General features: G+C 39.7%; 6 protein-coding genes and 1 long non-coding RNA gene across 9 annotated transcripts in view; 2 read left to right on the top strand and 5 right to left on the bottom strand.

The window, feature by feature from the left end:
• Positions 1-4,766, bottom strand: part of LOC145430972 (uncharacterized) — a 4,904-nt gene extending 138 nt beyond the window's left edge. The window contains exons 1-4 of one of the 2 annotated variants that reach the window (XR_013911333.1): positions 1,593-4,766; positions 1,056-1,089; positions 920-954; positions 1-776 (exon numbers count right to left, since the gene is read on the bottom strand). The exon at positions 1-776 is cut by the window's left edge and continues 138 nt beyond it. This is a non-coding gene — a long non-coding RNA (uncharacterized LOC145430972). Of the gene's footprint in view, positions 777-919; positions 1,543-1,592 lie in introns of those variants that run through there. The other variant, XR_013911334.1, reaches the window with a different exon arrangement.
• A 3,806-nt stretch (positions 4,767-8,572) lies between these two features.
• LOC145430862 (uncharacterized) lies at positions 8,573-18,301 on the bottom strand. Its single transcript, XM_080305836.1, has 9 exons — positions 17,995-18,301; positions 14,540-14,634; positions 13,625-13,950; positions 12,130-12,388; positions 11,474-11,524; positions 10,918-11,094; positions 9,453-9,619; positions 8,816-8,893; positions 8,573-8,704 (listed from the first exon to the last, which is right to left on the bottom strand). The coding sequence occupies exons 1-9, from the start codon at positions 18,012-18,014 to the stop codon at positions 8,573-8,575; spliced, it is 1,305 nt and encodes a 434-aa protein (XP_080161962.1). The 5' UTR covers positions 18,015-18,301.
• Positions 18,302-21,844: 3,543 nt separating this feature from the next.
• Positions 21,845-43,659, bottom strand: ptchd1 (patched domain containing 1). Its single transcript, XM_026180724.2, has 5 exons — positions 43,188-43,659; positions 42,315-42,896; positions 37,513-38,227; positions 25,629-26,341; positions 21,845-25,544 (listed from the first exon to the last, which is right to left on the bottom strand). Exons 2-5 carry the CDS (start codon positions 42,726-42,728, stop codon positions 24,444-24,446), a joined length of 2,943 nt encoding a protein of 980 aa, XP_026036509.2. The 5' UTR covers positions 42,729-42,896; positions 43,188-43,659; the 3' UTR covers positions 21,845-24,443.
• A 17,783-nt stretch (positions 43,660-61,442) lies between these two features.
• On the bottom strand, positions 61,443-79,188 carry phex (phosphate regulating endopeptidase homolog, X-linked). Its single transcript, XM_026180154.2, has 22 exons — positions 78,692-79,188; positions 74,878-74,934; positions 74,587-74,748; positions 73,525-73,608; positions 72,987-73,213; positions 71,861-71,929; positions 70,820-70,936; positions 70,522-70,605; positions 69,826-69,968; positions 69,165-69,258; positions 68,199-68,327; positions 67,843-67,944; positions 66,239-66,316; positions 66,012-66,115; positions 65,628-65,686; positions 65,370-65,424; positions 63,797-63,864; positions 63,588-63,718; positions 63,304-63,369; positions 63,006-63,110; positions 61,993-62,069; positions 61,443-61,907 (listed from the first exon to the last, which is right to left on the bottom strand). The coding sequence occupies exons 1-22, from the start codon at positions 78,813-78,815 to the stop codon at positions 61,805-61,807; spliced, it is 2,238 nt and encodes a 745-aa protein (XP_026035939.1). The 5' UTR covers positions 78,816-79,188; the 3' UTR covers positions 61,443-61,804.
• Positions 79,189-86,458: 7,270 nt separating this feature from the next.
• On the bottom strand, positions 86,459-115,011 carry mbtps2 (membrane-bound transcription factor peptidase, site 2). The gene is made up of 11 exons (XM_026180130.2): positions 114,704-115,011; positions 111,495-111,643; positions 109,641-109,779; positions 107,904-108,007; positions 104,534-104,661; positions 97,985-98,103; positions 93,659-93,839; positions 92,678-92,784; positions 90,116-90,314; positions 89,730-89,805; positions 86,459-87,378 (listed from the first exon to the last, which is right to left on the bottom strand). Exons 1-11 carry the CDS (start codon positions 114,776-114,778, stop codon positions 87,156-87,158), a joined length of 1,500 nt encoding a protein of 499 aa, XP_026035915.1. The 5' UTR covers positions 114,779-115,011; the 3' UTR covers positions 86,459-87,155.
• A 3,356-nt stretch (positions 115,012-118,367) lies between these two features.
• smpx (small muscle protein X-linked) lies at positions 118,368-134,287 on the top strand. 2 transcript variants are annotated; one of them, XM_026180129.2, is made up of 5 exons: positions 118,368-118,503; positions 123,078-123,137; positions 127,509-127,595; positions 128,502-128,645; positions 133,680-134,287. In XM_026180129.2, exons 2-4 carry the CDS (start codon positions 123,102-123,104, stop codon positions 128,640-128,642), a joined length of 264 nt encoding a protein of 87 aa, XP_026035914.1. In that variant the 5' UTR covers positions 118,368-118,503; positions 123,078-123,101; the 3' UTR covers positions 128,643-128,645; positions 133,680-134,287. The 2 variants fall into 2 exon arrangements, with proteins under 2 accessions (XP_026035914.1, XP_080162256.1); XM_080306130.1 differs by lacking the exon at positions 118,368-118,503 and adding an exon at positions 119,772-119,965.
• Positions 134,288-137,642: 3,355 nt separating this feature from the next.
• Positions 137,643-141,580, top strand: klhl34 (kelch-like family member 34). Its single transcript, XM_026180128.2, has one exon. It carries the CDS (start codon positions 137,643-137,645, stop codon positions 139,425-139,427), a length of 1,785 nt encoding a protein of 594 aa, XP_026035913.2. The 3' UTR covers positions 139,428-141,580.
• Positions 141,581-144,179: the final 2,599 nt, after the last annotated feature.

Below are 144,179 nucleotides of genomic sequence, written 5' to 3'. Positions count from 1 at the left end.
AATACAAGTGAATTGCACATTTCAAGTATTGAGTCTATTGCACTGTTGACTATTTACAAAAAGTATTGCACAAGGTATTGTACAGTGAGGTGAAGAGGCACTACAGCTTAGTTGTTCCCCCCTCCTTTGTCCTCCTGTTTCCCCTCCCTCTCCCCTCCAGAGAGGAGTTAAACAGTTTGATGGCGTTTGATAGTACTTCCTATTATTATCATAAACATACAATGGTTTGGTTATGTTGTATTTGTTATGTCATGTTGAAGAAACAGAGTACATCCCCAATAACCTTGCACTTTTTTGTGTATTTACAGAAAATATGAAAAAAAAAACACTCTTAAATTTCCTACTTACAGTTAATGTACATGACTATGAAGCCATGTGGGCATAATTTTCAAAGGCTGCATTTTATATAAGCCTATATTTTATACTCTTGTTACCATGCAAGTCGTGTAGGATCAGGTTGACAAACATCTGAGCTCCGCAGGTCACTGGCAACCCAGGTCAGGTTGGATTCCAACAGTCTCTGGACAGGCAAATCAGGAGCACCACACACCACTGACAAAGCACAGAGTACCATGAGTAACAGTGACAAATTATTATATCATGTAAAGCAGTTGGTAGGAAAATAACAAAATAAGCATGCAAACTAACTCAGGCGAGTAAGGGAACTTTCAGCTGTAAATAAATTGTTGCTCGCAATGATCTGTTGCAAAAGTTTTTTTAAGGAGCAAACATTGATGGGTCCAGACATCTCCAATATCACCATACAGCTGTACAACCTAGAGACCAAAAGACAACAGGGCAAAGAGGAAAAAGTTGGATTGACATTACACTCTGTCAGTGGAATTTCTTTTTTCTTTCTACCATTAGCATACGTGCAGGTAAAATGCAAAAACAAAAACCCAAAACAAAACATGATTACCTCTGGTTTGTCCCATGACATTCTATATGAGCACCCTGAGTAATGAAAGTCAAAACATGATTCACATTATAGAAGTATGATCAATAATTATAGACCTACACAAGAAATCATTATACAAGTTTACAGTAAGGTTTACCTGATATTGCTTTGTAATATTATAATTACTGCACCTGGTAAGAAAGAATTTTTAATATGTGTAAATTATTAACAGATTTTGTTAAAAGCAATCACATTTAACATCCTGGAGACCTTTAAATGACAATTCTTATTCTCTCTATTGTAAAAACAGACAGACAAACCCAGAACCATGTTCCCAGGTAGGCCTTAGTTACACAGGCCCAAAGACCAACGCCATGGCAACAACCGGTTGTCAAAATGTGTATTTCCCAAATGGTTGGTGAGTGGCTTCTTGAGGTGACTGACAGTCACTAGGACTGTCAACCGCTGGTTGGGCAATATAGATTTTTCCCTAACAACCAGAGGTTGGCAGGGGGTCTCTAAGCCTGCATGACTGAGGCAGAAAACCAGGACAGTTTAGTTTAACAGCAGAACTTTTTACTGCTCACTGTTGCTTTGTCTGCTGTTGTGACCAACATACTGATACTAACAAATGCATAGTAAATATCAACAAATCTACACTTACTGTATGTAATGTAATTGGATCAAGACTTACTGTTGCTTTGTGGGACATGTGAGGAGTGCAGCAGGACTTAGTAACTGTCAAATAGGGTTACAAAGTTACAAAGTTGCATTATATATATATATAGTAATTATATATTAATGAAGCATACTATAAGCATACAGTGTGGTACATACCAAGCTTTTTAGGTACTGAATGTTAACAGCTTCACTAGTAACATTGATTCTAAAAGCATAAAATTGGCCTGAGAAAGCGATAAAGAAAAGGGATGGTTAGCATGTGGGTGAAGTTTCTGAGACGCCATAAAAATACTTATTAACTGAGAAGTTCTCTTCTCAGATAGCTTGCTTCATAGAAGCAACGTTCTGTTTTCCAAAAGCCTAAATATTTTCTTTAAATTTGAATAACAATGGTGCATTCACTCATCACATATTGCAGCAGCAGCCTGGATTCTAAAAATGTCAATGCAATATTGTGATTATTTTTCTTACGTGTAGAATTACAGAAAGCTGTGCAATCACAGAAGCGAGGCATTTCCCCTGAGGATCAGACAAACATGGTTACAGCAGCAAAACCCTTGATAAACAGGGGTGAATATAAAAAGCATCTGTGTTTGTGATACTCACTGCTACAAGAGTCTGTCTTCAATTTAGGAGCCGGGTTGGAGTTGGGCTCTAAGAGGAAGCTGTAGATTAAACATGTATAAGTTACAGGGTGTACAGACACACATCCAGTGGACATAAAAAAAAGTGTGTTGCTCACCATGTTAGTGGGGAGGATTTATTTAACTGACATATATCGTCAAGAGAAGACGTGGAATTGCATCTCACAAAACCGCCACTAGAGGGCTCTGCATCCTTACACAGATTTCGACCTGATGTGGAGAAAATCCAAAGAGAGTATTGGATCTGTCAATGTCTGATTTTGCACTTATTTTGGTTATTTAATATACTTTTTTCAAGAGAGAGCTGAAAATATCACACACGTACACAATGCAAATTTTCTATGACAGGCACAGATATTATCAGAAATCCTATTTACTGATATACCTGTTAGGTACACCTGTTCATCTGCTTGTTAACAACAAGATCTAAACAGCCAATAGCACGGCAGAAACCCAACAAAGTAAAGCACGTAGCCATGATCAAGACAACCTGCTGGAGTTCAATCTGAGCATCAGAATGGGGAAGAAAGTTTATTTAGGCCTCTGTGATGGGGCTAGATGGCTAGTGTGAGTATTTGAGAAATGACTAATCTAATGGGATTTTCACTCACAGATCATTTCAATTTGAAAAAAAAGAAAAGAAAACATCCATTGAGCCAGACTATTTCAAGCTGATAAGAAGGCAAGACCAATCGCAATGTCTTGGAACAGGAGATTCACATAGTTGCTGAGTGATGTTGTATGATGGCATCATGCCAATTTGGATCAAAATCTCTGAAGAATGTTTGCAGCACCTTGTTGAATCTGTGCCACAAAGAATTAAGGCCGTTCTGAGCCAAAAAGGGCTCCGACCAAGTGCTAGGTGTACCTATCAAAGTGGACACTGAGTGTAAAAATCTAAAGCAATCTCCAACTCCAAGCTGATGTTCAGCCCATTCCATTGCATTATATCAGAAACTAGTCAGTTCAGAGTTGTTATGAGGAACTCTAATCCAATCTTCTAATCCATCTCCTGTGGTTATAACAATTCTGTTAATCTTGATAAATATCGGTAAGTAAAGTTGAACAGGTATGCCTGAATAGATATGAAAACACAGAGATGAAGATAAATGTATATTTGGTGGGTGAGTGAACAGTGTGAGTCAAAAAGTCCAGTGACGATTAGTGGATTCTGAGAGGTCTGTCAGCCTACTCCTGTTTGCTGTAATATCACTGGTTAAGTTGACTGATTACAACAGGTCTAATATTTCCATGTGTACACTTAATTCAAAAATGAATGCAGGTTGCATGTTTGTAAAAAAAAAACTTAGTTAGAAACTTGGAAAAAAATAGTTATATTATTGGATGTGATTTTTAGGATGGTTCACATGATTCCATTTAATGAGTTAAATATTTGTTTTGATATGATTAATCATCTAGCTGATGATTCACAGCTAGAAGGTCCTGGACTTTAAGCCTTGAAACTGGAGCCTTTCTGTGTGGAATTTGCATGTGCAAATAGTTTAAATGATGATTCTAAACTGGTCATAGGTCTGAATGTGAGTGTGAATGTCTGTCACATGGCTAACATGTGACAGACATTCACACTCCACAGTGTACCACACCTCTCAACTTGTTAGGTGGGAAGCACTCCTTTACCATAATTCACTTTTCATTAGCTAGGTCTATTGCTGTATTTTCAGCCTCAAGTATTATCAAGCATAAATTTTACTTAAGTCACACAAGTATTAACAAGAGATCATCTCTTTAACGGGGAGAGAAAATTAGAGCACATATCTCAATGTGTCACCCCTTTGATTTGATACTATTTATTGATTTTCAGTAATGAACTTATACATATTAACTTAAGTCACCACCTGGATTTACCTAAGTAAATAGTGTAAGAGCATTTATTTTAAAATTTGTATTTTTTTAAACTTTTTCTTTTTTTTTTTGCTTGGCCGTATATTTTTAACTGGTTGTTCTCTTTGGCATGATACAACTTTGTAAGAAGACACTGGGCAAAGCATCTAAGATGAGCTTTTTATAGTCCATCTTCAGGACACTGCGGTTTTCAACACAACAAAGCCACATCAGCAACATTATCAGGAGCTTTGTGCAAGTACTGAATAAGTGCAATCCGATACCCTGGGTACTGTGGTCCTCTTTTCCTTTTAAATCCACACTTTTCCTTGACACCATTATGTTTTCTATCAAGAAGATAGGAAGTCATATTTTGAACTATTTTACTGCAGTTGGGAACAGGGAAGGAAGCAGCACACAAGAAAGAGCAGTTGCCAAAGTAAAACGGGAAGATGGACAAAGAAGACCGGGAATCTAATTCACAGACAAAACAGAGTGAAGCAAATGCAAGGAAACAAGTGCTCACCCACTCTCTCCATCTCTCCTATGATTCTCGCTTGCATTGGTGCTCCAGCTTGCTGCAGTGCAGCGTCTCCAGCTTGTTGAAGTTCACACACTGAGACAGCATGGTTGAGCAGCAGCACCACATTGCAGGCAGTTTGGCTGGAAACAAAAGAGTTTCATGTGAGCGCGCACGATCTGCTGCACATGTAACAGCTGTACAAAGCAGCTCCTCATATCCTTTTTACCTTACATTCCTTTTTGCACTACAGGACACTTCAACTACCTGCAAAGAGAAAAAGGAGAGTTAAAGCCATGAGCCAGGCTTAGAGGAGAAATTTGATTCTGTAAAGTATATAAGGTGTTGTCGTTTTCTGTACTGACCTGAAGTTGTCTGTCACCCTGACAGAAATTCAAAGAGCCTGTTTTTCTTTTTGCTGCATCAACACTGTCATTGTGACAACCCAATGCTTTTGACACCTGAGTGATAGATGGAGAGAGGGAAGCAGACAGATAGAGATGTTTGAGGGAGGTGATGGGAGTTTGACGTATAAAGTTTAAGGAAAGTAGCACGTTTTGTTAGTTTCTGCAGTCTTAGACGTCAGGATGAGAGCTATAAAGACCACTCAGGTTTAACTGTAAAAGCACTTTGTTCTTTTATATACATATTATGAAACCATAATGTATTTCAGTCAAATTATAGTTTTTAAATATAGGAATTTAAGCCATTAGAACAATTTGACACAAAGTTTCCATGATGTATAACGAAATATCCCATGGAAACTGTTTTTTGTTTTTTGATTGATCAGATTACAAGTGCCACAGTTATGTATAGTGGCTTCAGTAGGATACAATTTGGATATTGACTCATATGTTTACTGACGCATTCTAGATATGTTAAGCACATGGTCAAACTAAGGATACTGAATCATTTATAGTAGCTTTGTGTATTGGGACTCCTCTGGCTTGAAAGGACTATTTGTCAGCTCAGCTGTGGTAAACAGTGTGTTACTTCCTGGACAAAAACGTATGGGAAAAGAAAGACACAGCTCACTGCTATTCCCGGGATGTTGTTTTGTTCCAAGTGGGACACAACTCATACTCTCCTGGGCAACAAAACTTCAGAGCTGAGACTTTTATCTCTGAGCTGTCAGTGCATCAACACAGCACTATTAGACAGCCTTGCATGAGAATTCACTGAACAACCTTTGCTTACATGCTATTTCCTTGCAATGGACCTTAAAAATATGACTAGATTTGTGTCAAAATGATCAAGCATTAAAAGTGAACCAAAGACTTAATATAGCAGGATTGATTTATGATCCATGTTGAGAATTGTAATGGTTATGTACAAATTTATTCTTCAGTAATATATATTAATAACCATAACAATAATTTAAAAAGAAAGAAATGGTCAAAGGAAGCTGGGACTATGATACCGTATAGTATAATCTCAAGACAAAGCTGGAAGTGGACAGGAAGGGTTAAAGAATCATAACTGGACATTTTATATATTTAAATCAGGTAAGGTTGTTGCTTTTATGGGTAGAAACATAGTGGACAATATCTTGATCACATAACTTTGTTGTTTGGTAATGAGTTTCTTTCTGCAACACAAAGCTGAAGGAGAGGAGAAAAATGGTACAAAGCAAAAAGGGTTATTGGGAGGAAATGACTAGTCGAAATAACTGTGAATATATCTACAGTGTCTAATAATTTGCATATCTATTACTGCTGTTTCCATTACATTTTATTTGTTTTATCATTAGCTTTACTATGCAAAGACAGCTACCAGAGACAGCTAATAATCATGGTCTTTATGTAGAAAGGTCTATCTGACATAGGCTGAGAACTGCATATCAAGTGTCAGTAAGAATATTATGTAGGAAGTGTTCATTTAAGTTAGGAATGATGGGAAAGGAGAAGAGAAGACACTGAAGAAAGCAAAAAAAAGATTAAAGAACCACATTTATAACACAGAGGCAGCAGAATTTGTAAAAGGTCAAAGTAGTAATAAAGCAACAAATATTTGGCGTAAAAAAAATCTAAATTATTTTCAGGTGATTCACAGGGTTGGAATGCGCTGCTCCCACAAACTTACATTGTGCTTACAAGACTTGTTTGTAAAGCATGTGTCAATGACCGGGTGGTAACTGAAAGAAATATGAGAAACGTAACGAGATGGACAAGGGAAATTTGTCATTCTCACCAAATTTTGGACCTCTTCTTCAGTCTTGTTGCCCTCTACACTTATGGGCATCCAATAGTAAGCACCTGCAGAAGGCAATACATCTGTGAGGCCATGCAAATGCAAAAAGGAAATCGGAAAGGACAAGAAGTGAATATTTGCTTACTGTTATTGGAACAGAGTTGACGGACATCACAATGAACTAATCTGGTGGATCCTGAAAGAAAATGTCAACTTTACAAATTGTTTCTTCTCATTACTAACACAAACTGTAAACAGAATCTCCAGTTAAATAAAATGTCGAGTGACTGCATGTTAGCAAAGGCTAACCTGATGTGAATAATCCTCCAGGTGTGCTTTGGCTGGCTGCCGGAGTTGTGACTGAAGGTATGTGGGTGCTTGTTGAGATCTGAATAGCTGAACTGGTGTTCATGGGCAGGATTGAGTTCAGAGGCGAAGCTGTAGTGTCTGTGCGGAGAATGTGATTAGTAGTGACAGGCAAAACTGGTGCTGGGGCTGAAAGACTATTTGTTGAGAATTTGATGGAGGAAACTGAAATACAACAAATATTCAGGTGCCAACTTTTAATTTTTGTCCAGTAGAATACCCTCCATTCCATTATTTGGTCCCATTATCTAGTTGTTTGTGGCGGTTTAGCTTTTTGGGTGTTTTTAGACAGTATCTGTCATTTTTTTTAGGTTTTCTTGATAGCTTTGATACAGTTTTCATATCAGGAATGCATTTTCCCACCCACATTTGCACATGTTGATGCATTTGCTATCTAAATGTTACACCTCTGTAAACAGAACTACAGATCTCTGACTTACCTGGATACTCTCCATCATTGCATTAGCATTTGCAATGAAATCAAAGCAAACTTCTTTCTTTCTAATATGTAAGAAAGAGTAAGGCCGGTCACACGCTGTCAGTAGTAGTAGTGAAATTATGCGTCAACTGAGAGCAAATCTAAACACATGTTCTCAGTCTTGCATCAAGACAAGTGCATGTCATGGAACTGCTAATTACACACAAGCACATACTGTAATTATATGTGTGACTTCACTGTAGCAAAGAGTAGTTGGTGCTGCGTTCTATGTTTTATATATTTTACTGGAGTGGTTTGTGAAGAAGGATAGCAGCAAAAGTGAAAGGAAAGGTTTACAAGACAGTAGTGAGACCTCCTATGTTGTAGGGTTTGGAGACAGTGGTATAGCCGGAAAAACAGGAGACAGAGCTGGAGGTGGAGGCTGATGATTGGTTATGGCGACCCCTAAATAGAACAGCCGAATATAGAATAAGAAGATGAAGATAGTTTCGTGTGTCTGATATGACTTTTTTCAGTTTTAGCAGTCATACTGAGTAAACTGTGGAGTAAATCCTTCACATTTCTTTTTTGTCTCTGAATTCCAACATTTTTGTAGTTCTGGTATTCTTACCAAAGACAGCAAGGTTTTGGTAAAAGTTTAAAAGCTTTAGGTATCTTAAAGACTTCACATGTTTTGATATATGCAAAAAAGTTTCAAGAATTGTTTTGGTGTCTTTTGCACATATGGGTCTGTGTTGGGAGAACTGTTTCCAGAAGTACATTAAGAGTTGAGAGAATGATGTTATTAGTGTGAGAACGGCATGAAAGTGATGACTCCAAAGAAGAACCTGCTTTTGATTTTCCCTCCCCTCTAAAGAACTATCACATGATGGTAAACTACCACATGCACTAATCTCTTGATTAGAGCAGGCGAGGAATTACAAGTCCCTCATCATCAGTGGCATATCAGTGGAGAGAGTGGACAGTTTCTGATACCTGAGTGTCTACATCACTCAGGACCTGTCATGGTCCTGCCACACGTTAAGAAAGACTGCCAGCTTCTCTTCTTCTTCAGAGGACTCAGGGACTTCCATCTGCCACTGAGGGTGCTCAAGAACTTTTACTCTTGCACCATCGAGGGCGTCCTGACGGGAAACATCTGCACCTGCTTTGGGAACAGCACCAAGCAGGAGATACGAGAGCTGTGAAGAGTGGTGCGCTCAGCCAAATGCATCATTCGATCAGAGCTTCCTGACCTGCTGTCCATCTACACCAAGTGGTGCAAGACCAAAGCCAGGAAGATTATGATGGAGCTCTCCCATCGCTTCTGCTCCCTTAAGGCCAAAAAAGAGAGAATGAGGAGGAGCTTCTTCCCCCAGGCTATTCTGGGACCTGAACCAGGCCTAGGACTAGACTCTCTCACACATATCACATCACCACACGCACTCTGGTTTTTCTTCTTGCACACTTCCTATAATTTATAACTTATAATTTCTTTTGACTAATAATCTCTTACGTAAACTGTTTTTTTCTCACATGTTTACTGTAAATTTCTAAGTTAAAGCTGTAAATTTTGTAGTAACCTGTAAATTTGTATATCTTACTGTAAACCTACTGTCATTTAATGGTCGGGCACTGCACAGCTACAAGCATTCCACCTCGTCATACTGTGTATGGTTGTGTGTGTGACAAATTGAATTTGATGACCCATCTGACTTCATTCCACCAATAATGCTTTTCTAGAATTTCAAAGACAGATTGGTGCTGCAGCAGCTATCGTTCAGCCTTCTCTGAAGGGTAGCTGGCCTCTTCCTTAGAGATAGAGATAGGGTGAGGAGTTCAGCCATCCATGAGGGGCTCAGAATATAGCTGCATTCTCCACATTGAAAGTACCCAGTTGTGGTGGTTCAGGCCTCTGACAATGATGCTGCATGGGTGAGGTGTTCTGAGCTTGTTCCACCGGGAGGACACCCCGGGGCAGACCCGGTGGAACATGCTGGGGGAGGTGGCTGGGGAGAGGGAGGTCTGGGTGCCTGATGTGATCACTCTCAGATTCTGCTCTGACATCCAGATAGTGAGGAATCTAGTGTAATAAATCTGGTGCACTCAGCCTTTTATTAACTGATGTGGCTAGTGCAGGGTCGGCACCAGAGAATATATATTGGATGGCCAACCAAGTTTGACAGTTGGTTCTTGAGCCAAATTCAAATCACACGATGACAAATCAGATGACAGAGATGAGAGACATTAACTCTAGGTGCAGAAGACTGCCAATGACCTCACTACACATTTGGCCAGTTGACTGTGAGCTCACAACATCCTTAACATATTTCCATTTGTTTTCCAAGGGGTCATGCTTTAAAAGTAGCTGCACAAGCTATGAACTCTTTTTTAGTTTCAAAGAGACATGAGGGGTGCTTCCCATAGTCTGATCTGCATAGGCCCATCCACTCAGTGAGTGGCCTCCTCTCTGATGCCGGTTACAATGATTGCTGCAGAAGCACTACACTACTGGACTGCAAAAACTTAGCAGTTATATGGCTGATTATGTGGGTTTTTCCCAAATTGTATGACTTAATGTAACTTGTAGTTAAAGTATATTAGTAGAATTCAGCTGAGGGAGCACAGTAACTTGATTGGATAGCCCTGGACCTCCAAGGCCCGCCCACAGTGTCAAGTAGTAGTAGCAGTAGTAATAATGCTACAATGTGATGTGGGGCATTTTTTCTTGACAAACATTTGGCCCCTACCAACTGAATGTTGTTCAAATGCCACAGCCTACTTGAGTATAATGACTGACCAGGTCTATCTCTTTGTATTCATCCTATTAGGACCACAGCTCAAATGATCTCAAACTGTTTTGTTTTTTTTAAACATGACAGTGAGTTCACTGTACTCAAATGGCTTCTGTGGTTACTATTTCTCAAACCAGTAGAGCGCCTTGATTTGCTGATTGATTCTTATCATAGATGTGCCGCCAACAAATACACAGCAATTGTTATGCTATCATGTCAATATGGACTAAAATCTCTGAGGAATGTTTTCAGCACCTTGCTGAAAGTATGACACAAAGAGTTCAGGCAGTTCTGAAGGCAAATACACTAGCAAGGTGAACCTAATAATGTGGCTGGTGGGTGTATGGTAGTAGTATAATAATTTGACCATATCTAACAGCAAATGATTAGCCCAGAAATCAAATTTCAGCCATCTTCTATGATTTCATGTTATTATGACAAACCTGTAATTTATACAAAAGACAGAAATCTTAACTCAAAATCCCACAAAATATCCTTTGATTTCTGTTGTTTTTTCTGATTTGCCTCCAATGTAACAAGACAAACTCACAAATCATTATTACTAGCTAAAATAATGGACCAAAATGAAATATCTTTATACAGATAGTGAAAAAAATATGCAAAGTAGTCATCAACAAGAAGTTTCTGTGGGTTGTTATTAGAGCATATTTTAGTACGTGTCTCAGGGTGATGCTTACCAGATGAAGGCAGCAGGGACCGGCCAGCTCCCAGTGTAGTTGCTGTAAATGTGAAGGAATTCTTTACATTTTTCTCTTTTGCATTGTAAAAGCAAGGTAGATTTCCTCTAGTCTCTTTCTTTGTTGTTTCTGCGCTATTGTGATACCGTTTTTGTTAAGGTACTCCTATCTCTTACACTGCAATAGCATTTCTGAAAAGCATATTTACACAAAAATAGGCCATCTGGTTATGTAAAAATAAAATAAAATAATATTTTTTATGTTTTTAGGTGAGAATCCACATTTACACAGTCTTAAATGAACAATAGAAATATCCTCTAATGGACAAACACATATTTAGTCTTTTATATTCATACATTTAGAGAAATAAACACAGCATGCATACTGGTGTCTAAGTCACACTAGTCGCATGGATACACACCATTAGTAATGCTTCTGTAAGCACGAGCCCCACGTTTCAACCGTTTGTGGTCTACAAGACATAAAAACATGCAACACTCAACATTCAACATGCTTGGAGAACATGCACTGCAGTGGTATGGAAACAAGTGACAGGCATAAAGATAACAAAGACAAGTTTTGCATGCAATGTTATTGTTTTAAGCAAATGATATTGGAGAGCCATTCCTGTAGTTTTTGTTTTTGTTGAAAGTTAATTGTCTAAATGTTTGCTCTGCTTTTTTATGATTAAAAATTACTTTGAAAATGTAAAACAATGGAAAAGAAACCTTCCAATTTTCAATAATCACTTTTAGTTTTTGTATTTTTCTCAACTCTTTAAGGAAGACTTGAAAATTAATTTCTGGTGTAAAATCTCTCGTGTGACACCATTTTTCTAAATGAAAAAACTGAAAGCAAAGCTGTAACAACTTCTCTAATGAGGCAGGATCAGATAAATGCTTAATAACATGCTGTTTGGCTAACATTAAGGTCGTTTCTGTGACAGAAAAGACAGCCCTGCATTTTATTATGAACGCAGCCACTGTTAGTTTGGCAGTCCATTCATGATTAATATTAATACATCTACTCTAGAACAGTTGCGATCCGTGACAGGTTATTCTTTCATATCTGGCTCACCACACATAAGGCTGGGGTCTATTTGCCTTGCACTGGGACTGGTCACTCCCCAGTATTTGGCATTCCAGCCAATCACAGTGCCGTCCTCGCAGGGCCCATGAGCACCCAAGTCTGCCCACATGCGGAACAAGTACAGCTCCACATTTCCGAGATTAGGTCCTGGGGGTGGATCTCTGGGACGACAGCCCATCCATAGAGAGCCGTAGGAGGGGATGGCCTGAGCAATGACAGTCCTCTCTGCTATAATGTCCCCATCAACCTGGAACAATTAAAAAAGTTAGATGTTTCTATGTCTGTCTTTATTGTTTTTCCTCTTCTAGTTTTTGCTCACATTTGAAGGCAGGCAAACTAAAAAAAAAAAAAAAGACTAGATCAAATTTAGTCACATAACCATAACTAGACCGATTTTATCGATCTTTTTTCATTTATCCGATTCAGGGTCATGGGGGGGGGGGGGCGTTGCCTATCCCAGCTGTCACTGGGCGAGAGGCAGAGTACACCCTGTAGAGGTTGCCAAAGTGTTGCCAGGCTAACAGAGAGACAGACAACCATTCATGCTCACATTCATGCCTATGGTCAATTTACTATCCTCATTAACCTAACCACATGCATATTCTGATGGACTACAAGTCTATCCATTCAAGAGACCTAAAGATCCTAAAGATGAAACTGAAGCACACTGAGGACTTCCACACTAGTGGCCAGCAAGCCACACAGTAGGTAAAATGTAAGGCAAAGCAGCACTGAGTTGCACTTTAAACTTAGACCAAGTAGATTGTCCACTAATATACATGGCTGGCTTGCCAAGTCAAGTCTTTATTTGGAAAAGAAATGCTATCAGAACTAGAAATGATGGCCAAAATGTAAATTTATAAGATCAAGTTGTAATAAAGTAATGTTATCCTTTAAATTGCTCTGACAAAGTTTAAAAAGAATTTTATATTTCACAGGCTTAACCTGCTATTTATGGTTTTATAAAACTATCACAGTGTATCTACAAAACAAAAGTACTGAGACAGCAAGGGATTGCAGTCATTAGCATTACCTGGCCTGCCTAAAATAACCAAGCTAATACATATTTCCCTTAGCAGTTCTTTGGAAACTATTTTCATACAACTGTGAGGGCTAAACATAGACTCAGCAACTCAACTTCTTGCAAAACTGTAACTGTGTTTGTCTAAACAGTACCTGCCATTTTTGTTTTGTATTTTATTTCAAATTCCACTCATTATGTGCAGTGTCTTTGCAAGTTTCAGTTATGTAACAGTTTTTCTCTTTTTTTACAAACACTGTTTGTTTTGGGTTTGTGCTAACATGGGAAAATTGTTGTTTTGACTTTTGTGCTGCTTCTTATTGTAACTACTAAATAAATTACACACATATACATACAAATACATCAATTTGTAATAATATTGGGTGTTTTTACAATCTTGCATTGTTACTTTTTATGCAAGTAAAATATCTGAATGCTTTGTCAAACACTTTTCAGTGTTACCTTCAGACTAAAAGTGTTGCCCTTTATATCCCTCCTTAGACACACTCTGTGCCAATGCGTTGGGGACAGCTGGAGAGGAAATCGGTGTCGCACTCCTAGTAGCCATCCATATAGTGCTCTTTCATCTCCCTCCAGGCCTAACTCGGGCCTAGGTGCGAAGGCTGAGCGGTAAGAGAAGGCCACCCAAGCACCAGGGAGGACCACACGAATGTCCACACATATGGTCATCTCATAAAGGAGGGGCACAGCTGTCCTGTCCTGCAGGGTCCAGTGGTCTTTGCAACCATTTAATACTGCTTTAGTGTCTCCCAGGAAATTGCCAAGTGCTGCAAATGGGTAAAAGAAATCCAGACAAAAAGTTTTAATTGCACTTCGACACAGTGGAGACAGATAAAATCTCAGTGGTGGCTTAGAGCCAAATAAAATAGCACACTTAATTTGAAGTTAAGTCAGCAATATGTTGTCAAAGGAGCTTGCAAAGAAAAGCGTCTGGACTTCTTTAAGTTACTTGAAGACGTTTCACCTCTCATCCGAGAAGCTTCTTCAGTTCTAAGGTCAAATGGTGGAGAGTCCCAGATATAAACCTAGTGGGAGTAACCCCCCACAGAGGGACAACCCCCCACAGGGGGTCCTTTTGTCCCTCTGTGGGGGGTCACTCCCACTAGGTTTATATCTGGGACTCTCCACCATTTGACCTTAGAACTGAAGAAGCTTCTCGGATGAGAGGTGAAACGTCTTCAAGTAACTTAAAGAAGTCCAGACGCTTTTCTTTGCAAGCTCCTTTGACTACGATGACCTGGATGACTGAGAACCTTCACAGACATATCAGCAATATGTTATGGTGTAAAATATTCCATTAAATAAAACTCAGTATTTCCTTCTTTTTTTTTTGTCTTTATGTGAGTAAGTCATTACCTGTAGGAGCAGCTCCCAGCAACACAAGCAAGATGGTGAGAAGAAAATAAGGTTTCCATCTCCACCTCCCCTCTAAGCAAAGGTCAAACATCCTCCTGGAAATATGAGGCAACACACTCCGCAGTCAGTTATTCATCCGTTTCTCTCTTTTCATTTTGTTTTGCAAATTTCTACATGTCAATCATGTTATTCAAAGTAAATTTTCAAACTTTTTTTAAACAAGAACAACTTGCGTGCCAGCTTCCTCTTACTGTACTTATGTAATACACCTCGTCTGTGTCTCTCTAAATGTAGATTCGTGTCAGTTTTTGTTTCAGTTGTGGGATTGCATTCAACTTCTCCTTTCCTCTCCTCGTCAACTGACACGATCTTGTATTATATGTGCCTTTGTGTGCACTGAAAGGTTGACAATGGGGCAAGGGTGGACACATAGAGATTGGGTTACACCTTACTACATTCATGCCTTTAAAAGAACCCAGTAGGTTATATTTGTGTGAGTCATTTTGTGGCTAAATTTCAGTTCATGCTTGTAAAATTTAGAAAGAGCACGATATTATATATATCTATATATATATATATATATATATATATATATATATATATATATATATAACAATAACTAAAAGAATGTTAAATCAATTTTTTACTATCACCCCTAAACTTCATTGACTCAACATTGGATTCTGACATTAATTCTTGGTCATTTTTACACCTCGGTTAATATTAAAACAATACTGAGATGATGATCAACTAAAGATCAAAAGGACATGAAGTGGAATTTCAAATGATGTTAAAAAAATTACTTAAAATACTTTAGCATAATATAATTTATTTATCTAATGTTATGGTAAATAATGTAATGATGTTGATTAAAACATTTTGACTGTTGCATTAAACACTGGGTTTTAACATATAAATGACAACAGACAACTTGACATCATTTAAAAAAAAGATTTAATTTATTGGATCACATTAGTTTAAAATACTTTTCGGTGAATTCACTCGTGCAGTGAATGATGTCCTGCCCCGGTCTGGACTGTAATTGTGAACTGCCTGTAGATAAAGGAGAACTTTCAGACTGTCACTTCCTCCATTTGTTGAGTCGCCCAATCTACACCAGAAAACAAAACCAAAAACTGAATAAAGCAAATGAAAAAAATAAGGAATGAGCATACTTTCTTCAGATTTGATGTTTTCTACTCAAGATGTCGCTATCTTTCTCTAATTCATCTTAGCTAACATAATTTGATCATCTAAGTAATCAGTTACATTAGCAAGCTAATTTCAACTGATGACCTTTTTGACAGTCAAACATCTAGAATATGTATCACTGTGAGTGTTCAGCAATATTTTTATATAAATATAACTGGTTAAGAACAGATTTGGTAAAATTGAAATATTAGAAAATAAGTGAATGCTTACCTGATGTATTCTCTGTGGTTCAGTGATATCGAACCATAAATCCATGATTTTTAAAAATCATATCCGGTCTACTATAAATCAGTGACTACTGAACAAATGGGGTGGACCACTGTAAAAGAGGGGTGCGATGGAATTGTCCAAGTAATAATAGCTTTAATTTCCCACTCAACTATAAATCAGTGGCCTTTCAATATAATTTCCTAGTGAACTATAAATCCACCTTTATTAAGTGGGTTAGTATTTTTGCATTGATTCAACATTTATTTAGCATTGAGATTTCAATCTTGACCATAATGATGATTCAGATGAAGAATCAAAATTAATTCAATCTAATCTTGCTATCAGGGATGTAGTACACAAAAAACGGACAAACTGCAAAATGATCTAATATTAGTGATGTGTGTCTCCTCACATAAAAAATAGGCATATTCTTTGTATTCATAATAAAGAAAAAAAGAATCATTTTTGAATCTTTAATAAAATGCAAAATAGAAGTATTTTCCTCCAAACATAATATAAAATCAAATCATTCTGAGGTACATGCAGTGTAGACTAGACAAGAGAACATTTAAGTGAAGAATAACTGATAGAAAATGACTGAGCAAATTTGCAAAACAAACTATCATCTCACATAATTCTGCTTTTTCAAGTCACGCAGGTTTTATTCTCAAATCTTTCCAACGCCTGTAGTTTTTAAATGTGCCATCTGCCTCATCAGCACTTAATGCTCAATGATAATTGCTCAGTATGCTCAAAAAGTACAAATCTTTACCTGTACATGAAAAGCTTTATGTAGTAATCGAGAATTTAAGTAATACAACTGCATCCCAGCCTTTCAGAGATACAAAAGAAGGGTTTACATTCATTACCGGCCATTATTAATTCATTAATTCATTTATTATATACATTTTTTATTTTTTTGTTTCACACATGGTACAGCAGGAATTCATTTCCTATACACAACCTCCCTTTCAATTAAAGTAACACTGTTTCCGAGCATGAAACAGAGTTACTTTAATTGAAAATGTTAATTACTTGACAATTACTTGATCTACTTGACAGTAGATTTATTTGAGTGGAATAACAAATAACATTGGAAAACCTGCCCCATCATTTATCCAAAGTCAGGTAGCGATGTCGTTGTTACCCATTATTTATCTGAAAATATACACTGTCATCATTTCTTTTAGGCTGTTTCATCCAGTCACCTAACTATTACTACAAATTACTGCCTAATGATTGCTAAAGCAAAGGGAGACATATTTTCTTTGTTGGTGACGAGACACTTTTCTTTTCCTTCTTTAGACAATAGTAAATATTGTTAGTGATTTTGCACTTTCTTTTAGTGTAGCCACTCTTTTTATTATTGCAACCGTCATAACAAATGTTCTTTTATATTAACAGTTATTATCTTCCTTAAAACTAACCCAAACTTTTGTGCTTGATGTGCATTTTGAAAACCCATTGACGTTATGGGCATGTTAGATAAAAAACAACTAAATGGATCTTGTTGTTGTTTTAAATTGTTGATATATATTAGACAAAAGCAACTATGAGTGAGTTATTCCTTTAAAATTTCATACTCGGCCTCAGTGACTAAAGACAAGCAGCTACATGTTTCCAGTAAAACTTCTGTAATCAATTCACAAAAGTCATTACGCTTTACTGTGTTTCATTATAACACAGAATCTGATAAAATAAAAGTTAATCTACAGGGTTTGCTGCATGAAATATGCAGAATGTCAACTGGAGTGTCTGAATAAATTATACATGTAGATGGAGCACAAATAAAATCATCATCACTTTTTTTGTTCTGAAGAATGGCAACAGCACTATTCCTTGCTTAACCCCTGCTTTTTCCCACATTCTGGCTTTCCTTGAAATCGAAACATGACACATTCTTCTCGTCTTTCATTTAAGAATTTACAGCGCTGTTTTTCATATTGTGTGCATCCTTCACAAGCGTTACACAGGGTATTTTACATTATATTTTAGATTCATTAAATACGTTTTTTGAACTTTAAATGGCTTACCTGATGCTTCTCAAAAGCATCTGTAGAGTCTTTTTATGCTTGTGCGCAATTATATATGTATCCTAGGGTCCTATGGAGACTTGTCCTCTTCATTCTGCTCTGCGCATGTCTCTTCCTTATCCCCATAGTCTCATTCATCCATCTTTCATAAGTCCAAAAATTGCCACAGTTACCGTCTATTTCACAACTTGTTGTTTCTCTTTCCTTTCTGTCCTCAGTTTCTCTTTGCTGTTCCAGTAGCAACCTGTTTCTTACACAGGAGCATCATCTCTGGCATCAGATGGCATAGTTTGCAGGTGTGTTTGTGTTTCAGTATGTGCGTGTGCTAAGGTGCATTCAGGAAATCAGAAATTCTGAAATGCAAGGTTTGCCTCTGGGACGTAATAGACACAATTTTGACACACCCCCACAGAGGAGGGGGAGGGAAGTTCTATCTATCTTTCTGTCTATTTCTTTGTCTCTGCGTGACTCTTGGGTAACAGCTGGGAATACAGGATATGGGGTCAGACAGTTCCTGCAAAGAGTATTATCCTTTATCTGGTATGTGTGTGTTTCTGTGTTTCTGTGCATGCATACATGTTTCTATTTGCCAATGCAAAGTGTGTGAGGTGAGCAAAAAATTGAAACAGTCAAAAAATGTATGCTGGGCAGGTTGGCAAACCGGTCAAACATCTCTCTCACACACACACACACACACACACACACACACACACACACACACACACACACACACACACACACACACACACACACACACACACACACACACACACACACACACACAATGATGGCAGGGCTTTGAATTTGAGCACTGGCATCTGGCGTCAGCCGTAAAATGAATCCAAACAAGACAAGAGCAGCCTCGGGGCGACACCGTTCTTCAAATCTCAGTGTGTTCTTTCCTGGTCTGCAGTGTGAGGAGGAACCTGCTGTAACACAGCTACCCGTTGACCACAGGAGGGCAATGAAGATATCCACAACTTTATTTTCCACAGTGGATCAAGTGTCAGCTTTTGTTCATTTTTACTGACCGGTAACGAAACAGTATCGGATCAGTGAAGCAGAGCATAACTGCAAAGTGCTGCTGCTCGTCTTCAGTGACGCGGCATTTTTAGCGAGCTACTTGCAAACGTGAGTGTGAGCACAGACTTCAGGCTTGAGTAAATCTGAATTCCACCAGCAAGCTCTTCTGTTTTCATCTTCTGCTACACTTAATGAATTCCATTTCTTTACCTCTTCAAAGACAACACATGCTCATACCTGGAAGATCACCTGAGCTGCTCAATAATGAGCACGCTTCTGGGCAATGTTTTAGCAAATTTTCAAACTCCAACTCCGCTGCTTTTCTAGGTAGTTGCTGTAATTTGTATTCAGCCAAGGTAATCAATGTTATATCATGGTAAAAATGTACCTTTTATTGTTGGATGCAAACAACCATAAAATAAAACTGTTTGAGAATGAATTTGATGATTAAAAAGAAGGATGCAAGCCAGCAGAAGATAATTCATCATAAAAACTATTTGGGATTTTTGCCTTAACAATTTCATTGTAAATATACTGAACAAACTATTAGAAGCTCCTGACTGCAATAGAGGCATGGATGCACAGAGAAGTCACAAGATGACTTTAATACTGAAGAAAACAAGAACGTTTAATTATTCTCTAGTAATATCAGTGTCTAAGCTGATTTTTTTTGTCTTTATTCCGTGTTAATGAAAGTATTTGGAAGTGTAAGTCATATGGAAAGATGCAAATATGTGTTTTGTGTCTGTGTCATGGAATTTGACTGGTCTTGTATACAAGCTTGCGCACCAGTCGAACATAAACTTTGCATCATGTTTCTCTCCCACACTCCGGAGAAACTTTGCATGTTGTTCTGCTGAATGTTAGCAGCCCGTTCCTGTAATTTTGCAATCTTAGTGCAAAATTCAATTGTAGTGTCAGCACCATCTGATCTGAATTTGATGTGACATTACACGTTTCACCTTCCACCCACAACATAGCAACTCCACCTTTATGCAAGTGATGAATATCATTGATCATGTGAGGCATCAGAGAGTTTAGTCAACATCCAAAAACAACATATTTATGCTAAAAATGTTCATAATACTAAGTCAAAAGTCATCTCCTGCCTTGAGGTTAAATTACCTACATCATTCTCTATGTTGGAGGATATATAATGATAATATCATATTCCCGTGTTTGTCTCCAGTAGCAGGCTACAGTCAGCAGTGAGACACACCCATGCTTTGGTCATGAAGCAGAAATATCAAATTGACTTAATTAACTTATATTCTTGAATTGAATTGAGTCCTTATCCTTGCTTCTAGGTTAGTACTTTTTGATTTTACAGGTATTGTTGCAGAGTCAAACTATGCTGATAGCTCCAGCTGGCAAGCTTTTTGTGTGAGAGTCAATAAACGTATGCAAGTTCAGTAAATATGATAGATGCAAACTTCATTTAATCCACATGTTTGACTCTGATCTTTGGCTGTAAAGTTTTGTAATTCTGTCTTGCAAAGTTGCAGCCCTATCATTTTAACTAATCTGCCAACTTTGTGATGGAAGCCCCTACAGTTTGTGTCTCCAGGCCCATTTTGCACACTCACACATACCCTCACAAGGTGAAGACAATACCAGCCAGTCTACTGCAACAGGCACTGAAGGCACGGAAGATGTTTTATGGCTGATAGCTCGACAACAAAGCTTTGCCCGGAGGCTGGAAGATAAAATTAGAGCAGGGTATACGGTGTCTGAACTGTTCGAGTCTTAGTGAAAGAGTGTGGTGGAAAATCAAATAAACAATGTTAGAAACCTAGTTAACTACAGGACTAATGAATGCTGAAGTTTAATCCTCAGCTCCGCTGTTTTAACAGTGAATTTAACAGCATCACAGGACGGCTCTGTCCAGCATTTTGGTGTGACTGAAAAACCTGAAGTCTTTTAACTGATGTCTCAATAATTTTATATTATAAAACATTTACAGACACCTTGCACTGCTGATTTACTCTACATAGGTGCTACCTGCAGCCCATTATTTTATACCTAACACAAAACTCCACAGCTCCTACACTGGCCTACTTTACTTGTGAAACTAAGCAGCAACAGCAGCAGCAGTAAACTGCATTTGGACTGACAGCACAAGTGAGCGTAGGAGGTGTTGGCGACCTAATAGAGCCCAGTGTGTTTCTACCCTGAGGGCTCAGTCTTAAAGTTAAATCAACATGCTGTGAGTTTTGTTTTATTTCAGCAGCTTTTAAACACTATACAGTTTATTATTTTTTATTTCAGTATTAGGGCGGCATCAAAGACACACCGTTTTCTAAGAAAAAGCAGTTCACATTTTTCTGGTATTTCAACCGAGCAAGCAGCACATCAGCACGCTTTCAGCATTGATTATTTTTAGAAGGAACACCATCCAGCTCTGTGTGTAAGTGGGACGTTTTACAAAAGATGACGCAGGCATCACAGCTAATGATCCCTCCAGCTTGCGCTCTTGCGAAGGCCAATTGGCAGTGTTCACAGGTGGGAAGCTGGGTTTCGTTGTCTTACTGATGGCTGTGGCACCTGCACAGAGCCTTAACAATACTTTCATTCAAGCAATTATCAGAGAGGATCACGCTTTAACAATAGCAGGTACTCCTACACCCAGAAGTTCAGCTACATCTGTGACTTAAGGAGTAAAACACAAAGAGGCCGTTTCCCTTCAGGAAGGCGGGTTAACAGGATAGAATAATGCTTTGATCCAAACTTGTCAGAAAACACCAGATGAGCATTAGTTTAGGTGCTGACTAAATTCTTCATCCCCAAGGGATCGAGCACATGAAGTAAGTAAAGTTTGTTTCGAGGATTTATTCAGTTCTATTTTATTTAATTTATTCAGCAACAACAGCCACCTCAAGGGGCTTTATATAGTATGGTAACGACGGTACAATAGAGCAAGATTACAGGAAGCTTGAGGATTTTGTCTGTGCACATTTGATAGCTGGCTGACTAATGCTTTCTGACATTTTCTGACAATAGATGCTTCTTGATGACTACTTAATGTCATTGCCGGTGTCTCAATTGCATAATTGTAATAAAAAGAGAGCAAAATGATTGGTATTGGATTTGACCTTTCAAGATATACACTTTTACACTCTGAGCCGCCACTTGATGACAGCTTTACAAAAAAAAAGTCAGTATTATGAACTTTTATCTATTCATTTGTCATCAGTTTCAAAGCCCTATTAAAATTCCTTTTGCCCAAATGTAAAATTTTTGACCCATTTACTGTAGACCTATTATGCTTTGTCTTTTAATAAACAATATATGCATACTACACATACTACTAATATACATTCATGTGAAAAGAAAAGGTTTGCAGTCTTGTGAAAAACCTTGTGATTCAATAGGAAGCATAGGAATTTAGAGGGTAATGTGCAGCCAGGGGCTGGTAATCAAATATACTTCAATGACTGATCATCATGTGGAACAATGTTCTTTGAGCAGATAACACCAAAGCAAAGCTTTTTAGTCATAATTCACACTGCCACATTTGGCAACTGGAAAAAAAGACTTAACAAGTATGACTTGTTCAGAAATGTTGGCAAAAGAAAGTCTCTTCTCTCTACAAAGAACATAACAGCATCTGAACAAATCACAAGATTTCTGGAACTACTGTATGGCTTTTGAGACAGACACGACCAAAAAAGAGATGATAAGCCACAATTCACACTTCCATGTTTTGAGAAAGCCAAACACAACATATCAGCACAAACACCTCTTACCAACTGTCAAGCACAGTAGTGGAGTGGTGATGGTTTGGGTTTGTTTTGCAGTCACTCAGTCAACCATGAACTGTCTATACCAAAGTATTCTACTACTTCCACTTCAGGCTTGAGGACAATGGTCCCAAACACAGCAGTAAATCTACAACAACAGAATCATCCAGACTTTAAACTGATTGTAAAGCTGTGTTGGGACCATAAGAGAGCTGTGCTTAAACAAATACCTGCAAGCTTCAATGAACTGAAGCAACATTGTAAAGAAAAGTGGGCCACAATTCCTCCATAACAATGTCAGAGACTGATAAAGTCATACAAAAAACAATTGATTGATGACTGCATATTAAAACCCTTTTTTCACATGACTATATATGTTATACTGTTACAATGGTTGATGCTTAAGTTAAACAAGGCCAAACTCTAAAATAATGAGGTCAGTGTACAAGTGATCCTGATGTGCCACAAGCTCTGTCTTCAGCTGCTCTAAATAGTGTTTCAGACTTTCATTTAAACTCCTTGATCTGTATCATGTCAGTAATCTTGGAGATCCTTCATATGGTTACCCCAGTAACCACTGTTGGGTGTAATGTATTACAAAGTAATGTGATACTGTAATCACATTACGTCTTTCAATAACACACTAATGCAGCGTGTTACTGTACCAAATTCCGTAATTCACTAACCTGCAGTACCAACAGAGGGAGATGTTTTATTTCAAGCCAACATTAAAATAATCACAGGAAAGCGCTTAAAGAGACATTGCATTCAGTTCATCATAAACACATTTACATGTAAACACATTTTAGCCACCTAGCTTAATTGTTTGTGACATAGAACAACGCTGGATTGTACTGCTTTAAATATATTATCTTCCTCTTCTGGTACTGCAACTTCTGCATGATTGTCCATTTCATGCTTTGAAGGGGCAAAGCGTGAAATGGACATAGTGGACCAGTGTGTCTATTACATGCTTTGTCATGATATAGGGTTGGTCAAGTATTGAAGTAACATACTGCATTACTTTTAATACATAATTTCTCTTGAGTAATGACCACGACATTGTGGGCTTACAGCTCCACACGGGCAGCCAGTCAAAAGAACGTTGACTTAAATGGAAGGGGATCATACCCAAAATGGCGTGTTGTAGATAAGGGTTGTACAGAGAGGCTGCATTAAAACCCAGAATAAGATAAAATTATTTTTATGTGAAGCTACACCAGCAGGAATAGAATTAGAAATTTTGAGCTGAAAATGAACAAATTAGAGTTAAAAAAAAAGAAGAAGAAAAAACTCCCATACAAGGGGACTTTTGTTAAATGCTAATATTTCCACAAGATGATATATTACAAATCACAATGCTAAGATCTTGATTTTTTTATTTTGTCTTTATTTTTCCAGCAATAAAGTAGAAATACTCGAGTCATACAGATGATTGCCTCATGTCACTGTAGTTGTGCAACTTGATATGGTGAACAGACAGCAGTAGCCAAACAAAGTGACTGAATCTAAAGCAAGTTTTGGTGAAAAGTGTGGCACTTCCTCTGTGATTACATCACAACCTGGATTAAATTTAATGTCTCATTAGCTTTTTAGGAAACACCTCATTCACATGCCACACAGCACTAGCAACAAGCAGGTAACATGTGCACTAGAAACCTGTCTTCCTCTCTTCTCATCCCATGCTCAGACGGTGGTGATCTGGTCGACAACTCTGGTGCTGTCATTCATTTCAACACACTCCACCTCCTGTCTCTGTCCTTCCCCTCCAGGTCCATGGCCCCGGCTCTTGGAGGGGGGCAGGAAGGTGAGGAGTGTGGGCAGGAAAGCCAACGTGTGCAGGGCCGAGCAAGCGGCCGTCAGGGTGAGGCAGCGAAATAGTGTGCGTGTGAGGTTGGAGCGTATGGAGCCAACGGGTACCAGGGCAGCACCGTAACAGATGAGCGTCTGTAAAGAGGGAACACCGTGTCTCTCCAGTGCCACTCTCACCCAGCGAGTCCTGCTTTCACCCCGACCTGCAGCAAAGCCACAGAGGAGGGGGCCGCTGCAGTCTGCTGAGTGCCCCAAAGCTGAAATCAAACATAGCACAGACATGCAATCCAGCTCTACACCCCATAAGGTCATGAAGCCCAGGACGCCAAACTGGACAGAGAGCAGTGTGAGGCCCAGCCACACAGACACCAGGGGCTCCACAACAGCCAGAGAGGAGAGACCCAACAGGAAAAGCACCGCCAGCAGTGAGTGTCTAAGTGGGGAGCTGACTGCTGCAGCATAGCGGTCCAGGTAGACGAAAGAAGGGTTGAAGATTAAGAAGCGGACTCGTGAGGTCAGTGACAGGCGTCGCAGCGTGTCCAGCAGCACTGACATCTCTTCGCGCTTGTTCTCCGTTGTTTTGGCAACCAAGAAGATGCGAGAAGCTGCCACATCAGGCTCTTCGCCCTGGCCGCGCTCTGCAAATATAATGTCATCTGCAAAGTGAGCAAACTGCGGCTCACGGAGAAAGGCGTGGCGCAGTGTGCGGGTGAAATTTTCCCGCGGCTGGCTGGTGGACTGGTTGCGATCTGACAGGTAGTTCAGGTAAGCTTCCAGCCAGCTTATTCTCTGGAAGCCTTTGGCATATTCCAGCAGATCCCGCTGCACTGAGGCATTCCAGTAAGGGGCACTTTCATAAATGTAGAATCCAATCACAGGAGAGTATGAGCTGAAGTAACGCTGCTGGGCTCGGGTGTACAATACTGTTGCGGTGTCCATTGCAACCAGTGCGCTAGGGTCAGAACCCTGGGTCACCTGTTGACGACACAAACATTTTTATTACATGCCACAAATAAAGACTTTATAATTCTGTAAAAGAGAAATCACCAGGTGTCTCACCTGTAGGAATCCCATCAATCCAAAAGAGATGTAAACCAGATACAGCAGAACCACAAAGGGTTTAACATAAGTGTTAGTGATCCAGTCTCCATAGCAACGTCGCACACAGCCCAACAAAAGGTGGGAGTCCTGAGGATGAGGGTCCGTGCTTGCTGTGGAATGTGGGTGAGGGTGTGGGTGAGTGGAGTTAGCAACATGAGCATGTCCACGAACAGCGGGGTTGTTAGTTGTATGCGGGTGAGGGTGTGTGTGCGTGTGAGTAAGGTCAGGGTTTGGTGTGTGAGTGTGACCAATCCCTTGTGGAGGATTCGTCACTTGGGTCTCCTCCTGGTAACGAGTGTACATTAAACACCTGTACCAAGCCGGTTTAGAGTCCAGACGGTCTGGTTTGGGGACTCGCCGGCAGAAGCAGCCATGTCTGTACCCGGTCTCCAGGTAGCCTGTAAACACCAGACAGGAACTGTAGAAGGACAACATGTAAACATAGCTGATGGTAACGGCCAGAGCAGCAGTGCGGCAGAAGAGCCGGACGGCTTCCATGTTGGTGAGTGGGGAGGCGGCCAGGCCCAAGGTCATCAGGTGGATCATGGTGGAGCCAGAGAAACGCAACATAACATCCTCGAAGACGCTTGCAACACGCTCTTTCACATGCTGGTCCTCACGGGTACGTCTCCACGATGACAGCATCTCGAAGGAGCCGAAGAGCCCATGACCTGAGGACAAATAGAACAGCAATGAGAATGAATCTTGTATTAGACCAACAAATTTAAAAGAGATTGTAACAGTATCACACTTATTTAGCCAAAAAAAATTACTTTAGCAGAACTTTGTTATTTCTGTTCTATTTGGCTTGTTTCTTATATAGAAACTAGAGAGTAAAACTTTAAATACTGTCAATGACTAAAAACAGTAGTCAGGTATAAACATACAGAAAAAGAAAAGAGATGAGTAAAGAAATATTCAGTGAATCACAGGAAACTGGTAGCTGGTTCCAAAGCTGGCCAGGAAGCTGAAGGCTATGCCTCACTTTTTCTACATTTAAATACCCCAAGAACCACAAGTAAGCCTCCAATCTGATTAGACTGAGACAATTGCAGATAAAAAGCAAATCTGAAAATTAAGAATAAATAATATGTTTTGGTTTTTTTGGGTTTTTTATCTAAATTACACAAATTAGATTCTAATTATTTATTTTAAATAAATTAACTATTTTAGTTTAATTATTTATTTTATTCATTTGCTGCAAATGATGTCTCTTGACTTATCTGAAGAACCTTCACAGTTCACCAGAAGATACTTAGCTCTCTGTTTTCCAAACTCCAACCTCTTTGTTTTTAATTCATGGTTCCCTTAGCAGAAAACCAAGGTAATTTATTGGGATGCAAGACATCACCTGTATTAAAGACAAATATTTTCTTGTAACTAGGCTTAAAATTAAAGCTCCTCTCTTCTTTACAAGGGGTCAAAACTATATAAGAACCTCCCAGGGATTTGTGTCTCCTCCCAATCTCAAACTGGGGATCTTTCAGCCTTGTTGCTTCAGTTTATTCATTTCATCAAATCCCAGTGTTGCACAAGGTAGTGCAATAGTGCTTCTGAATATTCCCTCTTTGTATGAGGTCACACCAAATTCCCATTTGAAGTGTAGATACATGAAATGACAGATGTAAGACACTGTGAAAATGCCATTTTCTTGTGATTGTAACATGCCCAACGTGAGAAATACCAGAAGCGCCATTGCTCCTGCAGTAGCAACAATAAAGAGACCAATAGTCTTAAAACAACAGCACAATTTTCACATGATAAGTGAAAGGAATGAATCATTGTCGATTCAATAAAGCAAATTAGTGCCCATTTCCATGAATTTGTGCTTGTCCAGTCTCACGTGCTGCGCATACACATTGATTTAGGTGCAGCAGATGGTTTTTAAGGGTTTTTTTCCTTCTGTGGTTGCCATAGCATCCGTGAGTCACCAGTAACACATGTACACCCCACCGCTACCACCATCACCCCCCTCTCCAGTGACCTCAGCATGGCGAAACACTTAACACCTAAGCAGAGGCGCATTGTACCGACACTTGAGGCGTGGGCGTGGAGTACAGAGAAAGTCTGCAGATCTGCGACTTGTGAGAGGGAATTAGACAGAGGATGACGGAGAAAAGAGGTGCAGAGGTTAATGTTGCAGAGACAAGATGAGAGCAAAAAAGAGAGGCTGGAGACAGCACTTGTGCAAGGATATTTACCAGCAGGAGACAGGCACACAAGCAGACACACTCACATATATAGAAGCACTTAGAGGAACATAGAAGGATGTTTCTTTTTCCTGAAACTATGTCTGCCCTTGATACGACTACTGTGTTGCAAAATGGTTTTTTTTTTCAGATATTGAAAAGTCTTTGTCAGTTTGTTAACTATGGCAAAAATGGAGCAAACAGGCAGAAGAAAATAAAAAATCTTAACAAGCGATCTTAACAAGTGAAGTATTGCTGCTGATGATCCTTGGGGGATATAATGTATGTATGTAGAGTTGTGTTTGGAAGTTTACTTACACTCATCATAGTCACGAATGTCATGTTGATTTTCAAATCCTAAGAATTAAAACATGAGAATTGGTTGCATAATTTTGGGTTGGTGTTGGATTTTCTCTAATCCACGCAGGGTAAAAAGTATACATACAGGCTCAGATATATGCATGCACGTTTTAATCTTTAAATAAGTGTTACTGCAGATTCTTCAGTGTCTTTTAACCTTGTTTTAGCCAAAGCTTATTAACTTCTCATTAGTGATTATGATTTACCACAACTGGTAGTTTCTCTTTGTCAGCATGATGAATGATTTGACCAATAGTCAAAACAATAGGGAAGTCCAAGGATCTCAGTGAAGATCTAAGAAGGAGAACTGTAGATCTGCATAAATTGCCATGGTCCCTTTGAGACATGGAGGAACAACTGAAGATTTCAAAATAATCAGCTCCAGCAATTGTAGGTAACGACAAGTTAGTTGGATTTATCAACACTTTACCAAGATCTAGAAGAAGATGTAAATTGTTACACCCAGATGAGAGGAAACTGGTTGTTGTTCAGGAACAATCAGGAACCACCAAGACTCAAGCCTGCCATGGCTGCTGGACATCCGTGTCACTGACCACAGTGAAGCACGTTGTCACGCTCCTGGGACGGTGACCCAATGTTTTCTGTTTTGTATTATTTATCCTTGATTTCATGATTTGTCTTTGCTAGTCTCTCGGTTTTGGTTTCTGTCTCAAGTATTCCTAGCTCCTTAGTTCTTTAGTCTTTTCTATGGTAAGTGGTATGTCATCCAGATATGGGTCAGGGCTGGCGCAGATGCCACTGTTTATGTGATAGCATGCCACATCTGGCCAATTGTGGTTTGGTTTATGTGGCCCAGGCTCATAGAAAACAGGTCTTCCCCGGATCCGGCATCAAGCTGGCACTTCTGACTGACTGGTGTCATGGCAGGGTGTATGTCAACCAGATGTGGGCCAGGTCTGTAAATGATGGCACTATTTATGTTCCTATTCTCCTATTTTAGTTAGAAGATCCAAATGCTATGTTAAAATACTATACTGCTATGGTAGCCAATGTTTCAAATGCAGGCTTGACAGGTTTGTGAGTGTACACATTTTGATCCCTGGCTCCTCCAGTCTGAATGAATGTAGTTAGGAAGCACTCAGTTTAGAGAAAGTGTGTAATTGAGTGAATGTGGCATGTTGTATAGAGCACTTCAAGTAATCCGGGAGAGTAGAAAAGTGCTATATAAGAATCAGTCCATTCACTGTCTGAACAGAGTTTCATCATGTTACTTTTGCACTGTTATGTTCCGGCACACGTTGTTATTACATGGCTTGATTAAGGTACACATTAGGCTGACATCTGGGGCCAGAGCTGAAACTGTTCTGGGCCAGCACAGGGCCAGCAGTGTGTCTGCAACTGGCCCGTGGCTGCACATGGCTCACATACCGCAAAAAATGATGGCCCTTTGGCCAGATCAGGTTTGCAGAGAACCACCAGTGTGTCTGCAACTGGCCTTGTGCTGCCCCATGTGTGGATTACATCTGGCAAACCTGATCTGGGCCACCAAAGGGCTGTCTTTTTTTGCGGTATGTGGGCCATGTGTAAGCACATTGTGTGGGCCAGATCCGGGCCATACCAATTTTGGCATGTGGGTAGGTTCTGGTTCTGTGTATTTTAGTCCTGTCTTTCCCTGCTTGTTGTCACGTTGTACCCTCTAGAGTCTGTGTTTCCTTGCTTCTAGTTTTATGTTTTGTTTCCTGCATTTGGTGTTCATGTTTTTCCAGCAAATAAAGCTGCATTTGGGTCCTTCCTCCTGGCTGCCACAAAGTGAACCATGACACAACTTTTACATCACCATGGACTAAGAGGTTACCAAAAAGGAAGAAGCCCTTGCTCCAAAATGTAAACCTTCAACCTCAACTAAAATTTTCAGCCGCCTATATGGACAAGCCAAATGTTTTATAGTCAAATGAGACATACAGTGGAGCACCCCTGATAATTTTCATGATTTTCTTTCATAAATCATTGGTTGTTTGGATTAGCAATTTCATTTAAATATATCATATAGCAGATAAACACAATGATATTTGAGAAGTGAAATGAAATTTATAGGATTTACAGAAAGTGTGCAATAGTTACTTAAACTAAATTAGGCAGGTGCATAGATTTGGGCACCCCAACAGAAAAATGACATCAACATTTAGTAGATCCTCCTTTTCAGAAGTAACAGCCTCCAAACACTTCCTATAGCTTCCAATGAGAGTCTGGATTCTGGTTGAAGGTGTTTTGGACCTTTCGTCTTTACAAAACATCTCCAGTTCAGTCAGGTTTGATGGTTTCCAAGCATGGACAGTCCGCTTTAAGTTACATCATAGATTTTCAATAATATTCAAGTCTGGGGACTGAGATGGCCATTCCAGAACGTTGTACTTGTTCCTCTGCATGAAGGCCTAAGTAGATTTTGAGCAGTGTTTAGGGTCATTGTCTTGTTGAAATATCCAGCCCCGGCCCAACTTCAACTTTGTGACTGATTCTTGAGCATTGTTCTCAAGAATCTGCTGATACTGACTGGAATCCATGCAACCCTCAACTTTAACAAGATCAATTTTAGTTTCATCAGTCCACAGCACCTTATTCCAAAATTAAGCTTGCTTGTCCAAATGTGCTTTAGCATACCTCAAACAACTCTGTTTGTGGCATGTGCACGGAAATGGCTTCTTCTGCATTACTCTCCCATTCAGCATCTCCTTGTGCAAAGTGCGCTTAATAGTTGAATGATGCACAGCAACACCATCTGCAGTAAGATGATGTTGCAGGTCTTTGGAGCTGGTCTGTGGGTTGACTATGATTGTTCTCACCATCCTTTGCCTCTGCTTATCTAAGATTTTCCTTGATCTGTCTTAACTAGAACTGTGCCTGTGGTCTTCCATTTCCTCAATATGTTCCTCACAGTGGAAACTGACAGCTGAAATCTCTGAGATCACTTTTTCTATACTTCCCCAAAACCATGATGTTAAACAATCTTTGTTTTCAGGTGTTTGAGAGTTGTTTTGAGGCTCCCATGTAGCCACTCTTGAGAGAAGACGCAAAGAGGAGAAAAACTTGCAAATGGCCACCCTAAATACCCTTTGTCATGACTGGATTCACCTGTGTATGTAGGTCAAGGGTCAATGAGCTTACCAAACAAATTTTATGTTCCAAAAATTGGTGCTAAAGGTATTCTAATCAATAAAACCACAAGGGTGCCCAAATTTATACACCTGCCTAATTTAGCTTAAGTAACTATTGCACACTTTCTGTGCTTCATTTCACTTCTCAAATATCATTGTGTTCATCTGCTACATGATATATTTAACCCTTTAAGACCTACCATAGAACCAAGTCTGCCAGAGCTTATCTTTATATTTTTACATGCTGTAGTGCCATTTTTGGGAGCATTTCAAGTTGTTATACATGCATTAAGTGCATAATAACTACACAAATTGCAAAAAAGTGCAATAAACTACCAAAAAATTTAAAATCATTTTTGGGTTTTTTATATATATATATATATATATATATATATATATATATATATATATATATATATATATATATATATATATATATATATATATATATATATATATATATATATATATATATATATATATATATATTTCTAGTTAGAGAATTTTAAGAGGTTTATCCCTCAAAACTGTAAACACAAAAAAGGTGCACAAAATATTTTCCAACAACAGGAAATTTATTTTGAGTGTCTTCATAGTTTTATTTTTGAGATACACCAATTTTTATATACTGCAGGAAAAACGGAAAAGAAAATTATAATGCAAATTTGCAAAAAAAACCAGCATTTGCATCAAAATAAACTATTTCCAGCAGTGCAATTTGAGTTCTACGCATCCCAGAAACGATACAGAAAGTCATAAAGTCAAACATGACTTTTGAAAACACCAGTGTAGGCTTATAAAGCCCCGAAGGTTAAAAAAAAAAAAAAAAAGAATCACTTCCGGTTCCAAGCAGGTAATGGCGGACATGCAATAGTTCGCGCTGAGGTCTGTTCCAACGTAGGAAGTGTTATGAACAGCTGATCAGATCGGCAAAGCGAGTTTCTGGAATATTATGTTTTTGTTGCTGCAAGTGCTTTTTATGCAGTTTTTGCAAAGCTATATGTGGAAGGAAACCGTGACCTAGGACAAGCTGATGGCATAACATGTAAGTACAACTCTTCCGGTTTCTTATGCAAAAAAATTACTGCGCAAGCTTACGTGGTTGCAGAGCTACAGGGATTTAAAAATAGTTACGCAAAACGGAGCATGCCCGCTCCGACTGGTTTTAAAGGGGAAAATGAAATTGCTGATCCAACCAACCAATGATTTATGAAGGGAAATCATGAAAATTATCAGGGGTGCCCAAACGTTTGCATACCACCGTAAATTAAGCTATTTGGCCACAATGAAAACAGGAATTCGGAATTATTCGGCGGCATAAAGGTGAGGCTTATAAACCTAAGAGCACTGCTAGCTATTAAGCATGGTGATGGGAGCATCATGTTCTGGGGCTGTTTTGCTGGCAGTGATACTGGTACATTGTAGAATGTGGATGGAATAATGAAGCAGGAGGACTACCTGCAAATTGTTCATATCAACAGCTATATGGTTGAACCTTTGACACAACTGGATGTTCCAACTGGACAATGACCCCAAACACATATCTAAACTGGCTTTGAAATTGATAAATCAAGCTAATGGTAAGCTTCTAAAATTGCCTCCCCCAAAGACAGTTTTTAATAACTGTCTAAATAAATATGTGAAAAAACAACTTACAATACTGTAAAACAAATAAAGGTAAACAGATTATCTCATGAGGTGCTTATATGACATTTTCTTAAAAACTAAATGATCCATTAATTTGATTTTTACATATCAATTAATGTGGAATGACTGAATGTGGGGATGACTGTTTTAGTTAAATTACAAAATAAAAATAAATTTGGGGAATTTAAGAGCAGCTTGGTTTTACGAGTTTTCCTGTGAAACAGCAATAATTTCTTTATGACTTTATTAGTCTCCGACATCATTGTGGAGTAATTTATGCCCACTTTTCTCTGCAACAATGCTTCAGTTTATTCGCTCTGGCAGCTCTCTTAAGGTTCTGCCACAGCTTTTCATTAAGGTTGAGGTCTGGATGTTGAATGGACTACTGCAACACCTTGATTCTTTTCTTTTTCAACTATTCTGCTTGGGATCATTGCCCTGGTGCAGGGGTGGCAAACTCCAGACCTCAAGAGCCGGTGTCCTGCAGGTTTTAGATGTGTCCGTGATCCATCACAGCTGATTTAAATAGCTAAATTACCTCCTCAACATTTCTTGAAGTTCTCCAGAGGCCTGGTAATGAACTAATCGTTTGATTCAGGTGTGTTGACCCAGGGTGATATCTAATACCTGCAGGACACCGGCTCTCAAGGCCTGGACTTTGCCACCCCTGCCCTGGTGCCTGACCAAGTTTGCTCTTGCACTGATGACCTCACATTTGACTCTAGAATTCTCTGGAAAACAGATGAGTTCATGGTCAACTGCAAAACCAGGTCAAATCACCATACTGTGCTTGACAATTGATATGAAGTATTTGTCCTACTTGTACTGTACTGCTTTTTCCCTGCATTTTTGTCTGTAAAATAAACAAAACTTTCAACATAGCTGCAGTTATAGTATGTACAGTAGGCCAATATTGGTCTCTTGTACTCGGTGAAGGCAGGAATGGTGGAGCCAAAGTACAGACTTACGGAGATAAAAAGGTACACTCAACACTGACTTATTGCTAAACACAACAAAATAACAAAACAGACTGGCAGACAGAACACACAGTATGAAACGAGAGAAATAGCAACACAGACCAAGGAAAACGCAGGGTTTAAATACACAGAGGGAGCAATCAGGGAATGGGAGACAGGAGGGAAACACAGCTGGGACAAATCAAGCCTAATGAGGCAAGGGAAGCAAAACTAAAAACACTGACATGTGACACGGACTTTCAAAGTAAAACAGGAAACATAACACAGAGACTGTATTATGAGAGCTGTATCCAGTTGACAAGGGGATACAGCTGACAGGGGAAACAGAGCAACTATTGAACACAGACAGAAACCAGAAGACTAAAAACTCTAACATTGAACCCAAAATATTAGAAATGATAAATAATGACAAAATCGAAGTTCAGTAATCATGAAAAACTTCAGCCTCCCAAGTACCCTAACAAGTGGTCAACAAATATATCAGTCAAACTCTTCTATAAAATGCCTGAAATTTTCCTAGAGCTCTAGGAAACATTTTTGTGCATCTGACCAACTGTTCAAACATGAAAAATCCTTAGTTGGCAGGTTTATGAAACAGAAGAAAGCCTGAAATTAAGTCATGAGAAAAGTACAACTGTGATATTTTCTATAAAAAAATGACTAAAATGGTCCATCAGTTATCAGTCCCCCCCCCCCCCCCAAACTGGGGTCCAAATTAATTCACATGGTGATTGGGTCACCAGGAAAATTTGGATTACTGTATTTACTTTCTGCGTTTCTGTTAAAAAATCTCAGTTTTAAACAAGCAGGAAGCTTGCACTTGTCACACTGATGTACTGTGCACTGCACCATTTCTGTTAGGCAGAACTCCCCAAAGCTCCACAACGGAGGTGAAAAGTGCAAAGTTAGCAACACCCACAGAGCCACAGCAGTGACAGTAATGGCAGGCTGAAGCAGACCAGAATGATCCTTTACCGTTAACAATTTACCCTCGTTGCTACACAATCACACACCTGGTGAGTTAATGGCCCAAAGTCATTATCCCATCAATGTGCAACTTTTTAAATTAGCGAGCACAATGTGAAACATCTCTTGTGATTGATTTTAAAAGAGAAAGACACAAATCTCTGTCATTTTTAAGATATTACAAAAATACAGCATTCTTCCTTAATCCAAATCCTATCTTCCCCTGTAACAAAGCTTTCTCTCTCGCCTCACGCTGTCCTCCCACCTTTTTCTGTCTGCCCACTTGCATTCTGAGAAGATCCTTCTCCCTGCCTGCCTGTCTTCCTTCTAACTACAGTTTAACTTCATTTTCTGCTAAGAGAATCCTTATCTCAGCCTGCATTTGGAGTGATATTTCATATTTTATCCTCTCTGCCTGTTTCCCTGTACTTTCTGTTCACTCTGCAGTTGTTCTAAGCCTGACAGCAGCCTTTCCTTGCCCACTTTCTCTTTGTTCCTTCTCTATATCTTATCCCTGCCCAACCAAATAAACAAATTTACTTAATTAATTTAGTGCCAAATGCAACACAAATGAATGCTCAAACACTGATACAACTTTATTGGCCCTTTCCACATGCAAGGTGCTGCATAATTAGGAATGCAGAGACAATCCAATTACGCAGCTGAAATAGTCACTGATCAGTAGCAGAGGTTTGTTAAACTGCTGATTGATTTTTTTCACTTTAGGAAATACACAGTAGGATAAATACTACTGTGCAACCCCATTTACAACAATGTTATGAATGGATGTGGAAAAGTCATCACCAAATCAAAAATATGCTTGTATGTCTTTAATATTTCCAGTTAAACAAAATGTTAATTTTGTTTAATATTAGTTGTTGTTTTTAGCAATACCCCAAAGAAGTATTTATCCTTAAATTATATATATATATATATATATATATATATATATATATAATTACATTGATACCCAAGTTTTATACTACCTGTAAATCAGCATTTTCACTGGCTTCCAAAATCAATTGCATGTTGGGGCTGCCCCCTTAATCAACCTTAAGCTCTTTGGACACTTACAGAGGGTTATAAATTGCACTGAAAGGTTTTTCCTTCCATCACTAGAATGTGATTATTACATTGAGCAGTATTGTTGCACAAACAGTTTTAAAAGTGTCTTCATTTCAGCTGTACTAAATTTGATGCGACATAAACAAAGCACAGCAATGCCTCTTCACAGAATATGAACTTAAATTGTACCAGGTTTAATTACAAAGATGTGATCACCGACTGTTATCCAAAGTGAAGTTGTATTTAAAGGAAAAGCTGGGCATTTTTACCACTGGCTACCTATCCAGGGTGTGCCCCGCCTTTCGCCCTGTGACAGCTGGGATAGGCTCCCGCCCCCCCACGACCCTGAAAAAGGATAAGTGGAAGCGAATGGATGGCTACCATTTTATTCCTTGAAACTAGTCCTAAGTGCAGGGTAGATCTTACTGAGAAACAAAGGACAACTGTGCACTTGTGCAAGGACTTCTCAAGAACACGGCAGGCTCACCCTAAAGCAAACCATATTTTATGATCCTTCTACACACTAATTGATACCATAATTTAGACAACAGACATCTTGTAATAAACAAGACTTGAAATGCTAAAGCACTAATCAGAAAAGTGTTCACTGTGATCGCATATCAAGTGAACAGTAGGGTAGTTTTCCTGTAGACTTCTATGCAACCAGACTTGTTTCTGCAAAAAGAGGGGGCACCTCCTGCTGGCCATTAAAAAAACTGCAGGCTTAAGGCATGGGCTTCAGTTTGAAGATCTGGAAGATAGTCTGTGTACAATGTTATATACAACGTGAGTAAAGTGTTATTACATATGTGTGTATGTATCTGTGTGTGGCTCTGTCAGAACCGGGGTTAGGGAGTAGCAGTCTGTCATGACTGGTTTGGGTGAGTAGAAAAGAAGAGAGCGGAGGAAAAGACACACAAAAGACACACTCTGTAAGACAGCCAGAGTTTATTAACAACTAATGATTGAAAGCAAAGTGGTGAATAAAGACATATATGGTGAGTTAAGTTAATGTTGTTAAAGTCAGAGGTCTTGTTGGCATGTAAAATAACTTCCTGTCCCATCTCACAACTCATTCAAGACTCTGCTTCAGCTGCAACTTAAAACTTTTTTGAACCTTTAGTTTTAGTTTTTGCCACTCGTCAAAAAACATGTTGTTGTTACCATCATCCTCTCTATCAGTAAGTCAAGTTCATGCCCCACCACTTGTCAGTCATTTTGAAGACCTGTCTACTCTGAAATGGCATTCAGCCTTAGGCAGACATCTGAAAAATCTATTACAACAGGTACTGAAAAAGCAGGCTGCGAGGTACAGGCAAGCAAACTGCGAAGGAAAAGCAATGCCAATGTTCTGTGCGGCTCCCACCTGCCATGGATTAGCATCGGTTACTCTTTGAAAACGTCCTATACATACAGGTCAGTTCCAGATAAATGGGAAAATTATTTCATAAACACCCAAAAGGTAAAATATACTTTGTGATATTATTTGTTATTTCTACAGCAAATATATCAGAGTTAAACCTACCAAGCATGACGAAAGGGATCCCCAAGTACGTGGAGTTGTAGGTGGCCCCAGTCAGGTTGAGTATCCCAGCAGCAGTAAGGCCTGATAGAGTGATGGACAGCAGAGCTAGCAGTCCCAGCCAGGGTTTGGACCTCACACAGTCCCTCATGGAGCAGCAAAGGACGACAAGCACCCCACACACTCCCAGGCTGGCCAACAGGGGGCGACGTGCCAGCACTGAGGAGAACTGGAAGTCTGTCCTCAGAGAAGATGAAGTAGAAGGGTAGAAGCCCAACTTTGGGTGCAACTCTGCAAAGTTCTGCAACTCAGCACAGAAGGCCTTTTCCCACTGGCTGGCCACCCGGTCCATCAGGCCGCCTGGGGCTTGGAGGTAGTAGGTGAGCTGCAGCGCCCTGGCAGATCGGACACCTTCTCCCCTCACTCCCATTCCCTGAGCTCGCATCGCCCCCCCAGGACCCCAGCCCTGCACACCACCCATCTGGTGGCCAATGTACGCTTGCCGCCCATCTGCCAGCTGTGTGATGGGGTACCTCAGGATGGGCACGGAGCGATTGGAGTTGCGAGCTGACTGGATCTCCTCCATGGCGCGGATGATGTCATCGATGATGCAGACATTCTTGTCATCAAGAAGGCAAAGGTTGGAGAAGGAGTAGTTGAAACTGTTGAAGCCTGTTGCTGGCACAGTTACCTGCATCTGGTAGATCCGTCTGTGGAGCTGCGAGCAGAGAAAACAAAGAGAGAAAGAGCTTTATTTGCTCAGCTTAACGGTGGCTTTCCTGGATAAACTGTGGGAACAGTGAAAAGTTTCACTACGCAGCACACAAACTGAGTGTCAGCCACTCATTCACCTACTTTGTGTTCCTGTTTGTGCGACTACTAGGGAGAGAAATTTGGGGAAGTGTGTGTGTTTGTGTGTGTGTGTGTATGTGTTTATATATTACTCAACAGAGAAATAATAGTTGTCTCAGAGTACTCCTCCATTTCTATGGCGAGAGGACAACTGTGCCAGCATCCACGGTGCTGGTTACTAAGCAACAGGCCTGATGCCAGTCTCTGCCATGGTGAACACGAGAAAAGCTTTCTCCTACCTCAGATTGCTGCATTGGCTTAAGAAAGGGAGTGTGATTCTGCAGGAATGTCTCCTGAAAATTATTATAATTTTGGTTTAAAAGTTACTGTCCTGCAGCAACCTGTCCTAAGATTTATTGTAAAATAAACTTTTACTGCAAATTCTTCCACTCTGTCATCATTATTGTCGACAGCTTCATGGCAGAGACTTAAAATTCCTGCTGTAGGTGCCTCAAGCACGTACACTAACTTCAGATGCCTGCTCTTTAATAGTTGAACACTACAAGTGAACGTTAACTTCACTTCCACTTGCATGCAGTTATCTTTATCAAGAGTAAACCTACCATGCTCTATCAACACAGAGTCGATTGTTTTCTTTTGATTATTCAAGAAGGGTTTTTAGTAATCATCCTCAATATAAAATTCATGAAACAGCTACTGTGTACGTAGGTGTATGAAGTGTGTTTATGCATTATGTCTCCAAGAAAATTTCTCTGTGGGATAATAAAGTCTTATCATGGTTGTTATGTTAAAGAAACTAAAGTGACCCTGTTTTAAAAGGTGGATATTATTTCAGATTTATATTCTCTGTGGATCACTAACTAGCTGGTGGTGAGAGTTAAAGAAAAAATATTCATAAAACAAGACTATAAACAATAATTAATTCTTGTAGATGGCTGGGAATCTTTTATTGTGTTAAAAAATCCAACATCAACATATACAAAGATATTTGATGGGGATAACTTTCCAGCAACATATTTTATGGACTAGTTAGAAACTTTGCAAAACCATCTGTGATGCTACTATATATGATAGGTGTGAGACTGTGTGTTTTGTGCCAACCTATAAAGGGGGTATCTGCTTTTTGCTGTGTGAAAACTGACATATCCTGCAGCCCTCCTGTAAACTTAAAGCCCCAGTCACACAGAACTAGAGACTGGGTGTCAGAAACCAGGTAACCACTGGTCGCTAGGAGAAAGAATGAGTATCCCTAACCTGTTGCAAGTGGTTGTTGTAGGTTGGTAGCAATCCCTTTGAAATTTACTGTTAAAGACCCAATCACAAAGATTTAGAGACCAGTATTCTGAGACCACTTGATGAGTGGTTGCAGGAGGCTGCATGCTATTGTTATGTGACATTGGTACACAAAAAAGGTAAATGCTACTGCATTGAAAATCTCTTTGTGAGTGCTTTGGTTGCTAGCAGAAAGCAGCAGTCACCTAGTTTGCATGGAAGACATCGACTTTTCTGCAAACACTTGCCAATCACTCTCTAAGTAGTTGTGAAACTGTAAAAAGTGTGACCCAAACTGGAAATGGAGACCATTCAACCTCAAAATAAAAGTTGAGCAAGTAAAGCCAGTGCAGCACAACTTTTTCTGCCCGTGGCCATCTCCCTGTACAACTCCTCCATCTAATACACTATAAACACTGCAATAGTTACATCCTTTTTGCACACACTCTTTTCTACTCTGTAATATTCCTGTCAATATTCTTGATATTCATTTATATTCACCTCTGTTAATCCTTGATATTTATCATTGAGTGATTGTATATATATATTAGTGCTATTTCTTAAATTTGTAAATCTGTAACATATTAGATTGTTTTAATAGTTTAGTCTATTACCCTTGGCGTATTGGAGCAACTGTAACCCACATAATTTCCTTAGGGTATGCTATCCTTAATAAAGTATGCTGATTCTGATTACTTTCTCCAAACATTACTACCACTTTATGGTAAGTTAGCAAGTGCTTGCAGTCTTCCATGGAAACTACAGGCAATTCCAGTAATCTGCTAGGGACTAAATCAATCACAAGGAGGTCACGGCGCAGAACCCTCTTTGCAACTGATTTCACTCACTGACATCCAGTAACCACTCGCCAACCAGTCACTGTTTTCCCGTAGCGACCAGAGGTTTCCAGGGGATTTCTGACCAGTCTCTAAGAAACTGGATAAACAGTAAAGAAAATGGATACATTGGTTGGGCTCTAAAACCACACTAGAGCCATGTTAGGAGAACTGTAGAGCAGAGATTTGTTCTAAATAATAACATTTGACTTAAACAGAAAATGCCTCGAGAGAAATTCTAATTTTTACTCGATAAATAGAGACTTTAACCTGCTGGTGGAAAAAGATTAAAAAAGAAAAACACAATTAACACAGCGCTGTGTATCCTCTGGGAACCGAGTCTATATTGATAATAATATACTTCCAGTAAACAGTTGTTAAGACATTTCTTGACCATGGTGTTGGCTCACATGTGTGCCCCTGCAGTGAAATGATGCTGTATATTTGCTTTGTCTTTTCAAAAACAACATGCAGTATCACATAACAGTATAGTAAGGGTTGTTTGAACACTGAACATTTTCCCACAAAGGATGAAAACCACCTCAAAAAAGAGCAAGCTGTAGTGAATCAGTTTATTTACCAACTACAGATTAAATACTTCAGTAGATGCAGTCAATGGGTGTGACTCAGAAATCTTACTCTTACTGCAAGTGGAAATCCCGTCTAGTTCTTTCTCTCGCTCTTGCTGATATCGCTCTCTCCACCGACGCATGCTTTAACTTACTACATGCAACAAGTTCAGACCCAGAGGGATGCAAAAAAAGCTTCTGGGAAAATGCAAGAACTCATATGCTGAGGGCAAGCCAAGAGCAAGCAAAGACACAGGAAAAGGAAAATTACAGAGTCTTGAACCTCACGGATGATATGCAACACTGTAAGATTACGTAACAGTGGATTTACCCTTTTACAGCACTCTCTTTTATGCACCAACCTGTTTCTCACTCGCTGCCCATTGGCAGCAAAAGATGCACAGCTCTGAGCTCTCTAACTGTGGCAGTCCTCTGTGGACCAACGCTGAATTCTGCATGTATGTAAAGTAGGCCACAATAACATTCTTTGATAAACACATACACAGAAAAGCATGCGTGGATGGAGCTCTCACAAACTCAATCTCCTCAGCAGAGCTCGGCGTGTCCAGCATATGAGTCAGCAAGCTCTGATAGCAGCCTAATAACTTCATGAAATCATTAAACTAATTGCTCTAGGGGTGTCAGGCTGATACTCATAACACCATTTAGGTGTACCAACATAGAGACCTCTAAGCTCCAGTTAACGTGTGATTAGGATACCCTGCTTAATAACCTCAAAAGGCTGTCAGGGTGATTTGAAATAAGACTCCAGTTAATGAATATCAGTCACGGAGAGTGAGGAGTGAGGCAGCCTACAGATACTGACCTTCACCTCTTTGTGTTTCTGAATGAGAGCTTGTTTTTAAAGCTGTAGATGCACCTCGTTTTCTGATGTATACACCATGATTTAAAGGGCACAGTAGCTAACTTGTCAAATGCTGTACTTTTCAAGTGCTGTGTGTTTTCGCTTGGCATTTCGCCACAGGTTCCTCGCGGAGTGGGTGGGTAGGCCTATATGTGCTCTCGAACTCTAAAAATGACCATTCAAAGGTTATAGGTCGGCTCACATTCCGTCCATTTCAATCTTGGCACCTACTAGTTGAAGCCTATTTCTTCAGCAGACACCTGTGTACGTGTTTATTTGCTTCGTTGTCATATTTGTGTTTTTATCATTTCTTTATTAATCGTGAAAATACTTTAAAGATACTTTTACATTTATTTTATTTTATTTTATATATCAGACTGCTTGTCAGCTGAAATTCACAATTACTAAAGAAATGAGTTGAGAGTCTGTGCCATGTGTGCACGTGCGTACCTTTAGTATGGCGTCCAGATGAACCGGATCCATCACGCTCCCCTTTCGGGTGGTGATGATCACGCGCCCATAGCGGCCCGGAGTCTGCAGGTCAGAGTAGAGCGCGTGCTTGGAGCGGTTCACTGGGAACAGACTGTCCACGAGGTTGCCCTCAATCTTGGCCAGGCTGTGCTTGGGCGCGAGCAGGCTCTCCACGTCCTCTTCCACGCGGTACCGGCTAAAGCTGGAACCCAGCAAGATGGAGAGGAGCACGGGCGCGGAGGCGAAGAAGACCGGGTGGCTCGCCACGAACCGACCCAGCGCGTGGAACGAGGTCCTCAGGCCCGCGTGCAACACCTGGCGCAGCATCCTAGCGCGCGGCCGCGGCTCGAGCCTCTCCCACCGACCGGAAAGCCCCGGAGCACTGCCGAGCATCAGGGGCTGCCGGACGCATCGGTGGGCTCCGTGGGTCTTTGTCCGGGGTAGAGGAGGTGATGCCCGGTGGTGGGAGGATTTGTCCCCCGGAGCAGGAGGTCACCAGCCGGGAGAATCCAACCCTCCTCCGGTCACAGGGGCGCCCCTTGGCCGGGGTTCTCTCATCCGCTGGAATAACGCAAAGGACAGAAGGCTGCAAAATGAGCTAGCATTTATCTGCTTTGCGTTCAGAAATTATATCGCCAGCTCTACTTTAAATTTAATAGTCAGTACCCCGCTGCGTTCCGCGCCTTCTGCAAACTGCAGGGCTCTGTGCGCAAGAGAAAAATCGCAGAGCCCAAGTGATCTCATAATTAGACTTGTTAAGCGTCTCCCCTCAAAACTGTCTAGTAGTTCTGTTCGCAGCGCGCGCTGAACACACGTTGTAGTTGCACTATACCAAAGCAAGGCTGTACATACCCAAAGAGGAGAGCGGGGGTACCGACCCGGTGATGACGGAGATCATCTAAGACGCACTCAGACCGAGATATTATCCTGCCGGCTGTCCATGCGTCCAGCTCCACCCTGCATCACCAAGTCAGCACACAGCCGGATGGGTGGTCGAGGTGGGTGGGTTTGTGGGTAGGTGAGAGTCGCAAGATGGGATAAGGTGAGGCGTTGTGCATGCAGTGGGGATGCCGGTATAGCTGCGTGTGAAATCAGCCTAATTTGGGCTTTTTTTCTCTGCGGCAGAAGGCTGTCATCCACCCTCTCCTCTCCGCGTTGCTCCGGTGGTATAGCGGAGCTTCCGTTCATCTGCCACTAATTACCGGCTTTCAAACTGGGGACCGTCTCTCTCTCTTTTTCTCTTTCTCTTTGCTTTCCCCCCTCTTTTGCACCGCCCTCACGACCCGCTCCAAGCCCCCTTTTTCGGCCCCGCCTCTCACCGTTCCGCGCCGCTACGATGCAGAGAAACGACGATGTGAGTGGAGAAGGATTTCTAGGAATTCAACATGTTACAAGTGTTTACACAGGTTCTGTGATGTCTTTATATCAGAAAAAGAAGAATTACAGTTGCTCGGTGCATACTAATATTATGGTACTGCTGTGATTGTTCCCTCAGTTTTGGGATGTTTTCAAGCTTGAATGATTTTTTTATAAGAGAAACGTGCAGCTGTTACAACATATTTGTGTTTTTACTGCAGGGTTAAATAGAACTTCTTTTTTTTTTTTTGCGCAGACACAAAGTATCTCTTAGGTTTGCTGTTGTGTAGCTCGTTACCATGGAAACGGAACAATTACTGTGTTGTTTTTTTATATGCTTTCGTTCCTATGGCAATGGTGATGCCACCCATCCCCCCAAACATACACTCACACACACTCACACACACACACGGTCACACACCTGCTGACTCCCAATCTGCTTATGGCGTGGTGGAGGTGTCTGATACAGTGGCATTAAAGCCATAAGAGTGAGGGAGAAAGCATGAGAGAGAGCAAGGAGCAGAGGAGGAAATAATGAGTGCAGACAGACAGAGATCACTCTCTTCTTGTCTGTCTGTGTGTCTTTGTATTTAAAGCCCTGAAATCAAATAGTCAGGCAGGCTCTGCTCTGTCTTTGTGGGACCACTAATGGCTCCCTGTTCTCCCCAGATATCATACATCAAGGCTGTTCGGATTTAACACAGACTCAAAAGACAACACAAAAAAATGAAAAGAAACAAACAACAACAAAAATGCTCTTTACTCACCATGTTTGGATTAAATGAAAAGAAACAGTGCACCGCTTTAAACTAAAGAAAGAAAAAACGTTTGCAGCAAAAGGTTTTGTGCAGTGTGCAAAAGCCAAAGGATTGCTGTTAAACTGTCACTTTGTCTTATTGCATTTTTAAACCTAGTTTGATGTTCAAGTGAAAAAAACAACAAATTTTAGTCAGAAATGTAACATTCTGAGAACCCATAGACCGCTGCCTCTTGGAATAACAGTCAGAACAGTTTTTAAGGCCATCCAGTGTAGTGAAGATATCTGGTTCAAGATGCCAGCCATTGTCCGACTATGAGTGATTTCTTTTGCTCTCCACGTGGACCGCATACAACCTAAGCCTGCTCAAATGTGAGCGGTCAGTAACACTTACAAACTGGAAGGGCAGAAAAGTGAAAGCAGAAACATTTACATTTCATAATCTCTTATAATATGTAGATATCAATTTATGGAGATTGGAAATTTCTATGTTATTTGAGCACTAATAGAAGTCTAGGTTTGCCATCTGTTACACCTGTGATAGATAATTATCTTTTAGTGCCAGTCAGTGCAAACATGTATCTCTGTTATGCGTTAGTATCAGCCAGTATAATTAGTTTATTTAATAAAAATGATGCAATTAACCTGTGAAGCATCAATACCTCTAAATGTCTTTTGCTCGTTTTCTCCCAGGATGTCAGAGGTGGTTTGATTATCTGGTATGTTTGATTTGAGGTTATTTAACATCCAAGATGAAATGTCTGGATATCACAAATTTTTCCTGTTAGCACATATAAAGACCCAACTCGTCACACAGTAAACATCGATATGCTGGTAATGTGAGCAACTGATCGGAATCGTGAGGTCTGATGAATGGATGGAAAAGCTCATCTTTCCAAAGGCACCATCAACCCTCAGTTCAAGGAAGGGCCATCTCAGTGTTATACGCTTATGTAGTAGCTTACTAGAAGATCTTGAGCTACTAAAACCACAATTGCTTAAAGGGACAATCTTAAACATTTTAATCTAGTAAAATTAAGCCATACATTTCTTTTTTTTTATCCTGTTACTTATTTGTGTCCAGTTCGTGGGGGCAGCAGTTAAGCGGAGATGCCCAAACTTTCTGAGGTTCTCTTACACTGAGGCATAATCTCTCCAGCATGTCCTTGGTCTTTCCCAAAATCTCGATATATCTCGCTGAATATATCGAGAACAGCACTCCTGGAGATACCCAGGAGGCATTCCAATCAGATGTTTGGTCCACTTCAGTTGGCTCCTTTGGATCCAGAGGAGCACATCCATGGAGATGCTGTGCCAATCCATCTGTCCGGTTGCTGCCAGACTCTCTCCCCCATTCTTCAACAAGACCCTGATATATTTGAACTGCTCAGCAGCAATAACTCATTCCCAACCCAGAATGGGCAAACCGCATTGTTACAACTGTGATCTGTGACCTTAGACTTGAAGGTGCTAAATATATGGCGGTATCCCTGATCAGGTAACAGTTATGACTAAACCGTTGGCCAAAGTATGTCCATATTGTCAGGTCCAAGTATTTGGATGCAGTTTTTGTCATTTTATTTTTTTGCTTCATTACATTGGATCATGATTCATGAAATGTCAATGGAAATTAAGTAGGCCATAATTAGGTTGGGGGAAACGCGTAGCAGACCCCCTAAATGTTTGGAGTGGACAATTTAAAATTTAAAATCTTAAAACAGAAGAAATGCAATACCAAGCTCCACAACACCAAAAAGAACTGGAAGGCTGCTAAGGTGGATGAAGCAATGCTGATTTCTTTTAATTGTGGAAAAAAAAAACCTTCACCACATGTAGCCAGAAGATTTCTCATTAGAAAAATGTTTGACAAGGACAAAGTACCAGCTGACTTTTTAAAGCAGTCAAATGCAACAGGTTTGTTAGAAAGAGTAAAGCTTACCTCTGTCGTTCAGGGAAAATGCCTCTACAAAGTAGGATAACTGGCCTTTTCAGCATTTTTTGACAATGGATTGGTTTAAAATATTACAAAGAGTAGCTAATGGAAGAATACGGAGCAGTCGACATTAACCATAAGATGAAAGGATGGAAGCAACAGGCCGCACATCTCCAACTTCTCCACAAGGTCACATGTTGTTTTACTGCTGTGCAGAGTGCAACATAAAAACAGATCACTGTGATGGACCGAGTTGAAAAACAGGAGGAGCCCAGGAATTATTAGAAAAATATAATTTCCATTTATTTAACCCCCAAAAATTATATTTACAAGACTAATAAATGTTGAGCTCATAAAAGAGGTCAAAGAAACAAAACTGAACTCAGGCAACGACTGCAACCTTAACAAACCAAATGACTGCCCCAAACGTACATAATTGACCTAAACATGAAATGACATACAAGGGTATATATAATGGCTGATCAGACCATTGTGACACATGAGGGGTAACAAACAAAACACAATCATAAATCACAAACGATGCAGTACAATCTAGTTTGTTAATAAACTAAACACTAAAGAAGAAAACCAAAAACCCCATTAAACCCTAAACTCAAATATTTAATTAAATACAAATACTTTGTTTTTAAAGTAAAGAAAACACACATTCCCCCCCTTCAGCAGGAAGTGGTGGTGTGGTCCAATTATCTTCCCTTGTATTTAATGGTTTCAAACCCTGGCTACCATCTTTTGTCCAGCAACTCCCAGTGATGATGGCAGGTAAGAAAATAAAAAGACAAAGGTTAGTCAGAAAGCAAAGAAATGAAGTAGTATGAATACATAAGTAAACTAAATGTGCGCGCTTACAAATAGAACAAATGTATCCAAACCAATCAATAAAGTTATTGGAAACTAAAATGTATTACTATATTCAAAATGAAGAATGAAAATACAAAAGTTACCGACTTTAGAGTGTGGCCACGGGTTTGGCCATCACACACCCCCCCACTTCTGGATCTTCCATCAGGCAGCGAGAGAGGTAATCAGCAATGGTGTTGTCTTTACCAGGGATATAGTGAATCGGTATGGCTGCATAGCCAGATACCACCTGGTGATTCTCCCATTAGTGTCTTTCATTCTCTCCAGCCACTGCAGGGCTTTGTGGTCAGTTTGAAGGATGAATTCTCTTCCCAGCAAATAATACTTGAAAGAGTCAAGTGCCCATTTAATGGCCAAGGTTTCCTTCTCAACCGTTGCGTAGCGGCTCTCCCTTGGTAGCAGCTTACGGCTGATGTAGGCGACAGGATGTCGATCCTCTGGTGGTCCCTGCAGAAGCACTGCTCCCAAACCCCTTTCAGAAGCATCAGTCTGCAATGTAAAGTCTTTTGTGAAATCTGGTGAGTGCAGAACGGGGTCCTTACTCAGGGACTGGCGAAGGTCTTTGAAAGCTGCAACAGCTTCAGCTGTCCACCGAATCTTATTGGGACATCTTGAGCCAATCCTGTCCGTCAGTGGGGCTGCTCTAGCTGAGAAGTTGGGAATGAATCTGTTGTAGAACGCAGCCATGCCGAGGAAGGATCGCAGCTGTTTCCTGGTTTGTGGAAGAGGACATGATGCAATTGCATTAATTTTGTCAACCTGTGGTTTAATTGTCCCACCTCCAACAGTAAACCCGAGGTACTGGACTTCAGTCCTAGCAAGAGCACACTTTGCTGGATTGATGGTAAGGCCTGCGGAACACAGCCGATCCAGCACGATCCTTAGGTGATCCACATGCTCTTCCCAAGTTCCACTGAAAACAACAACATCATCAAGGTACGCACAAGTGAATGCTGAGAGCCCACAGAGTACCTTATCCATTAGCCTTTGAAATGTTGCTGGGGCCCCATGCAGACCAAATGGTAAGACTGTGAACTCGAACAATCCCCACGGAGTACGGAATGCTGTCAACTCTTGAGACCGTTTAGTGAGAGGTACTTGCCAGTATCCCTTGGAGAGATCAATGGTCGTTAGATATTTTGCCTTCCCCAAACGCTCAATGAGATCGTCAATGCGTGGCATCGGGTAAGAGTCAAATTTTGATATGGAATTGAGATACCTGAAGTCGATGCAAAAACGTATCGAGCTATCCTTTTTCGGAGCCAACACAACAGGGTTGCACCACTCACTTGTTGAAGGTTGGATGATTCCCAGAGACAGCATGAGGTCCACCTCCTCCTTTAACTCCACCAGGAAGCGTTCCGGTATCCTGTAACTCATACGCTTCACAGCTGCATCAGGTTTTAAAACAATGTCATGCTCCACCAGACTCGTGCGACCTGGGTACTTTTGAAATATGTCTGAATTAATCAGAGGTGTTACCTGAGACTGTTGCTCACTGGTGAGATGGCTCAGGTCCAGGACAGAGACTGTTACTGAAGGCAAGTAGTCATTAACTTCTTCCTCCTCATCCACGCTGTGAATAAGCAAACCCTCTGTTTTATTCTCAGTGCGTGGAATCCATTCCTTAAGAAGGTTAACATGGAGCACTCTATTCCCTCGCTGAAGACCTGGTGTAGAAACTTTGTAGGTAGTAGGTCCAAGTTTCTTCTGTACTTCAAAGGGTCCCTGCCACTTTGCCAGCAACTTGCTGTCAGAAGTTGGCAACATTACCAAAACCTTCTGGCCAGGGACAAAACTCCTGTGGCGAGCTTTTTTATCAAACAAAGTCTTTTGTTGCCTCTGAGCAGCTTCCATATGACTCTGAGCCAGTTCACTCATCTGCTGAAGCTTTTCTCTCATATGAATGACATATGAAATAACATTGACCGATTCCTCTTTACCTTGCTCTCCCTCCCATGAGTCCTTTAGCAGGGTCAATGGGCCTCTCACCTCATGGCCATAAAGAAGCTCAAACGGGGAGAAGCCAGTGGAGGCTTGAGGAACTTCCCTGTAGGCAAAAAGGAGGTATGGCAGCCACTGGTCCCAATCAGACCCTGTATCATTGACAAACTTTCGGAGCATTTGTTTGAGAGTTTGGTTGAAGCGCTCCGTCAGTCCATCTGTCTGTGGGTGATAAGGGGTTGTCCGCATACTCCTGATACCTAACAGCTTATAGACCTCTTTCAACAGTGTGGACATAAAATTAGTGCCCTGGTCAGTTAAAATCTCCTGTGGGAATCCAACCCTTGAGAACAGTTGAATCAATGAGGAAGCTACAGTTTTTGCTTTAACAGTTTTTAATGGAAAGACTTCAGGATACCTCGTAGCATAGTCTGTAATGACTAGCATAAAGCGATTTCCAGATTTACTTTTTTCTACAGGACCAACTACGTCCATGCCAAGACGCTGAAATGGTATACCAATGATTGGGAGAGGTTGGAGTGGTGCTTTGGTGGGGACTCTAATTGAAGTCTTCTGACATTGAGGACAACTCCTGCAAAACATAGCAACATCTGAGCGTAAACCAGGCCAGAAAAAGTATCGCTTGATGCGAGCGGTGGTCTTATGCTTCCCCAGGTGGCCAGCCCAGGGAATGGAGTGCCCCAAAGTAAGCACTGTTTCACGGGCTACTTTAGGGACCACTAACTGTTTAACCTGGCCGTGCTGGTGGTATAAAATGCCATCTTGCAGAATGTACAGCTCTTTATTTGTGTCAGATTCAACAGAGTCCTTTTCCTTAGCCCTCAGCAACATGGCAGACAAAGTTGGATCAGCCTGCTGCATTTGTCTGATGTTCGTAGGTACTGAAAAACCTAAAGGCATATCTGGAGCAGCCTGAACTGATGTCTTTCCAACAGTGTGTTGAAATTTTTCACGTCTTCTTTGACTGCGTGGCTTCCGAGACTTCCCGGGATCTGTCTCTAGTTCAGCCTCAAAGAAGGGTAAAGCACTGAGGGTTGCATGATGCTCATCCTGATTTTTAGTTTGAGCCCTTGTTATAGCAACATTGCACTCTTGCACTTCTCTCAACAAATCATAGATGACTGGCAGATCCTCCCCAAGAACTACAGGATAGGGCAGATTATCAGCTACACCAACCTTTAACAGATAGGGTGTCCCCTGCACTTCAATAAACAGATCAGCAGTAGGGTATGGTCTTTCATCACCATGTATACAGCAAACTGATATGGTTTCAGAGGGGCATGTGTAGTCTTTTGACACATATTTCCTGTGTACCAGAGTCTGTGTGCTGCCAGTGTCTATTAAAGCATTAATTTCTTGTCCATTAATCTTAACTGTGGTGATTTTATTTGACTGCTTTCTCTCAGATTTAATATCCACATTCCGGTGAGGCACAAAACACATCTGAGATAATTTGCTTTGATTATTAGGACACATGGGCTTAGTGTGACCTTCCTGTCCACAAAGGTAGCACACTGGTGGCCTTTTACCTGGCTTCGAGGTATTCAAAGGCTGCGTTTCCCTTGTAAAGGGCTTACCCACACCCGTCGCTGACCTCTGAGGATGCTGAGGGGGTTGCGACCGACGTGAATCTCTGGCAGCCTTCCATGCACTGTTGCTCCATGGCTGACTCTTACTTCGGGCAGCTACAAACACATCAGCCAGGGTGGCGGCCTCTGCAGCAGACTTTGGATTATGCTCCTTAATCCAGACCTGAAGCTCAGGACACAGCATTCTTAAAAACTGCTCCAAGATGATAATTTCACCAACTTCTTTTACAGTTCTGTTTTTCGGCTGAATCCATTTTTCATAAAGTTCTTTCAGTCTCGCATACAGTTCCTTGGGACTCTCATCAAAAACTTCAAGACAGCGAAATCTTTGCCTGTATGTTTCTGGGTTTATATCGTATTTTTGCAAAATGGCAGCTTTTACCTTCTCATATTGCAGTGAATCGTCCACATCCATATTAACATAGGCACTTCGAGCCTTACCAGTGAGAAGAGGAATGAGGTGAAAAATCCAGTCTGACTCTGGCCAACGACAAGCAGCTGCAATTCTCTCAAAAGTGGTCAGAAAATGTTCAACATCATCTTCAACAGCTAGTTTCTCCAGTTTAGGATGATGAATATGCACAGACTGACCTGTTAATATGGAGGCTGAGCCAGAACCCTCATGCTGAGAGGTTGCTTGTGTCTGATAATCAGCTGGAGTTTCAACAGACTCTGGATCAGTTGATGTGGGCTCTGGAAGTGGGGTGGTTCTGGCCTGCACTTCCATTTGCAAAAGCCGAAACTGGTGTTGCAAACTCTTAAACCGCTGTTCTTGCAGTATAGCATCCTCTCTCTGCTTTTTATCTCGAACTTCCTGTTGTCCCATGAAAGCCTGAAGAATCCCAGCAATATCAAGGAGAGTTGGCTCCCTGGTATCCTCTCCTTCAGTGTCTCCAGCCACAACTGAAATTCCTTCTTCCATCTCCTTCTCCCTCTCTGGCTGCTGCAAGGCCTCTCTGGCCTCCATTTTATTTCCTCTCTTTGGGCGCACAGCATTCTGCATGGCTCAAAAAGTTTGTCAGGGGAGGAAAAAGGGCAGAAAAATGCAAAAAAAAAAAAAATCCTGTCTCCTCAACTGAAGGATCCCACTTCTGACACCACATGTGATGGACCGAGTTGAAAAACAGGAGGAGCCCAGGAATTATTAGAAAAATATAATTTCCATTTATTTAACCCCCAAAAATTATATTTACAAGACTAATAAATGTTGAGCTCATAAAAGAGGTCAAAGAAACAAAACTGAACTCAGGCAACGACTGCAACCTTAACAAACCAAATGACTGCCCCAAACGTACATAATTGACCTAAACATGAAATGACATACAAGGGTATATATAATGGCTGATCAGACCATTGTGACACATGAGGGGTAACAAACAAAACACAATCATAAATCACAAACGATGCAGTACAATCTAGTTTGTTAATAAACTAAACACTAAAGAAGAAAACCAAAAACCCCATTAAACCCTAAACTCAAATATTTAATTAAATACAAATACTTTGTTTTTAAAGTAAAGAAAACACACATTCCCCCCCTTCAGCAGGAAGTGGTGGTGTGGTCCAATTATCTTCCCTTGTATTTAATGGTTTCAAACCCTGGCTACCATCTTTTGTCCAGCAACTCCCAGTGATGATGGCAGGTAAGAAAATAAAAAGACAAAGGTTAGTCAGAAAGCAAAGAAATGAAGTAGTATGAATACATAAGTAAACTAAATGTGCGCGCTTACAAATAGAACAAATGTATCCAAACCAATCAATAAAGTTATTGGAAACTAAAATGTATTACTATATTCAAAATGAAGAATGAAAATACAAAAGTTACCGACTTTAGAGTGTGGCCACGGGTTTGGCCATCACAATCACCATTTCTAATAAAATGATGGAAAAAAGAATTTTAGTTATACCAGACTACTTTATCACAAAAACAAGAGTTTGTTTGTTTTTCTGTGTCTTTGTTGTTGTTGGGTTTTTTTTTTACCCACAGAATTCTATGTCCTGTAACATGAAATCTTGGTTGCCACTATCACCTAGATCTGAAAGATGAAGCTAATGCTGAGCTGCCATAAACTTCAGTTCCTGAAATTGTGTATTGAAACAGACTCCCATATTGAAATGCTAAACACCATTAAAAAAAAACCCCAACCAAACAAACAAACAAAAAAAAAAAACGTATTCACAGCCTGGTGAAAAGATTGGGGCATGGCTGCTTTGACTGACAGGTGCAAAAACAAATGGAGTTAAAGCAATGATCTGCCTGCTGTTACTGTGACATCTTCTGTGCTCACAAGCTGATAATTTAGCACAATATCCTGAAGCTTCACAATGCAAATTCCAAAAATAGTGGGTGATGTCATGAAGGCTATATTTTTAACATACAGTTTGTAGTCAGTCTTTATAGACTGCCATGTTAGAATATCCAATATTATGGTAGAAACCTCTTCTGTGGATGCTGGCCGTCTTTTGTTCAGTTCTTTGTCAAGATGATCCCACAATGCTTCAATAATGTTGAGGTGGAGGCTTTTGGGAGGCCAATCCATGACTGGTATTCCACTCTGTTTTTCTGTCCAGGCATGCCTTTACTGTATGGCATTGTGTTTGGGATTATTGTCATGAAAAAGAAGCCATTTTGAATCAGATGCTTTCCAGATGGTATCACATGGTAGATCAAAATCTGACTGTACTTTCCTGCATTAATAATTACATCAATTTTGAAGCGATCCCTAATACCACTGTATAAAGTGCAGCCCTAACCCATGGCAGAGCCTCCAATGTGTTTTACAGATAATTAAAAAATAGAAGAAAGTCTGATTCCTTGGAAGCAAAATATAGAAAGACATTAGGGGTAGCTCAAGACTTTTGCACATTACTTAAAAAATATGGTTAGCATACAATTACACATCCTGTCAATTCAACCAGGATTTCAATAGTTTTCATGCACATGTAGCTACAGGTAAAGTCTGCTGAGACAAACAGAATGCCATAATTTCTTAGAAAAAGTTCAATAAAACTGAAAAAAACAACTATGTTCATGTCCTAATCCATTATTCAATTAGGCCTCAATTAGCCTTTAATCCCCATTACCAGTCTAGCGAGAGACGAGCAGTGAAGGAATGAATAAGCATCTCCCCGGGGAGGACGGAAGAGCAGAATAGAAAATGAAGGACTGCGGAGATATAGGGGGCTCGGGGCAGTTTCTGATAACAAAAGTAGTAATTAGTGTCGCTAAAAGATTAATAGAAATCAGAATAGCGTGTGTGAAGGATAGAAAGAGGAAGGTGGAGAGAATGAATGGAATCTTTTGAAAGTATATAGCCCCATTTTGTTGTCAGGCTATTTTCTGCACCTACAGAGTTGAAGGAGGGGGAAATCCTCCAGGGGTTAAAAAGTGCAAGCCAACACATACACCTAAAGCATGCACAAGATGGACAGATGAGGGGAATATGGCACAGGCTGACAAGAGGACAGCACCACTAAGGATTTTACATCTACAGGCTGTTATGTAGTTTGTGTCCATATTTGAAATATGCATTTCATTTTGCCTCATGTTTGCCCATCTGTGACGTCTATCCTCCATTACTAACAAAACCTATATGGACACCGGGCAGATATTCATGAAAGGGCTCCTGTCTGAGTTCGTACTTATCCAAACCCTCCCGTCCTCCTCTTCTTCCACCCCTCCCATCCCCCAGTCCATCTGTTTTGGTGGAGGCCATCCATTAATAAAGAGACTGTCTTTTCGTTTCTATTTCCCATCCTTCTGTATTATTTATTTACTTATCTATCTCCAGTTATGGTGGGAAGATATGCGTGCCAGAATGGGACGCAGCAGATCTACCCACTTCTAAAAACAAATGACTAATCATGTTCAATCTTTTAAACAGCCATAACAGCAATTAGTATAGACTCTGATTGACAGCTCTTTCAATTTACATCTACCAAATCTGCAGATTGTGGGTGTTAACAGGTGCTCGGTGGTGTTCAGATGAATTTTACATTTCAACCCAAAAGAGGCTGGAGATGGTCTGAAAGAAGTAAGTCTAATTAAAGTGTTTTAAAAAATGACTATCTGCAGTTAAAGTCATCTGAAAAATGTTGGCCCACTTTTCTTTAAAATGTTGCTTTTGTTCATCAGGATTTGATTAATTTATGCACAGCTTGACATTTAAGTTGGGTTGAAGTTTGGCTTGAGGTTTGGACTTTGGGTCATTAGAACACATTATGTTTGCTGCTGCTCTTAGGATCAAGACCCAGTCTGGACCAAGCTTTAGCTGTTGGACAGATTGCAACATTGTTCCAGAAGGGTTGTAGTTTTTTGTTGGTTGGTTTGTTTTTAGCTGCAGATTTTTTTCCTGGCAAGCCCTTCAAGAAAGCCAAACTTGTTCAGTCTTTGTTTTAATCGCAATGTTATAAACTTTAACCTATAATACGCTAATTGAGGCTTATAGAGTCTGAGATAGCTCTGGATTTTTCTGCTGTTTCTCTGAGCATTGCAGTCTGACCTTGGGGTGAATTTGCTGTCCACTCCTGGGAAGATTGGCAGTTATCTTGATTGTTTTCAACTTGTAAATAATCCTTCTCACTGTGGAATGATAGACTTCCGTTTCTCTGGAAATGAACTGATAACCCATCCCAGATGGGCATTAACAATGACTTCTTTAATATCATTTCTGATATTGTTCCTCCTTGACAGAAACCTGAAAAAACTGCCAGAATGTCTGCTTTTATAGAGGTGTTCACACTTGCTGATGATCAGTTAATCAAAGGCATCTGACTAGAAGCACTTAGATGCTACTAATCCTGTGTAAAAAAATATTTTTTTCACATGACTGAAAGTGATCAAACCTATTTTGGTGAACAATCTTCGCAATGCAATTTACATGTATTGATAGAGCCCTTTGGGGGACCGTAAAAAGGGGGAACTATTGATAGGTGCCACAAATTCACTGTCCAACCAACCAAATATGCCTCTAGGAACAGACTGTATATGAAAGATGGATGTAGCTTTAGTTTGGTGGGAAGATGACCTTAAACATTACTACAAACAATAAACCCAGATCTCATGAGTTTATGCCCTATGCTGCTTATCCCACATCACATTCAGTATAATATGATGAGCTTATATAAATTATGGTCCTTAATAGAGTAAAAAAGGAGGATAAAGTACTGTTTTCTTTAGGCCGGGTCAATTGTGCGATTGAGATTGGGTGAAAAATCATCTGCAGACTCATTCTGCAGAGTCATCCTTTGTTAGTCACAGCTAGTTTCAAAACACCACAAAGGGTCCTGTGAAAACACTCAGCTTGAGGCTTCACAACAGGACTTCACTAACCAGTGGGTGATGGCTGCGTCAGTCTCGTGGTTACTCCAGGATAAATAACTAATCTGTTCAAAATTAAACTTCTTGATGCAGAACAAAAGTTTCTGACTCTTTACATTTTAAATAACATTTTAAATTAGAAATCTTCGTGAAAGTGATGTTTAAAATTTTAAGACACCATACTATTAACGGCGGTTTCTGCTCATCAAGCACAGCGTCTCTGTACTCATTTAAATGTCTTCATTTTAATCATTTTCACTATCTCCATCTCCCTCTTTCAATCCATCTTTATCATATCCGCTATTTCTGTCTATCCAGTCGGAGCATCTTCTCGGTGGTCAGCAGCATCTGTAATTTCTAAATGTCATTTGGGCATTAGCTCATGAGGCCAGGCAGGATGCTGTAAATGGGGGTGATGGAAGAGGGAGGTCAAAGGGAGGTGCATGGGTGGAGAAATACAGTAGAGTCGTTTTCATGGCCTCTTAGAGACTCAAAGATTTGATTACAGTTACCGGACAGAAACAGAGAAGATTGATGCCGACGGATGCAGATAAAAGGCGTATCACATGATCACGCTGCTTCTCTTCATGATTGCAGTAGAAAAGGGCAGAACAAAATGATTGAGACAGGTGATCATAAATTTAATAAGAAACACTGGAAGAGGCCCAGTGATTTCAGCAGTGTCTGAAAAAAATCCACTTGGCTCAAAGGTCAGAGTGTAATATCTTAGAAGAGCTATTTTCATCTATCAGAAAGAGAGTTTAATCTGTACATCAAACAAAAAACGGCCCCAGGTTTTCCCTGCCCTCTGCTGGACACGTTTTAGCTCAGCAGGGAAAAAAACTGTCATTTTTGTAACCTTTGCTATCAGTTCCACTTAGGGAGAATGTAGTAAACAACAAAGGGAAGGTGTTTGTTTGCCAGCCTAGACATCAGACCGTGGCTGAGCCTCTGGCAGCAGAAAAGCTGATGTTGTGCTAAGAGACATCCACTCAAAAGCCTTTTGCTGTTCAGTTTGACAAATCAGGAGGGCTGATTACCATGCTCAATAAGAATGGATCAAATCTGCATATTGTGACAGCAATTTTCTTCAACTTTAGCTGAGAATCTTCAAATTTGAGACAATACTGTTCACATACTATTACTAGAATCTATTCACAATGGGCAAAATGGTACCATAGCTGTATGATGAAACCAACCTCTTCAGAACCATCTAGACGGGAAGGACTGACAGTTATTTTGTACCTGGAGTGCAGGATGAGTCAACAAAATCACTGACTATGATAGGAGCACAGATACATAAACATCAGAAGAGGTCCCTCTGGACAATTCGAGTATCTAATTAACAAAGCCCGGCTTTCAGAATGTAAATGTTTATGAGGGCAAATGTTTGACAAAAGGAAGCTAATAATGACATCAAACAAAGCACAGCTGTGCTTTGTTATGAAGGCAATAAATGCATTTTCTGTGGTGAAAAATACACAGGAACTCAATTATCTATCCATTCATTTTCTTCTGCTTATCCAGATCCGGGTTATGGATGGGCTGGAGCCTATCCCAGATGTTCTAGGGACACAGACGTGGTACACACTGGACACGTTGCCAATCTACTGCAGCTTACTGATACAACTTATGCAAACTCAGCATTTCATTAGGACGAGCATAGAACTTAAAAATATTTTAAAAATTATGACATATAAAAATATGTAGAGGTTACAATTTCTTTTTACCTTTCACTTCAATTTTCCTTTACTCTGTGGAACCTGCAGAAGTAAAGAAAATAGAAGTAAAAAATCTTACAAATTAGATGCTTTCATAGACAGTACATTGCCTCTTTTTCAGTGGTTCTTGGGGTCAATGTGTCAGTTGATTTACTCAAGTGTGCAGATTAGTGTGGTAGTGTTTAACAAAGGTAGCCTCCAGGTGACAAATCAGTGGTTTAATCACCCTAGATGTCATTTTTACACTGGCCACTAAAGTAGATTTATCACAAGTCAGTGATGTAATGGCACCAAGTCAGGTATGGGCTTATTACTCATAACTGCTCGACAAACACTGAGAGAGTCAAGCAGGGGTGATTGTGCTCTCTTACGTACTGGATAAAAGCGACCAACAGAGCTCAGAGCTTCTCTAATCACAAATATAGGTAAAACAACTGGAGAATCAAAAACCCAATCTCAAAAATTAGTCTTTGTATAGCTAAGTTTAGTCTAGCTATCATCAAAATATCTATTTGACAGCTAACCTGGGCTTTCTGAGCTGCATAACACAACTCTAACAGTTATCGTGAACACAGCTAATAGTTGAAATCACTTAGCTCTTTGGAGTCCATGTAAGATTTATTTATTAAAAAATAAATACATCAATAAAATAATCTATAACTATCTTATAACAATTAGTCTTATAATTAGGGCAAAGCACCTGAACCTTTTTGTGCAGCCTTGTGAACCATCTGATTGAACAAAATCTTTTCAAGAGGGATACTTACATTTTACACAAGCTGGCAAAAAGTCAGTTAGCTCAGTGTTTCCCAACCACTGTGCCGCGGCACATAGGTGTGCTGTGAGAAATGATCAGGTGTGCCGTGAAAGACTATCGGGTTTCACCTGGCAAAACAATTACATTCTCTTCCACTAGAGGGCAGTGCAATTTCTTGCTCCAATTAAATGGGTTGCCAACTGCCGGTAAAACAGAAGAAGGCGAAAAAGAAATTACATAGTCATGGTGGGAGTGAAACAATGCAGCGCATAATAGCAATATGAAAAGAAAAAGTACTCAATCTGACCTGGGTCCTGGAGAAAATTCCTACCCGGATGAATTTCCTAGCATGAGTAGTAAAAGGTATATTGGGGACAAATCAAGCCAATTCTGCTATGCCTGGTGCACGGGGAAATATTATCAGTAGCCTATGCTTTTTGTGACATTTCTGTTTGTGCCGTGTGATTTTTCTAATGTGAAATAGTTTTGAAGACAAAAGGGAGACAAAAGTTTTCTACTGCTTCACTTTAATGGATTTTGTCATGATGTTTTTCTGTATACAAAAGTTGAGATGTCTTAATCTATAAAATCAACTCAAATGTCGAGTCCAAATACTTGACAGGGCACGAGGAGACAAGCAACAATAAAAGAAATAAAAAGTAAAAATGTCCGTTGTTTGTTCTGATTCTTGTGTAGCACATCGGTAATCGAAACTTCCATTAAGTTAGAAGACAAGAATGCCTGCCAGGTGCTTGATGCATTATATTGCTCGTAAAAGCATCTCACTTACTTCCTACCTTTGTCTCTTAATCATCTAAACACCTCCCAGCACACACACACATGCACATACATACACACACACTAAGAGACAGACTGGAGCAGTGGACTGTTTTTCTAATTGGTGTGAATTGATGAGACTGCCGCTGGTGTTGCCACAGATACAAATCATTAATGTTACCCCCTGCTGGATACCACAAGACTACACAGCACCTCCTGTAACACAGAACAAGTTGCCATGGGAACTGTTGACATAAATGAATGGGATGTGATGTGGTGTAAGTGTGTGTAATAGCGAGTCCAGAGGAAAATCAATAAATGGACATGCTTTCAATCTCTTTATGTCTTTTGTCCACCATCCATCAGCACCCTCCACCCACTGCTCACTACATCACTCTGGCTCTCTCTCTTGTTCGCACACATATTTTTTTTGTCTCTTCTTATCAATCACGGCAAAATTGGAGGTACAGTGTAATGTCTCAGAAGTTTTATTGGAACCTAAAAAACAAAACAAAACTGAAGACCAGAATCAGTGGACCATTATGACGACATACAAATTTATAATTACAATGAAAAGTTTGTCACATATTAACTTACAAAAACATTCGAAGAAAAACAGAAGACATAATAATAATAATGAAAAAAGGAAGACAAAGACCTGTAATGATATACACTGGTTTCAATCTAATCATTTCTACAGTGGATATCGTACTACTAAAATACTGACAGTAAAGTTACAGGACTAGGGCTTGCCCATTGATCACAAATTTCAAATTGATGTTATTTACAAGTTAATCCAGTTTTATATTATTTTGAATTAAGTATCATATTTTTTCTTTTAGTCCTGATCCTATGAAAAACAGTTTTTTTTTTGTGTGTAGCACTCCCTTTCTAACCAATTTAATAGACACTTTAAAAAAAATCTGTAAAAATACAGCACAATGTATTATTTTAAAGTACGAAAATTTATTAGGAATTTAGTCATTCTTTGTTTTACCATTTGTAGTTTACATAAACAAACAAAGAAACAAAGAAAAAACAGACAATGTACTGGCAGAAAATTAACAGCACATTCTTTGTTTTGTTTGTTTGTTTGTTCTTTATTTACATTTTTTACAGTGTAGAGACCGCCATCAACTGTTCTCCAGATCAGAAATACCAGTTTTTCCCTACTAACCAGTTGTTGGCAGGGAGGATTACCAACAGGTCTCAACAGCTGTATAATTGGCACAGAATCAAACATTAGCACTACTGTTTGGCAGTAACAGTAAAAAAAAGTTTTACAGAAATTTTAAAAACTCAAATAATTAATATTTGATTAATTTAATTCTAGAATGATAAGTGTAATTTCACTACAGATTTCTTTATTAAAAACAAAATGCTAAATAAAGAAAAAGACCAGCAGGCTGATACAAAGTCAACAAATCACAGCCAAATCATTACAACAGATACTTCTTTCCCATTTTCTGACGAAATATTTAAACTATGCATCATACAGTATTCCTGTTATTCCCAAGAAACATCATTTTGTGGTGTGAATGCACCTGAGCGGTACAGTCCACTGACGGAGACACAAAGACAAATGAGAACGCATGCTGCAGTTTGAGTGCTTGTAATTCTGTAAGTTCATTTGCCTCGGGCTGAACTGCAGCGCAATGAATATAAATGTCTGACACAAGATTGAAACAAAGCAAAACAGAAGGCAAGACTGTCAAAGGAAAATCTGGGCCCACACACACACTCACACACACTCAAATTCCAACTCACAGACAAAGTACCTGATCTAGTTTGCTAGATGTTACATTAAGATCACTTTGCTTCTATAATACTGGTTTTCAAAATAAAATAATATTAAGTAACATAACTTTACTTAAAGAGCTAATCTTTGGTGTACAGTGTTCAGAATTTGGGCTGCTGACAAATAAATGCGAGCTGAGCTGATATATCTGTATCCTACAGTCACAAAAAACAACCTGGGATATATTTTTGTAATCAGTAGAAAAGTTCTCATCGTTGTACATTTACATTACATAAATTCTCAGAAGAAATGCAGTTCATGTAAATGCAGTGCTTTTATTTAGCTGCATGTACAGCACATATAGCTGTGTTGTTGTAATGTCACAAAAACATGTTTGTCTCCAACCCTGTAACTGTGGTCCTTTATAAGAATCTTCAACCTTAATTTATGTGACATAAGGAAGAAAGATGACTGTAAAAAGTTAAATTTTTCTTGTTAGCCAATTGAAAGTGGTTTCAGGTCAAAGATCCACACTAACCCAAACGCTGTGTATGTATTAGTGTGTTTCAGTGAGAACAACTCTACTTCATTTTAATGTTGTTCCCTTACAATGTAAACTATGTTGGATAAATCCAGCATTATCAGCCTTTTCAGGGATATCACGCTGAGGTCGAAGGTTACCACACCCGGCAGGATTGTGCTCCTCTGTTCATAATCGACGACTCGGAACACTTGAATGCTTTCCGAAATTCCTCGTAGTTACTCATCGCTCCAATAACTCTGCAGGACATGAGTGACGATAAAGGTCAGGTTGGAGGGGTTCTTGCTATGTGTGTCCATGTGTGTGTCTGTGTGCGGGCTTCACCTGTATTTTGGTGGACTGTGAGCTCCACTTTGGATCTGCTCCCTGGCCGCTTCTGGTCTGTATGTGTTACATCTCACCTGCGCATTACAAACACACCGATTAAATGCTTTGCTAGATACTCAAAATTACGTATGCGTATTCAGAAGTTTCTGACTTAACATGTGCCACTGCATGCAATATTACAATAAAAATCCGAAAGGAAAACTTCTGTCTAGCATTCCATTTGAGGCCATTCCATTTCATTATTTCCACAGACAGGAATGCATTTGAATGCAAAATCACACATGCATGCTTCTATAAATGCAATAATTCTGAGTAGCCAGACATGTTCCACACATGGAAACAGTAAAACACGATGACATCCTGTTTGGCTAGACAGCATGAAAGGGGAACAAATAACTCTAACAGCTCAACAAGAGCAGTACCCAAGATGTGGAACACAGCATGAAAGCCCTGTGATAGATTTTCAAACCTTTCTCATCTCTATGGTTTTGATAGCATTAGAAATAGATATGTTCAACTATATTTTACATTTGTTTCAGTAAATGACAGCGTGAGAGGAGCAACATTGCCTCCTACTGACACTTTTAGGAATTACAAGAACCGACTCTTTAAATTTGCATAAAACTGTAGTTAAGAAATGAAGGACATCAGGGATGTGTCCACAAGGGGGCCATGGGAAATACAATTGGATTCTCCAGCATGGATAGAACCAGCTATAGAAGGTTACTGAGTACATTCATTCAAGTACTTCACTGAAGTACAATTTTAATGTATATACTATTTTTATGTAATCCACTTTAATGGTTTATATGGTTTGGTTTATATTCAACCATTATGTTAAAGTGCCCAAACATTACATTTCCCATAGGAAAATGCCCAAATATTACCTGTCTATCATCACTTTACTATGCAGACCTGCAAATCAACTGAAGGTCTTCAGATCTAACACACACTGGCAGAAAAACTGCATTTAGAGCGTAGTGAAAAACAGTGTGCAAAAGTGTCTTTACATGTGCATAGCTCAAGAAGAACAGTTGGTTGTTGTTCAGTGCAACTCCAGGCAGCAGAGGCTCCTCCACACCACCTCTTCTCTCATCCACCCACCGCCTGTACGCCTACACAAGAACAGTGAAATAAACATTCTCTCATCTGGATTGCTTTACATGACGTCGTTAATTCTTCTTCATCATTTTTGCAAAGGGAACAAATTCCTTTAGGATTAGGAATTTTTTTTTTAAAAACAATAGCTCACAATGTCCGAAGTAGACAGCTCCTGTAGAAAACCATTTCTTAAATCATAGATCATACCCTGAATGCTTCTCTTATTCCTCCATTGTCTGCTATGTTTTCTGCCAGGGTCCTCTTACCCCGCACCTGCAGGGCAAAACATTTACAAAAGAGTAACAAAGGCCGTAATGCATCAGAAACATCTGAACTGAACAACAGTCTTCAGTTATTTCTTGACTTTGATAATTATCCAGTTATACACAGGCATTTTTTAGACAGTTTCTTAGAAAAGTGGTTTAAACTACATCTGCAGTTTTTTCTTCTTTTTTTAAATAAATTTTTGCACATTCAGACTGCTTCCTTACATTTAGGCCCGCCTCCTTCCAGTGATAACCATTATACTGGTTAATCATACACTGGGTCTTCTCATTGAAGGCCTCTATGGACGAGTTGCTCCACCACTGTTCAAGATTGCCATTTTTGTCATACTTGCGACCTGTTCAGACCACATAATTCATTATTATTCAATCGCAAATGTTATATTTTGAAATCATTATTAGCAAACATTATTTACCGTTATTGTCAAAGCCGTGCGTTAGCTCATGTCCAACTATTACCCCGATGGCACCGTAACTTAAAGATCTGTAAATTGAAGGAAAACAACACAGATTTTAGTGTGGCACAAGTCAACGTCTTGTGGAATTTCAAGAGAGGATTAGATTCTATCAGTGGTGCTCGATCAGGGGAAGTATGCAAGCAGTGCCTGTTCAATGAAGTCTAAACACAGACATCTCAAACAGAATTCTGTCATAATTATTCTGGTTTCACTGTATCCATTCTTTAAATGATTGACATCTTGAGGCTGCAGCCTCTGTCTTTGGAAGCACATTTGACTCTGCTTGACTATGATTCCATTGGAATGTGCATTGTGGATAAACCTCTGGTTTTTGATGGGAGACTGAGGGAGACTAGCAATGCTAAACAAGTTGCTGCTGGCTCTGCGTTCAAGGCTCTGAACACAGTTAACAGTTGCAGACTTCACCAATACTTTCAGATTAGCATGCACGAGAGCTGTCTATACTGAGTGTATCATCTTTAGACAGCTGTTTTGTTTAATACGCTACCTTATTTCTTCATTAATAATTTGAATCTTCCTGTAGATCTTGACAGTGCACAGGCCTTTTAATTTAGCTATAATGGTCCTTTAGAACAATTACAAGTATATAATTGAGTACCAAGTAGAATATATTTAAATATTTAAACCAACCTCAAACATAAACAGCAGTAATATTGCTTTTTACCAATCAAATTTACATAACAATACTACAGCTTTATGTACAGTGTGGCATATAAAGTGTGTTATTACTTCTACTAAATGTTCTTAAATGTTCCTCCGGCACAGATCATTGTCACCTAAGAGCAAATATTTTTTTTATGATAACTATAAAAGTAATAACATTTAATAATTCTTCAGCCAGCAAGAAGTGCACAAAGGGGAAGATGACCACACAGAGTGCTGCAAGATGCATAACATGCAACACTAAATCATGAAACGGTTGTTTCATAGTCTGAAACAACAATTTGTCTTGTTAAACAGTGGAAGATAATTTCTTTTTGTTTGTCATTGTCTCTGCTTGAGCTTTTGTAAAAGTCGTCACACACCACTGGATCCTATCATACATAAACTGTGTGCAGTTATTTTTCTATTAGCGGCCAAGCTAAAGAGTATTAAAACTGACAGCTAGCAGGCAGTTAATGAGCTACTTTCTTCATTCAGTAACTTTTAGTTTAATGATGTAAAGTATCACTCAGAGAACAAAACACCAGGAAGAGGAAAGAACACAATAAAAAGAAAGCAATAGAAGCTTTGGAAGCCAGCACCATTCCAGCTGGGCAGATTGTTACATAGCTTGTCATCCAGTCTCAGATATGGTAAAAAAAAAAAAAAAAAAAAGAAGAAGAAGCATGGACAAATGTTACTGTGCTGTGGGAAATTGCTTTACAAAATAAAATCAAGCTGTCAAGCCAATGTTTAATATAGGACAGTTTATAGATCTGTTGAGAACAATAATGCTGCCCAGGCTGTGGTTCTCTAATAGGAGGTTTTTCTTTTAAAATAAAGTCAGCTCTTGGGTGGGATGACTCACCTTGGATACTCTTTTCCCCAGAAAAAGGGTTTTTGAAGCTCTCCAGCAGGAAATCCTAAACAAGAAGACCAAAAATAATTTTTCTTTTTGTGTATCTTTAGTTCTTTCCAAACAGGATATTTTACTGCATAAGGTCAAGGCTTTTCAATCTTATGTTTGCTAACAAAAATGGAAATCCCAGAATTGGTGCTTTGATCTGTCTGGTAAGGACTTAACTGAGTGATTAAAAAAACAAAATGTAATGAATGTATATCTTACTGATTTGATTTGTGGATGAACTATAGAAGGCGTTCACGGTTGTTGGGTTTGTAAACCACCTGAAACACAAACACACATTAGGCATTAATAAGGACATAAAACCATAGCCTGATTATAAACGATCGCCGGAGCTTCAAGAAAGGCAAGAAAGGAAGTGCCTCCTTCTTTCCAGTGGCCAACAGGGGGCGACTCCTGTTGCTGTATCCCTAATTTCAAGTCTCATTTAATACATCACCATGTCTATTTTATATATTATAATGCCCATTAGAGTCAAAAAGCAGTAAAGCTGCATATACTTTAGGACGGACCTAATGTCAACATGTATCTCCTTATCAAACGGATGATGTCACAGTGCCTAATTAAGTATTCACACTTGCCACTCACTCTGTGCGTGGGACGCTCTTTCGTAGCCAGGAGAGATCGGATTGAGCGATGAACTTCAGTGTCTGCATCACGTTGCCGTAGTAGTCATTCTCTTTTAACTCTAGCTGAAGCAGACACAAACACATTACACATTACTTCTAAATAGCAACATTCCTCCATTTTCAGAATGAAAAGGGAAAAAAACATTGCAGGAACATGATGCTGGTGCTGTGCTAATTTAAACAGACCTGCTTCAAATCTTCATTGAGGTAGGTGTCATTCAAAATAAATTCTGGGTAGCCAACCTTAGCCAGGACTGCATGTGCCTATAGACAGAGATAAGAGAATTTAAATAAAATCTAAATTAAACATAAAAAGGTGTGTCAGACTCTCAGTCAAACTTAATTGGCAGTGAGTGCAAATATAAGTTTGAATGAGTAAGTTTAAATGATATTAAAGTAATAAAAAGAGAGCACTGTGAGAGTCATAGGCTAAAGTGTCTTCACAGAAACATTGCCGGGCCCCTACAGCAAAATCCTTTTTAATTATGAAGGTCTATATGCTTGCCATAAAGTGGACCCAATTTCTTTAAATGGTTTCAGTATTGTAGCTTGAGCAAAGCTGGTGAATGATAAATAGCTCGGTTCAAGCTGAGAGGCATCAAAAACATTTTAACAGTGAGTGGAGCTGAAAACAATTGTGTTAGCAATAAGATCCTGGACACATTTGAGTCTGACTTTATGAAAACCTAAGATAATGTATTTTCTCTCAATCATTGCAGTTCCAGTGAGAACACATGAAAATTGCAATCAATGAGAATGTGACAATCCCTGTCAGCCAAAAGCTCACGCTGCTCTAAACACTCTTTTTTCACTCAGTTTGATGTCAGCAAGAGAAGATATCCTTTTATGGTCACAGCATAAAAGGCCCCGAACCACAGTTTGGTTGGAGGCAGTCAAGTAGAAGAAAGTTAAAAGTTAATAAAAGGAGACGTGGCTTCTAAGAGGGAAGAGATAAAAGGATGGATTAAAGCATCACTAACAAAGGCTTTTGAGCAGGAAGCAACCCCCCGGAAAGCACTGGTCACTAGGGGAAATTTGTATTCCTTGACTGACTGGTGAGTGGTTTGAGTTGCAAGGTGAAATCAGTCACAAAGAGTGTGCAGCACCAAAAACATCCTTGTAACTGCTTTGGGCACTAACAAATCAATGCTGTTGCCTGTAGGGAAGATGCTGACTTGTCCACAAAGACTTACCAACTGCTCGTTAAGTGGTAAAAATAAAAAATATTGAACATCATATATCTCTTTGTGACAAGTTTCACCTAGTGACTATCAACCACCTCCTTCAACCACTTGCCAACTGCTCAGGCAATAGTCATTTTTCTATGGTATTGCCAGGGGATTGTCCACGGGTCTCTGGCCCGTATGACTTATGCCTAAGAACCTCACCAAGGCTGACTATAAGATAAATAAGGATTATGGTGGATCACGTAAGAGACACTGTTGTTGGGTTGTTGAGTAAAGGACTTCTTCTTTTTTGCGTATAAATATTCTTTAGTGGTGCCAGTAAATACTAACAGATTTCCCGAACCGATAGAACAATGGTATCTGTTCTAGCTTGGCAGCTGTTTCCAGCTGCTGCAACTACAGTAAGGTCAGACTTTGTTTTAACGGTTAGATGTGACTAACACAGCTGTTCAGAGAGGGTGTTGTTTTCACTATTTAATGCACTGCTGTATTTCATTCAATTTGTTGGGCCAGTTTTGGATTAAACAGTTTGAAATTCACATCACCAATCCAAATATTTTTTAATATTACAGTTTAGATTAGAAAAGATGGAATAAACTGTGCCTTTTCCACAGCTCGCTTCTTGGTTAAATCATCCATCCAGTCATTCTCCTTCTCCAGCATGTCGATGAACGCCCAGCGGATGCCGTCGATCAGCTCCTCCATCTAAGAAACAAATCAAGTATGAAACAGAAGTTTAAATGTTCAGATTTTCAGACGCAAACCTAGAACGTTCTCACTTATAGCAAAGTGAGGCTGTTTATAAAAAATGCAAAAAGGCCCAGCATCATTGCCATCTAAACACAGACACACACACCTACAGTGATGCAGACATCACAGCTCAGCACTCATCTGTTACACAGCTACAGAAAACTCAAACAGCTGAGCCAGGATTTAGGATATGATGGGAACACACACACCAGGTGTTTCTTGTCCTCCTGGAAGTGTGTGTTGACAAAAAGCCGGCCGGTGGCATAAACAAGTGAGTTCTCCACGTAGTTAACACACTTATCCCAGCGCGGGGTCAGAGAGGTGGTTCCTGTGGTTACCTAATGGGGGCGAGAGAGACGGAAATTCAAGGTGACATCGCTCCAAAAAAACAACTTCCACTGACAAGTTTCCATTAACGAGAGTGTTTAAGACCTCACGCTGAGTCACTTTAGTCGGGGAGGGGGGATGATTTGTTTAAAACATTTGAAGCTACCAACTGGTAAAATTAGAAAATCTTTCCCCAACTCACTAAGTACTGTGACAAGAATTTTGCGACCTAAAAACAGAGATTGAGAAAAGCTGAGAAACCTTCAAGTGTAGTTATTTAGGTTTAGGTGTAAAACATTTAAAAAGGGAAAAAAAGTGTACGTTAAGAGAATTATGAGCAGCTGCCGCTGCTAATGAAATGCACCCAATTAACTAATCATCAGCAAGTTTGAGCACCTTTATAAAAGCAGAGATTTTTGGCAGTTTTGTATGTCTGGAAGATTTTAGTGTGTTAGCACAATGGTGTTAGCCAAGGAGCAAGTACATCAGAAATGATCTCAGAGAAGCAACTGTTGGTGCCAGCCAATCTGGGAAGGGTTATAAGGTTATTTTCAAACAATTTAAAGTCTATCATTCTGCAGTGAGAAAGATTATTCACAAGTGGAAGACATTCAAGATAGCAGCCAGACTTCCAAGGAGTGAATGTCCTAATAAATTCACCCCGAGGTCAGACTTTTGCTCTGAGAAACTGTGAAAAACCCAAGAGCTACATCTGAGATTTAACAGGCCTCGGTTAGCACGCTAAATGTTAACATTCAAAATATTGCATTTCTTAAGCTTTTCTAAAATACAGTTGTTTTCAAAACATTCAAAAGTGATCATATATGGACATAGATTTGTGTACCGACCCGAGCGTAGTCAAGGTATCTGTAGAGGAAACGACGGCTCAGAGCGGTTATCCGGGAAAAGACTGTCCTCCACTGGACGTAGTTCGCTACCGTCCTGGAGAGCGAGAGACACGGGGACATTAATTCAATTCCTACATGTAATCTCATTATACACTGTAAAATACTTGTACTGAGCGACAGGTGCCCTCGAGCCCCAGTGTGGGCTCATGTCTGTGCCTGTGTGTTTACATTATATCTGTCCCTTATGAGGACTGGGTTGAGTTTATAGGGGAGTTGAATGTTTATCTCAGGTGCCAATTCTTCAATTTTTTGACACTACGAGAGTAGCTTTGCCTGATATACACTACATAATAATCCTTATTTTTCTTTTACAGAGCCTACTGCGCCCCTCACTGTTTTAGCTGCTCTTTCTTTAAAGCCATCCTGCCATTAAGCCAAGCATCTGAACTCTGAGGCTATGTAGCTTTTGCACCCTTTTATTGCCTATTGCTTGCAGATTTTGCATCTGCATTGCTGATGCACGTAAACTGCCCGAGGCAGTTTTCTACACTATTTAGCTCGCATTGGGACCAAACAATTGTATTTATTAATAGGGTGTGTATGAAGAGTGTCTTTAAGCTATTGTGTCAACAAGGCACCACGATAGAAAGGGAGTCTGTACCGGGGATCGGTGGCCTCGATGAGCTTCATAAGTTCCTTGAAGTACTGTGGAACTCTGACGATGACAGGCTCAGAGGAGGAGATGGATCGATCCGGGTCACCTTTAGACTCCACCACAGTTTTTACGAAATTAAGCCAATCGAACTACAGCAATAGAGAGAGAGGGAGAAAGAGCACGAAAGGTCTTTAACACTATATAGAAATATGTAGTATATTCACCAAGCCAGCTACTTCAGTTTCTGTGCATCGCAACACCTGCACGCATTGTATTTTTTCAATTTCAGAGTTCAACTTCAACTTTTGTGAACTACATTTTTGTGCACAGGTAAATACAAAATATCAGCAGTCCTCGTTTCTAATTCGGTTTGTATAGAGGTTAAACATATCATGAAGCTTGTAGTTACATTTCAGACAAATCCAATAAAAGCAGTTTCCTTGACTTGCTGATTGAGTTTCTGCTCTCAGTAGCTACAAATTCACCATCAGAGCGGTACTGATCTTTCTTCTGACCTTGGAAACAAAACAGTCCACAAAAAAACAGGAATGTTTGGTACTATTGAAGAAAGCCCTGCTTGGTAGGAAGACTTCTCAGGAAAAACCGGACAAGGACATCGTGTACAACTTGGTTTTGAACCGGTCTCAACTGATGCTAAGGTTGATTTCTCTCTGGCGGTTTTTCTGCATTGTTTTAAAGTACCTGAGGTATTGAGCGCTGCAGTCGAGAGAGCGTGTATTTGTGGTACATGCTCTCGCTGGTGCGGTTTTCATAGGGAATCAGGATCTGCAGACACAGAGAGCAATTGTCATCAGCATGACTGATCCTAAATTTGTCCAAAAAACGATTTCCTGTTATACTGTTGGCGAAGCTGATGAATCAGCCGCCATATTTCACAGAGAATAATGTAGAGTTTTAATTAGCTTTGGAGCTACAGAGACCTATTTAATAATTTTCATACATTAAGCGGGATTATATTTATCTGACATGACGTCCTTACATGAGCCACTTTGGTCTCAAAGGCGAGAGCCTTTTCCATCTGGGTCAGAGCGTCTTTCTCTGGGGCGCCCAGCATGACGGCCACATCCACCATCAAACTGAGCAGCGCCGCACGATACTGGAGAGAGAGACAGAGAGACTTCATTCTTTCATTGCTCTGAGCTATCAGGCATCATCAGACATCAATCAAGCGCCTGCATCTGCACTCACATACCCTTGTGCTACTGTATCAGTATTCAGTGAAACGTATTTTTTTATTATTACCTTTTTTGAGGGAGAGACACACAGCAGCAGAAAAATCTTCAGTGGTTTAAAGGGACATTTATGTTCACAAATAGCTTCATGGTGACTGAAAAAGGGAATCCAATCTGTGTTGCTCGCTGATGATGTTTATAAAGCATTAGAAAGTTTAAATATTTGTGTGTTAAAGTTAGCAGATCAGATAAACTATTAATAAGAATGTTTCGGCTCAAAAGAGGTTTTTTGCATTATATGCTAATATATATAAATGTAAATGTATCCATTTATCAGTGGTTCAGAAATATTTAAAGCCAGATCAGTACAAAAAAGAAACAATTAGAAACAATTGAAAAAAGAAAGTGATACAAGAGCGGTTTTATTCAAAAAGATTTTGTTATCCTTAAATTACATTTCTGCTATTTTAAGTTTTGCATGAATATCTTGAACTACTCTAAATTCAAAGGCTTGAACAGGTCTTCACTCATAAATGTTTAGATTTGAAGTTATAAGAAGGAATTCACAGTTATAGAGATTATAAAAAGCCTTATTTGATATCTTCAATTCCATTTAAATTTATAGCTTCTAAAGGTGCTTTATGAGGTCTTTACAATCCCTTTTGAGTGAGAACTCTGTGACTGAGGTGAGGAAGAAATCTTTTTTTTAAAGGAAAACACAGAGGGGGACGTATTGAGTCTGAATAGAAACTCTTGTTCCGAAGAAAAGTCTTTTTTGCTACCACTCATCCAGGACGGAAAGTTTTGGTTAAAAGGTAAGATGGAAAAATGGCAAAGTGGAAACTCACCGCCTGGGCAGAGGAGGTGTTGGTGATGTAGTCTTCCCTGGAAGGCAGAGACAAGGATGCCTGATCGAGCTACATAAAGACAGAAAGTGCTGGTTAGCCTCTGCTGCTTTTTACACTGCTGTCTTTCAAAACAGTTCCAAGAGGTTTCAGATACATTATATTCTAGTGAAGCTAAGCTAGATACATAATAACTCACCTGGCTTTGAAACTTGGATCTGTTCGCATGACTGATTAGCTTTTAAATTCTGGTTGTATGTTCAAAAATATTGCTCTTATTCACTTTTCAATGTCATAATTTGGCACAGGGAGATTTCTTTTAATAAGAATAGCCTGTGCATGTACACATCATTCTTATAAAATAAAATAAAAATGATTGGCCCATTTGAACTGTTTTTGTGCCTTTTGATTGAGCACACGATTATTGATTATTACAAAAATGAAGTAAACAAAAATGAATAACAGCATTATTTTTTAATTTTCTTTGTTGAAAAGGTACTTATCCTGTCTGGTCTCACTTTCCCGTCTGGTCCCACAGTTTTTAACAATGAAAATTTCTAAACCTAAACTTTAAGTCCTTCTACAAAATTGGAACCAAATGCTGTATATAAAAGATGGATATAACACTGACCTTACAAACTGGTTTACAGAAATTGTTTTGGCCGTTGCCAACTTTGCAGGGTGGATCTAACTGAGAAATTGACACATAGTAGACACTTTCCAACCACAAGGACTAAACAGGACTATAACTTAAAAAATAAACATCTGTATAACTTTAGTACCAACTGTGATCATAGAGTATAATTGGGAAAAGATGAGTTTATGACAGATAAACAGAGTCATGTTGTCCTTAACTCATGGATTCTATAAAGAAGGCTTCTTTTTGCCTCGTTCGATTTCTTTTCTTTCTTTCTTTTTAGATGTCCATCTTTTATATACAGTGTATGGGATTGTGGATTTTGTACTTCAGTACAAGCAACTAAAAAAATGGGATTAATGTAATTTGATAGTGAGATGAAATGGACTTCTATTTCTCCAAGTTCTTGAATCCAACAATGCAAGTGCAATACTATAAAAATGTGCTTTACAGTGGAGTTATGTGATGGGCTATGAAGGAAAAATGTCTGACCTTGATAATGTAGTGAGAGGAGTTTTTGTCATCAGGGGAGACGTACAGGCGAATCAGGACGCTCTTACTGTGCTGATTCCTCATCGCTGCCAGCGTCTTCAGGAGGCTCCACTGACTCTCTGACCACTGATATTCCCCACCGCGCCCGTCACCCACAACAGGCCACCGAAACTCTGGCTGTTTAAGTGTTCTCAGCATTGGTCTGGCATCCAGCTCCTCCAATAGAGCTTTGTACACAGACACACAACAAATGGTATACACAACTTTATTGATTTTTTTTGTACTCTTTTTACAGCTCATGTGGCTATTTTTTTAGCTTTGTGCTGCACCCATGTTTCTTATTGCTTTTCCATTACCCCAGATCTGTCGTGTGGATCAATAAAAGCTCATCCTACCTTATTTGTTTTCAGAGTCACTGTGTCTTTGTGTAAATGATTGACTTTGTAAGGACATTTAATTGTAGGGTCTGAATTTTGAGGGTCTCATATAAACAAAATCCCCACAAATCCACAGAGCAAACGTCTGTGTTGTGACTTACTTTCATTCAAACAGGAGCGGTACAGGCTCTTAGCTTTGGTCACTGCTTCAAGTTCGTCAGGGTCAGAAGGAGCTTGCAGTAATTCTGATGGAGCAAATTGGAGTCATCATTCAAAGAAACCTCTAATGCCCAGTCATCATCTCTGCTAGAGGCTAACCGCTCAGGGATACATTACCCGTCACTAGGATAACACACTTAGCCATATAGTCAGGATGCATAATGGCTGATGTTTAATGTAGAATTGAAAAAAAAGAATGTATGGATTAAAATGATGGTAAACCACCATTTACCATTTAAAATGATGACATGCTTGCTGTATTGATCTCCTTTTTTTAAATTTGATGTGAGCTTTGCAGTGTTGTTGGAGCACTATGCTATTTCAGTAGCGTACTCTGAAAGTAAGAGTCCAGTGAATGGAAACACTTAACCTTGTTCATGACCTTTAATGAAATTCCTATTAAGGAAAAAGGTTGCATCATTGTCTACTTCTGCCAGATGTTTCTTCCTGTTAAAAGGCTGTTTTTCCCTCTCACTTTCACCAAGCGCTTGCTCACAGGGAGTCACCTGTTTTCAAGGCACAATATAAAGCACCTTGAGGCAAATGTTGTTGTTTGGTGCTATATAAATAAAATTGCACTGAATTGAATATCTAGCACTATTCCTTTTCTGTTTTGTAATTCCAATATTTTCATTTATTATTATACTGGATCTTATTGTTATCTTCTGTCTGAAATAAGCCATTATAGGTCCTGTCTTGCTAAGCTACCTCTCCCTAAAAGAGCACTTTTTGCTGACTGGCTAACTTCCTGAATGCCGAGCAGCTCTGTGTGTGCTCTGTCTGTACCAGACGACCATATAAAGAAAACTGCAGCAATATCCCAAAAGTAGAAACAAATTGAAAACTATTCAGAGCAGTCTGCAGCCAAGAATTTAGCTTAAAGGAAATACATTTACATTCAGTATGTGCATTTTACATCTATACTTCATTATTCCAAACTTCTGAAACTTTGTAAGAAAACCAAAATGCTTATTAGGACATCGATGAGGAATTTATTCTCAAACCTTTAAGTTGGATGTCAACATGCTGCCTAAGCCAGGGGTAGATGCCGTAAGAGGACGAATCTTCAGGAATTGGGTTCTCCTTCAGCCACCCACCACAAGAGAAAGCATAAAAATCCTCGCAGGGGTTTACAGATTGATCCATTTTACTTAGAATAGACCCCGCTACAGAGATAAAAAAAAAACCCACCTCCATCAATGACATTTAAGCATAAGGTACTTAGGTCACAATTAAGACAGTCCATATGTAACCCGCTAAACGTACAAGATGGACCGTTTAGCGCCTCTTCTCACCTGCTTCAATGCATTCTGGGGTCAGACAGAACTCCTCCTGACTGGATTTTTGAGACACTGAGGAAGAGGAAAAGAGTTGCTGGTGAAGTTTGAGAACTGAAGACATGCGCACAAACGTCGAACAAGTTCAGCTCTGCATCAGATTGGGGGAAGTTGAGACTTTCACAAGGCCGCACCTTGAGCAAAACCAGTTCTAGGGTCAAAAAATCAACTTTGACTCAAACAGTTATTGTTATTGTGTATTTGATGCATAAATGTCTCTTTGAAATTCTGCCTCATCTCACAAGATATCCTGAATGCAAGGATGAATTATTAGCAAATTTATAAGTTTGAAAATATTGTGCAAACTTGACTTTTCATGCTCTTTGTTGTAATGATATATATCATAAAAAATGCTCTAGAAAATGAACTCAACAGAAAGAAAATTACTATATTCTCAACCGTATAAACATACAGTCTACCCCTCCCTACGGGGGCTGTAAAACTTTGACTGCATGACTTCCACCTTGGAACACTGCACTACTATACTGAAGCATTATTACATATATTTCAGCCTCTGAATACTCCCCCACCAGTGATTATGCAATAATTACCCCAAAATGACAGTACTTATTGGAGAAGGATGTAGTCGAGGACATTTCTACTATCCACTCTTTAGGAAAAAGGGTCAAACCGAGATAAACAAGTAAAGCTGATACAGCTGCAGAGCGCTCAGACAGAGTAAATAGTCATGCTTGCCACACTCTTGAAAGATGCAATAAGTGTGACATTACTCGCTCGCTTTTGCGAAAGGCAATCAAAACACCACAAAACAAACAGAATAGGCACACCATTGTTTAAGCTACTTGCATTGTAACTGGAGGTTTACCCATTCACTTCCCTTCATAGAAGGTGAGCAAAAACCTGCCTTTCCAACCTCCTGGCAGAAACCGCTGTTATGTGATGTGGATCCGTGGACAGATTTAGAAACCAAATCCCCATTGTGAACGGATGAGTGGAGCGTTACGGTGCTGCGCCGCAATGTCTGACCTCTGAGGTCCACCAGCCTTGTTGCCTAGTTAGAGCTGCTTGTTGAGAGTTGTGGCCACTTTCAGAACAGCTTCAACCCTGCATGAACTGCTTGGCCTGGAACAAACTCAACAAGGCGCTCTCTCACCCAGAAGCCCATACACAGGGGTTTAAACACGCACACACACTCGCGACTGAGGCTCCAGTGTCACTGCTAAAACCAAACTTATGTCCATTACTGAGATACCAAACAAGCCACCAACACAAACATGCAGATACACAAGCACACATTTAAGACTCACACTCTTTAAACTCATTAAAAATATCTGGAAAAAAAAATCAAAGCAGCATTCCTGTGTGTGGTCATTCACATGGATGGGGAAGGGGGGGGTTCTATTAGTGTGGGTGTGTGGGACTGCATACATGGGCTCGTAATGTAATTACACTTCAATGAAACCACAAGAATTCTGCCTTCCCTCAACAACTAAAAAAAAAAAAAACAATACTTACTCTCGCACCCCTCCCTGCTACAGCATCCTCACAGCCATGCAACACTCACATTACTCAAATGTTCTCCTCAAAATCTTGAAGGCAGAGTTGCACATGAGTGATGCCAATCCAAACTATGAGCATAGCAGAAAGACTGGGAAAAAATGAGCATATAGCTAATCAGGCTCTCTTTAAAGTTCCTCTGGAGCCATGCTGCAATATTTCCTACAATGTAAAAACCACAACTTTCAAACAGCAGATAGACATATTTGTTCACTCCAGACAAAAGCAAGCTAGCTATTTGGTAAATGGGCTGATGTAGCGCACACATCATGCCTAAGTGCTTTTAACAGTCACACACTCACACTCCAGTAGGTGCATTGGGGGCATCTTGAGGTTAAATATCTTGCGGAAAGGTACTTTGAGGATCCGAGGATCAATCCATTTACTGTCTAATTAGTAGGCCACCCAGTTTACCTCCTGAGCTACAGCTGCCCAGTATTTTTGCCCACTTCTAATATTTCTAAATATCAGAGTGAGCATGTTCTTATTCTCCAAACTGTTTCTTTTGAGCAAAAATTGAGAATTTGACCATTATAGAAATGCATATAATATAATACATATAAAAATCTATTTTTTTTTATTATGAGTAGTAACTAATCTTACTGTTGAGAAAGAAGGTCCACATGTTCTGTGCAGAGGGAACTGACTGCATTGTTTCAACAGAAATAAAAAATGAATAAATAATAATGAATTGGAGAACAAACAATTTGGCTACATTCACACTGCAGGCGAAAGCGCATCAAATCAGACTTTTTTGACCCTATACGACCCATATCTGATCATGGTATGACAGTGTGAACGGCACAAATCTGATATTTTCAAATCCGATCTGGGTCACTTTCATATGTGGTACTGAATCCTATACATATCTGATGTTTTAGAAAGCGACTGCTGTTTGAATGGTCATGTCATTAAATCCGTCTTTTACATCACTGACACAAGACAGACGGCAATTATCAGCACCGGAGAAGACATCGCGAACGCTTCCTGGCCATCCAGTGAAACTGTTGGGAAGACTACGTTGGAGAAACGTGAACATTTTATTTGTACTGTATAATCTGCAGATTCTGACAGAAATTTCCAACTATCCTTTGAAGCACCGCTCTTCTCTAAAACAGCAATAAGGATAATTATTAGGCCATTTGTAAATAACAAAGTAACTTTATAACTTAAAGCAAAATTGGGAAACGTAAAATCCGAAACAAGTCTTTATATTAAGGCCATCAGTCAAACAATACTGTTTGCTCTGGGTCTAAACAGAGCGCGTTGTGTGTGACGTTGTGTGTGACGTCGTCTTTTGCGCATGTGGGCCACTTTGAGGGTTCACACTAGAGCGCGTTTGCTGTCACATTTTATTTGTAGTGTGAACAAGCAGACAAAAAAATTGGATTTGATCAAAAAATCGGAATTGAGCGGTTAACCTTGAGCATTTAAGAGGTTAAGACCTGCAGTGTGAACGTAGTCAGGAGGAAACATCTGGAAAAGTCCAGCTAAGAGTGCATACAGCGCTCTTACACAGTCCCCAGACATGGATTAAACCTACTCCTAGAATAAAAGAACAGTCAAAGAAGCTCTCCAGCTCTAGGATTGTGTTAATCCATGGGGATCCATCAAAATAACAGCCCTCATAGTCAACCCATGTTTACCCACGCTTTATTGTCTTTTTAATTATATTTTATATATTCCCATGCAAGCGACAGGTGTTAAATATATTTGTTTAAACTCATCTTACTCCTTTTTGCCCCCTTTATTGCAGTGTTATGTGGATATGTGTGAGATCTAATCTAAAGCATGCAAATTACTGGTTTAGCACACCTACCAGCACCTACCATCTTTTACAGCACCAGCTTAAATTGATGTAAATAAATAACTTGCAAACCGTTACACATGTCCCTGCTAAAAAATACTACACTCTGCAGGAAGAGCTGTGAAAAACACATTCTTTTCTGTTCCACTAGTGTCCCGATTTGTGTCCCACTGTGCATTACGGAGAGCACAAAGTTGTGCGTGTGCAAGTGGGCGTGTATGAAACCTTACATGAACCTAAAATAGTTCTACACAAGTTACCCGCGAGACCTCCACAAAGACCTTTGCTCCCACTCGCATGGTCATGTGTTATTTACAGTCTGCATGTACTATAATCTGAGGACACCATGCATACATTCTCATATGTTGGATTCCTAACTAATTATAATGTAGGATAAGGAAAATGTGTGCATATATAAATATATGTGTGTGTTTGGGGTGGACTTACCTAGTATGAGAGCAAGAAGCAGAGCGGCGCAGAGTAACACACACATGGCCAGAGCTATCTTGTAGAGACGACTGCTATCCCTCTCGGGTTTAACCCCCCCGCCGCCTAAATGCTCCAGCTCCATGGTTTACTATATCACACACACAAACACACACACACACACAGATAAAACACTACTCCTACAGTCTAAAAATCTTGAGAGGTGAAGTAGACATTAATCATCTAAATACTGGCAAAAAATAAATAAAAATCCCAAACTATAGAAAAATAGGCCCCAAAAGTCTAATATCTGGGCAAAAATGAAATGCCCAAAAGTCTTACAAACATCTCTGTAAAATTTCAGAGAATTTAAAATTTCCCTCAATTTAACAGCCCGAACTCGGATCAGTTTCCCAATCTGTCTTGCTCTCTCTGCTGCTCTCTGTCTATCTGCAGCTACTCAAACTTCACTCTGGCTCTTCAGACTGTTCCTCCCTCCATCCCTCCTCCTCTCCTCCAGCACTCCTCCCTGCCTTGCACCCACCCTCCCTTCTGTCCTTCCTCCTTCCCTGCAGAAAACTACAGACCAGTCTTCCCAGTGACATGAACTAAGGTCATATATTAAAACAAAAAAACAAAAACAAAAACAAAATCAATGGCCAGAACCAGGACCTTATCTGTGCATGTGTCTGCACTGGCAGCTGCACTTCTTCTTCATGGCGCACATGTGAAACGTGTGTGCCTAACCTCATGTACAGAACAACAGGGTGCTCTGCTTGAAACATTTATCAGATCAGACAGCCAGTGAACTAGAACCAAATTATCCTCACAGGACACCGATTATTGCAGATTAATCTGATGATGAAGGTGGTGTTGCTGCTGTCTGTAAAAATACATCACTGTTTTTGTCTACTTTCTCACTCTCTTTGAAGTGCAGATGACCGTGACAACGCAGACTCCTGATTGGCCTTCAACTTCACCCCCTTCACTGTGGTGAGAACTCTTTCTGCACGTGCTCATTAGGGTTTGGGGCGTCGGCCACAAAGCCCTTATATAGTTACGACTTCCTGTGCTGCTAAAAACACCCATTCATCAAACACAGACCACGATGCTATTGTTCACCCCTCTGACTAACAATCACTTGTGTCCTGTTTATATCTCATTGTCTCAATTCTCAACTGGGACCCTACTCATAGTGTTTTGATTGCCTCTGCTCCGCTTTTAGTCTCTAATTTTTTCAGTTGCTTTACAGATTGGCAATCAAGAGCTGGTTCTGTTGCTCCAGCTATTAAAAAAACAAAACAAAAATCCATTGAAGTCCATTGAATGTAAAGCCCTTCTCAAGAATGCATTAACCTTCAGTTATCCTTCAGTCTCAAGTTGCATAAATAAGATCAATAACTTAGCAACGTGTAACCTAATTGTGAGGAATACAGATATTCAACAGAAGGTAATAAGAAAACAATAAACTAGCGTAACTTCCAAATATTACAGTTTCAGAGCTGCAGGCTATCTCTCAGTTGTAATGTATGCTTGCCTATTAGCTTGTACAGTTTTTAAGCAGGTATGATCACGATAACATCATCCAAATAGTCACGATAGCAGCAAAAAAGTGAAGAACAGTATATCACTAACAACCAAGCAGCAACCTCTGGAACTAAAAACTGAGGGCAGTTCAGAAGTGACTAAACCCTGTACTTCCTCTAATGGCCACTTGAAGCTGGCCTTAAAAGGAAGTCAAGCAGGAATCCCATTGGCTCCAACATCTAAGAGTATTCACAACCTGCTAATAAAAACAGTTTTGCCTTATATTGATCGTATACCACTTTATAACATATTTTAGCACCATTTGGATACTGGAAAGGCTTAAAGCTACAGTAACTGTGTGACTGCTTTGACTGACAGCTCCTAAACATCTTAAAAGACTTATCTGACAAATAATATGCCTTGTTCTGTAAAATCAACTGACCAAGAAGAACTGGTGTAGGTGTAATTTTAGTATTTTATTAGACTGATATTTATCAGGTTTCCATTTAGCAGGTATCTGTCTGTGAATTGTACCTGTACAAAATATTAATTTCCATTAAATTCTGTTTAATTCATATAGCACTAATGCACAATAACAGTCCCCCCAAGGCACTTTATATTGTAAAGACTGTACAATAGTAAGAAGAAACCCCCCAAATAAGCAAGCACTTGGTGACTGTGGGAAGGAAAAATAACCCTTTTAACAGGAAGAAATCGTTGAAAGAACTGACAACTTGCTAACCACCCAAGCTTTGCTGACAGCACTACAGCACTCAAACCCTCTTGTTCAAGTACTGCACTGTGGATGATCTTCATTGATGGTACCTGATATGTTTATATATTCATAGAGTAGAAAATATCACAAGATATTACTATAAACTAGTGTTATTTTTTGCTAGCACATACCAATCCAGACGTGGTTTAAAAGCCTGCAACATCACTTAAATATAAAGTGTTTCCCAGTGGGTTTGGTGTCTCTTTCCCATTTACTGTTACTGGACTCGAGCCACCACCCTTCCTATTGGTAGTTTATCAGTTACCAAAGATCAAGTTGTGTAGAGAGAACCACGACCACTTCCCTTTAGAGGTCTGTCCTTCCCACAGACCACTTTACTGGTCTCTGATAGCAAACTACAGTCATGAGGCAGCTATACCTCCTTGTTCGGATTGTCCTCTGTTAATCATGCTCTTAAATATAGTCTAACTAAATCCTAAAACCTAGATAAAGGTCATAGAAACAACTATTACCTGATATCCTGGGAGGAGTCCTTCGTGGACAAGAGATATAACAATTACACAACAGTTAAAAAAACTGATATCCAAAAATCCAAAAGATGTACCTCTCAGTACAAGCACACCCGCAAGTAGCCAGTAACGTCCTGTTTCTGTCATCTGAATTTATTCTCAATATTATCTTCACCATCAGTGCTAATAGCAGATGCATATCCTGTGGTTCACATCAATCAGCAATTTGTACACTTAGTGTTGAGCACAAAATCACTAATGCTACTCAGCAGTAACAGTCTGTCTTTAAGGAAAACAGTTTTCCGCTAACTTAGCAAGAAGGAAGATGACAAGTGGATTGTCATCGTTGATTTTCCTGACTCCTGTCCACAAAACATGTCTAAACACAGAATAACAAAAATATAGTTAATAAACAATTAAGAGATCAACATCTTAAAACACACAGTAAAAGAAATGTAGTGTTATTTGCAAATGTCCAACAACCTTTTGGGTCAAATCTTTTTGACTTAATGTTTCCTAGTTTGAGGGTTGTTGAGAGATTATGAAATTATCATTAAACAGGATTTTTCAGCTGCCACTGTACAGTTTCTACTTTTCACATACAAAACAAACAAATACACATTACTACGTGTCTATTTTGAGGGCAAGTGATCACCAAGGCGAAGTAGTTCGCGGGGTGCAGCCTGTGGTTACTTACTGAAGTCTCCATCTACTCTTACAAACAGAATGTGCAGCCATCTCCAGAAGTGAAACCTGAACCAAGAGTCCTAAATAAACCTAAAGAAAATTCCATTCACAGGTATGGCTACATCTGTGTATCTGTGTAAGACAGCAGAAATTACATCTAAAGATTTGGACATTTAAAAAGAGCTGTACTCACTTGTGACAAAGATATGTTTTAAATTACTGTAGAAGCTGTCAGAGGCATCACCACTGCGGTGGAGCTGATTTGTCTAACCGATACTTCATGCTCGACATTCCAACCTCCAAAAGTGAAAAAAGACAATGCTAAACTGTCAAAAGAAAAGAAATAAAAATCAGAGTTCTTCTAGATGCAAGTCTCTACACATAGCAGCCAATCCTGAAAAGCCTTTGAGCTGTAATTTGTAACTAATATGAAGAAAAATCTAAATTAACTTAATTAAAATATCATATACAGAATGACCAGTCAAAGCTATATTTTTGCCATCTTTGTGGTCCACAGAGGAGTTGTTTTGAATATTATCAGCTACTTTAAGGAGTGGTGTGAAATCTGATACAGATATTTGTGTTGCCCATAAGATTAAGTTACAACAAATACTGTTAAAAGTGCTGAAAAATCTGGATAGACTAATGTGAGATTTGATTGATATATTAATACTCCCCAGAGCACTTAGTCTACAGATTCTGATTATCAGCTCTCTTTTTCTTCTAGTGTCACCATTAACTGTCTTTATGGGTATTTTTTTAATTTAATTTGAAAAGACTGTCAAGAATTTTAGTTCTGACATTCATCTAGAGCCTGTCTTACCTTTCTTTTAAAGCTACTATAAAATTATTATTTATGGTTTTTCTGCAAAGAGTCATCGTCTGCTGTTTGGATTGTTGTGGAATTGGTTCAGATATTCATGGTCCCCCAACAGATTAAATCACTAAACTAACTGTTACAAAGCACCCTTCAATTGTCTTAGCAGCATAATGCAATTGTATCTTTTTTTGAGTTTTTTGAATAAATGGCCTGTAAATGGCCTGATCCCCTCTGGAGAACACATGTGTCTACACAAAATATCTTAATGGTTCATCTTGTGGGTGTGTTCATCATCTTGTGTGTGTATAGCGCTTTACTTAGTCCCTAAGGACCCCAAAGCGCTTTACACTACATTCACTCATTCACACATTCACACACTGGTGATGGCAAGCTACATCGTAGCCACAGCTGCCCTGGGGCGCACTGACAGAGGCGAGGCTGCCGGACACTGGCGCCACCGGGCCCTCTGACCACCACCAGTAGCCAACGGATGAAGTGTCTTGCCCAAGGACACAACGACCGAGACTGTCCGAGCTGGGGCTCAAACCGGCAACCTTCCAATTACAAAACAAACTGCCAACTCTTGAGCCACGATCGCCCCACAAGATGAACCATTAAGATATTTTGTGTAGACACGTGTTCCCGAGAGGGTTAAGTTTAAAAACTTAATTTTTTATTAAAAGCACTGCAAAATTGCAATGCAGGGTCTTTCCTCTTGCGTCACTATGAAATGATCAGTCGTGTGTTGCTGTTTTTGTGGTTGTCGTTTCACAGCTACAGGATGAATTATCATTAAATTTAGCACAGATATCAGTGTTCCCCACAGGATTAATAACCTAGCAGCAACATGATGTTGTGTGCATGTTTACATAAACATTGGGACAACTACTGAACAGATTTGGATGGGAGTTGTTACTCATTCAGCCCCCAGAGGTTTTATTCAGTTTGAGACTGTCATTATTTTATAATTTTTTCCTCTAGTTTAACCATCTAGTGTTCTTTGTGTTTTTATTGGAGAATTTAAACAACCACAGGATAGGTTACAGAGACACTCCACAGATATTTAAGTTTGATCTCACTTTAATGACTTTCTTCTGTTAAAGCCTACAGTTTATAGAGCTGTAGTGGGGGAAAAAACAAAAAAAACAGAACAATGTTATGATAGCTTGTCATGGAATTTGGTGAAGACCATAGAAAATGATTTGTAATAAACACTGGTGATCCATTCATTTTATTCTGTCTCATCATGGGGTCAAATTTTCAACTCGTACAATAATTTGGATCATAGCCAAATACTTAATGGCCCATGACATCCCCATTAGTCGCAGCCACATTTGTATTTAGTGCTATCAAACAAATGTAAGAATAATAACACTAAAATATGACAGCAGCCCTTTATTATAGGTAAATGGGGGAGATTGCAGCATTAAATTAGGGGCAATTTCTCACTATAGACCAGACAGGCAGAACATGCCTCTTTTCTGCCCTCTCCCTCACTACTGTTCATCATCCTCCCATGTCTGTTTACCCAAGCATCCCTGCAGGCTGTCATTAGTGCAAGATAAGCAACAGAAGCACACACGCAAGGGCACATAAGCAATCTGTTTGCATAGATTGGCAAAAAAAATAAGCTTCCAATGTGCCTTATCAGAGGACAAATGTACACACGCAAAAGACGCCAAGTCCTCAGACTCATGCGTGCAACATGGTCCGATCTTCCCACAGACATACACTGCACTAATTATTCAGTGATAAGAGTCTCCAAAGTGGCCTCAATGTTGAACCTGCTGACAGAGGTGTCTGCTCATCTTACTAAACACACCTCTGTGGCTAAGCTCAAGGCCAATCAGTATTTACAGTCTGTGGGAAACACCCTTCCAAATTACAATGTGTCAATCCTCTCGCTCACGCACTCAAGAAACATAATCACTGCACGGCTCTGTGAAAACACTGTGGTTTGGCGCTGTTACTAAAAGTGTAGCTTGTGTGCTTTTGTTACAGTATCTGAGGAATACAATGGGCCAATATGCTGGGAACATGCCGGGTATAAAGTTAGAAAGGTGCTCTGCAGCCTCCTGAGAGAAAGATCAGGCGTATGACCTTTAGCAACCCTGACAGACCACAGCGACCACAGCTTTTACTTGTAGCAGAGTACTCCTACACAGTGGTATGGCTGTTTTTACTACAGTAAAAGATCTGAATACTTTATATTCCACTGGCTCCATCAAACTATGTAAGGGGAAGAAAAATGTTTTATTGCACGCGAACACCCTGTATTAAGATAACGCGTATCATAGCCAAAAGCATAATAATGAAAAAGGCAACTTGTTCATGCCTTCCAAGCTTAAATCTTAAACTCACACTATGTAAATTCTTTTATTTTAATATTCTTTTCACACTTACAGATTCAACAAGGTGATGGAAAAAGTCATCAGACGTTTTGGTTCCGTTTCACAGTTACTGCACATTTGTCAGCTGAACATCCATGAAGCCAGTCTGCAGTCCCACCACATCCTGCTGCTCTATCGAATTTAGAACTGGTGACTGTGGAGGCCATTTGAGTACAGTGAACTCATTGTCATGTTCAAGAACCCAGTGTGAGATGATTTGAGCTTTGTGATATGGGGCATTATCCTGCTGGAAACAGCTTTCAGAAGTTGTCAATATGGGCATAAAGAAACAGACAGGGTCAGCAACAATGTTTAGGTAGGCTGTGGTGATTTAACAATGCTCAGTTGGTACTGAGGGTACTAAGATATACATATAAGATATACACCATACCATTACACCACTTGCTTTCATGTTGTTTGCGCACAATTCTGGCGCTACCATCTAAATGTTGTGTGTTCAGTGATGCTCTTCGCCAACAAGTGCGTATCTGAGTTACTGCTGGGGATGGCCAGAAAATCCTAGTAAATCAGCAGTTTCTAAAATACTCAGACCAGCACCAAGAACACATGTAAAGTCATATAAATCAACTCCCTTTTGAAGTTTGAACTTTAGCATCACGAGGACCACATGTAAATGCCTAAATTAACCAAATTGCTGCCATGTGATTGGCTGATTAGATGTTAGCATTAACAAGAAGCTGAACATGTGCACATGGCTTTAGTGGTCAGTGAGTTTAATTTCTCATTGTTTAAATCTTACTGAAGTGTGAGGACTTTTCTATCCTAAGCACTTCTGTGTTTCATTATAATCAATTTTCTTGTCATATCATCTTTGTTGCTGCTGTTTTATTGTAAATGCAGTATTATCACTGTGACAGTATACAGTATTGTCACTGCTGCAGTGCAGGTAATGTTAACTGCTTCATAGGGAAAATTGCACATATTACACAAAATGATCTTTTTTTTTGCTTAAATATAAATTATGATATCTAATGTTTTGTCACTAAATGACAAATTGATGAATAAAAGTAAGACATGTGTAGTAGAAGTATAAAGTGGGAAAACACTTGCCAGACATACCAACAGTGTCTTCAACAGACAAAAGAAAAAGGAAAGAAAGAGGAAAAACTGTTATTTTTATTTCACAATTTCTAGAAATTGACTTTTGCAACTATATGGCAGACATATAATAAAAAATAAAACGTACACATAAAGAAAAGGTGAGTGAAAAAGAAAGCAATTTTCGCACTGCAATGCCAGATCAATCTGAAGGATAGACGCCATTTAAATAGGGTCAAATTGATAGGAGTCCATTCATTTAATTAAATAATTCATGTTTTCATGAACAGTAGGTAGTAAAGTTTTTCAACAGTGATAAGGAATTCAAGATTATTATATTGCCATGCATTCACCAGAAAACAAAAGAAAGCTCCTTAAACGTTTTTGTGTCCACAGGTTAGCTTAGTCAATACCTCAGGAAAATATGGCATTTTTGGAATCAACGTAATGAAAAACACAAACACACATGTTTCATCAGTACAGTCTTTGTAAACAGTCACATAGGACAGTGCTTTACAGCAAGTGCATTTGTTAACTTGTTTGTGTGCTTTTGGATTTATGGCAGCAACAAGGTGGATTAAAGTTGTTTTCCCTGGTGGTCCAATTTTAAAGGCAGAGTGATGTTATACTCAACAGTCTCCACAAGGTGGGCAGTGCTTCTAAGTAATGCAGTCTGTTCACAGTTTAATGGTCCACAACACTCAAACGCATCCTGAGACAACATCTCTCAGTCCACCGGGGCAGCTGACCGCTGTGGCTACCGTGCCGTGACCATCCACAGGCCCAGCGCCACGTTGGCCGCCAGCAGGGCACTGCCTGCCAGGAGCAGGAAGAAACCAATCAGCTCACGCTTCTGACGGTCTATTACCACACTGGCCAGCGTGGCCTCCAGCAGGGCGTTCAGCATCCACTGACCATCGAGAGCAAAGCACGGCACAGAGTTGACTACTGCTAATGCGCCAGAGAGGGACACCACGTATCTGAGAGGAAGGGCAGCTCAGGAAAACAAACACAGTAACAGGCAATTATTTAAGTGTCAGTTTAAGCAGCGAGCAATGGAAGCAGAGAAAGTTTACTTCTGTCTGCTGGACAGCTTGCAAACAGTAGCAGTCCATTCTTTACAGTTAGCTCAAAAACTCCAATTTGGTTAATTGTCTGAAAGAAATATTCTCTCCTGTTGAGACAGCTCCCAGTTTGGGCTCAGGACACAGACACACTCTCTACCTTAAACTTTCCATTTTGGTAAATTCCCTTCAGTAGGCCCTGAACAGTCCCATAGTTATGCTACTATAAGCTCTGGCTGTTGATGATAAACAGATGATGAACAAAAAAGTTGCCCTTTGCCACGACGCTCTACTTTACACTTCCCAAAGGCATACCATTAGTACTTTCCCCTTTGTGGTTTCTCATTATTCCTCTTTACTTTCCCTTAATTCCTCAACCAGTTGCAGTGGCCTCCATGAGGTTGATTCTGCCAGAACTCTTCCTGTGAAACAGGAGTTCTTGACCATCACCAACTGCTTGTTCACAGGTTGTGATTGTTGGACATTTCTATCTATATTGTAAGGCTGGGTACTCCAACTCCAGTCCTCGAGAGCTACTGTCCTGTAGCTTTTAGATTCATGCTTGTTCCAGGACATCTGAATCAAATGAATGGCTTGTTACCAGGCCTTTGTCAAACTTGAAGCTGAAGAAGCAATTAAACCATTTGATAGGGCTGTGTCGGAGCAGGGATGCATCTAAAAGCTGCAGGACAGCAGCTCTCGAGGACTGGAGTTGGAGAGGGGAATTAAACTATTAATTAAAGATTAATGAGATACGTTTTTACATTGCATCTTCTTAACATCTGTCATTTAATTCAGCCAAAGCATATCACATCAGTGAGAACCAGTAGAAACAGCATTATCTAGAATATACTCTCAATTAGTTGTTACTTTGGAGTGTCTGTCCATAAAAAAAATAAAGGGATCCACCATGACGTTACTCAGTGGTTTGTGCAGTCTGGTGTTTGAACTCTCAAACTAATCATTATGGCCGTTGCCATGTTGGCTTTTTGAAACAGTACATCACAAAGTCAATCTGACTGTGAATCTGAAGGGCACTGCACACTCTTGTCGAACACAAGAAAGAAAAAGGAAATAAAATATACTGTATTCTTTATCTTCCTTTTTGACATTAATGGGAACATAACTCGAAAAACGAACAAGATGCTGGATTTGACATGACCTAAAACTAGCAAGTCAGTCAGAAATAAACCCATAAACCCAACAGGGATGTGTTTAAGGACAGCACAGATCAAGTGTGGAAAAGGCTCCCCCTCCCCAAATGCATGTTAGTACAATTGAACGTCTGACCAAAGGAATCACCCTCTGGCTTTTTATCATTATGAATGAATGTTTAAGGCATGTCTGCATTGACTTCACCTTTTAGAAACCAAAGACGCATTCATCCTTTATATACAGAATTTTTTCCATAATTGAATTAGCACTGCATGTACACGTGTAAGCAACGGATATAAAACTATAAAACATATAATTAGATTTTAGGGAAAAAAATCCTACTGAGGAAGAACTGGAAGCTGAAAATGACTAGATGAGCAGGTAGCTGCTCACCAGTAGTAATCAGAAAAGGCGGCACGCTACAATCACCTGGTCAAATATGAGCAGTGCTGGTTTTCAAAAGATCACCATTAAAAACATATCAACGTTGAATCATCCAAAATGCCCCAAGACCAAAGAGCATGCTTTTAACTTTCAAAGCATTACATAACAAGAAGAAACAACTCACCCTACCCTTACAAATAAAAAGGTGAATTCACATTAACGAGATACAGTTTTAGCCTTCACCGTCATCTTAACATAAACTTAATGACCTTAATGAGACTATGTTCTTTTCAGCCCAAATAAAAATCGTTTTCAATCAATCCAAGTACCAATCAGCAGTGCCAAGAGATAACTACTTTGTTAAGTAGTCACAAAGAAAAACAGACCTACAAAAATGTAAAAACGGCTTAAAAAGGGTTGAACTGCAATCAGAAATGTGCACAGCAATGCAATTAAGGGCTGCATTCAGGCAATCTTAAAGTGCATCTGGCCTCTTGACTGTGCTGATTAGATGTTAAAAAGGGGTCTTTTATTCAGAAAAAGACATTTGGAATCAAGTAAGATGAAACTTTTATGCTATATAATCCTAAAAGAGGAAACTGAGAACATGCAACACATGATAAAATGTTGCACTGCATGTTATAATTTAAAGTGACAGAAGAGTAGGGTTCATTCTTCTTACACCCATCCTTGATTATGACTGTAGTCCCTTTAACCTGAAAGGATACTTGCAGAAGGTTTCTAGGAATACAGGAAGGTCCAGGTGGAGGAATCCAAAGCGAGGGACAAAGTTAGTCAGACTCACTGTGGAAATAAGAAAACACAGGATATATAGGTCCTCAGTTTGATCCACTGAACACTTTATGAATCTTAAATATGAGCTGAGAAAACATCCAGGCTCTTCGTGATTACTCCCTCTGCCTTGCCCAGAGTCAGTTCAACATCTACAGAACACTGTAAACACCAATTACTTGCTTATTACAGTAAATGCAGTTGCTTATTACAAGTTTGAAACTGAAAACACAAGATTTAAACAAATGATATGTTCAACAAATGGTTGCTTCAGCTAATTATGTCCTACATTCACAAATGGAGGTGACATAAGTGTACGTACCTGCATACTGCAGGTGTGGCGGATATCCCACGAACAGCATGTGCGTGTTGGGAGGGTGTGTGACACGGATGAAGCGAGTCTGGTTCTCCAGAGAAGGCGTGACGCAAATGCTGGCAGTGTGGGAATGTGCAGCACAGTCGTCATCTGTATGACACACTCGCGTTCCCGTCACCATCTTACGTACTGGCATGCAGGCGTACTGAAGCCACAGGATTACACAAAAAACACAGGAAGTAAAAAACCGATTTTCAGTTACAGCTTTGTTCAGTTACATGCAGCTTTTCTCCATGTTAGCTAGCTTCTGTTTCCACCATTAACACCCATTCATTTTGGTACGGTGTCTTTTTCCATACAAAGCACGACTGCACAAACACTTTCAGCTTGTATTTCAAAATGTATATCTAATTATTCTTTTCTGTAAATAAGGTTACAAGGTTATGAAAGCGCCCCCATTTGAGACTGGGAGGAGACACTGGCATTGCAGCTTGAATGCGATAATAGAGAGCAGCGCAAAATAGGAGATGATTATTTTTGGTGACTACAACTCAACTCATGACATCCCCTAACACAGACATTTCAGAAATACACCTAGCAGGCACTTTGATAGGTAGAGCAGTTCAGCTACTGGTTAATGCAAATATCTAATTAGCCAATCATATGGCAGAATGGGTAAGAAAGGTGATTTAAGTGTCATGGTTATGGGGTCAGGTGGGCTGGTATGAGTATTTCAAAAACTGCTGATCTACTTGGATTTTCCCACACAACCATCTGTATGACTTTCTGATCTGAAGAAGAGAAAACATCCACTCAGCTGCAGTTCTCTGGGTAAAAATTACATTTTGAGGTCAGAGAAGAATGGCCAGTGTGTTTTGATCTATAGAAAAGGCAACAGTAACTCAAATAAATACTTAATAGAACCAAGGTATGCAGAAGAGCATACCTTGAAGCACATGGGCAGAAGACCACACGGAGTCCTATTCTTGTCTGCTAGAATTTGCACAGGCTGACCAAAATTGGAGAACAGAAGATTGGAAAAGATAGCTCGGTTTGTTCCGCTTAGATGTCTGCTACGTGTATTTTGTTTGTTTTTTTGTAAGCGGAATTTAATTTTTTAGCAAATACAAACAGAAAGTGTTCAATCATAATTTTCTTATTGTGAGCAAACAGCCAGACTCAGAGGCTATCCTTCACACTGCAGGCCTTGAAGCCAAATTTGTTTGAATACTGAAAAACCTTTATTAATTTTATTAAGTCCCTTTACAGCAAGCAACATCTTACCCTTTAGGCAACATTGCAAGTGTCAGGCAAGATTATGTAACAATAAAACAGTACTGATAATTGACAGCTGTCATTGGGGGACACTTCTAACTCACCAGAATTTATGAAATAAATGTATCAGAATTCAAACTTTAATTGTTGGTGTTCATTTCCTCCAGATGGGGGTTTGGAAAATGCCCCACAGCCACAAGAACATCAACAAAACCTTAATTTATACAACAGTAACAACATAAGTAGAGATGACAGGGAAGGGGCTTTCCTACACAGAGATTTTTGCGACCTCCACCCAAAGAGGTTTTAGCCACAAGTGGTTGGGGTTTCATTTAACTCTGTCATTGGGCGAGAGGCGGGATACACCCTGGACAGGTCGCCAGTCTGTCACAGGGCTAACACACAGGGACAGACAACCATTCATGCTCACATTCTCTCGCACTTGCACACCTAGTGGCAATTTGGATTATCCAATTAACCTATCCCCACAAACTGCATGTCTTTGGACGGTGGGAGGAAGCCAGAGTACCCGGAGAGAACCCACACAAACACGGGGAGAACATGCAAACTCCAAACAGAAAGACCCTGGCCTGATGGTGGAATTGAACTCAGGACCTTGTTGCTGTGCGGCAACAGTGCTAACCACCGTGCCGCCACTGTGTTACTGTACACATTCAGGATAATTTACTGTAGAGGTAAGCAGACAAGACAAGAATAAGCCTTAACCGCTGCTGTGTTGCCAACATTTGGTGGCACATCAGCCCAGACAGAGCTGTGGGTGGTGACAGGCAAGAAAAAAAAACAGAAAAATTTCAATCTCATTGTCCCAATAGGGGTCATAAAACCAGCTCTCTCATGTAAAGCAGCCCTCGAATGCAGATGCTCAAGCTCTGTCACTCTGGGGCAAAACCAATCAGATTTGGGTCACTTCAGCATGTAAGGTTGACACAGAGTAATCTTCAATCGCAAGAACAAAACGTAACAGAAGTGGCATAAAAACCCACAGAAGAACTGTGGCTACTCAAGAAAATAAGGCGATAAGAAGAACTGGTGATTTAGACAAAGTGTGCTCACACCAAATGCTAATAGAAATCCTAACTTTACTCGAACAGTGTCAAACTTTTTTCACAGCACCGCAGCTGAAAACTCATGGAAAGTCACACATGGAAATAAAAGGGAAGTGAACAAAGGAAGTAATATAAATATCCGCGACTGTCTAAAAGGTTTTGAGACCTGTTTGTATGACTAACCAGCCACAAAAAGCCCCCACATCTGTCAGTGAGTGTGTGTCACCTCTCTCTCTCTGCTGCTCCTGCCCTGTGATTTAATGTAAGAGAAGCAGAGGTCGGTCAGGCTGTTGTTGCTGCAGCAGTCCATCGTTCCATCCAGACGCTTGAAAGCTACAGAGGGGAGAGAAACAAATGGAAAATATAGCACAACTCTGAAAAGAATCTTAAAAATAGATGTTCTGTTAGTAGGTGGACTCGAAATGGATGATTAGATAAAAATAACACAATATCACACCATTTATTCGATGACTAAAAAGTCTTCTGGACTCCTTAAAAGGTCATTGGCTTAACTCTGCATAGTAAAAAGCACATTAATCTGGTGTGCTTCAGGCGAAAAACCCCAAAGACTCTGTTCTGCATATCTAATATGACAATAATTACTAATGCCAGAGTAAGAAGAGTATCATAAGCAAAATCCCCAGTGATAACTTGTTTCAGCTTATTTTCGATAACCATCCAAGACACAGACTTTGAAAGACAAAGGACAAATAAAATGACATAAATGTCTGATCTCTAAGCTGTTATGTCAATAAAAAAATTTAGGACTATAATAGAAAATTAACATTAAGGGCATCTGCTCCTAAATCACTTGAGTAAATTCTAGACCACAGAGAAGCAGCAGGAGCTAGGATTGGCCAGCTGTTACACAATTACCTCCCACATGAGTTGACACTTGGCCAATCGGAGCTCCTGTTGCTGCTCTGTAACTGTGACCCCGTTTAATATTTAAGTGGCCCACTGTAGTGATGACAAAACAAGGTCAATTAATGTTTAAATCAAGTGATTAATAAAGTAGTTTAATAGCTGCCTTTTGAAAGACGTTAATTTATGATGCTATTACGATTTAATACAGTCAAGTCTCCAGGTAGAGGTACTCAGCTGGCTCTTTATTGGAGGCGTACATACAAAACTATGAAATAATACGGCTTTCTTATGTCTTGATAGAGCAAGTCCGGTGGCCTTGCTGAACAAATTCCTCACCCACCTCGTCCATGAGCCCAGCTGGGCTGCAGGCTGGCGACAGGGACGCAGTATCCCGTCTGTGGTGTGTGAGCGAGGTGAGACAGGCAGCTGGTCCAGTCCTCCACTCCCCTGACGGGACAGTCTTCCAGGCCTGTCACTATGTCCCCAACTGACAGACCCCTGGGACCGTCAGCTGCAGAGCTCTGGACCAAATACACACGCAGACATAAATCTTGATTTAAATGGGCAAAAGGTCACACAAGTGAAATCTGATGGCTTCAGTCCTGCAAGCTTGCAATAGTTGGGAAACTCTGACAAATACAATAAGCTCTTGAGCAACAGTCACCAACTGTGGCTACACTGCTGCAGCATAAATACATTAATGAAATAATAAATGATTAAGTCATAAAATTTAAAAAAGTATTTACCGTGGATTTAAGTGGGGAGGATGAGCTCATAAGTCACATAGCCTAAGGAAAGAAATCTAGTGGTAATGTAGCTGATACTATTGTGCTGTTTGTCAGATGGCAACGGGGCTGGTTATTATCTCCTTTGGAGTCTGGTCAAACACCTCGCTTCATCAGTATCAGCGACACACAGGAACTAGTGACGTTCTGGGTGGTTTTAGTCACCCACTGCAGGGTATTCCTGTTCTGACCGTACAAAGCGTACATTCCAGACTGCAGAGCTTCCAGTTAGTCTTCTACTCCCCCTCTGTGGATGTTTACAAGAACTTAACACATGAATTTAGCCTGGTTTTGCTTTTTCTGACCCTTCTTTCCTGGTTGGAGATTAGTGATAGTCAGTATTCTGGTCATTGTTCAAGTATTTTAAATGCTGCTACACTGATGAGCAGATAAAGCACCCTACATGGATTTTTAAAGTGGATTAAATGAGCTAATAAAGGGACACTAGCAGTGGTAAAGAACATATAAAGAGCATAGACTCCAACTACAGACTTGGCTATAACTATATTTTACTTAACTATTTACTACAGGGGATTATGTATTGTTGCCCGAACCACCTCAGCTGGCTCCTTTTGGTGTGGAGGAGCAGCGGCTCTACTCTGAGCCCCTCCTGGATGGCCGAACTTCTCACCCTATCTCTAAGGGAGAGGCCAGCCACCCTTTGGACGAAGCTCATTTCCGCCGCTTGTATCCGCAATCTCGTTCTTTCGGTCACTACCCACAGCTTGTGGCCATAGGTGAGGGTAGGGATCGACCAGTAAATTGAGAGCTTCGCTTTTACACTCTGCTCCCTCTTCCCCACGACGGACCGGTGCAGCGTCCGCATCACTGCAGCCGCTGCACAAATCCGTCTGTCGATCTCTGGCTCCCTTCTCCCATCACTCGCGAACAAGACCCCGAGGTACTTGAACTCCTCCACTTGGGGCAGGAACTCCTCCCCGACCCGGAGTGGGCATTCCACCCTTTTCCAGCTGAGAACCATGGCCTCAGATTTGGAGGTGCTGATCCTCATTCCCGCTGCTTCACACTCTGCTGCGAACCGCTCCAGTGCGAGCTGGAGGCCCTCACCCGATGAAGCCAACAGAACCACATCATCCGCGAAAAGCAGAGATGAGATTCTGAGGCCACCGAAGAGAAAGCCCTCCGCCACTTGGCTGCACCTAGAAATCCTGTCCATAAAAATTATGAACAGAACCGGAGACAAAGGGCAGCCCTGGCGGAGCCCATCACCCACCGAAACGAGTCTGACTTATTGCTGGCAATGCGAACCAAGCTCTTGCAACGGTTGTATAGGGATCGAATGGCCCGTAGCAATGGGCCAGACACCCCATACTCCCACAGCACCTCCAGGACACCCCGAGGGACACGGTCGAATGCCTTCTCCAAGTCCACAAAACACATGTAGACTGGTTGGGCAAACTCCCATGCACCCTCAAGTATCCTTGAGAGGACAAAGAGCTGGTCCAGTGTTACGCGACCAGGACAAAAAACGCATTGTTCCTCCTGTATCCGAGGTTCGACCAGCGGACGAACTCTCCTTTCCAGCACCTTGGCATAGGCTTTCCCAGGGAGGCTGAGGAGTGTGAACCCCCTGTAGTTGGAACACACCCTCCAGCCCCCCCTTCTTAAAGATGGGGACCACCACCCCGGTCTGCCAGTCCAGGGGTACTGCCCCTGATTTCCATTTCCAGGTGACATTCCATGTCCCAATTGCCAGTCTTGGCAGCCGGGGATCAGTCCGCCAGGGCCTCCGCTCCTGGCCGCCGCCCGGCACACAATGCACCCGACCCCTATGGCGCCTCCTGCGGGTGGTGGGCCCGCGGGAGGATGGGCCCATGTCCCCTTTTCGGGCTGTGCCCAGCCGGGCCCCATGGACTAAGGCCCGGCCACCAGACGCTCGCCCTTGGGCACACTCCCCGGGCCTGGCTCCAGAGCAAGACCCCGGTAACCCTATCCAGGGCAGGGTAAACTTTTCCCTCGATGTTTTCTTCATAAGGGTCTTCTGAATCGCTCTTTGTCTGGTCCCTCACCCAGGACCAATTTGCCATGGGAGACCCTACCAGGGGGCAAAAGCCCCCAGACAACATAGCCCCTGGAATCCCTGGGACACACAAACCCCTCCACCACGATAAGGTAGCAATTCACGGAGAATTTTTTAAACATATATAAAGGCTCAATTACCCAAAAATAACATTATTGATGATAATATTATTAGTAGTCTCGGAACAGAGGACGCCATCATCTACCTGCTCAATCGTGTCTACACCCATCTGGACCAGCCGGCGAGCACTGTGAGGGTCATGTTTTTTGACTTTTCCAGTGCTTTCAACACCATCAGGCCGACCCTCCTGGGTGATAAGTTAGCAGCGATGCAGGTGGATGCTTCTCTGGTGTCCTGGATTGTTGATTACCTGACAGGAAGACCACAATATGTACGTCTCCCACAGTGTGTGTCTGACAAGGTGATCAGCAACACAGGGGCACCACAGGGGACTGTCCTCTCCCCCTTCCTCTTCACCCTCTACACCACAGACTTCAGCCACTGCACAGAGACCTGCCATCTTCAGAAGTTTTCTGATGACTCTGCGGTGGTTGGATGCATCAGCAGGGATGATGAGACAGAGTACCGGGCTGTGGTCGACTCCTTTGTCACGTGGTGTGAGCAGAATCATCTGCAGCTCAACGTGGCAAAGACCAAGGAACTGATCGTGGACTTCAGGAAGACCAGGAAACACTTGACCCCTGTTTCAATCCAGGGGGTCAGTGTTGACATTGTGGAGGACTATAAATACCTTGGAGTACACATTGACAATAAACTGGACTGGGCTAAAAACACCACAGCACTTTACAGGAAGGGCCAGAGTCGTCTCTATTTTTTGAGGCGACTGAGGTCCTTCAACATCTGCCAGAAAATGCTGAGGATTTTCTATGAGTCTGTGGTGGCCAGTGCGATCCTCTATGCTGTTGCATGCTGGGGGAGCAGGCTGAGGGTCGCAGATGCCAACAGACTTAATAAACTGATCCGTAAGGCCAGCAATGTTGTGGGGATGGAGCTGGACTCCCTCAAGGTGGTGTCGGAGAGGCGGATGCTGTCCAAGATAAAGACAATGTTGGATAACACCTCCCACCCACTCCATGACATGTTGGTCAGTCACAGGAGCTCGTTCAGTGAGAGACTGAGATTACCCAAAAGCACCACTGAACGACACAGGAAATCATTCCTGCCTGTGGCCATCTCCCTGTACAACGCATCCACTTAACACACTGGTTACTGCTACAGCTACACATGTTTCTTTTCCAACTATTTATTTATAAGTGACTTATGTATGTATGTATGTATATATATGTATATATTGTACTATTCTTAGTTAGCATATTGTCTGTCTTGTCTTAATGTTGGTTTAAAATGGAGCACTGTAACAAAAAATAATTTCCCCCAGGGATCAATAAAGTATTCTGATTCTGATTCTGAGTAGTAATATTATTAATCTGTTCACCTGATGTACCTCACCTCCACAGGTAAACAGAGGTGTGTTTTGTAGCCTTTCTCATCTTAAATCAACAATCCTCATCATCATCGATTGTAATCTGGCTGATGATGTAATAGCATTATGCAGCATTAAAGCAGTGGTTTATTTCAGTGTTTATTTGATTAATTTATGACAATGACATTCCCACCTCAGACAGAAAATGAAACATTCAGCGGGTTTGTTGCTCACAGGCTTCACATCAGTTCAGTTTGGGACAGAGGCAGGGCAGCTTTCTGCTAAGCTCAGCTAAAATTAATTCATGTAGAGGAACGACAAGTAACTTTATGGAAAATGGATTTTCTATCACGTCGACCTACCCCTTTACCTGATATGTGAAACTGAGGCACTGACCTGCACAACCTCTGTGACCAGCGCTCCAGCTCCGGTGGCGTACATGGGAAACAGGAGGAGAGGCAACAGGAAGAGAAAGGCCAACGCTGCCAAACACAGAACAAAGTTGTGCCACACACCTGGAAAGAGAAGACAAAAAATATTTTTTTGTTTTTCCTCATTTTTATCTTCATTTCAGTTGTGTAGTTTTGCTTTTAAAACTTTGGGTTTAAAAAGCAAATCTTATCTTATCTTATCTTAATCCCGTTAAAAACAATATTGTCAACAACAAGTCGATCTATAGATGGAGATGTTCATTTCAGTTCTGTGCTGCTGTGGTTTTTCTTCACCCAACAAGCCATCAGCTAGCAACACAGCTAACATAGCACAGAGGAAGCTAACAGTAGGATATTGGCATTTTGGAGGCATTTTACACCAATAGCTGCTGTTTCCACTTACATAAAAAACTTCTGCAAACATACAAACTATAATTCCCTCGAAGCACAGGCAGACGCAAGTGGTTTTCTGTCACTGGTTTATTTGAAGACTTCTCTCCAAAGCCACCGTGAAAACTATACAGCATTAACAAAATAAAACTCAGCTGTGATCAAAGTAAGCAGACATGGCTGAAAAGATGAGACAACTATGCTCACTATCATTTACTTTCACTCTTGTCATGTTCGAGTCTTTACACGTGAAGCTAGTAGGGGTTGGTGTAACACCTGTCAGTAAGCTTTTATTACACTTATGTTAACATAAAATGTTGTTGTCACCGCAATTAAATATGATTCCACTGCAGCTGTCTCCTGTCAGCTGCACACCTGCTGCAGTTTGCGGCCTCATGACTCTCACTTTGATCCAAAATAAGATCAGTGAAAATAAATTAGTTGAACAAGACAAATACATTATTTTCCCCCCACTGTATTTCTCCTGGACCTGTCTTCATTTATTATTTCACTGTTTAAGTCGAACTTGATGTTTTTTTTCCATATATCTATCTCTCTCTCTATATATATATACACACACACCCAGTAGGGCTGTTCGATATAACGATATATATCGGATGACGATATAAAAACGTCTATCGTTTCATTTTACACTATCCTTTGTTTCGTGGTGTCGCAAAATAAACTCTTTAGGGCATTATTGTTTCATCGTTTTGATGGTCACTGTAGTGGCTATATGAATTTCTTAAAGTTCTCTCTTTCTCTTATATTTTATATAACCACACTACGGACAAGCGCCTGTTTTTATGCGTTGTGGTTAGCAACAACGACGGTAACACCATCGCGTGTCCGCTTGTTTATCTTCCACATAAACCTTTCACAATAAAGCTCAAGATCCTGTTGAGACTTTTCAAAATAAACATGAAACTATACATTTTTAGACATAAGTTGTAACGGCCGCCGTTTGCTTTGTGAGTATTTATTACACGGCGTGCTGCGGGGAAAAGCCTGTTCTAACGTTTGAGTCTAAGGTTTCTTTTTTTGCACCTGTCGGCTCTTTTTTACTTCTCATCCATAAATAATCTGCTCTTTCACGTTATTCTACATCTGTTAAAACACTCGACTCCAGGTACATGACGCGCAGCTGAGATTCACAGAATTTTCAGGAAATGTTACATTTTTGTGATTTATATCGTTATCGGGACGATAGAATTCTTATATCGGGATATGAGATTTTGGTCATATCGCACAGCCCTAATACCCAGTCTTTTTCTCACAGTGAGGCATACAGATTATTAATTTAACAGCGTTATTGATAGGAACTCTGTATTGGCAGACACTTGAAGCCAAAGTCTCCATTTCGAATTGGAAGCGGTGGAAGACAGGTTCTCACATTTTCCAGCCAGCTGCTGCAGTAATTACTCCTTCTAAATCAAATCAAGTGGAAATATGACTGTTAAATTGCCTCGGTGTCTGAACTTTAAATGGCTATAACTACAAGCTCTTGTATTCGTTTTAATTTCTTACCGTGTTATCTTAAAGTATGTAAGTACATAGAAAGGGAAGTTTCTGTTTGTCCAATGGTTCAAAGAAAACTGTAGTGCACCTGCTATTTTCTATGAACAAAAATTTTAAATATTGAGGTCAGTGTATGCTCAGTTTCAGACTTTTTTTGGGTGGGGGGGGGGATCTCTTAATTATGTCACTGAGACAGATATCCCATATATGGTCATCACAGCTGTTGCTGAGTGTGCAGATGCCCCACCCACATGCCGTTTGCTGCTACAGCTACACATGTTTCTTTTCCAACTATTTATTTATAAGTGACTTATGTATGTATGTATGTATATATATGTATATATTGTACTATTCTTAGTTAGCGTATTGTCTGTCTTGTCTTAATGTTGGTTTAAAATGGAGCACTGTAACAAAAAATAATTTCCCCCAGGGATCAATAAAGTATTCTGATTCTGATTAAACCCTTCTGTCAATGGCAAAGTACATTGAAACTGGAGGTTTTGGTTTCACAGCTCATTTCAGACATCTAATCAACTGATAGTATAAAAATAGCGATTATTTGGTCTACTAATGCTGAAATGCCACTCTATCAGGACACAAGATTATAAATACACAAATGGAAATGTGAATAACAGACCACAGTTTTAAAAAACACATAAAATATTGCAAACGTGATGCAATTTCATTTTCCTTACAAAATCACTCTGCACTAAAAAGACTGGCTAACGAGTGTCTCTCTTTGACCTACAAAGGAAGAACTCCAAATATAAGAAGAAATACTAGTATCTTGCTCATGTAGTCTGCACATCACTTTGTGGACAACAATAGTCTTTTCATCCTTCGCATCCTTCAAAAAGCTTAGACTAAAACATCCTTCGTAATGTGAGGATTGTATGGTAAAGTTTTGCTGCTGCTGTAATAACCACCTGCGTGTTTGCCACATATTCTGAATGTAGGATCTCATGCCACAACAGTAACCACGGCTCCCTAAAAATAGCAGTCTATACCATCTTAATTATGCAAGAGAACTAAGCCAGTCTCCCAAAAACCACAGGAGGAAACGTTGCATGGCCTGATGAGGTCAAAGCACTCAACGGTATCACTCAAACATAGTGATGGTGACATAGACAGAGGTAGACTCTGTGGTCAGAGGGAAGTTAAAAACATGGTATTTTGAGGAAAAACCTTTTTGACAAAAAAGGAAAAAAAAAAAAAGATTTTTAATGTACAGCTGGAAAAAATGCACTACATCTTAAAAAAAAGTCAATGTCTGCCCTAGAGGCAAAAAAGAAAAAAGGAAAATCTTCATGCAGTGTATTTCAAATATTGATATATGCAGTAAACAAACTATTAAAGTTTCAGCACCTATCTCTACAGGAATAAATAATAAACATGTTATGTCTGACAACCCCCCTTGCATGCAGGGCAATCTCGGCTGTGGACAGCGAGAGAAAAAAACAATAAACACAGCACGCTATTACGTCACCACCCTCCTAATGGGAAAAGCATCTCTCTCACTTTGTCACGTGAACTGACTGAACATCTCAGTTTTGCATCTGGAGTCCCAACCAAGTTATTTTCTTCTCAGCAAAGCCTGAGGGAATTTTTTTCACTTGATAGGTAAAGACAAAGACTGTTTCACAACAGTTCTTCACTGCCCTCTAAAGGCTGCAAACAGCAAAGGGAAATCCAGCAGTATGAAATTTTGCCAGCTGTACCATAATCTGTATGGAGCTCAGCCTCGACCAGACCAGCGTGACATTTCCAAGGCTGGAAAAATTATTCATAGCATCGCCACACTCTGAATTAAGGTGTGGCTCTGTTTACCTGAGTGGTCTTGTTCTGTTCTACTCTTGCACTTTTACTCCATGTCTTCAATCTATAAAATGTGGAAATGATTAAGTGCAAAAATAAATTTAAAAAATTAATCCAATTTTCATCTTTGACTGAATCATTAAAATTCTCTAATAAAGCGACAAAATATCACAAAGCAGGAAGAATGTCAGAACCTTTTTTTTCCTACATTATATTTTTACCGCAATAACAGGCTTCATTCCCCCATTCTTATAGCTACAACCTTTCTTCATTATATTGAGAAATGCTTTCATTAAGATGGGGTGATTGGGATTTTCCATTAAACTGCCCGACAGAATAATTGCTTCAGAATTGACCAAATACAAGTCAGAAGCAATACAAAGACAATAGAATAAATAATCCTATAACACAACATAAAACATCACATGTAGTACAGTATGCATGGCCCAGCTCTACATAATGAGTGCATCAACTGTATTCAACTGATAATACCTTCATAATTTTACTAATGTAAGTATTTAAATCTGCTAACTTTTAATACACATTAGCCAGACCTTTGTATTGATAAGGCTATTACACATGTATAGTACTGTGCAGGTTTCACCTTGTTGTCCAAGTTTTTTGGGGGGGGTTAGACACTGGCTGCTATTTCCACTCATTTTCAATCCAGTCCTTGTACTGGACCATTTCCAGGAGAATCTTATTTAATAGTTTGTATTTTAAATTTCATAAGCCATTTAACACTGACCTGTGAATAATTCATGCACAAAAAGGCATCTAATTCAAGTGATGAACCCATTCCATTTACACATATTAGACAATTTAGCAAAGAACCCATTTTAAATTGTATCACCTTCAGCCTAGGTGACTCCTAAAGAACTACTAGCTGAAAACTTAGCATCTCTCAGCATTGTGTGAATCATGGTTGATTCCCATACTGTCCAATTCAATTTGAATTCAATTTGATTTATACAGCACCAAATTACAACAACAGTCACCTCAAGGTGCTTTATATTGTAAGGTAGAACCTACAATAATACATACAAAGAAAAACCCAACAATCATATGACCCCCTAATAGCAAGCACTTTGGCGACAGTGGGAAGGAAAAACTCCCAAAGCCTCATCAGAAATGGTTTCAGTGGAAAGGTGGCTGTGACGAAGGTATTCTTAAGTTAACAAAGAAAAGGTGAGGTCTGCCAAAGTATACAAGAACTGCACTGAAAATCGGCAGCAACAGGTTTAATTAAGTGATGAATCTAAATTCAGAAATTGTTGGTTCAAACTTCAAACTTGTTATCAACATGTGCATGGGGACATAATAGTGAGTATCTGAAGCCATCACTAAAACACGGTGGAGACTCGGTCATAGTTTGGGGCTGCATTTCAGCCAGTGATGTCAGAGATCTTGTCAAAATTGATGAACACAGAAAGAAACCAGCAGATTTTGATCCACCATGCAAAACCATCTGAAAAATCATCTGCCTGGCAGTGCATTATGATGGAGGGAATGCGGTACCTTAGGCCTGAGTAACATAGACCTAGACACCAGTCAACAACGAGGTGGATGAGTGGCTGCTGGAGGTTGGCTTGCTGTCATTGGGTGACACTGGTCACAAACAGGTATACGGTTGCTTGCAGATTGCTGTGGCTTGCACAGAAGATGCTGACTCCTCTGCAAACACTTTACTACAAAGAAGTATTAAAACTAAAGTGCGATACAAACTGCAAACTAAGAACATTTGCCTTCAAATTGAAAGTTTCGCCTCTCTACTGAAAATAACACGTTTAAATAAACTTTTACTTTTAAGGCGAATGGTTGAGAGTAGTTGGCAAGTGTTTGCAGACTAGTCAGCATCTTTCATACAAACTAAAGTTAACCAAAGCAATCTGCTAGCAACCGTATACCTGTTTGTGACCAATTTCACTTAACAGCAGCAGGCAACCTCCAGCAACCACTCATCAAACAGACCTGTGGATACTCCAAGTCTCACTGATTGGCCTCTTGGTGCATGACTGTGGCTTAAAAAAAAAAAATCTATTTCACAGAGATTGCCAGCAACCACTTGCAACTAATTGGGAATACTCACTTTTCCCTAGTAACTAGTGGTTACCAAGCAGTCAACAACCAGACTCTAGGCCTGTATGACCAGGGCCTTAACAAGTCCACATAATCCTTTCATACTTTCTGTAAGGGGGCATGGGTATACATTATCAAAGTGGAAAAGATGCTGCTCTCATAACTTCTGCTTTACAAGAATATTAAGAGCAACACTTACAAGTTGTATGCAGAAAAACTTCTAATGTTAATCTATTATGTTTTGTTTTTTGGTTTTCATTGTGTTAATTTGGAAATCAAGTTCAAGTCTCTGCTTGACGTTTAATTTATGTTTCATATAACAATTCTACTGCAATTCTTACAGCATGGGGATTTTCCAAACTAACTACTTGACTATTTTCTAATGAAACTGCACTTTTCTTCCAAACCAGACCACACACAGAAAATACTCAGGCTTTAAGCAGCTCCCTCTGATGATCTGCGATGGCAGACATCAGTCACATTCATGTGCGAATGACTGCCAGCTTACCATTCAATTCATTAAGCTCTAATTTTCTTAATTGCAGAGTGAAATGATTTGATGCGATGCAGCTGTCTGCTGCTTAGCAATAAACTCCTCAGAGTGACCTTTGCTGGCAAAACAACATGCTTGTAATAATTGTGATTAATAGCTGGAAACACAATCAGGCTGCCGTAAGGAGCTATCAGCACATCTCAGGATAAAAAGTCTTACCGGCACAGAAGATGCGGAGCTGCTGAGCCGGTGATATGAGGTTGAGGTGTGTGGTGAAGAGGTCCACAAATGCACCAGGATAAACTACGAACACAAACATCCCAAATCCATTCACTCGCACTTGCTCCCTGCGTGAGAACAGAAATAAAAAAAAAACAAAGAAACATTAGATTTTAAAGGGAAACAGACTCTATGAGGGGTGTCAAACATACAGCCTGAGGGCCGGAGCAGAAGGAAGATAAAGGAGGTCATCATTTTTGGATTTTTATCATGACCTAGAAGACAAGGAGCCATGCCAAAGCTTTCTTTCAGCTATGATGGAAATATTTCTTTGCAGACTACCAGAAAGTGAAAGAAGCGACAGTGGAATCCCACTCATTTTATTTATTTCAGCCTTGCCATCATGGATCGGATTGATTGGATTGATTCAATACAAATGAAAATATTCCAACAGTACTTGTATTTCTTTATACATACAGCGTATTATCAAGTGGTTTTACTGGTCTAGCCCTGTCTGACACCCTACAAAGGAACTTGCCCTGAGGCCAGTCTCTACAATTGTATACACAAAACCGGTGAGCTCAGAAGGCAGAGCAGGTCACCTACTAATCAGTTTTGTAGTTTGATCCAGTCTGCATGTCAAAGTATCCATGGGCAATATATTGAACCACAGGTTGCTCTCTGATGTGTTGATTGGAGTGTCATGTGTGTGAAGGCATAGAAAAAAAGTCCTTGTATAAATGGGTGCGAATAAGTGAACAAGGCAAGCTGTATAAAGCACTTTGAGTGCTCAAGTGAAGTAGAAAAGCACTATATAAGACCCAGTCCTTTTACCATTTACCACAAAAGCCCACAACATACAAAAGAACAGCAAATGCACAGAAAACAGTGCACTTCAAGAAAGCACTTACACTGTACTTACAATAACAGCGCAAAATATTGCACTATTCATTCAATTTTCACCTAGAATCAAATGTTCAAGCCAATTTTTGGTCCTTGAATTTAACAGAGGGTAAACTCTCCTGCTAAGAGAGAATCTTTGTTAACAGCTGGTACTCCAACAACTGAAGTGGTGGAAGCTCCTGGGCAACGCTGGGCAGCTTCCAGGTTTTGGGCACAGTGAGGGAAAATCTTCAAAATCCAAGGTATGACAGATACATAAGAAATGGCAGACTTGATTTACGCTCTCAACGGTAGATAGACTGGTGACAAGCATATGACAGACTGGACCACTTCCTGATGGGAGTCATGTGGTAAGAATGCTTTTTCTTTTTTGAAGGCTTGTAATTAGGTGTTTTAGGGGGTACATGACATACCATGGATGTGCACATGAGATAGGGCACACCTACTAGAAAAAGGCAAAGAGCAGAGCTCATGTGAGATCAAACTGGGCTTCGCTGCCCTTGAACTCAAATGACACACCAGACTCCACTAAACGTATAAGAAGTCTTGAGACCATTTAGACAAACACACTATTGTGTCTGTGAATATTTAGAGGCAAACATAGATGTAGCTTCTGGGAAGTTTGGAGGTACCTTAAACCTTCAAATAGAAAGCAAGGGGAAACATCTGGCTCCAAGCAGAAGCCGGCTTGTATAAGAAGCTATGGGAAAATCTATTCTGGCGCTCACTGGATATTTGACCTCAGTAAACATTTTGCTAGTAATTTCATAATCTAATTTTTTTTTTAGATTATGTGGTTATTAACTGATATGTAATTAAAGCGGGGTGTACTTAGGGCAGAGCCAATGTGCAGTAAGGGAACGTTATTCGCCTCAGGTGTGCAGCAGCACTTGGGGTTACTAAATACGACTGCAATATACAGGGTTCATCAAAAAGAACCATCCAATTTCAAAAGGCTATATTTGTTAAAGTAACAGACATAGAACCTTGAAATACATTTTAAAATACATGGCTGAATATAATGTTTTATATACAAAACTTGCAATTTTCACAACTGCTCAGCATGTCCCTTTCTAGACAAACAGCATATGTCCAGCAACCACATGAAACTCATGGATCCCCTCTTTGTAACAACGCATCTTTCGATTGTTACAGGCGAACAGCTGCAGAATTACAGCACTTTGAAATCAAACAACTCTTTTTGATACACCCAGTATATATTGGACTGAAAGTTAAGAATTCATTGTTAATTTAGTGCAACAGAATTTGCAATAAACATCCTTTAAAAAAAAAATCAAAACAATCTTTGGCTTGCCCTTTGGTGTGGTGGAAACTAGTACAAAAACTACTAGTTTTTGGCTTCCTTGAACCCCTGTTTGATTGAATCAAGATACTGACTTGACTGTTTATGGATGTACATATTTTTCAAATGTTAATTATTTTCCTATATTTGTCATAAATACATACCACTGTACTTGGAACCTAGCCCCCTACTGCCTTCACGTTTATCTGTACACAAGTTGTATCCTGTATTAAAATAAGTGCAACCCTTTTGAGAAAAAAAATCCTCCAGCAGAGGTTAATCACAGTCTTACAGACTGGATCCACATGAAAGAAGTCTTTGAGGCTCCTCACTTAAAAATCACTTGTCTGAAATCAGTGGCTTTGTGAAAAATAGGATGATGCAGCAGATCAGAGGGGTCATCTGGACCATGTGCTATGCACACTAATTCATTAGTTTGGATTTGCACAATCCACCTAATCATTAACTGTAATCAGAACCAATGCACCATGAAATAAAAATCAGGAATGAATTAAAGGGATTTTTTGGGGCTCATCAAAATCACACAAAGTGAGCAAGTAATACAACGCAATGAAACAAAATCACCAGCAACTTGTGGTTTTGAATTTGACATCAAAACATGCGATTAATACAAAAAACACATTTAATTTCCACTGTACCTGGACAGCCTAAGCCACTCTAATTTTATCAAACCGGTGTTTTAAGGTCAAATTTAAATACTAAAGTAGCAGAAACACATTCTACTTAAAGCAGAATAGAAAGCAAAGGGCTCTATATTTGGCTCATGTCTGCAGGCACATTGTCCCATCTTTAACAATCCTTTATCTCTGATTCAGATAAATCCTTTATCTTAATCCCGAAAGGTTATCAAGGGACAAGATTATAAATCAGGCTCCTCTCCTGTGGAACCAGCTCCCAGTTTGGCTTCAAGAGACAGACGTCCTCTCTACTTTTAAGACCAGGCTTCAAACGTTTTGAGCAGAAGTCTGACATACATTTACAACGTCCTCCTTGCAAACACACTTGTAGTATTGGAGTCTTTGTATTCTTTCACCTTTCTGGAGTTTAATATATTATCCACCAACAAAACAAATGCTCTTCATCATGATGGATTCATGCTGGATGCTATGTTGACACTACAATGTGGTGCGGTGTGGTTATTACCTCAGTGCTGCCACAGCGTGGCCCAGCTCATGTATTACTCCACTGAGCAGCAGGGCGATGAAGAAGTAGGCCAGCTGACTTGTGGGTAGATTAACGCCGGGGACCTAAAGACACACCAGAGACAAAAAAAAAAAAAAAGAAACTGACTAAGATACGAACATAAAACATAATTCACAGAGTTAAAAATCAGCATTTATGGTTAGTTTTATCCTAAAAATGAAGAGCCAATTTAACCACAGTGTAACATCTTCCCAAATAAAAAATTCTAATTTGTATCACCACTAGGGCTGCCACGATTTGTCGACTAGTCACGATTACGTCGACTATCAAAATCGTCGACGACTGATTTAATAGTCGACGTGTCGTTTGAAGCTTTGTAAGATCGCAAAAGACGCAGGAATAATAGCAGGATTTAAGAGTGTAATAACGGACTGAAACAGAAGATGGCAGCACAGCATGTACAAGGATGCCAGCTGCCGTTAAACCCCGAAGAAGAAGAAGCAGCTGTGTCCCAGAATTCATAGCGCGGCCCAGCTTAGTTTCCAACAATGGCGGTAGCTAGTTAGTTTTAATATTACTCTTATTATTCTTTCTGGGTCACAAAATAAACGTTTAACATATTTTCAGGCGAGAATGTAGCTGTGTAAACCTCAAATATCGGCTCAGTTTATCAGGACACCACATATTTTCAAAAGCGCTCCGACGTTTTCGGAGACGTCTGTTACCCACTAGCTCGATAGCTAGGTCACTAGCGCCGTGAGAACACCGGACTCCCGGCAAATTGTTTTCAAACCCACCGCCGTCTTTCGCGACTCAGGTTAAATATATATGAGTCACTTAGATAAATTAAAAATGTTGTTGTTTGGCTTTTTTTTTTTTTTTTGTATTTTATTTGTTCCTGAGTAAATCGGTTTGGCTGAGATTAAAGTTATAGTTTTTACACAGCTGAATAAACGTCAAGCAGACAGCTGATTATCAGAAGTGTGAGATGCTGGAGAATATACTCCGGTGTCCTGTTATATTTTAGATAGCAAGGAGTTTATTAAACTTTACCGAAACAATCTGCAAATTTCATTAAAATTGAATAAACTATCATCTTGTCTTTATTTTTAGTTAGCACCTTAAAAGCTTAAAGCTGTAAGCTAATGATAGTTATATAAGAGCAGATGCTGCTGGTGCAATAAGCTGTAGTTTTATGTCCAGTGGATGATGATCTGATTAGTCGACTAATCGCATAAATAATCGGTGACTAGTCGACTATCAAAATAATCGTTTGTGGCAGCCCTAATCACCACATTTAATTTTTGTTTTGGTTCTTCACGTTAATTGCTTGGTGTCTTGCTGAAGCTTGTGGTTTTCTGCATTTTTTCTCCTTCTGACTAGATTTTTTTTTCTTCTCCAGGCTGAATTCTTGGATATAAATGGCCCACTAATAGCTTCCCATGAATCACCTACAGAGCTCCACTGGGGATAGGGCTCACATTTATGCACGGTTATTTGACACCATAATGAATAAAAAGTGAACAGGGAAACACTTCTGAAAAGCAGGGGTCTTTTGTTTTTCATGGCACAGACATTTGAATTTCACACGCTTATGATCAACTCTGAAGGATGTTTTTATCCAGTTACACACAGAAAAGAGACACAAAAGCTTACAGATTTAAATCTGATGAATACTTGCCATTTTCATTCAGCTGATGTAACTTATGTATAGAAATCACATTAAAGTCAACCTACCACCACCTGCAGGGTCTGTGGATCTCCAATCCGTGGGTTGTCTGTGGTCATCTGAGCGATGGTCTGCTGCAGAGTCCTTATCAGCAGCACCACTGAGCCCAACATGGCAGCGATGCCAAACACCAGACCACTGTTGAACCTGGGAAACACAGATGGGATGCAAATTCAACAAGTGCAATTTTGCTGTACTTTTTTCACATTTATAAATGTGAAAAAACTAAAGATTATTAAAGCTACACAACGGGAAAAACACCTGGAATTGAGAAACTCAGAAATGCCACACCAAGTCAGTTCCACACTAAGAGTATTATTTTTAAAAACAGTCACTACTACAAGTCATCTACTATAAATCCAAAAGTTTGGGGGTGTTAGCATAAAAAATATGAATCAATAAAACAAACATGTAAAAACTGGCCTGTCCTTCAGGTTCCTTCCTAAACTGTGTCATGGGAAAACAACTTCTTTGACCAGACGCAGATAGCGTTAGGACCTTTACCTTTGAGAGTAGAGTTTAAATCCTACAATCCAGACCAAATCCATCGCCTACAAACAGTCCAGAATGCTGCTGTGAGGCTTCTCATCACGTCCTCTAAATGGTCCTGGCTTTACATTGGCTTCGAATTAAAGCTTAGGATTCAAATCAAAATTCTTTCAAATCTCTGACAGTCAGATGCCCCTCTATATTAGTCAGCCTTTAAATCCATATGTAACTAGCAAGACATTACAGTTTATTGTTCAGTGCTGCTAGCTGTCCCACAGTCCAGGTTAAGGAAGAAAGGAGCTTTTGAGGTCTGTGGACATTTCTGATACCTTTAAGGGAAGCTTAAGACCAGCTTTTATCCCCATTTTATTTTTTTTCCATCATTGTCTTCATCTTACTGTGAAGAGCCATGTGATGTTATTGAGAAGTGCTTTGTAAATGTTACTTGCTTACTGAAAAGTCAAAAATCGACTTACTTTCAGCATGTATGATGCATGTCTATCTGTCCATTTAGTCTTTAGAAAGAGAGAGGACATCTGCAGGAGGAAAGATGTCTGCTAACATCTCAAGCTATTTATTTTTTACATTTGCTGCCGACTTTAGCTTTTAAGGCTCGGTTGTCATACGGCTGGTTATAGGAAGTCAGTGCAGACTCAGTTTGCAATTAAAATGTAATCCTCTAAAATGTCTTTTTCTTCCAGGAAACAAATTATGAAAGTACTTATGTACTTACTTATGAAAGTAAGTCAACAGCTTCTCTGAATCCATTTACTGCAGAAAAGACGTTTTTAGAAATGTTATTAAATTGCCAAATGCTTTTATGATGAAAAAGGAAGGTTGAGGAAAGCTTTTAGCCAAACCATCAAGTATCAAAGTCAAAAGTAACACAGCGCCTCATTTACAAGAAAAAAAAAAGTATAATTTTATTGTAACTGAAGTGGAAGGAAGCAGGAATCTGAAGGTGTGGACAAGGTTTATAGAGGGAAATTAGTCTCAAAATGTTTTACAAACGTGCGTGTTATGATCCATAAGCATAAACTAACTTGCAAATGTACTTATTTATTGTGCGTACTGTATCTGTAACTTGTAAATGTATGTTTTGTAGTCGAGGAGTGATGGGCTGTTCTGTTTGTTCAGGAAAAAAAAACAAAAACAAAACGTTGTTTTATTTGAAAAACACATGAGGAAGCTCAGATGTCCCGGTTTTCCACTAGCACCTGAATCAAATCATTTGTACACATTTGTAAATGTTAGTTTAGGCTTGTGTGTCACAACATACACATTTTCTACCATTTTTGACACTAACTGCACTCGATTAAAGTTCAGAAAGACTACAGGAACAGCTGAGTGGATTATATATACAGAAACCGTACCACATGTAAAGAGCCCGGGGGTTGATGCGGGCGCAGTATGCAAATAGTCGGTTGAACATGGTGGTTTGCCATCTCACGTGAAAAGGAGACAACATCAGGCCACGACTGGCGAGCCATGACTCATAGCTGATCCGATGCGTCACCGATGACTGCAGGACAGAAACAAAGTCAGCGCACGAGAACATCCACATTTAGAAAGCACGTCTAACTGGAGTTATTCTGTAAGAGCTTATAGTGTTCACATATTTCCAATGTCCGGACCTCAATAAGCTGTAATCAGAAAAGGTTCTGCATATTGAAACCCCCAATCAGAAGGAGAATTTTACACTATTCATCTCTAACTTTATATAAGCTACAAGGGGTTACAATGTTAAAAATTGCCCACCGATGCATGTAATGATAAAAGCAGCCAAATGCTTAATCATTGTAAGAAAAGGAAAAGTCGAGGGAGGAGGACCGACTGAAATAGTTTACACACAAAACAGCTCAGAAATGAGGCCGCAGACTGCCTCTAACTTGGTAGGAAATAAGGTTTTTATGTTTTATAAATAAAACGAAGGCTTCTCAAATCTGAAACTGGGATTTAAACTCCACTGAACATTAAAATTGATTTTGCAGTGATATTTAAAGGCTTTCAAAGTCTTCATTAACTCATCTGTACACTGTTCAAAATGCAGCTGAAATTGAGCAGATGTTGATATTACAAGCCTCATTCACTGGCTCCTCTGTATCTTTAGATCTGACAAGATGTTACATGTTTTTACATGGGGATATACTTTTGGCTAGCAAAAGTGTCTGATTCAACTGCAACTTGCTAAGGGTCATTTAACCAAACCCCGTGTCGAGTCAAGAAAATCCTAAATAAATTCAATTTTGCTCACCCAGTTATAGTTTTTTGAAGTCGAAATATATGACTAATAGCTGGGATAGGATCCAGCAGGCCTGCAACACTAATTAGGATAGCCAGTTAATGAAAACTAATAAGTGGACGGATGCCCTGATGGATGTCTCAGTTTTAAAAAAAAAAATAGGTTAATAACAAATTTTCTTTCTTTTTTCTCACTAATCCTTGAATGTGCTTCCACACTAATAATGCTACAGTGGGGCAAAAAAGTATTTAGCCAGCCACCGATTGTGCAAGTTCCCCCACCTAAAATGATGACAGAGGTCAGTAATTTGCACCAGAGGTACACTTCAACTGTGAGAGACAGAATGTGAAAAAAAAAAAAATCCATGAATCCACATGGTAGGATTTGTAAAGAATTTATTCGTAAATCAGGGTGGAAAATAAGTATTTGGTCAATAACAAAAATACAACTCAATACTTTGTAACATAACCTTTGTTGGCAATAACAGAGGTCAAACGTTTACTATAGGTCTTTACCAGGTTTGCACACACAGTAGCTGGTATTTTGGCCCATTCCTCCATGCAGATCTTCTCGAGAGCAGTGATGTTTTGGGGCTGTCGCCGAGCAACACGGACTTTCAACTCCCGCCACAGATTTTCTATGGGGTTGAGGTCTGGAGACTGGCTAGGCCACTCCAGGACTTTCAAATGCTTCTTACGGAGCCACTGCTTTGTTGCCCGGGCGGTGTGTTTTGGATCATTGTCATGTTGGAAGACCCAGCCCCGTTTCATCTTCAAAGTTCTCACTGATGGAAGGAGGTTTTGGCTCAAAATCTCACGATACATGGCCCCATTCATTCTGTCCTTAACACGGATCAGTCGTCCTGTCCCCTTGGCAGAAAAACAGCCCCATAGCATGATGTTTCCACCCCCATGCTTCACAGTAGGTATGGTGTTCTTGGGATGCAACTCAGTATTCTTCTTCCTCCAAACACGACGAGTTGAGTTTATACCAAAAAGTTCTACTTTGGTTTCATCTGACCACATGACATTCTCCCAATCCTCTGCTGTATCATCCATGTGCTCTCTGGCAAACTTCAGACGGGCCTGGACATGCACTGGCTTCAGCAGCGGAACACGTCTGGCACTGCGGGATTTGATTCCCTGCCGTTGTAGTGTGTTACTGATGGTGACCTTTGTTACTTTGGTCCCAGCTCTCTGCAGGTCATTCACCAGGTCCCCCCGTGTGGTTCTGGGATCTTTGCTCACCGTTCTCATGATCATTTTGACCCCACGGGATGAGATCTTGCGTGGAGCCCCAGATCGAGGGAGATTATCAGTGGTCTTGTATGTCTTCCATTTTCTGATGATTACTCCCACAGTTGATTTTTTCACACCAAGCTGCTTGCCTATTGTAGATTCACTCTTCCCAGTCTGGTGCAGGTCTACAATACTTTTCCTGGTATCCTTCGAAAGCTCTTTGGTCTTGGCCATGGCGGAGTTTGGAGTCTGACTGTTTGAGGCTGTGGACAGGTGTCTTTTATACAGATGATGAGTTCAAACAGGTGCCATTCATACAGGTAACGAGTGGGGGACAGAAAAGCTTCTTACAGAAGACGTTAAGGGTCTGTGAGAGCCAGAGATTTTCCATGTTTGAGGTGACCAAATACTTATTTTCCACCCTAATTTACGAATAAATTCTTTACAAATCCTACCATGTGGATTCATGGATTTTTTTTTCACATTCTGTCTCTCACAGTTGAAGTGTACCTCTGGTGCAAATTACTGACCTCTGTCATCATTTTAAGTGGGGGAACTTGCACAATCGGTGGCTGACTAAATACTTTTTTGCCCCACTGTATAATTATCCCCTGCTGTTTTTATTGTGAATGGCACTTTCCTCTTTGTTTGTACCTGATTTTAATATCTTTTTGCGCTGTACCTTTGGACTCTCTTCTTCCTTGTTTACTTGTGTTTTGCTTTGTAATTCCACGAAATTTTAAGGGTTAGAGAGCAGATCTCTAGGTTGCCAGGTTTTCCAGGATACATGGAAATCCTGAGTTATACTCTACACTACTGCAGGTACTCGCTTATAGTTTACTCTGATAGCATTTAAAGATAGACAGGGTCTTATATTTCCCACATTTTCTGCTCACTTTAAGCATTAAACGCATCTCATGGACAGACATTGTGAAGTAATGGCCGTAATGTGTTTAATAGCGGGGTTTCCAGCGGTTCCAGGGCTGCTCTGGCCTGTTTACACGAGTGCCCACAGCTCAAACCTTCTAATGGTTAAATCCATTCACGTGCGTTAGCTGACAGACTGCTGAGCAGGAAGAAAAACAAAAAGGCAAATATTCACCCTGAGCAGCGTGTCCGCCAGATAGACAGCACACCAGCCTGCCATCACAAACACCAGCAGGGACACTGGGATCATGGTGCAGCCGTTACAGGACTCCACACCGCGCCGCCTTCATCACTCTCTCTGCCCGCCGTTTGTCACGCAGCTGGCCGCCGTCATTAGCGTCCAACGCTGCCATAAAATGCCGTCACTTACGGTGAACTGCAAACAGACAGAAAGGTTTGATTTCACGAATGCCGTGAATCGGAAGGAGTGTCAGCACTGCGCGACAAAACTCCGGCTTCTTCTTCTTCTTCTTCGACACTTTCTTTTGTCCCTGCCAATATTGCGCCATCAGGTGTTCAACTGCAGCATCTCACTTTTCATTTTGGGTAGTTTTTACAAATTTCTAATTTAAAAAATTAAAACAAAAATAATTACATTTGCAGTAAAAAATAAAAAGTATTTTTAAAAATTCACAAATTCTAAATACTAGTAAAGAAGTAAAAAATATAATTATAGAAATTACATATAAAAAGAAATAAATTAAATGGCAGAAATTGATAGAGAGAATTTTTTTAATGTAAATTAAAAAAAAACAAAAAAACAATTCACAGTGGATTGTCCCAGTGCTTACTATATATAGGGCACAGAGCTGTAACCCTAAAAATGGAGAATTGCATAATCAGTTGGCTCAGCTGCAGACACAAAAATGAAAGTTTGTTTTTGGATATTAGATTTCATCCTGCCAAAAGGTCAATGGGGGTAAAAGGAAACCAATAAATGTGGATTGCCAGAGTCAGGCGCAACAAGAAAATAAGCTCCCAGTCTGACTCATTAAGCCATAAATGTGGCCAAGGGAACATAAAACTGCTTGTGGATAAAGGCCAACATGTTGCTGTACATCAGTTCCTACAGAGCCTTCAGCCTTTCAGAATAACTGTGTTATTTGAGCTTAATGAGGACACAGCTGCAGATGAAAACTGTCTATTTGGGTGCAATAAACCCCCCTCTAAAAGGTTAAACCCCAATTTCAGTTTACCTCCTCCTTTATGAGGTTTTACTCTTAAAGTAAGTAATATCAAACTTTGCCACAGCCACATTTATCTCCTTTTAGGCCCTGCGGCAACAGTTTGTGGTTGTGCGCTTAGTGATACCGATTATACACACCATGGTGTATTTATTTTATCCACAGACAGGCAGATTATATTGTTTGTAAAGCTCCTTTTTTCATTATTTGCCTATGAAATAAACTTCCTTTTGGCATTTCTAGGTTAGTTTGGAAGATATTTACATAGTCCTGAGGAATATGTAAATGGTTATTCCTCAGGACTATGTAAATAACTCGATCACCTTTAAGTCACCTTGGATTGTCAGACTTTGAACCTTACACTGGACTAGCAGATGCCTTTTAAACAACATTTAAACTTTTCCCATTAAAAAAAATATCAACAGAGTCTGTATTATTATGGGAGCATGATTCTGGATTTCCAACAAGGTAAATGTTTTCAATGGAGAAAAAAAAAAGAACATATTTGATGGGGTTTTTGTTCAGGTGAAATGAATGATTGATTGAGCTCTACAGTATTCCCATTATTGAATGATGATACTTTTCCACAGGTTTTCTTTGTTTTAAAGGTGATATACAGCATAAACAACTTCAGAGCCACAGCACAGACCAAAACAAATGAGCACATTAGCCACACCTTCTCACTTCCTTCATGATACATTTATAACCAAAAGCCAAAAGCAACACCCAAATACAATTAGCTCTATGCAATACATTGAATATCTATTAGATGCTGCAGTTACCACCTGTAGAGTTTGCTTGTTTGTTTTTTCAGTTATCTTCGGGGAGGGGGGGGGGGGGGGGTTTCAGTGTGTGCCATCTTGCTTTTATATTGCCGTGTTGAGCTTAATGGCCTTCATAAGCATGTGGCTGGTCAAAAGTTTAAAAGTGAGGGACTTGCGACTAGTGACTGGCTGGACCAGCTCCAAGATAAAAAATCCGGAAACTAAAATTACAACACAAAAAGGAAATATGACCCCAGTGCTCTGCTACTAGTTGTTTTTTCTATAATAATACTCAAAGTCTTTCAATTATAGATTTGTGCAAAAGAATATTTTCTCAGGACTCCATGCAGTTCTTTGGAAAACTAAGTAGAATCCAGAGGAATTGAGTGTGTAAGTAGCAGCCAGAAGCTGCTAATCAAATGCATTCGATTAACTGATCATCAGCAAGTTTAAGCACATCTATAAAAGCAGAAGAACTTTGAAAAATAACAAACCTGCACGACTTGGTTGCAAGGTTGTGTTTACAACAAACCACCAGATTTCAAATGTCCTTTGAATGAAGTGGAGATATTTTTCCATAATGCACAGTACCACGTTTGGTGAAAACCAAACACAGTATATCAGCACGACCGCCTCATCTGACAAGCACAGTTGTGGAAGGGTGATGATACGGGGTTTTGTCTCAACCAAAGGAACTGGGCATCTTGTACCAACTGAATCGAAAATTAATGTATTCTAGACTCAAATGTGCCAAGCTGTAGCAGTACTGCTGGCACAGCTTGGCTGAAACTGGTTCATGCAACAGTTCAACAGTCCCGAAGCATAGCAGCAAACCTATAACAGAATGGCTGAGAAAGAAAAGAATCGAGGTGTTCCAGTGGCTCAGTCAAAGTTCAGAATACAACCCGAATGAAATGCTGTGGTGACTATTAAGAGAGTTGTGCATAAACAAATCCCAACAAACCCCAATCAACTGAAACAACACTGTAAAAACTAGTGGGCCAAAATTCTCTGCAAGCTTTTAAATCCTTTAGGTCTACTTTCTTTTTCACAATACTGTAGAACTTTTTACAGACTGCTCTATCAAGGCAGAAAAAACAACTTGACAAAAACCTCATCGTTACATATCCATAAAAAGTTCTTTGACTTTCTCCTGCACCACAAGATTCAGTCATGTTTGATCTTTGTACTTTATACAGCCAATTTGCAATTAATCAGATCATGTCGAGAAATGTTATGCCTTGGATTTTCCCTCCTCTGGGCTCCACCAACCCGATCTCTGCAACAACACAATAAACACATTCAGTGATGAAAGTGTTTATCTATAATAGACCAGGACGGTCCTTCCCAACAGTTGAGACCTGTGTGTGTGGGTTGCATTTGCATAGTTTGAAATATATAACAAGCTTTCAGTTTGAGCCTCTTCATTTTACTACCCAGGGACACAACAGGTCAGTGTAACAAGCCTGACGATCGCTGTGCTTTGCTGCAATAAATGTGAACAGCCTCATTTGAAGAACACATCCAGAGAGAAAGGTAGGTTGAATGTGTCATAATGACTTCAAACATACAGAAGTGCACACACACACACACACACACACACACACACACACACACACACACACACACACACACACACACACACACACACACACACACACACACCTATCCTTGTCTTTGTTACATTATAGGGCCACCTGTCCAAAACATGCAACTTGTCAGGTATTTTGTAATTAAAAAATTTGATTAAATATAAAAGTTATTTTCTTTGGTCCCCATACTTATTCTGGTTCCCACCCCATGACTGTGCTAACAGGTCCTTGTCCCCACAATGTAATAAAGACAAACACACACACAGACGCACAGAGGCTGAAACTCATTTTACTTCTCTGATGCTGGGTCGGGTTCCACTCTGGGAGGAGTTTTCTGTCTCGCAAGCCAATCAGGACAAGCGGAAACAGGTCAGGTAGCCGAAGAGGACCTCAGAGAGCGCACAGGCAAGGCAGAGCAGCTACGCACACCAGGAGGTAAGAAAGCACACACTCATTCATAGCCACATGCGCACCTTTAACTCTGTGGGATCACAGGTCTCCTCTGGGCTTCTGGTTGTACATCAGTGTATAAACGCAGATATACCAGCATGACTGCTTCTTTCTGTGTGTTTGTGTGCGTCGGGGTAGAAATAGGCCAGTCCCATTTTAGTCACTGAGATTAGGAAAGGGTGTTTTCGGGACTCAAGTGTCAGGGTTTGATGAAGAGCTAAAAATTACCATGCATCTCATCTCTGAATGCCATATAAACAGATAGATTTGAGTTTCATGAGTAAAATGTTTTATTTTCTGAATGAAGCTGCAGTGAAATTATTTTACTCTTTGGAACATTTTGCTACATGAGTAGATTAAAAAAAATCCAAATGCTTAAATCAGTGACCTCACTTCTCATTATGAATGAATGAATATCCGATAATCTAGCAGACAGTTTCATGGTTCATTCTTAACTGGAGCATTTTTCTGCAATTGTTTAAAACCTTAAAAGCAATTTGAAATTAGGGATCAAGTCATCATAAATATTGCTGAATGAGATTGAATTGGCAGACAAGCTGGATCGTAATTTTTAAAAATTACGTTTGATCCTAACGTGAGTCCCTTATTTTTTGTCAATCAGAACATTACAATATATGAGAGCTTCTGGTTCATGCTGAAATGCCCTGAATCTATTTCGCATTATTTCCCTGTAAATATAACTTAAGTAAATGTTTGCATCAGCAAATATCATAAAAGCAGCCATAACAGAAGCTGGCAACATTGTGTTTGATTGGTTCATGGTTAAAGCATCAGATTTTTAAATGGTGTTTGGCCCAGTCAGGTACGAGAAAAATCATCTTTTTTAAGTTTACAAAGATCTCACTGTAGCTTAAAAATATGTAAACATCATATATGCAGACGGTGCTGCATTTCAGTGGTCTGCATTTAAAAATTTTAAAAACTTTTGGATCTTATTTGAAGAGTTTTAAAATGAGTGTGGATTATGAATTAATACATGTAAAAAGTGTTAAAGTCACTATGGTCTTGGAGTTAAATGTGTTTTGCTGCTCCTGACTAATCTTGTAAATGTAGTTTTAAAAAAAGAACCCTTTAAAATCTATGCAAATTAAGCTGTTTCCAGTGCTCAGTGCGTCTGTTTGACTGTGTTTTGGTCCGTCGCTGTGTGTGTCCATGTGAGCATAGATAGAAAGCAGGTCCCTTCTGTGTATCACTCGTCTATTTATAGTGAGAACAAATCCCAGATATGAGAGGAATCCTCCTACCACTTACAAGGCAAAGAGAGAGAGAGTTAGTGAGCGTGAAAGAGGGAGAGGGAGAAGGAGAGAAAAGAAAGGAAGAGAAAGAGATGGAGAGAAGGCAGGCAAATAGTGCGTGAGGAGTCAAATAAACAAGAGCAGTGGGTGTAAAAAGCAAGCATCAGAAGAAAGAGTTGTTTCATCGACTGGTAAGTTCAGTCTCCTTTACATAATGTTATGTCTATGTGCTGTGTTTTTATTGGCATGACAGTTGATGGCATTACTGTCAAAGTCATTCAGCTTTCTGTGGCTTTTAAAAGGATTATTATGTAAGTTTCTAAGGAGAACTCAGAGTATGGCAGGGAAAAATTTAAGCCAAATTCTTTATTGAGTTTGGTTATTCAGCAATTGATGTACTGCATTTATTCTTAATAAATCAACAGCCAGCAACTTGGGAAATAAAATGACCTTATGTGATTCATTATTTGGAGAAAGAGGAGGATTTGAAGGATTTGAATGGGATGCAAGATACAGTGTCAGTGTCCCAAGGTCAGCCTACCTTAGCAATCACTGGAAATTCTTAGGTTTCCAGCCATGAAAGTCTAAAGTCCATGAAACCTCAAAATGTTTTCACTTTGCAGAATCAGACTTTATGCTAAGCCAATCATCTCCTATTAAATATTAAGCGTACAGATTTAGGAGCGGCTTTGATCTTTCTGTTACACTCTTGGCAAGAAAGGAAAGAATTTTATTTAAAGTTAGAATGAATTGTTTTATGCATTATTTATGTTGGTATTTCACACATGAGTTTGAAACTGTTCTTGTGTTTCATATCTGTAATCAAAGTGAGACAAACCTATATGCACAGCTGCACCTCTTTAAAGTTTTATTGATGTTCAAGCAAAAACATGCAGGCATACAGACTTTTTCACAGGTTTCATGAAATAAACTGGCATACCACTGTGTTGCATCTGGTTTAAAAAACCTGAAAGCATAAATAATATATTCACCTGTGCCTCTTTGCCTCGTTGCATGACAGACATGAGTGTGCAAAGTGAAAGGGCTTTTCAGACTCTGCAGTGTGGCGTCACTGAGGCGGCTGCTACGGGCAGCCAACATTAATATCATCACGTAGTGGAAATGTGTGTACTGTGTATTTCAGCGGGGTCCATGTTTTTACTCACAAGGGCAGAAAAGCTTTTTCCTTCTTTCGTTTTGTTGTACCAAGGACATTGGAGAAACCAGTCGACATCTGGCCCTCGTAGCTACTAGGAGATAAGATAAATAGGCCGTGGAAACTTTAATGATAGTTAACCACTTGTTGCTTGGAGTGGATTTGTAGTTTATTTATAGTTAAAAGGAGGGGAGCAAGTAAAAAATAACTGCAAAGTGGTGAGAGACACTTTTGTTCCATTTGAAAAGACCCATGTAAGTGATCCTTAAAAGACACACAGACGTGTTTCTACTTCAAGAACGAATGATTGTTAGGTGGAGGAAACAAAGACAGATTTTTGACCTTTGACAAGGAGACTAAAGTTTTATTTTTAATTGCTGTTTGGTTGGGTTAAGAAATTTTGGTTTAGCTTACTTCTAATCTCAACCATATTTGGTTTGGAAAACCATCATCTGGGTTAACATACTCCCTTATACAACATTAAACATGCGCTAGTACGCTTCACTTCCTAGATTACCAGAGTGCTCAGTTTCACCCCATCTAAACAGGCTTTAGTGACTTCTCTGTTTTTTCTTATAGGAGTCAGTCAACTTTGGAGGACGTGAGATATTAGTGAACCAATTATTAGTGAACAAATAATACTGGTTTGTGAATAAGTAATGACATCAAAGTACAGCACTATTGTAGTGGAAGGTTACACAGTCAGACCATCACTACTTGCAACTGTCTATGCTGCTGATAGATATGCATCCATTTACTCCAAAGCGGCCCTAACTACTAGACAGGAGCATAACCTCGTTCAGTACAAGCATATAGACTCTGACCTACATGGGATAAAAACCCACTGCTAGTGTTAACTACATTCAGGCTATTTTCTTCCTTTTAGACTTTTTGATTTGTCTTAATTTCAGTTTAACTGATTAGGATATAGACATACATTGTTTTTAGCATTTTCTTTTGGTTAATCCTTGTTAACAGGACATGGACATGTCCATGAAGATGTCCATGTCCTAGAGCAGAGATTCCAAAAATGTCAGCCCCTAATGGGCCAGGACGGTACTGTATGGGTTGCAGTAATAAAGATTCAATTTGAAATTACTCCATGTGTACAATTTCATATTTCCATATTTTTATTCATTTATATAAAAGTGATTTTTATTTCAATTTTTATATTAATAAAGAATTTTATATTAAAACTGGTAGGTGCTGGTTAGTTTTTTATATTACTCACTACTCTTACCTAAACTTACCACTCTATATTACAGTCTATGTCGCAGTGTCAAGTGGGTCACACATTGGCTTTACCACTGTGGCACAATTTGGTGGCACCAATGGGAATTTTTGGTTTGTAAGTGGGGTGCAGCTTTCTTGACTGTAAGAATGAGTTAGAGTTAATCCAGCCACTAAAGACGCAGTGACAGCTATGTCCACACATGGCAGTAATTGAAAAGATAGTGGAAACACACAATAAGATAAGCTTATAACACACAACATTGTTTGAGATGAAAGGAGCAAGATTGCTTTCAATTTCCTACACTTTAATTGATGTCTATTTTTAGATTGCACTAAATAACCAATACGTGCCTTGCTCGCCCCGGTAAAACAGCTGTTTCTGTTGTAGGTTCTGCTCGTGTTGTGATATAAATACATTTGGCTGAAAAAAGTTCATAGCAGTAAAGGTGGTGAAGCAGCACACTGGAATTTTGAAGAGTTTCCCTCTTCAGCTACAACTTTATAGCAATAAAAACTGTACAAAAGTGACGTTTATCATTCACACTGCTGTGTACCGTGTTACATTACCAAACTACAGAATCTCCAAGAAAAAATTTGACAGTAGTAGTAGAAATTTTTCTATTTTGCCTTTTTTTTCTATTTTACCTTTACATCAATCCAAAAGTCATCCCAAAAGTGAAATTGAGGTACTTTTATACTGGCAGTCACTCTGTCTCCCTCTCATGAATGATTCAGAGAACAGTTCCTCTGCCTGCTTAACTCCCCAAGAGTCGCTAAGCAACTGAAATGGTATCCCAGGCCGTGAAAACCACAGGAACTGAGTACCAGTGCCCCCAACATGCATACACACGCTCACAAGTACACAGAACAAAGATCCAACACACCTGAATGTCTGTGATCTATGCTTCCTGCAGGTCAGCGGACTCACCAGGGGGATTATGTCCAAACCTTCGACCAACGTTAAGGCCCTTCAGGTAAAAGTTTGTTTTTTTCCATCTGTATGCACAGTAAGGTGGATGTGTCTTCAAAACGTTGTGTGTTACCTCCTGCATGATATTAACTTTACAAAAGTAAAGGCAGAATAGAAGACAACTGAAATGCACAGTAACTCTTCCTGCTCCTCAATAAAGACAAATTCAGGTTTCCACATTAAAGTATTTATTCACGAAGGCAAATGCTGAGTTTAAACTGTGCATATACATTATCAAGGCGTTGTTAGTGCAGGGTTTTAGCAAGGCGAACATATGCAGAGCAGTTTCTTTGTGTTGGTGGCTTTCTGTGTGTTTCCTCCATCAGCTCACTTCTCATTGTGCTCATTTTCACGTCTAACCATGGGATAGGCATCAGAACAGAGTTTCTTTTTTTATTAACAGTACAACCATGAGGTTCACAGTTCAGTTTCCACCAAAGAGTCCATCATCACTTTATCACAAAGAAAAAAAGCAATGCGATTTCACATTATAAATGTTTGGATGATAAAAACCTCTTTATACTTCAGTGTCAGCAGCTTTGCACGTTTTAGCTCATCAATAACAAATCTTTTAATTGCTTTAGCTTCAAACATTTTCAAAAGGTGGTTGCAGACAGCTATTGTTTTCCATTTATTAATTATTGCCTAAATACCCTTTAATATTCCATCAGATGATGATTTTCTGCATTTAGGTGTTTTTTTTTTTAATTAAACTTTTGTCCTTAGCCTCCTCTTAGTCTGTAAGACAAGTCTAGAACTTTCAGGATGTCTATTTGCAACCTGTTGCCAATTCAATGTCAAGGAACAAAGATCTTGGGAAGAGCCAACACATGCATGGACGATAGTCATGTAAAGATGATGGTTATACAAAGTCAATGTAGTCAAAATCAGTTTGCAAATAAGGATAAAAGGTTGTAAATTAAACATGTTCTGTGTTTTTTTGAATAAAGACATTTAAAATGAACCCATAGGGAAATTTTGCATTGTTACAGAATAAGCGTGATAATGACAAATGCCTTGGTAGACATGGTTACAGAGAAACATTTGCACCCTTCAAGCTGCAACCATAGGCTGTATTGGTGCATACAAGTAAAATACAAATATAGCACTAGAATTTAACTTAACAAAAAGTGGGACAAAGACATTTTTGTAATTGGCCATTAATAGATAAACCACATAGCAAACCATAATATTTGTTAGATATCTATATTACAAAATGCCTCAAAAAATCAATAAAATCAAAATCAATAAAGTATTCTGATTCTGATTCTGAAAAGCAAACTTCCCTCATAAGCTGTACACAGACATACTTACCTGCTAATTATTGTTAAATAAAAGACTAATAAGTACTAAGATTTCACTCACCAAACAGATTTGTTGTACCGCACACAGTGGACCACATTATTAAATTAAAATGCTTTGAAGGCACCGACAACACTAATAAAGTGGACAGGTCCTTGTCATGACTTAAATTAATGGAGATCAGCCTTGCAGAAAGCATCTGGTTGCCTATCTATGACTGGCATGCTACCTATACCTGTAATATTAGAATTACTTGAAAAAAGAAACAAACAAATAAAAAAACTCTGTACAGCTCTTATGAATGGATGAATTAGCTCGAAAGACCCAAAACACTACAGGAGTTTTCTATACCAGGGTGCAAATGTTTATTAGTGCTCTAAAGTTGACCATGTTAAACATGTAACTCTATGAGGGAATGAATCACCTTTGAAGCCACCCTCAAGTGGCTTTGGCACCTTCGTTTTCCATGTTGCCCTAATATTTCAACCTCACGGGTTGCCAGAGATTCAGGAGCATTAGCAACCATGTAAAAGGAAGAAGATGATGTGGAATCAGAAAGGCCAGCATAAATGCGAGAATATTATAGGGGTAAAGTACTAAGTCAGCTGAGCATCAGTAAAAGCAGGTTTTCACAACAGGCTCTGTTTACAGCTGCTTCAGAGAGCAGCAACAGTTTGACTAAGAAAGCAACTTTAAAAACACATACGCAAGAAATGGAAACCAGAGGCTGTCTGAGGGAATTCAGTTGTTAAGCTTTTGAAAACAGTTGACAGTCAAGTAAATTAAATCAAATCTGTAGTTCAAGTCTTAAACTCGGCTTGGTAATTCAGTTTAACATATTCCTATATAATACAGACATAATGGTACTACAATGTGGAAGTAACAAGAAGTCTGGCTATTGAGCTTATTTGTATGTTTGTTTGTTTTTCTCTCAACAGGATTAGTCTGTGAGTCTGTTTTTCTTCCATTTACCTGTCAGATACTGAGGTCTTTCTTCTTATCTAGGCTTTCCTTTCATGTTCACATAAAGTTATAACAACAGCTAGTCAGCAGGCAAGCTTAAAGGATTAGTTCACCTTCAAAAAACATTAACAGAATCAATCAAAATGCGGAGGTATACTGTAGTTCAGTCTCAGCCTCTTCCCAGACTCACAGCTAGTGTTGACTTTATAGGGTATCGTCTCAGACAGCTTCTCTCACACTTCTACTTCACATACTGTATATGTGGATGTGGTTAGCAACAAGGTTAATGGTGATAAATAAGTAGAGGTTTGGAGCGTTGGTGCTGTTATTTAGATAAAAAATGGTCTGACGTGTGTTGCATAAGCTGTTTGGCGAAAGTTCACACATACACTCTACTTTATGCAACAGCTGTGCCCCTACAAAATGTGGAATTTACCAGTGTTTTCTTGCCTGGTTATTGCTAAGACTATTAGAATTATTAAAATGATGAGTAGAAAATATCTTGGATCTAAACTTTATGAGGAATGAATGAAAGACTTGTACATGCACAGGGAAACATATGAGGTTAAAACACAGACTTAACCTCTTAATCAGCTGTTTAAGTGTTATATTATATTTTGCATGTGTTTCTGTGCTGTACTGAAGAGGTATTGAACAAAAGAGAACATGCCAAATCACATGTTTTCTAAACTTAGAACTCTGTATACTTAACTTTGCAATCAGATAAATATTTAATTCATGTTTATCTAAACCTCAATTCATTAATCGTAAAAGTTAAACGTGAGTTTCTATAATGATTTTCCAGCTGGCCAAATGTGGCAAATGCCTTAAAATTTCAGTCCCCATGTTATGTAGGAGCTCAGTCTAGTTGGCTGACTTTATGTCACTTCATGTTGTATTACTTTCTTTCGTCAAATTACTGGGAGTAACTTACTTGAATCATTAATAGTTTTAATAGTTTTGTTGTTTTTCTTTAAAAATTTGAGAGAAAATCAGGTTACTGAGATATGTATGCTTGGTCTGCTTTGCCCAAATGGCTAAAGCTGTTAAGTTTACTGTCACAGGAAGTCAGGGGGGAAAAGCTGATACTAGTGGACATTTAAAATTATTGTTGTCAAATACATAAACAAAACTACATAACTACAAAGATAAACTGAAACTGAGATGGTTTATGGGGATCAACTGGGCATTTTCGTATCCAAATAAATCAGGTAAATCTACTGGTTTGCTCTCAAAGTTCATGATCTTTTAATGGCTGGTGGAAAAATAAAAGCCTGAGCTGCAATAAACATTTTCTTCCTATGCATGGGAGGCTCAGATTGAATTACAGCATGTGGTTTTGTTTTCTTGAAAATGGATTTTGAAGCGCAATGACTGAATTTTCATTCTGGGGTGAAATATTCCTTTAATCTTTGGGTTGTGCCAGTGGTGTGCAAGGACATGAATGCTGACGGCACGCCAAGCATAAAGACAACAAACGATTCCAGCCAAAGCAACGTTACAGTGATACAAACATATCAGCAAACATGCTGCGAATGAGGCGATTTACCTTCCCTCACCAATCTCAAAACCTTAACGTCTGTAAAATATATAACTCTTTCATAGAACAACATCCACAGACATCGTTAACACACATCACACTCCCACTCTGTACAGCTGTACAATGTGAGCTTATATACAATACATTACAGTACAAATACAAAACACATCAAATCCAGGTGGTTGGACGTTGGGGCAGGCAGCAGTAGAACATCGAGTTAGCAGGTAGATCGTTCTTATCTGTGTGTGTGTGTGTATGTTTGTGTGTGTGTGTGTGTGTGTGTGTGTGTGTGTGTGTGTGTGTGTGTGTGTCTGTCTGTCTGTCTATGTTTAAGCATGTCTCTCCCAATTTTCATAAAAACACAAGTCTCTTTTTAGGGACATGATGATAACAAGGAAGCAGTGGTCATAATCAAAACATTGGGTTTTGAGGAAACAGCAGAAGCCTGAACGCACGCACGCACACACACACACACACACACACACACACACACACACACACACACACACCGCAGACAGTTGAGTATCAAGTGTTGAAAGGGTCTCATTGGCTGTTTTTGCTGTCATTCAGGCTAATTTGAACATCCCGATGGGAGCTCTGCGTCCAGGGGCGGGACATCCTGTCAAGAGGAGAGAGGACACAGTAGAAACAGAAGAGGTGAGATAACACATTTCACACCCAGTCCACTGGTCTGCATTTTCCTCATCCCCACTCTACCCACACCTTAATGCCAGTGGGCAAGACAGACACAGCTTGTGCCAGCTTGTGGAGCTGATGCTTTTTTCCCCCCCCCACAATGTGGTCACATTTAAATTGTAAATTCAACATACGCATGACCACCTCAGGGATCTGCATATATTTACAACTTGAATTTTCCTGACCCAAATGAGCTGAATATGGATACAAATGTATGCTAATATCGTCTTGAAAACTAAAAAAATAAACTCAGACATTTCCTAGTTTGGCTCTATTCCACTTTTGTGCTTCTAATGTAAGCTTTTATTGTACAATTAGCATTTCTTACTAACTACTGTGTATGTGTTGCTGAGTTTTACATATTTAAAAGGCCAATCTAGGGAATAGCTTTGCAAATTAACTTGGGCTATAAATGCTGTAGTGTGTGGCATGGCAATAAAAGAAACATTTCCTTAACTTTGTTTACTTATTCTAAGCAGATTTTATTTTGTGATCACTTTATAACACAATATAGTATAATATAAGATATAACAAAAAACTACAAAATTAATTTCCTGAGAACTGCATTTAATTGACATTAAAAAGGAACTAGAAAGCTACTTTCTAGCTACACCTTTTTATTCTTATTTTACTTATCTTATATTGGCCTTCTATGAGGCTCTTCAGTTTATACTCTAGCGGACACAGGTAGTTTTTGCTGCTGTCTCTTTAAGGCCTTTCCTAAAAGCTCACATTGTTATGAATAGGCATCTTAAGCAGCAGCTTCCATTGCAATCTGTCCCTTTATAAGATGATGAAGTTTCTCTTTAAATATAGGTAAAAGCAATGCTGCCATCACCTCACACACAATTTATTTTTTTAAATCAGGATCCTTCACCTCCAAGCGCTGCAGCCCAGTCACCAGAGGAGAAGAAATTGCCAGGAGCAGTGAAGCTACCTGGGCCTGCTGTTAACCTTTCAGAGATACAAAACGCCAAGAGTGAACTACGATGGGTCACCAAGGAGTAACATGTAGGTTTGATTGTAGTTCCCTTCATTTTTGCAAGATTCCAAAGAAAATAAAACTTCATCAATACACTATAAAAAGGAAAATTATTTTCTAAAAATATTATATAGGATGTGCAAGTTAATCTCTAAACTTCCATAAAGTTAAATTTTTAATGTAATCTTTAAAAGGAAAAATTCCAAAACCAGGAAGAAAAACACTAAAACTATATTTTAAATAAAATGCAGTACCAATAGTATTGTAGCTTTAGTTTTTGAGTAGGTACACAGTACCTAAAAACAGTAAAAAGTTTGATTTCAATCACGCTTGCAAGTATGGTTGTGCATTGAGTTATAAGGAGCTTAAATTCAAAATAGGGGCCATTTATACAATTTCTACTTGTCCCTTACCTGGTAATATGCGTACTTATCAGAACCCTTTCCTGACAGCACTAAAGTTTCCATCGATACTATGTAACAGCTGCTTATTTTAATATTTGATATTTAATGCAGGTCTTTTGTGTGATGCGTGATGTAGATAGGCTGGGTTTATAAAGTCCAGACTAAAAGATGCAAATCGCAACCAAACTACTGAAAGGAAGCACAAATACTGCAAATACTTTGTGGAGGATGCAAATCCAGTTTGAGTGCAAGAAAAAAGTCAATCATTTGCTAACGTGACAAACGTGTACATGTATGTACAAAAGTGTACATATAAAGACAGAGAAGCATACTGTGTTTGATGTTACTGAGAAAAAGTGAAGAATACTAAGGTTAAAGTCCTCCACAGTTAACATGTGAGACATGTCTACAATTCCTGTCCAATTCAGATTTTTTCATTTAATTCAAGTTTATTTATATAACACTAAATTGCAACAACTGTCACCTCAATGCATTTTGTATAGGAGGAAGAGACTATACAAATTTCTGGAGAAAACCCAACATAAAATCCTACGAGTAAGCACTTTGTGAAGCTGTGAAGGAAAAACTCCCTTTTAACAGGAAGAAACCTGCAATACAAACGGGCTCAGTCATCTGCTGTGACTGGTTGTTGACTGAGGGGAAAGAAAAAAGCAAAGGCAGACAGGAGAAAACACAAGCTGAGAGAGAGAGAGAAGACAAAACTCTGACACACTGCAGCGGTATGTAAACATGTGGGGAGTGAAATAACGTGAGAGAAGAAGTGCTCAGTCCACCACACAAAGTCCCACAGCAGCAGTAGTGGCTCAGATCCAGCCCTAACAATAAGCTTTATCAAAAGTAAAGTTTTTGGTCTATTTTTAGAAGTAGAGAGGATGTCTGTCTCCCAAATCCAAACTAGGAACTGATTCCCTTAGAAGAGAGTCCTGGAAGCTGAAGGCTCTGCCTCCCATTCTACTTTTAAAACTATAAGCAAGCCTGTAAAGTGCTCTGTTAGGATAATATGGTACTAGGAGGTGTTTAAGATATGATGGGATCATTGAAGATTTTGTATGTAAGGATAATGATTTTAAATTTGACTGTAATTTAATGAAGATAAGCTAATGTAGGAGAAATATACGTGTCCTTGTCAGTACTCTCCTTATAGTGTTTTGGATTAACAAATGTCTTTTCAGGTAAATTTTAAAACAATCTACAAATTAATTTGTGAACTAGCTTTTCAGTATCACTCTGAGACAAATTGTTTCTGATTAGATTATGCAAGGTCCTAAATCTTAAATAATGCAAGAAAACAGCCTTGTAAAATATTGCCTAAGGGAAGCATGTTTGATAAATGATACTGGACCCAGCACAGGACCCTGTGGAACTCCAAAATTCCCTTTCGTGTGTGAAGACAGTACATTTCCTTTAACATATCCTAATCTCGGTAGTAAAATACTGTGGTCAGTGATACTGTATCAAATACTGCACTGAGGTCTCACAGGACTGCAATTTAAGAATTTTTGAAATAAGGAAGGTTGGAGATAATTAACAAAGACAGCTGGGTCAAGTAAAGGCTTTTTACAGTAGTGGTTTCATTACAGCTACCTTGAATGCATCAATTATTGGTAAGATTTCTTTGTACAATCCTTTCGGAATTAGATCTAATAGAAGTAGACTGTTTTGTTTGGTACATCTAGGTAAAACTAAGTCTTGCAGTAAATCCTACATTCATTGGGGTTTTAATATTCAGTTTTATTGAGGCTATCTGAAAGTGTTACTGAGTGTGGTTTTGCAAGTTAGGGTAAACTTGACCTCATTTCTAGCTCTGTACTTTTATTCTTGGACTCTACCAGAGTAGGTTTACATCTGTCTTGGTGCAACTCCTCAGTTAATCCACTGTCCTCTTCCTTTAATGCCACCTTTCCTTGAAGTCAGCACTTGGCTGCCTTTGTTTCTGCAAACAAAAGTTACTTCTTGTAGAGTCATAAAACAAACTGTAAACCTCCTAGAAAACATAATTAAGCAGTCTTGAATCAGCAGCTTCTGAGAATCTGACCCAGAAGATGAGAGTGAAAAACGCAAACATCCACAAAAATGAAGATGATAGATTGTTTCCATTTGGTAAATATTATGCTCATTACCTTGCAATTGTGGTATAAAACAGTGGATTTAGTCTTTTAATCACAAGCTCTATAAAACAGCGTCCCTTTTAATAGGTGAGGGAAATTTTCTGAAATGCTGACTGGCCTGAAAACACTGGATACAGAGTTACGTATAGCATAATGCTTTTCTGCAGTTGCCAAGTGCTCATGGTCACTTTTACCATATTAAAATCAGCTTACAAGAGTTGCTTAGTTAAATTTAAATACGCTATTTGTCTTCCATGAAACAGTGGTCACAAGCCATTCAGCCTGAATATTAATACAACACATCATTTCAGCAACATAAAGCTAATTACACCTTCAGCTATTCACTTGTCTACATAGCTTTTTATAGATCTTCATCTTTTAGCATTAGCCTAGCTGAAAGTTGAGCTGCATTCTGAGATTTGTTTTTAAACAAAATACTTCTCCTTGAAGCAGTTCAGGTTTCTAGGGTTTAATCCCCGCTTTTTTAACCTCCTCCTAGTGTAGCCAGCTGTCGGTCACTGCGGCTAATTAAAGAATGGATAAGCAGTGAACAAACTTTCACAGTTGGAGCAGGTGGATGGGAGCTATGTGCCTGAGGTAACCATATTAGGGAGATCCACTCTCACTAACATCACAAAGGGCCAAGAGCAGAAAAAAAAACAGCTGGAGGCCAACTGTTTAGAGCAGTTTGAAGCCTGAGCTTACTTGGACTCATGCTGACCCTTACTACTTGAAACTCTGACCGTGTTTAATATGAGAATCCTCACTATATAACCACTATATAAGAAGGGTTATGTGCAGAGTTGACAATGTCTCCAAACTGTTCGAAGAGTTCATGAATGACCACGAGAGACACCTGTAAGAATATCAAACACATCTTTGTCTAGAGCAAAGATATGTAGAGTTAAAAAGTCACACTGGCATCTTGCAACAATTACAGTCTGTGATATAGTGTCTTTTAATAAATATTTAGCGCTGCTTTATTTTTATTTTTACTTTTTTACCTCAACTTTGCACACACTGATATTAGCTAAAGTATGTCTCTTTGATGCATGGTAAGAGAACAAATGGTGCTATTGTATATCTTTTACATCGTACCCTAACCGGATACTCAAATTGGTCTACTCATATCTCTGTAAATGTGTGCTATTTGTATGGTGCTGGTGAGGATACGCAATAATTACTTGCAGTAGTTGCAGTTCACCACATGGAGTCAGTGTGGGCCGCTCAGCCTTTTGGGTCAAGCATCGTGTGTGTTGATGCCTCTGTGTGTGTGGGGGCTGGACAGGTTGAGTCAGATGCTATATTTATACTTTATGGGTGTGTGTGTGTTTTAGAAAATGAGTGTGAGCGCTGAGTGGCAGTCTGTGCTGCAACTTTCCCAGCGGGACACAGAAACCACAATATCCAAGCACTGCGGCTGCTGTGCCCAGCCCAAGCCACGTGGGTGTGCTGTGTAGGTGTTCTAAATGAGGGAGAGAAGAGATGGAATAACAAAAGCAGAAGCTGGTTTAAGTTTTAACATGGAAAATTATTCCAAACAGCAACAACAACAGCAGCCACGTACTAGCTGTTTAGTATTCTGCACAAGGGAAAAAGAAAAAGAATGTAAATTTAAACTGGTTTCATAATAGAAGTTCATAGATATTTATTAGCTTGCATCTACATAAACTATATAAACACTATCCTCATACATCTGTTATCATGATTATTGTTATTATTGTTTATCAGTTCTTTATGCAGTTTATAAAGAACACACTATGGAGACACAGATACAGCACCTCTAGCAATTTTCATTCCAGTGTTCACCTGAAAGTCAAACCCATCTGTGTTTGTTTACCATTTTTTCCCAGAGTTGTGGATATTAATCTGCTGCTAAAACTGCCTAGGTTCTTTGGCGAAAGGTTTTCCACAAGATTTTGGAAGCTGCCTGCAGGGATTTGCTCTGTGCAAAAAGCATTGGACAGGACTGTGGACACGAAGTTCCACTCAAAACTGGCAAACGCTTTTATTTATGAATCTGGCTTCATGCATGGGGAAACTGCCTTGCTGAAACAGGCCGGAAATTTCCCAAAACTGCTGGCACAGAGTTGGATCACTTTATTAACTAAATTATCATTGTTTACAGCAGCATTATGAATTTCCTTTACAGGAGCGAATGGGCCTCAATTTACAAAACAGAACCCCAGATGTGAAGTAGAGAAAAGTATGGCTGTCCAAGTACTTTTGGCCAAGAGCTGAGAAGCAAATCTCTGACCAACATTAGCCGAAGACAAAAAATCAAAGCAAAACTTGGAAAAATGGATTTCTTGTTTATTACTTCAAGAATATGAGGCAGGCTTTTTGAAGGGTCAGCATCGCTAATTGCGCATGAGAATGTTTCTATATTTCAGCTACCAGTAGTAAACTGGCCTTCTCTTCATCGTCTAGAACGTCACAGACAGTCTGTCAGAGGTCGGCAGCTCTGAGACGGCTGATAGCAGCCAAAGAAAATCGCTCACCATGCCTTTATCTGCCTGTTTTCTTCCAGGATTCTCCAGCCAGGCGGAGAGGAAAGCAGATAATCTTCATAGACACAGACTTGCCCACTGACTCTGAAGAATGGCAAAATACAACCCCAATCCCAACATGTTTGGAGATACTAATGCCTCAGTTTTTATAAACTCTCCTCCAATCAGTAGTTTAACAGAAATATTTATTTATCTTTCCAATTAAATCATAATTTATACAACAATTTCAAATATTCTTGACAGTCTTGCTTCAGATAATATACCATTTACCTGGACTTTTAGAAGTGAGTGACTTGTGTTACAATTACAACATACTGTTTAGCATATTATCTGCTTTTCTGTTAAGTAGATGGTTAAAAAGGACATTTTATTGACAATGAATATAAATTCGAGGAATCCATCTCAGCAACAAATAAACTCTGTGGCGACACTTCAGCTGTTCACCACTGATTTATATTGATACTTTATATTGATACAATAATAAATGTTTCCTTTGTTAATGTTGTATGTGGGGTTTAAGGTCAGCTGTACTGCTTTTGGGGGAAATAATCATACGTTTGTTGTTTATTGTGATGTTTCCCAAAATGTCTTGAAAAAACACTGCAATAAATCAAAAAGGTTCTAAAAATCCTGTCCAAACTCAGTTTATCACTTATGCCTCCATCTGTTATAGCAAAAGACAACAGGAGTGCAAGTATCTTAATATTACTGATAGATGCCGACGCTACAGTATTGTTTGGTTTGTTTGTAATGTTAACCAACTGTGTAATAAGAAATGAGATTTCTAAAGACCTACAGCTGGATAAATGAAGAAAAGGGTAATTTTAGCCCATTGCTGAGTGGGTTTAGGCCAATATGTCATGTCCTAATATAGATTTTGAGAGTATAACTGTAATGTTACTGTTAAAATGTTGAGGCGCAACCATGTATCATACACAACTAAAGTTTTATGGATATAAATTTAATGTTACTGTGATGAAATAAAAAAATTATGACACTTTTATGAGGTGTTTTAAGTGCATAGACAAACCACCAGATCATTTTAACGTGTTTGCTAGTGACACATAAAGTGTGTCAGGAAGGGGGGATTTGGGGTTTAAGTTGAAATAAGGGGCTTTATGATCATGTTAGGACTTTCTGGGTGTTTGATAATTTAGCTATGATAAAACTTACTCATAAGTAATTGCTTTTATGCTTAAACTTAATTGATTGAAAATCCTTGTTTTGTTTTCTCTTTGATTTTTTTTAGTAGAATAAGTGAAAGGTGACAGAGTGTAGTAAAAGGTCAATGTAAAAACAAAATGCTTGCAGAGACAGATAACAGGACGTTAAGACAGTTTGCTTGGAAACTTTGCACTTGTTTGTGATCAGATAAGAGAAGAAGAGAGCTTCTTAAAAGGGTGTCAAAAGTGCTGTTTACCCAAGTGAATAACATTGAAGATTATATATGTATAAATGATTGTTTATAAACACATTGCAATCGTGCTCATAGGAGTTTCTACTCAGTCATGTGGAGGTCAAAAGCTTATAGGAATGGCTTATAGTACAGAGGGGTAAATGCAAAAACACGCTTACACACATAAATAATAATTAGGCTAATCCTTTTGATTAGAGAGTCCCGAACATGATAGGTTGAACCAAGTTTGAAGAATTAAGAGAACAATTGATCAACATAATAGGTTATGGAGGCGTAGCAGGGGATGAAGGAAGCGCGAGACCAAAGGGAACCAATCACAGAAAAGGGGACCCCAAAAGAAGCACAGAGCACAGAGAACCACAGTTCCAGAAAAAAAAGAAATATTTTTTTTGACTTGCTGGTTTTTATTGGTTAACCATTAATAACCTCATAATCCTGATGACCTTTGTTATCCTATTTTGAAATGTTTCTTTTGTATGTTCACTTTGTAACTGCTGATTTGCTTTGTTCATGTGCGTATGTCACCTTAGCACTTGACATTAGTCTTGTGACTGTCCTTTAGAAGAAAATATCATCTTCCTGGTGGAGTTGACAGCTTGGGTATATTCGCTAACAAAGACTGCCTAAGCACACCGACAGGACATGACAGTAGTTTTCAGGGTGACATATTTAAAATGGATTATATCCTGGCTGAGACTTCTGGTCTTTTCATGTGGGTGTCAGGAGATTGGCAGTAAACAGAGTGTGACACTGATTTTAAAAAGAAATAGTCTGCTCAACCTGAAACTCTGACAAAACCAAATTAAAACTTCCCATTTACTGTGATGGAAAATGTAGCCTGGAGTGTTGTTTTCACATTACTTGCAGTGCCTGAAGGGGGGGAATGAACTCTGGTATCTCCAGCTGTAATTATTTTTGAATTATGTGCATATGTAATAGGAATTTTTAGGGGGTTTAGGTAGAACTCAGGAGCACGACAATGCAGACTCACTTTAATCATGACCTAAACCTTCAAATCCTACAGTTTGAATGGGCCACATACCACTGCATTTCACCACATATCCATCCTGACATCACTGTGCCCTATTGAAGACAGATAAATACACACACACAGCAGCTGTAGCTAAGTTTAGCTTCCATCGGGTCACGGTGGAATATTCAGAAACAGTGGTGTAGATTTAACCACCATATGGGAGAATCTGACACTAAGTGGGAAAGATTAAAAATACTTTGTAGCTTCAAAAAAAAAAAAGGAAAAAAAGGTGTGAGTCTGTTTTTTTTTCTCTTTGTGAGTAGCCCGTGTGCTGAATTTTAAACTGGTGTAACCCTTCCATAAAACAAACACACCAACGCGGACAAATACACACTCACCTCAGAGCGTGAGCCAGCATCTATTCAGAGACAGCAATCATAACTCAGAGCAAAACGTACCCTGCAAGATCTTGTAAAGTGTTCAATAACGTGCTGTTTGCATACTGATGTGCATTTGTTTGTGTATTAGACAAAGAGTGGCACCGCGGAGTATAGCTCAGCATTAATGAGATGACAGTAAACACATTAGTTAACTTGTAGCCTGATGCTTCATTATCTCTCTATTTTTTACGCTCACCATCGCCTCCTATCTCTGCATAAAAATAATATCATGACATCCATCTGTGTGATACTGACAGACTGCAGGTCATAAAAAGGTTAAATGCCTCCCAAAAGGGCACGGATAACTCTAATACCAAAAGCCATGAAGTACTTCTGACACTTGACAAATCTTTGACAGCCTGGCAAAACTTCCGCAGGTTTGATATCTACCTCGCGCCGCATCTGCCGAGTTGTGTCTGTGCTACTATTCCTGTCACCATGAGAGTGCAGATTGGTGGCATGCCCTGGAATCTTGGTCCCAGACTGTAGCAGCTGTATTTACCAATGAGTTCATCCACTGGGTTAGACACTAAAGCCCTGCCAGGCTCCCTCTCGGTCTCTTTGGGTGTGGGGTCAGGGTGTTTATCCATGCATCTCCATGCTCGCTGGTTGGTTGGTGTGTATGATTCATGGGTGATACTCCCTCTTGGAAACGGAGAAAAGGGCAGCAGACAAACTCAAAACCAACAGAGCCGGGGTATCAGGGCAAGAGACATGAGGGCTTTGGGATGGTTCATGTTAAAGTGCCAAAAAGGGGGCGGGCTGTAGCATTGTCTGTGTTTGCAGGGGGCCATTATTAACCTCCGCATCATGGTGTCACATGCTCGCTGCTGAAGGCAGAGAAGGACAAACACACAGATGGAGAAAGCTTGCCAAAGGAGACACACTCTTTCCTGCGCCTCTCATTTCCTGCTTCTTGCTCTCCGACTAATATCCAATTCTTTTTACACTTTTTTGGTGCCGGCTTGTCAGCAACCTCTTTTTTTGACTTCACTCTTCAGCTTTTCCTGTGCTTGCTGTGTTTAATGTTTCTTCACCGTTGCTTCCTGGCTCCTTCCTGACAAATCTTTTTCCTTTAACTTGCTTTCACTTTTTTCAAAAGTTTCCTTATCTTCCTTCCATCATTTCCACTCTCTTGTCTGCCGTCTTTTGGATGGATAGCTACTCTGTCCTCTACAGTTCTTCCCACAGAACCGGACTTCTCTCTGGCTTCCAGCGCCTTCGCTCACAGAGGAAGATGTGTGATGTTGTCTTACAGGCTGGCGGCATATCTTTTCCCTGTCATCGCGCCCTTCTAGCCAGCTCCAGTGACTATTTTTGGGCCCTGTTTGGAGAGACTACTGCAGAGAGATTAGCAGGCTCCATTAGCCTCCCTGCGCTAACACCAGAGGGCTTAGATGCCATTCTGGACTTCCTGTATTCAGGTTGGCTCAGCATCTCACCCTCCACACTTCCTGTTGTCCTGGAAACAGGCAGGTACTTGCAGGTGGAAACAGCTGTGGCGATATGCGAGCGTTACATGACTGATGGTTTAAATGCCAAGAACTGCTGTGACTATGCTAACCTGGCTGAGCGCCACGCCCTCTCAAATGCACTTGAGGCTGCCAATCAAACCATTGCCATGGAGATGGGAAGCTTGATACAAGAAAGCAGGGACGAGCTCCTGACGTTGAATATCGAATCACTGTTGGCGGTTCTGGATGCTGATGAGATACCTAGTGTTAAGGAGGTGGAGCTCATAAAGCTGGTTCTGGATTGGCTGGATGATAACGGGCCCCTCCCACTCCTGAAATCAAATCTTTTGTTGAGTCGTTTGCGCTTTGGATTGGTCCCCCCGTCTGACCTCACAAATATCAGCCATGCCCACAGAGCCATGGCCACACCTTTAATAAGGAGCCAGCTGACACGAGCATCCGAGTACCACAGGCTCGGTTCAACTCAGCCCATCAGGCAGAGCCGGCAGACAACGCTTAGAGCATCACCCAATTGCGTGCTTCTTGTGGGTGGCGGGTCCAGCACTGATTGGCCAGAAAAGCAGGTGATGGCGTTCGATCCAAAGAGGAAGAGGTTTTCATCTTTGACTTGTGTTCTTCCGCTGAGACTGAGAAATCCCTGCGTGTGCTCAGTGGGAGGTTTCCTCTTTGTGATTGGAGGAGATGAAGTGAAAGAGGGAGATGAAGATGAGAAAAGGCTTGTTACTGTAGCAACATCCAATCAGGTGTGGCGGTACGATCCTCGCTTTAGTTGCTGGGAGCAGGTGGAGTCCATGCTGGACAGGAGGGCACAGTTCACTTGCTGCGTGGTAGAGGATGTTATTTATGCTTTGGGCGGACGACACACACGACCAGACACCAACACACATGCCTCTGTAGCTTCTGTGGAGTTTTATGATATAGCCACAGGAGCATGGAGGAAAGGGCCACCAATGCCTCAGACACTTTACGGCCACGCCTCTGCTGTGCTTGACAACAGCATCTATGTGTCAGGTGGTGTTCCGGGTAACTATAGTTACACTCAGGATGAAAGCAGGGAGAGCAGCAGAGAGGTCTTCTTCTGGGATCTTAAAGGCAGAGTCTGGGAAAAGAGGGCATCCATGTCCATCGCCAGGTTCAGTCATCGCTTGGCAACTGCTCATGGCTACATCTATGCACTGCTGGGGATGTACGAACCCTTCTGTGATATTGAACGATACCATCCACAGTCAGATCACTGGATGCGACTCAAGCCACTTCTCACTGGCTCCTTCAACTACGGCATGGTATCCATGTCATCTGGGAATCTTCTGGTTTTCGGAGGGAGAAGGTGGAGTAACGGGCAGGAGGTGGTTGTGAAGAGTGTGCTGGAGTATGATACAAAGAAAGATTGCTGGAGAGAGATCTGCCAGCTTCCCAGACCTCTCACTGGGACTGAGTGTACGCTGCTGCCTCTGCCAGACTAAAGAGCACAAAAAGTGAGAAATGTATTTTACAAGTGCTGAGAGCCAGTTCCTAAAGTGAGAATTTCACTTTGAGTGGGTGTAATATGGTATCAAAATGCTGAGCAGATGCTTTAAAATCAACCACAATGTAGTACATTTTACCCCCATTTTCCCCAGGCTGTTCAAACTCTAGGTTTTGGGTACTAAAACACAGAAATAAGGATATTGCTCATAGTTGAGCAATAGTCTTTGGGGCCTGTGCGGGAAACTAGGTTGGGGGACATGAAATGTTTACTACCACGCAGCCCTTAACAACTTCCTCAGTTGTAATACTTTTATTTTTTAATATTATTTCTGGTCTTTCTGGTCTAGGGAAAAATATCAAACAACTAGTTTTCTCCTACTAACAGCTAGCCTAAGGCGTGTTGTCTACACTTATTTGCATTTGACACATGAAGGTGTACAGCAACAAAGCAGTTTGGTTAGCTTAGCATAAGGCACACAGCCAAACACAGTATATAATTTTTAACACTTTTATGTCTACATTGATTAAAGATGTAGCCTAAGGTTTCATTTAATTCATTTTAAGCTAGCTGTTTTTTCTGTTTCCAGTATTTATGTTAGGCTAGGCTAGGCTAACCTTCTTCAAGATAATCCAAATATTTCTGATCTAGAGTTATATAAAAATCCCAAACAAAGCTCATATCTTTTTCCTTAATAGAAACCCTAAAGGTTTTAAATATTTTGTGTAATAGGTGGATAAAGGCTTTTCTCTGGTTTCATTCTTTAAGAAACCTAGCAACTACTATTTTGTAAGAATTATTTGTAATGTCTGAACGGATACACTCACCAAAGACTTTTTAAGAAACACCTTTCTAATACTGGGTTTGGATTCCTTTTGCCTTCATAACGTTATTCTTCATGCATAGATTCAACAAGGTGTTGGAAACATTCCTCAGAGATTTTGGTCTATATTGACATGATAGCGTCATACAGTTGCTGCATATCTGTTGGGTTCAGGTCCATGATGCTATAATTGACTGATTAGGTATTGCAATAACATAACATTTGAACACTTGAAAAAGTCGCAAGTGAGCGTATAATCTTCATAAACCCCTATTTTTTTATGACAAACAAAAGGCTAATGCTGGTTAGCCATAGCAATGCTAGCTGATGTCCCTATCCCAGCTTTTATGATAAATTATTGTTTACTGCTGCTTAGTTCAACACTTGTAGATTTTCCAGAAAGATATATGAGAAGACCAATAAATATCTGTGTGCGTGTGCGCCCGCGCCCACACCTGCATGCATTTGTGTTTGTGTTAAATATGAAGCTAGTGCCAGTAAAACTAAGCTTATATTAGTTTAACAGAAACTTTAACATAACCTTTAAAAACAAATCTGATATTTAGAGGGGTTTTTTTATTAACCAAAGTGACTGTTTTTTTATTTTATTTACAAATTTATTTTAATTTAATTTATTTATTTATTAGGTTCGGTTCTAATCCTGCTGTCACGTATTTATTTAACATTAAACATTGCACCATAGATTAGAAAACTGATCAGTTACATGTGTAAGCTATTTATGACCAGCAGTATCAAGGGACAGAGTTGGCGGGGAGCACACTGAGTAACCTCTAATGTTTAAGTGTATGAAGTGTAAAGTTTCAGAGCTCTAATATGTGTCTGTCAGTTTAGAAACAAACAGCAACACCGAGGGCAAACTGAGCAGTAACACCAATATATTACTGGCCACTTGTGGGGATCAAATCATATAATTAACAATTTCTGTAGCGTTAGACTCACTAATCTTATTTACAGCAGGAGCAATGTTGTGTTTTACTGTATATAATCTATGTTCTTTATAGATCCTTATCATATTGTCTCTGATTGGAATAGCTGGTCAATTTTGTGCAGTCAAATATCAAATGGCCCTTTTATGTGAGCTAACACTAAGAAACCTTGGCTCTGTTGAACTTGGCTATGTTAAACTTCTCAAACCAGAGCTCTTTTTGCCTTCTACAGTGGCTCTCTGAGTGAATGAATATGAATATGAATATGAAAATTGTGTTTAAAAGTTAAAAGCAGTTAATCTTAGTTAAGTTTTAATCTTCTGTTAACTAATAAGTACATCGCACCCAACATCTATCACCTGGCTTATCATTTTTCTTTAACTCAACCTCAATAGCAATGCCTAGCATGGGGATATATATATATATATATATATATATATATATATATATATATAGTCCTGAGTTTCCCCACCACTTATTGGATTCCAAAGCCAAAAGCCAGAGTGGAAAACAGAGAATTTAAAATACAGAATTAAAAATTAAAATGTAACAATTTGTGGATAGATTTCTTTGCTTTATTCCCCAGTGCTGCTGGCTTACCAATAGCCTTGATCTGTAAACTTTAAGTTAATATTATTTTTACAATTTGTAAAATGATTTAGCTGTAAAATTTGATTAATTTGAATGAACACAGGTTGAATAATGAAACTCACATGTTCTCCAGGTGGCATGGTTTTACAGCATAAATAAAAAAACTCTCTCAAAGAGGATGTTTAAGTTCAATTCAATCAATTTTTTTTATACAGCGCCAAATCACAACAACAGTCGCCTCAAGGTGCTTTATATTGTAAGGGAGACCCTACAATAATACATACGGAGAAACCCAACAATCATATGGCTCCCTATGAGCAAGCACTTTGGCGACAGTGGGAAGGAAAAACTCCCTTTTAACAGAAAGAAACCTCTGGCAGAACCAGACTCAGGGTGGGGCGGCCATCTGCCATGACTGGTTGGGGTGGGGTTTTACTTCCAAACTACTACAAAGTACAGCTAAGTTCATAATTCTTTTTAATGACCACTAGGGATCAACTTTTGTAGTTGTGAAAAAGTTTTCTGTCCTAAAGATTTCATACGAAGCCAGGCATTGACCTGGCTTCTTATACCTGTTTATGTACTCAGTCACCTACTGCATAACTCATTGGGTCCATTTTGTAACAATCAAAAAGAAGAATAAATCAGGGTATGCTCATTGGCTAATGACTTGTGAAATTGTTAGCGAACGAGCCAACATGGCTCGAGGCTTCAAAATGGGATTTCACTAAGCAGTGGAAAATGGGAAAGTGGCTACATCTATGTTTTATGCTGTTTATGTTCTTTGCTATGACCCAACCTCCTTGCTCTAGAGATATTCATAAAATTATTCTAACTAACTCAGTATGAAGAAAAGATTAGCATTTTCAACTAAACATCTCACATATAAACTATACAGGCTGAGCACTGTGGCATTTTCCTTGCAGCTCTTTTGAGCATATGCCAGATTGATTCAGATTACTTTTAGTTCACTGAAAGTTAATTACAGTATGTAAGTATGTAAAAGGGAAGGGTCACCAAATATTCCAAAGAGTGTCACTCCAATGTAATTGTGTGTTAAGAAAAACAAGGGCTAAGCTGTGTGATAAATGGGATTTTTGGGAATAAGCAGAGGAGGTAAACAGATTCAGTGTGAAGAAGGTAACACTCAAACAGATGAGTTTTCAGGATGAGGCCAAGCTGCGGGATGAAATAGAGAAGTAAAAAAGAAAAAAAAAACAGCCGATAAGGTGATGAAGGTGAGGGTGACAGTGCTGAAATAACAACAACAGCAAAACTAAGGAGAATATCTTGCAGAATTTGCAGATAGAAATTGTAAAGTGTGCAGTATTGCAGCTTACCTATGAATAATTGAAGTTTTCTATTTGATAGATATAGAAAGAGCAGCAAAACAAGGATGTTGTGTGAGACTCTTTTTTTGTTTTCTTGTTCCACTTCATCTGCACTGACAGTCAAATAGACAAAGAAGGATGAAGCTGCAGAGTAGAAAAGCATTAGAGAGAAGCATCTGCGTTTCTGGGTAATAGCTTGGTAACTGCTGGAGATCATTACTGATGCACTTTTGCGCTTGTATCTGTTTCCATTTAAGTCTGAATGCACACTGTGCTATCTACAAAAATATTACGGTACTTATTTAGAACACCATCTGAGTTAAATGAATGTCTGAAAAAAAGAATAAAAGTGGAAATATGAAATGTTAATTTCAAGCTACCATGCTCTAATGTGTGATTATGACAATATTACATCAGGAAAGTTCTCACTGTCACAGCTGAGACTCAGCTTTTTTTTTCCCTTTAATGCTTTTTTGTCACCAAAAAAGGGTAAATTTAGTTGGACAGCCACTCCTGGTGGCTCCAGACCAGCAAGCTGCCAGAACATCAGCTTTTATTGAACTTTTTACAGTTGCTGACGATTAATTAATTAGATCTGATCAGCAGCACCTGGTTGTTATTTATCTTCTTAAGAGTAATCAAGTTAATGCAGCCTAACAGTGCACCACATACTGTGTAGCTAAGCTAAATATAAGCAATTTTAGCCACATTTATTTGGTAGGTACTTTAGATAAATCGATTAGATAAATTAGATACATAGATTAGATAAATCTATGTAGATAGCTACAGAGATTTAAATTCCTAAATGACATAAAGAAACCAAGTACCAATTTGTACTTTACTGAAGTATTTTTATTTTCCCAACATATCAGAGGGAAATGTATTTTTTCCACTAGGTCCACAGCTTCTATTTGTAGTAGCTACCATTTAATTTATAGAAAGATTTTTTTTGTTGAGATTTAGACATAAGTCTCTTGCATCAGGAAGGCATTCAGCATAAACGTGTGCCAAATCAAAACATGTAGATCTATCCACTGTGGCAACCCATTGTGAATAAA

The sequence above is a fragment of the Astatotilapia calliptera genome, chromosome 9 (assembly GCF_964374335.1).
Source record: "Astatotilapia calliptera chromosome 9, fAstCal68.1, whole genome shotgun sequence".
In the NCBI taxonomy this organism is placed as follows: Eukaryota; Metazoa; Chordata; class Actinopteri; order Cichliformes; family Cichlidae; genus Astatotilapia; species Astatotilapia calliptera.
Note: the sequence above shows the minus strand (reverse complement) of the source record. Positions and strands in the feature narration are given on the sequence as shown.

Bases quoted from the DNA above. Each gene is read 5' to 3' on its own strand.
- LOC145430862 (XM_080305836.1), bottom strand. From the start codon at position 18,014: ATGCTTTTGAGAAGCATCAG. The intron at 14,635-17,994 runs GTAAGCCATTTA...TCATATTTCCAG, and splicing joins ATGCTTTTGAGAAGCATCAG to GAGGATGTTTGACCTTTGCT. The intron at 12,389-13,624 runs GTAACACTGAAA...TAATTGTTCCAG, and splicing joins GCAACACTTTTAGTCTGAAG to GTTGATGGGGACATTATAGC.
- ptchd1 (XM_026180724.2), bottom strand. From the start codon at position 42,728: ATGCTCGGCAGTGCTCCGGGGCTTTCCGGTCGGTGGGAGAGGCTCGAG. The intron at 38,228-42,314 runs GTACGCACGTGC...CTCTGCTCGCAG, and splicing joins ATCTGGACGCCATACTAAAG to CTCCACAGACGGATCTACCA. The intron at 26,342-37,512 runs GTAGGTTTAACT...ATTTGTCCTCAG, and splicing joins GATCCCTTTCGTCATGCTTG to GTCATGGGCTCTTCGGCTCC.
- phex (XM_026180154.2), bottom strand. From the start codon at position 78,815: ATGGAGCTGGAGCATTTAGGCGGCGGGGGGGTTAAACCCGAGAGGGAT. The intron at 73,214-73,524 runs GTAAGTCACAAC...CTGTGTACAAAG, and splicing joins CCGCTCCTGTTTGAATGAAA to CTCTATTGGAGGAGCTGGAT. The intron at 62,070-63,005 runs GTAAAGACACTT...TGTAATGCGCAG, and splicing joins TCTTCTTGAGCTATGCACAT to GTGAGATGTAACACATACAG.
- mbtps2 (XM_026180130.2), bottom strand. From the start codon at position 114,778: ATGATCCCAGTGTCCCTGCTGGTGTTTGTGATGGCAGGCTGGTGTGCT. The intron at 109,780-111,494 runs GTACGGTTTCTG...TGTGTTTCCCAG, and splicing joins CCCCGGGCTCTTTACATGTG to GTTCAACAGTGGTCTGGTGT. The intron at 90,315-92,677 runs GTGACACACACT...CTGTGGCTTCAG, and splicing joins GGAGCAGCAGAGAGAGAGAG to TACGCCTGCATGCCAGTACG.
- smpx (XM_026180129.2), top strand. From the start codon at position 123,102: ATGTCCAAACCTTCGACCAACGTTAAGGCCCTTCAG. The intron at 123,138-127,508 runs GTAAAAGTTTGT...GCTGTCATTCAG, and splicing joins CCAACGTTAAGGCCCTTCAG to GCTAATTTGAACATCCCGAT. The intron at 127,596-128,501 runs GTGAGATAACAC...TTTTTAAATCAG, and splicing joins ACACAGTAGAAACAGAAGAG to GATCCTTCACCTCCAAGCGC.
- klhl34 (XM_026180128.2), top strand. From the start codon at position 137,643: ATGGATAGCTACTCTGTCCTCTACAGTTCTTCCCACAGAACCGGACTT.